Source organism: Callospermophilus lateralis, chromosome 2 (genome assembly GCF_048772815.1).
Source record: "Callospermophilus lateralis isolate mCalLat2 chromosome 2, mCalLat2.hap1, whole genome shotgun sequence".
Classification (NCBI taxonomy): Eukaryota; Metazoa; Chordata; class Mammalia; order Rodentia; family Sciuridae; genus Callospermophilus; species Callospermophilus lateralis.
The window spans coordinates 193,045,810-193,160,179 of NC_135306.1; the positions used below are offsets into that span (position 1 = coordinate 193,045,810).

A 114,370-nucleotide genomic window follows, 5' to 3' on the forward strand; every position below is an offset into this window, starting at 1 on the left:
GGCAGGTCCCCCTGCGCCACCCCCAGGTCTGCAAGTATTTTGGTATTAAAAAGAAACCCATATTTTATTGTGAAACCCTTAAATTAGCAAATCTCAGGCTGGGTGAAGTAGGCTTCTCAGGCAAACCACATCCCTCATGTGCAAACGTCTGGTGAAACAGTGCTTCATTTTTTTTTTCTTTTTTCTTTCTACCAGCACTTACCACTGTCTGACACGAGAGAGCACATTTGCTTGCTTGTTTGTGTATCGTTTGTGCACGAGGCCAGGGCTTCATTTTGTTGACTTGTCAATTCCCAGCTCCTGGAGAGGTTGCTGGCATGTAGCGGGTGCCCAGTAAATATTTGTGGGATGGATGTATGAATGAATGAATGAGCACTTGCCTGTGAAGTTTTTTGACTTTACTCAAAAAGAGAGTGGTTTGGGGGTTCCTGAGACCCCTTTGGGAGCCTGCAAGGTCAAAACTGTTTCCATAATGATAGTCAACTGTTACTTGCCTTCTCCCTCTCATTCTCTCATGTGCAGATCTCTGTGAACTGGTATTTCCCAAGTAACCAATGCTTGATGACAAAGCTATGCAGGGTAAAAGGAGCCATTCAAAGTGCAGGGGACACCCTATAAGTATGTACAATTTTATTTGTCAATTAAAGAAAGAACAACAATCAAAAACCCCCAAAGTACAATAATGGATGCAAAGACCAGTGGATTTTTATACAACAACATGAAAAGTTCACGGACAGTTTCAGATTCCACATTGCAGCCAGCCATCCACTTGTACAGTTTTGGTGTAGCATCAAGAAAAATATCCACACTTACTGAAAAGCCTGCGAAGACACCCCTTTCCCAGCTGCTGTTGGTGTGAGTCCAGGGTTTCTTTACCACCTAAAAAACTGAATTGTAACATATCGAACGCAGAGGCTTGTCTCTCAAGCCAGATCTGAAAGAGACTTGCAAGAATGTAAAATCACCACTCTTCTCACTTTTGTTTGTACTGGAAAATAGCATCACTTTTCATAAAATGATTATTTATGTTAACGAGCCATAGGTTTATCGTAAGTGAAAGCTCTTTGGAGTCCTCGAAATTCTACAAGCATAAAGGGGCCCTGAAACCAAATTGTTCAAGACGGGCTGGTTAAGACGGAGCCTCGGGGACCGAAGTGATCTTGTAGCAGATCATTCAGGAGTCTCTTCTAGGTGGTTGATCAGGTTTATTCATCATCCCTGATGTCAGGAGCTGTCTATCTGAATGATTGATCTGTTTGCCTTCCTAGCCTCGTAGGTTTGGGTGAGTTGCACTCTCCGTCCGTCCGTGTGTCTTGTTGTCTTGTGTGTTTAAACATTGGCCGGAGTGGCCTGGGGCTTGTGTGGTAAGAAAATGCGATGGTTTTCCTCCAGCTGTGACACTTTCGTATTTAATTCCTGGAACCTTCTCCATCTGTTAGCATTGTTCACCCCTCTGAAAAGAGATTGGTGAGAACGGCAGCAGTGAGAGTGGGTTTCAGGGAAGAGGCAAGTCAGGGTCGCCTGTGAGCAGGAAGGACCTCTGGATGTGGGGACCACTGCACCTTGCTGATACGTAAATGGGGGCTCTCTGAGACCTGGGGCTGTTACATTCATCCTGGGTCCCAGGCTTTCCCCAGCCTGTAGCCTGAAGTTTGGTGTCTTATCTTCACCCTGTAGTCCAAGACGACAGCAGTGACCTCACCTGGGGTTCTGTCCTGGTGTTTATTGGGTAACTGAGGTGGTTGGCTTCAGGCCACCTGCCTCTCCCAGCTGACCAGTTAGTGCAAGAAGACACTGCATGTTTATTTTTGTGGCTCCTCTCCAGCTTCCTGCTGCTCTTCCCAGAGCAAGGGTGGTTTAAAAAAAGACTGCATGCGTGTGCTTCCCCACTTTGAACGTCAAATGATGTTGAAATCTGTTTTTTTTCTAACCTGAATGTGTTTCACATTATTGTGACCCTGGGGAGCTGCACACTTTTGACAGAAAATGGTTAAAACTTGGGTTGAGCAAATTAAATGAACCAGTGTCTCTGATACACTGGAGCTTGTTGCCTGGCTCCATGATGATGGTGATGATGTTGATGATGATGTAATGCATTGTGGTGATGGTCAACGTTGTTTCTCTTGAGTAATCTTGATAGATGATTTGTACAACTCACCTTATATATTTTTTTTTCTGCAATTAAAATGTACTATAGCTGGGCACGGTGGTGCATGCCTATAATCCCAGCAAATTGGGAGGCTGAGGCAGGAGGATCTTGAGTTCCAAGTCAGCCTCAGCAATTTAGTGAGGCCCTAAGCAACTCAGCAGGACCCTGTCTCAAAATAAAAAGGGCTGGAGATGTGGCTCAGTGGTTAAGCAATCTTGGGTTCAATCCCCAGTATAAAACCTAAAACCAAAACCAAAAATACCAAAAAAACTCAAAACAACAATAACAAAAAAACGTTATATTCTTCCTGTATGCCAGGCACAGTGCTGCTTTTCATTTGCTGGGATTAATGGGGTTAGAAATGCATGTGACAGTGGTTCCCAAACACTGGTCTGCAGACTGTTCCAGTGGTCCAGTTTTTGGGGTGGGGGTACATGTTAAGAAGAGTGAAAAGGACACAGTACTGAGATTCTCATGGAGTTAACTGTTACTCATTTCAAAGAATTATCCTTCAGTTAGAATAAGTCCTTCCTGAAATTTTATTTATTTATATTTGTATATATCAGCAGAAATGCATTACAATTCTTACTACATATATAGAGCTCAATTTTTCAGGGGGAAAGTATATCCTTTTGTGAAACAAGAATGATGATAGGTGGGAAGGTAAAAAGTTGTGAGCCCTGTATTGACCCTTAACATTTTGGTATGTGTGATGTTTGAAAATGCAGTAGACTGTGAAATCCCAAACACTGGTAGATAAAAATCAAACAGCAGAGCTAGATGGGGTCTCAGGAATCAGTCAAGGCACACCACTTTCCTTTTACGGTTTAAGTACCTGAAACCCAGAGATGGCATGTGACTTGCCCAAGGTCATCCAGCAAATTGGAGGTCAGTCAGGGCTGAAATCCAGACAGGATGGTTATAGGCACCAGTTTTTTGAGTTAGCTACACCTGTGCTTAAATCCTCTCTCACTTATTTATGAGCTGAGGTCTTATCTGGTGTACCTATGCAAGTGGTTCACACGATCCTTTAATGAGATGACTTGGCTTAGGAGAAATTTTGGCTCAAGAGCAAAGGAAACCCTCTTCTCTTTGCCTGTCCCCCTCCTCCATTAACACATAGGCCCTTGTGATAAGTCAGTGAGAGACAGCAGCCAGAGGGTTTTATTTTTAGCAAAGTCTCTGCATTTACTACTTATGATTCTGAGTAATCTGAGTTGTTTCTTGGGCTGTTCCTCAGCCCTCTCTTAGGGCTCTTGTTCTTAACTGCTGAATGGTTTCAAAGATCTGAAACCCCTGCCTCCCTGTCCCCAGCCCCAGGCACAGGTCTAAGGAGGATAGAGTAAGAAAGGCTTTGCTCAGACTCAAGTGCTGTTTAGGCAGCTTGTCACTCTTCTCTTTCTTGAGATGACCTGCCTGCCTTTTGGGACCTAAGATGATTGACGGTGATAACATTCAATTATAGCATTTTCACTCTCATCTGGGGCACCCGGCAACAGCCTTTTAACAGAGATATCACAGAGTAGCAAGCATGCAGAAATTCTCATGACGTACCATCAAATTTTAAGACCAAAGAACATTCCGTGCTCCCTCTTGAAGCCTTATAATAACTGACATAAATTACCTTGTGGGAATGGAATGGTCCTGGCGGACCGTGCTTTCCTGGTGACAGTGTGGTGACTCCATCTGTTCACAGATGAAGGAAACATGGTGACTTGGCAAATGGTCCCAAATGCCCCTGGCTTGTTGCCATAGGATTGTCCTCGAGACCAGGGCACAGTGATGTGTGAAAAATGACTTGTCTTTGTTCTTCGTGTCCAGTGGCCCTTCCTAGGCGGTGGTCGACACCCCTGGGATTCTGGACCCTGGCCAGGTTCTGAGGTCTTCTACCTGTTACTTAGCGATTGTGTTCTGAAGGATGGGTGAATTAGATTCCCATCATGGGCCCATTTGTGCACCAAGATGGCCCCCTCTCCTTTGCCCCAGGGTGAAGGCCAGGAGTCGTGTGTGGATTCTATGCTGGGGCTTGTTGTGCTCGGCTCTAGGGTGGTGTTAGCAAGGCAGTGTCTACCCTGGCATGTCATATTAAGAAAATTTAAGTTGCACCAGCTGAGTCAAGTCAGCTGACACACTTTGCTTTAGAACTCTACGAGGAGTTCATCCTCTGTCGTCTGCCCAGTTAGCACACTTCTCTCTCGTAATTTCAGCGTGACACCATTTGTCATCGCTGGTCAGAGTGTCATGTGGCTGGGAGGGCCATCTGCCTGCTACAGTTGAGAACCACTTTGAACGTTTTTATTTTGGCTGTTTATCATGCCCAAATGCGTATTACACAGAATTAAACACTATCTCATTTGTTTTTGTTGTGAAAGGAAGCTGTATCCTGTGTTAAAAACACATTAAAAAAATTTCCCGCCACCTACCACCTGAAGACACCATTGCTAGTGATTTGGCCTGTGTCTTTTAAAAAAACGTGCTCAAGAATTGATGCCATACTGTCCGTAGACAAAATTTAGGTGGAGTTGATGCATACTTCATTCCAAGGGTGGTTGTAGGATCGTGTGTGTGAGATGCTTAACACGGTGCTTGGCACCTAGCGATGTTCAAAGGAGGTGACAGGAGTCTTTCTGTGGGCTCAGAGGCAGAGCACCCTGCTCCAGGCCCCAAGCCAGGCAGTGGAGTGCAGCCTAACTCCAAAGCAGTGTCACGAGGATTTAATGGAGTAGCCCACATCAGGCCCTTAGGGCAGTGCTGCCTTCTGTCAGCTCACAGTAAATGTGACTGTTATCATTCAGGAGGAATGTGGGGAAACACCTTTTTCTTCAAAGTGAGTGTTTTATCCTCTCCCTCCACCCCTCTAGTCTGAGTGGATCAGGGACACTCTCTTTAATTTCTGATGTGACCTGTGGGCCCCTGACAGCCTGGAAATGGCCTGGAGGCACACACGGAATTCGTCTCCCCTGCGCAGCCCCAGATGCTGTACGCCTTTCTCCTTCCTGGTACACCTCTTCGCTCTCACAGCCACTTGCTCCCCAAGCCTCAGGGTGGCAGTAAGAGTGGTCTCTCCTTCCCAGACCTCCAGACCACCTGCCCTTTCTTAAAGCTCCTGCACCCAACATTACCTTGTCCCGTCAACCTTACCAAGGAGGTGGCTCTGGTGTCGTGTTCCTGGCCAGAGCAGAGCCACTGGCCCTCGGTAGTCAGATCTGCACATCTGGGTGGCCCGAGTGTCTCCACTGCCCTCTTAGACCAGAAGTGGGCACGCCAGCTTCACAGGCCATTTTCCTGTGCCCTGGAATATACTGCTGCCCCAGCTCTCGGCGGGCTTGTGTGGCCAGGAATGCCTCTTGTCCTTTCCCGAGAGGGTGAGGTCTTGGGTGCTGGTCTTCCGGTTTCCTCCTGGATCCATTGGCCAGCTGGTCCTTTCTGCCCAGGCATGTGGCCAGTGCCCTCCATTTTGAGCCATTTAGGCCAAGCCCTGTTGTGCTTCCAACGGTGGAGGAGGACACGGCCTGTCCACTGGAGCGGGCGAGGCTCTGGGCTGGTGCAGGGCTTCCCATCCAAGGCTGCTTATCACTTGCATTCCAGACAGTGCAGACAAGGACTTTTACCTGTCTGCCCGGGGGTTCCTCGGTCTGCATGCAGGCCTTGCCCTCTGTGATCAAGGCCATCAAGGCCGTGGGCAAGCGGTCTCCCTGGGAGGGAGGACCTGTGTCAGGCACTTAGCTCCTGGAGCTGCCACATCTAGTTGCATGGCCTTGGGTGATTCCCTTTTTATGTTTGCACCTTACTCTCCACTTGTAGAATGCAGCTAATAGCATCCCACATTTCACAGGAATGCAACTGGGATTGCTGGAAATGTTGGGAAAAAAAATCGCTGGACATACGAGAAGAGCTTTGTAAAAGTGTGCTGCTGTCCTAACGTTATTCTCATTACTGTCATAAATTTGCATTTTTTGTTACTTCCCTGTGAGGAGTTAAGTGTGTGTATTTGTATTTAAAAGATTAGCCTCCGACATAAAACTCATTGGAAACCGCAGGGCAGGATGGGTCTTGTTTGGTTAGTGGTGGTGGGTGACGGGGGAGAAGTCACATACCCAGCTGTTCTCACCCTTGCTGTCTTCTTAAAGGCAGGTCTGGACTGGCTTCCTCCAAGTGAAAAACAGTAGTTGTTTATGTGACAACTTTTCTCTTTCTGCTCTGGATTTGACCTTTTGTTCCTTCAGGTGATTGTAAAATTTCTCAAGATCACCTGCTTCCTCAGGATTGGTGTCAAGACAGGACAAAGCAAACCTCTTCAAGGGAAGTCAACTTTTGGGAAGTAGCTTCCAAGAAGTACTGATTTTCTTTTTTTTTTTTTTTTTTTTTGTGCTAGGGATTGAACCCAGGGGCGCTTAAGTACGGAGCCACATCCCCAGTCCTTTTTATTTTGCATTTTGAGACAGGGTCTCGCTAAGTTGCTTAGGGCCTTGCTGAATTGCCGAGGCTGGCACTGAACTTGCGATCCTTGGGCTTCAGCCTCCTGAGCCTCTGGGATCACAGGCAGAACTACTGATCTGAACTTATTTCAAGTTGTCATGGCTGTCGTTTCTGTCCCTTCCCCACTGGAAGCTTGTTTTCTGGGCCCAGCAGAGGCAGCATCGGCTGGGGATGGACTGGGGCCTGGGGCACGGCTGCTCTGTGGGGTAGGGTTGAGTCTCCCTGTGAAGCCCGTACGTAGTCTGTAGTGTTTGGCAACAGAACTCCTTGTTTCTGAATTCCCCTGGGTGCTGTCCAGAAATGCAGGTGCTTCTAGCTGCGAGACAGTGAGGCTGTTGCCAGACTGATAAGGTTGGTGACTTGCTTCTGGAAAGTGTTCTTAAATATGTGCTTTCACCGAGAGAAAAGAATTTGTGACACGTTTGAAGAGTCTGCAGTAGGCGAGGGGGCAGTATGTGCCATCCTACGGGATCTTTGAATGATTCTGTGAAATTCGAAGGCAGGCCTGACAAATCTCATTTTATAGACCAAAGAACAGTGGCCCAACCAAGGCGAGGGATGGAACAGGTAGTTAGATCCAGGACCAGAATGCAGGTCTCTAGACGTGCAGGTATTCTTTCTTTGTCCTTAGATCAGTTGTAGAGTAGGAGGGTGGCCTGTGACCATGGTGGCCTCTAGTGCTGTTTCCATGTGACCCAGCCTGCTGGCTGGCCGACATAGCCCAGCTCCTCCTAGAGTCTAGGTTCTCAGTACCTCCCCACCCCGACTCTGCACCCAAGCTTCTGGTAGCCTGTTTATCCACTCATCCCTTTCCCTCCTAGCTAAGAGCGCCTGCAGTGGCTGTTTGGAGAGAGCCACAGATTTGCTCAACGTTGACAAGAAGCCAACCATTTGTGAGCTTATTAGTAACACCTCATGGTCAGTATTTCTCCTGACGGGTGGCCACTCACTTGTCTGTTGCTTCCTTGTTGGCCAAGAATCATTTCTCTGGAAACTAATGATTAGCTACAAATTGCATAAAGCAGGAAGCTTTTTCTAGGGTGCCCATGTGTGCTCATGGATCAGTTTCTCAGGATCTTCTTTAAATGACAGAACAAGTTATGGTTGAGGGTCTGGCGCCTTTCATCTAGGCATCTAGCCTACAGGTATTTATTGGGCACCTACTGTGTGCTAAGCATTCAGACGGGAGCAAAGAGAGTGATAAGGAATGCCCTTTAATAGACACTGTAATTGCAGAAATGAGGTGAACAGATACCCACAGGTGGGAACAAAGCAGAGCACTGGGCATAGTGCAGGGAGCACTGGCCAAGAGGTGGGAGGAGGTCTGGGTTTTATTTCCTGCCTCCCACCTGGCAGTGCTACCTTGGGCCGGTCACCTGGTTTCTCTAATTCCTTGCCTGTGGAATTGGAGCAGTGCCTGGTGTCTAGTAATCAAGTAATCTCCTGATAAAAGTTAGCTGGTGTCATTGTCCTTGATGATGATGACGACAGTGGATAATGTCAGTGGATTAAAAATTGGCATGTAATATCCGATGATTGGAGAGGAAGAGAGGTGAGTACTGTGATCATGCAGACACCTGTGAATCCACCACCTGATCATTCCACCTCCCTGTGCCGGGCTGCTTCTGTAGCCTGTAGCCCACCTCAGCCAGACCACACCATTCTGATGTTACCGGGTCTCAACATTAAGTAGCTTTTAGTATATCTGTGCATGGCTCCAGGTCACCTGCTGACCTGGAGTATATTGAGGTGGGGTCACATGGTTCTGGCTGACTTATTTTTTTGTCACTCAGTATCAGCTTTCTAATATCCATCCATCTTGTAGCGTTGTAGCAGTTTATTCATTTTTATTGATGTGAACCATTAATTGGTATGATATCCTGTAGTTTATTCATTTTCCTGAGTGATGGACATTTGGCTTTTCCTACCTGTTGGGCTGTTCCTGATGCACATGTCTCCTGGTGTGCGTGGAATGAGAGTTGGTGTGTGTGTGTGTGTGTGTGTGTGGTAGAGCACCCAAAATCTATTCTCTAGAACACAGTGCACCCTTATTAACTATAGGTCCCATGCTGTGCATTGCCCTCTAGATGTATTCTTCCCACATAACTGCAAGTATGTACCCTCTGATCTGTGTGGCCACACCCTCTGCTCTCCCTCACCCCTTAGGACTTGCAGCTCTGCTGTTACAGTGAAATTGACTTTAGATTCCACGACCAGCTATACATTGCATAACAATGGACTGCAGCCCCAAAGTTTATAATGAACTACAAAATTCAGGTTGCCTTGTGACATTGAAATTTTCATAGTATTTTTTTTCCCAGTGCAGTCTTCACAAATTTGTGGTAATCCTGGTATAAAACATACTGTACTGTTAGTAACATATGGTACATATAATTACATAGAGTACATACTACTTTGATAATGTTAATAAACTATTATGATATTGGTTCATGTATCTACTTATAAACTTTTATTTATTTATTTATTTAATGATATTGGGGATCGAACTCTGGGATGCTTAACCACTAGCCAACATCCCCCGTCCTTTTTATTTTGTATTTCGAGACAGGGTCTCACTAAGTTGCTTAGGGCCTTGCTAAATTGCTGAGGCTGGCTTTGCACTTGCAGTCTTCCTTTCTCAGCCTCTTGAGCAGCTGGGATTCCAGGTGTGTGTCACCATGCCCTGCTTAAAAAAAAAGTTTTTGTGCCACCATGCCTGGCTTAAGATTTTTTTTTTTTTTCTGTAAAACAGTTGCCATTCTGTAAAACAGCAGCCTCATATGAGTCTCGTGTTAACCATGTCTCCTGATTGCATGAAGAGGCCACATTGAGTGATGGACCTGTTAGGTTGGTGTAAGTTCACTCCATGATGTTTGCACAGTGATGACTTTGACTAACCCAGTTCTCAGAAAGTACCCCCACGTTAAGTGATGAGTAACTGTGTGAGTGAGATCACGAAGTTGTTTTTTTTTTTTTTCCGTCTGGCTTATTTCACTTAGCGTATTGCCTTCTAGGTTCATCTGAGTTGTTACAAAAGGCAGAATCTACTGCTTTTCTGAGGCAGAAGAATATTGTGGATATGTATGTTGAGGTGTATATCTGTCTCAGCATTTCTTATCCAGTCATCTATGGACCAGCAGTCAGGTTGTTCTCCTCTCTCAGCTGTGGTGAATAATGCCACAGTGGGACATGGTTGGTGGCCATTATTGAGCCAAGGAAGTTCTTTTCTAGTCTAAGTTTGCTAAGGGTTTTTCATGGATGACTGTTGAATATCCTCAAATGCTTTTTCGATATCCACTGAGGTGACTTGGTAGGTTTTACCTTTAATCTAATCACATAATAAATGACATATATTTTCTATTTACAAATCACACTTTTGTTCCTGTGGTAAATCAATTTGGCTGTGATACCGCTAAATTTGCCTTTTTGTCACTGTGACGTAACCTGACAAGAACAACTGGAGGAGCAAAAGTATTTTGGACTCATAGTTTCAGAGGTTCAGTCCATGCTCAGTCAAGTCTATTGCTCTGGGCCTGGGGTGGGGCAGAACATCATGGTGGAAGGGCATGGTGGAGGAACACTGCTTAGCTCTTGGCAGGTGGAAGCGGAGTCCTGGGAGCGGGGGAGAGAGAAGGAAGGTGGCCTGGGACAGATGTAGTCCAGGGCTACACCCCCAGCAACCTGTGTCTTCCAGCCATGCCCCACCTGCCTACAGGTAACACCCAGCAGTCCACCCAAATTGGTAATCCATCAAGTGGATCAATCACTGGTGAAGTTGCAACTCTCACAATCCAGTCTTTTCACCTCTGAACACTGCGTTTCCTCATGCATGAGCCCTTTGGAGGATAACCTCAGATCCAGACCTTACCAGACATTGTTTTTATATATTGCTAGATTAATTTGGTTTGGAATGCTTGCATCTGTGATCATGTATGTGGTTGGCCTGTAACTTTCCTTATTCATTTTGTACTTGCTTGTCTTGGTATCAAGGTTATATTGGCTTCCTAGGGTGAGGAAATGCTCATCGTTTAAAAAAAAAATAATCCTTTAGTACAGTTTGTCTAAGATTAGAGTGTAGATGAGTAACAAAAGCCTGTCTGAAGGAAATGCTTTGTGATGTGTTTCAGGACTTTCATTAAATGTTTGGTTAAAAATTTTTTTTATATTTCTTTTTTATATTATTTAAAAGTTTTACCCTTGGCAGCTGTCCACGTGCTCCTTTGACCTCCAGCCTTGCCAGTTTTCGTGACATCGTTATGAATAAAGCGTCTGCTCTCTGTTTGGTGGAGAGGAATTGTTAACCTTGTACCATTTGCAGGTTTACATCTATGCAAATCAGACTTTTATTGATCTCTTGCAGTCCAATGAAATGCAGAGACGGATGGAATGACTTTGGGTTTTGTGTTTTCCCGAGTTGCTTTTTAAAAATAGACTCGATACTCTGTAAAAAGCACATGTTATAAACTTGTAGTTTTAAAGTAAAGGCTTATTAATAATGTTATCTGATTTTATGTGGGTTTCTCATAACATTTAATTTATCAGGAGGATTTTGCTATTCTAGCATAAAAATGGGAAGCCACTGGTTGCTAATGGCTTCTGCGGCCCTGACAATCCATGATGAAGTGTGCTTTGATTATGTGTCAAGGTGAGTGGGGCGGACCTTTGACAGGCGTGTGCTTGTGGTTGGAGAGAGCCCAGCATTAACTGCTGACCTTGCCATCCCCAGCGAGCAGGTGTTGAATGAGCTCGGTTCCTTCTCAGCCCTTCTTTTTCCCTGGTGGGTCATTGGCTCCTGAGTAAGATAGATGCATGCAATGGAGGAGCTGTTAATAGCATTTACTCTGTCTTAATCCTTTTTAATCCCATTCATATTTCAGCATCTGAAACTTGGCAGGATGTCAGAAGCTATAGTGCACGCAGGGAAATTTTTCTTTGAACAGCAGGGACCAAGTTAAAAAAAAATAAATTCCCTCTTATCTAATTTGTTAAAACATGCAGGAGTAGAAAATTCCCTCTTTCATCACCAAGAGATCTTGCTGGAGCTTCTTATTATCTTTAACAAATGGCAATAATCAATATCAAGCTTACCGAGTACCCTAATGAGATACTTGTGGCATAAGCTTACTGAGATGGCTTTGACAGAGGCTGTTGTTTGAAATCAGTGTCGTCTGTGTTAAACCTGTTGGGAATTTGGGCCAGCATTAGTGGCTGCCCAAACGTGTCAGCCCAACCTTATGATTAACTGGACCTGGAGACTCCTAGTGTGTAGTGCTGGGCAGACCTAGACCCTGATCTCTACTGAGATATCTGTCAAACCTGAGATTGGGTGAGCTTTTTGCTGTTTACAGTGATGGGTGTATGTGAAGTCCTTTTGTGGCCTTTATGGATATTTTTGGTCTATGGAAGTTCTTTGTAATAAAGCCCAGATGCTAGAATTTGGATTAGACTTTGGGCCAGCTTCAGGGTAACGAGAGAATGCTTGCCCAAGAACATGCTGTCTTCCACTTCCTGGCCTTCCTCTTCTGAGTTCTGGCCTTCCTTGGGCAGAGATGAGTCTTGTCTGGAGGGAAGACCCTTTCTGCCACTTGAATTCTTGCCCAGCCCTGGGGTATGAGGGCGGGGCGGGTGGGGGGCGGGCAGGCCATTATGGGAGAAAGGCTGAGAGCTCCTGGAAGAGCATTTAGGGTTTGAATCAGTTGTGTCTTTAAAAAAAAATTTACCCATTTTGGACTTGTCTGTGGAAGCAATTAGGGAGATCACAGGACCGTTTCTGATTCCTGATTCTGTACAGTGTCTATTCAGAAAAAATAGAAAACAGTCAACTGGAACAGGGGATTATTTGAGCACACACAGAGTCCTGTTGTCTCAGCAGCATGCCCTCAGACAATTTGCCTTTTAGTGAAGTTTAAGCCCATGAAAGGAAATAAAAAGTGTTTTATTAGATGGCAAAGAAAGATGGACTGGACTTAGGAGACTTGGAGAATTCTAGCTTTTTCTTTGTTAATGCAAACTTTGGAAGAGAGTGACTCTTTCTATAATGCAATTTATTTGCACAATGAGGTAATTATTGTTAATAACTAATAATTATCTTCAACTGGGTAAAATACCATTGAGCTTGAGAGAGAAAGAGAATCTTTTTCCAGAGTTAGCTATTGCTACTTCTGAAGAAGAGTCTACCTCGTGGATGTAACTATCTAACATTTATTAAGCTGTCTACTTTGCCAGGGCTCTCGGGGGGCACAGCTGTGGGGGGGTCAGGCAGCAGCATTTCTCCTGTGGATATGTGCAGACCGAAGCTTCAGGATCATCAGTGACTCACCCAGTGTCCTTCAACTGCTAAATGGTGGGGCAGAGATCTTAATCCAGCAGTGACTTCCACAACCATACAATCTTTTTTTTCCTGTAAAATGCTGACTTGTTTAATTTAGCACAGTTCATTGCAGTTGACAGACTATGTGTACGTCCGTCGTGCATTTTAAGTGTTGATTTTGTTTCCTGAAAGCACACAAAGCCAAGCCAGGGGTCCATGAATGTGACCAGTAATGTGCTGGGTGGACAGATGGTGCCAGTCAATGGGCAGGGACAGGGTTTACTACGCGCTGAGAGGTGGAGGATGGGTCTTCCTGTCCTTGATAGGAAAAACGTTTCAAGTTCTTGTTCGGTAGGGAAAATCACTCTTAGCCCAAATTCTCAACTAGGCCGACCGGATTACTTTCTAAGATGTGTTGGATTACTGGATTTGTCGCAGGGAGAACTGGAAGAAGCTGTCAGAAGTTTACAGGGCGCCTGAAGGGAGCATTCTCTTTGGCCCTGGTTCTCTACCCAGATTAGTCTGGTTCTTGCCCAGTGAGAACCTGCTGGGCAGGTGGCCTGGCTTCCAGGAGACCGGGCCCTTCCTTGTTGAAAAACCATTAGAGGTTATTTCAGGCTATTGGTTGAACAACTCCCAACCCTTCTCCTAGGGCGTTTGGGACCTGTCTGGAGGCTTCTGGGTTGTGGCTCCTGCAGTCAGAGGGGACCCTGGGCTGTAGCGTCCTTTCTCCTAAAGTGCCATGTGCCAGTGGTTCTCACCCTTCAGGGTCACTTAGAGAGCACCTATGTCCAGACCAGTGGAGGTAGGACATTGCACTTCTTACCAAGTTCCCAGATAGTTCTGAACCTGCCAGAGTCTGAGAACCCCTTTTTGTGCTTTCTGGACATGCTATCCCTTCCCCACCCTCGGCTCCATGGCTCTCTGTTCTTCCCCACGGCCCAATTCCAGCTGGCTTTCACGCTGCCCGCCCTCTCCCCTGTCATCCTTTCAGCCCACATCCTGCTCAGCCCGTCCAGCCGCCTGTCAGCCAATCAGTGGACAGCGACAGTGCCTCGTGCTCCAGGTGAGCGCCAGGTGCGGAGCAGACCCACAGAGGAGCGCGCTGGCTCGGCTGGGGAGGGATTTCCGTGAGTTATCCTGGCAGGGGAAGGAGCCAGAGTCAAGTAAAGAAAGGAGGGAGTGAGAAGGTCTGGTTTTCTAGGTGGCAGGAGCAGCACTGGCCAGAGTAGGGGATGACCGCGGGTGGTTCAGGGCCCCTGAGGTGTGTGTGTGCGCGTGGAAAAGCCTGCGTGCAACGGGAATTCCGCTTTCATGACTCACCCTTTACTTTACAGAAGCCCTGAGTACCTCTGTTTAAAAAAAAAAAAAAAAAGGCGCGTATATTGAAAAATTATGAAGATGACAAAGGAGAGACATAAAGCAGTGGAATATTAAAGCAGTTCGCGCCAAATTAAAAAATTAAATTTAGTGGTTCCACCTAAAATGAGATAAAAGTCTTTCTCTTGCTGGCCTTTAAAAAGCAATTTGGGATGAGGAGACTTTCATTCTTGCCCTCCAGTGATCCGAGGGCCTGGCAGAGCCACGACAGTAAACCCGGGGGGGGGGGGGGGGGGGGGGGGGATGAATGAATGAGCTTCAGACTCAGGTGTGTGGGACGAATCACTCTTAGCTTTCTGCACCTGTTTCCTCAACCGTAAATAGAGGCAGGTGGGTTTAGATCATCCCTAAGATTTTATCCTACTGTGTGACTGGTCACATACATCATTGATTGCCCTTGAGGCCCTGAAGTTCGCACAGTCAGCTATACCCATGAAAGCCCAGGCCAGCTGTTTCAGACCCCAGAGATCCCGGTAAAAGTCCTCTGACCTGCCTGTGCCGAATGAGCACAGAACAGGGAAGGCGAAGGGCTAGGCGTGGGTGGAGAGGAAGTGCAACCCATTTTACCCTGGCAGAGCCTGTACTATAACCAGAGAGAGGAGGTGGGCATGTGGTCAAATAGATGGGTGCATGCTGAGCGCTCCCGGAGAGGGTCAGCTGCACGCACAGGATGCCACGGGGCTGCTCTGAGAAGGCATCTCCGTGGCCCCATGCTGTTATGATCACCAGGTATCCTCTGTTGACGATGGACTCACATTTCAAATTATTTTAATCTCCCAAATACCCTGCATTCATTAAGAAAGACTTTGTTCCATCCCATGTCTTATCAGCCAAAGATTTCCAGTTGGAACTTCATTCTAGCCTTGAGAGATCTGTGTGCTTTCCAAAACTGAGTTGATTGAAATCCAGCCCAAAGCAAAGAGACAATGGTGATAATAATAGAGTTGTCCTCTCGTGAACATTGCCTTGTCCCTGATACCATTCCATTTAATTCTCGCAAGTGTTTGAGGAGGGTCTGATCATAATTCTTATTTTTAGATGAGAAAATTGAGATTTAGCTCAGTGCTGAAACTGGTAATTGTCAGAACCAGGACGTGGAGCTAGGATCTGACCACAAGGCCCATACTTGTGGGTTCTGTCCAGGGTAAATATGTGATTTAGGGCAGGGTCAGCAAACTATAGCCTGTGTGCCGGTTTCAGTCACTGCTTATTCTTGGATGGGCTATGAGCTAAGAATGACTTTCACATTTTTAAGTGGTTGAAAAACAATCAAAGAATAATATTTTGTGACACGTGAAAATCACTTGAGATGCAAATTTCATGCTTGTTAATAAAATTGTATAGGGACACAACCTTGGACATTAGTATATTGTAGGTGGCTGATTTCACTACACTGGCAGAATTTTTTTTTTTCTTTTTTTAAGTAGTATGGGATTGAGTTCAGGGGCACTTACTAGTGAGCTACATCCTCAGCCATTTTTATTTATTTATTTTTATTATGAGACAGGGTCTCACTTAGTTGCCAGGCTGGTCTTGGATTTGCAGCCTACCTGCTTCAGTCTCCTGAGTTGTTGGGATCCGGGGTATGTGCCACCATGCCCAGCTACACACTGGTAGAGTTGTACAACCTGCAGGGCCTAAAGTATTTTACTGCCTGGCCTTTTACAGAAGAAGTTTGTTGACCCTTCAATTTAGGGCATTCATTAGGCTTGATGAGATGTTGAGAATCACCTGTCACCTCCTATCACCATCTTCTCTGTGGGCCAGCTTTGCTGCACCAGCTCTCCAATAATTTATTTGACGGACTCCGTCTTCTTTTCACTATTTGGATGTTAAATAAAAAAGTGTCTACTGGGTGATGTTTATGGCTTGACAGCATCTGCTGTGATAACTATGTGGCTTTCCTGTGAAACCTGTGTTTGGGGGCTGTTAGGTTGCTGACTGGAGAACTGTCGTGTGGATGTTCTGGTGATGTGCTGTGCATTGGATGGGAAGATCCGTAAGGCTGACTTTCCACCGCCCCCAGACTTTGAGCCCACTGTGAGACTGTCCTAGCACACGGGGAGCAGGGCACCAAGGTCTTGGGCGCTCAGCCAACCTTGGCAGACCCTGCTGGCAGGTGTGGGGAGTGGGGTTGGTGGTGGCTTTTTGGGAAGCAGTGTGTTCCTGGCTGATGCAGCCTGGTCTTCTTGGGGGCTCGGTGCAACTCTGGCTGTGATGGGCAATGAGACCCGAGAAGCGGCCAGCGAGGATCGTAACCCCAGGTCCCCTCGGCATGCAAGAGAGCCCGGAATGCCCACTCGCTCTCCCTGCTGTTCAGCTCCTGTGTTGGCAGATCCCCCTCCGGTCCTGCTCTTCTCAGTCTTGTGAGACGGCCCGCTCCTCTTCTGCTCCATTACTCCACCCCGCTTCCCGAGGCCCTGCTGGAGGTGATAATTATCATAATAGCTAATATTGATTGTGCACCGTCTGTATGCTGAGTTCTTCACATAGATTTTATGATTGAAGACTTGTCACAATAATCGTATGAGGTAAATACTGTTTATATCATGAGAAGTGGGGGGGCGGGGGGGACTGACTTTTTTAAAGAGCAGTTTTAGGTGCACAACAAAATTGAGAGGAAGTTACAGATATACCCCACATATCCCTGCCGTTTTCTTATAGTTATGAAAATTATCAAATGTTACAAAAATGAACTTCCAAATACCCACCTCTCAGGCTCAGTCCTTTTCAGATATTTCACCCTGCCCTTGTTCCAGCTAGATGGTATTGTTGATAATTGTCGAAAGTGGTTAAGTAGACTCCCGAGTGTGTCCTCTGTAATTCCTGTGCTCCATGGCTGGCAGTGCCAGGTCAACTCCCTCATATGGGTGTCTGTTGCCATTGATAGAGCCCCTACTCCATCCTGCTTAATTCCTACATGGATCCTGCAGAGTAGACCATAACTTACAAGCTGTCTTAGTCTGTTTTCTGGTGCTATTACAGAATGTCAGAGACTGGGTAATTTATAAAGGAAAGAGGTTTATTTTGGCTCATGGTTTTGTAAGTCTAGGACCACATCTGCTGAGGGCCTCATGCTGTTTTAATTCATGGGGGAAGCAGAAGGTAACCTGCTTTCATGGTAACCAGGCCAGTCCCCTGAGAGCAAGGGCTTGAGAAAGGCATTGATCCACTCATGAGGGTGCTGCCCCCTTGACCCAAACACCTTGCATTACGCCCCACCTTCCAGCACTGCTGCACAGAGGGCATAAGTCTCAGTGGGAACTTTGGTGGGGACACACTGTTCTTAAACATGGCACAGGTGAGTAACTCATGAAGTTAGGTCATTGGCCTTCGGACTCTTTGCTAATTAAGGTGTTGGTGCCAGGATTCAGATCTAACTCCAAGTCCTGCTGATTTTTCTACCCTACCCCACCTTGTCTCAGTCCCCTCAGTTCAGAATAGCAGGGTCAGTGGGCGGTGGCTTGGCGTACGATGGTGGCTATTGGCTGTTTTTACTCTAAGGGGGCTGGACAGGTCAGTAGGGAAGGGGACTGGTGGGATATATGGAGCAGTTTTATTAGATTTAGGGGATGGAATCAAAAGTCTTCGACTAGAAGATCCGAACTCTCTGCCTTGCATTTTGATTTTGGGGGGTTTGGACCTAGCGTTGGTGGCCGAGGCGTGGGGAGACAGTGGGAATTTGGGGGGCAGTTGAATGGTATATTTAATATTCCCTTTGTGCTCATTCTTCACAGCTGACATTGGCTAGAAGTCTCTTCCTAAGAGAGAACCCGAGAAAGTAAACAGTCTGTTAATGATTGTGACCCGGCTGTTGTGGCTACAAGGTACACTTCAATCAAAGGTCACCAACTCAGATGTCTTCAGGGCCAGTTGGGAACATAAATAAATGGATTGAGCCAAATTGTGAAAAGTCACATGCCTCTCAGGCCTTCGTGTGGTGGAGAAAACCCACAGTGTGGGTGCCACGTTGCTTGGCAACTGCCATTTGTCCTCAGCGTTGGGGTGACAGTATCTGGGAGAGACTGTGAACACCAAGCACTCCCCCCTCCCCAAAGGGGATTGACAGTCAGATCCAATTAATAGCTTGGACGTGGCCAGATAAGAAAACCAAATCCTTTTTTTAAAAAAATTTTATTTGAGAAGCTGAAAATCAGGATTTAAAAACTGCTAAGTCTCCCTGTTTTTTTTTCAATACTTAAGATTTTAAGAAACCTCACGGGTCAAACAAAAGATGCCAGGGGGCTAGACTCAGACGACGGAGCCCTGATTTAGCACCCCCAGACCTGTTATCTGAGGCGGAGAAGGGGTTCAGTCCCTCTGGCCTCTGTGCAGGAGGACTGAGCCCTGAGGAGCGCTCTGGGATCTGTCTGGTGGAGCTGCTGAACCCCACGGGGGCTTACTTTCGCCTTCAGTTGTCCAAGGGGAGGTAGGCCACTTGTGTTCTTGGGGTCCCTCGGGAAATCCGTAAATGTTGATTTGAGTTTCATTTAATATCCGCCCCTCACCCTTTGAGTGTGTTTAAAATCATAATGAAAATACTTGTCCCGATATCTCTTCCACCAAGTCTGCGTACAGCCGAGGCTCTCAGCGTTTTAACTTGGTTACATTCAAAATAAGTGCAGGGCCACTTGAACTTGGAAGAGGCTGCTTTACGTTGAAGAATACACACACACACACACACACACACACACACACAGGTTTACATTCATACATACGTAGATCAAATAGGAAATAGGGAATTCTAAATCTATATGTAGTTCATCATAAGATTCTTAAAAAATAGTTCTGTTGCTAAAAATACCCATGGAAACTTTTGGCCTGGGATTTCATCACCCTCAGCTCTAAATCTCAAAGAGTTCACATAGTCTCACCAAAATAGTGCCTCTGGTGACTCTCTTCTCCGTGCCTTTGGTAGAGTCCCTCATGCCTCCAGTTGGCCCAGGTGGGGGAGAGGGGGCCACCTGGGCTGTGCAGGGTGCTTGGTCCTCCTCCCTTTCACCGAAGCCTCGTGTGGTGTTTTGGAGCACAGAACTGTGGGTTGTGCTGTCTCTTCTCCACCCTTCCTTCTGGATGTCAGCAAAACGAGTTCAGTCACTTACTTGCCAACCAGGCAGAGTAAGCCAGCCATGATCATCTTGCTTTGCCTGCCGTCTTGTGCCCTGGGTACCATTTGCCACGCTGCCTGCTGGCCTGCCCATCCCCTGCCTCTTGGACTCTGGTGGAAGCAGATGCCGGGGGCTCAGGCCACCCCACAACGCCACACCTGCCTATGGGAAGTGTTTGCAGAGATGTTTGTTGCCTGGCTTCTGGGTTGGGTGGGAGGGCCCTCCCAATCTGCCATTTTCGCGATCAATGATTTGCTTTGGGGGCCTTTTTAATTTCAGGGAGCCGTTGGGTGATTTTCACATGGGAGATAAATGAGGACTAGGGAGAATGATGGTCTTTCAGAAATGAAATCTTTGCATGCTCCAGATCCCATAAAATGCTATTTGATTTTAAACATTGCTTGAAGCGGTTCACATTTTGGTTAATTACGTCAGTGAGTAAAAATAACTATTGTCATATGGTGTGTGGGCTTGGTTTTAGAAGGATAAAGAGTCTATTGTTACCCATTGTGCTATTCAGTCACTTATTACCCACCCTTGAAAAACCAACGTGTATAATAGAAAACCTGAAGCTTTGTCAGTTGTTAAAATCCAGGCTCTGCCAGTTCGCTCCTTTTTTTTTTTTTTTTTTTTAAAGAATAGTGCAAAAGTCGCATCAGTCATTCAAGTCCGCTGGCCTGATGGCACCTGGCTGTGAGGCCCCGATGGGCCCTGCCACCTGCAGGCCTGGGGTTTGCTTTTGATTTCCTGGTCTCCGTGGAGACTTCCCTGGGGACGAAGCTGTTTAATGCTGCCTAGGCGTGGTTCAGGTCAAGGGCTTCAGGGCCCTGCAGACCTGGGCCGGGATCTGTAAGATGCCCGAAAGGCTCTTAACTTTTCTTTTTTTCTTTTTTGGTACCAGGGATGGAACTCAGGGACTCTCAACCACTGAGCCCCATCCTGAGCCTATTTTGTATTTTATTTAGAGACAGGGTCTCACTGAGTTGCTTAGGGCCTCACTGTTGCTGAGGCTGGCTTTGAACTATTGGTCCTCCTGCCTCAGCCTCCTGAGCCCCTGGGATTACATTCGGGGGCTGCCACACCCAGCTAGGCTCTTAACTTTTCTAAGGGCCGGTGTCCACGTCTGCAAAATGGGGACAAACACAGCTGCTGCCTCCCGGGATCCTTTTAAGCCGAAGCACAGTGACTGGGCAGCAGCGAGGGACTCAGTCAGCTTAACAAGTAGCACCGACTAGGATTAAGTTTCCCCGGGACAGGGCCACTCTTGAGGCTTTTCTGCCACTCTTCCTCTGCAGGCTGCCCTCAAACCACTGGAGCCCCTCCTTTCCTGTCCCCAAGCTCACAAGGTCCTTGCACCCTCTGCCTGCTCTTCCGGTGGCTCCTGGCTGCTTGTCCACATTGCGGTATCATGCTTTGACTTTTTTTTGGGGGGGGGGGATACTCAGAGTTGAACTTGGATGCCCCACCACTGGCTACTTCTCCAGCCCTTTTAATTTTTTATTTTGGGTCTTGCTAAGTTGCTGAAGCTGGCCTGGCCTCTAAGTGGCTGTTGGGACAACAGGTGTGCCTCCCCCCCCCCCCCCCCCCCCCGCCGCACTGTCACTTTCTGTTGGTGGGTCTCTTGCTGGTGAGCTCTTGGGACCACCTGAGTTCCCCCCATCTCTTCAGCACCCAACCTAGAGCCTGGGACAGTACAGGGTGGAGGAGGAGGCATGAGCTGCAGGGTTCTGGACAGGGTCAGAGGTCACCCAGCAAAGCCCAGGGGCAGCGGCCGCAGAGGTTCTTGGAGCGGGGGAAGGTCGTCAGCTGGGAATGAAGGAAGTTTGTTTTGTTCACGTCTTGGGAGAACCTAGACGTGGCACCTACATGTCAGGCACCTTCTGTCATTTTGTAATTGGTGAAGGGGTGGCTCTGTGAGAGGACAAGGGCCAGGAGCAGCTGGACGTGACTTCAGATTCGCAGGCTCTGGGCAGTGACGTTCTGAGGTCTGTGTGCTCCTGTGGCCCTCTGCTTACCTGACCCCAACCTGCTCTGCCCACCAAGATGAGGCTGATCTTTATGTTCTACACCAGGAGTGACCTTGACCTCTGGCTTCCCATTGGGCCAGCCCAGCAGGAGGCCCCAGCCAGAGGGCCTCCTGGGAGATGCCTGTTTGCTCTTTCCTAATGTGGCTACCCCAGGATTCTTGCACATCCCTTGCTAATGTCCCTTCCCCTACCCACACATTGCAAACAGACCTTTCAAACTCTCCTTACTCTGGTTGAACATGTTTCTGGAAAGTAGTCTAGTAGTTCTGTTACGTTTCCTCTGTAGATTGAAGGGAGAGGCTGCTAGAGGAGGGGCATCCAGGTACATTAGGGCCCGGCTGTCCCCCTCTGTGTTCACAGAAGACTTTAGGCTTTGGTCTTTTATGTTCCAAACAAGAGGATCCAGAGAGAGTTACAGTGAGAATCTGACAGACTGAAACAAAAATATATGGTAGCAGATAGGATCCTGTCTGGCACTTGCTGATTGTATGTGTATGTGTTTATTGGGAGCATCAAAAAATGGAACCGGCCTGAGTCTGTCTCAGCCCTAGGGTGAGGCTGTTCCATTCAAGGCATGAGGACTTGGCTACTGCAGAGAAGAGGGAAGTCAAGGAGCGTTGGGCAGAGAAACAGAGCCCAGGGAGCAAGAAGTCCAAAGTTTGTAGACAGGGAGACAGGTCTCAAGGCATGGTCACGTCAGAGAGAGGGGAGGAGGAGAAGAGGTTGGGGTGTTTTGGTGTGTAGTGTTTTCATGGAGAGTGAGGGGGGTGGGGATTTAGAAGTTTAAGGTGGACATGATGGGTGAGGTCCTGTTGCGTAGTTGTGGAGTGAGAAGAATCCAGGGTTCAGAGTGGATCACTGATGTCCCTTCTGCAGCTTTGGCTAAACAGGGATGGCGTGAGGAGCAGCGTTCACAGTTGCTTTTTCTTTCAGGCCAGGGGGAGATCCTTGTGACTGGAGCCACAGTTCCTGGAGGCTGGCGGTTCCCAGAGAGGGTTTGCCTCTTCAGCAGAAGGGAAGGAGGTTGTGAAACAGGAACCCATCTCTGAGGGAGGGAGCCAGGAGCGGGGCTGGAGGTCTCACAGCAGGGGCCGCTCCCCAGAGAGGAGGAGACTCTCCCTACCCCAGGCGCTGCTGTCTGATGGGCTGTCCGCCACACCTGGGGGGCCTGGGTAGCCGAAGCCTTTGGCAGGACAGAGGACACCGCTCCCTTCTTCCTGTCATCGCTGGGTGTCTTCTCGCTCCTCAGGGTTTGCTCCTGTTGTCCAGCTGTGGGGGTCAGCAGAAGCACTGGGTCCCCTGTATGAGTGACTTTTCAGGGCAGTAGCAATAAAAGGGTGAGTTTTGAGTACCCAGCCAGGTGTGTCCCCAGGACAGGAGGGGCTGAGGACCCTTGGTGAGAGGGGCTGAGGCCGAGACCTGGGCTTTGGTTTTGGTTTTGGCATCTCCGTTTACAGATACAGACGCTGGGGAGCAGAGGTTGAGCTTGCGGCCTGCCTGCCCGCAGCCGGGGCTGCTGCATGATGCCCTTCGTTGGTGTCGGAGTCTAGATCCATCTCGTGGCCTGACGCACCACGCTGCTGAGACGGGGGTTGCAGAGGGCCCAGCTCAGCACCCGGCACGGGGCTGGCACTTAGTGAACTTGGGTCACTTCTTCATCATCCTCTGGCTGCCCCGGGCTCTGGAGCGCCATTGTTTTTGGTTCAGTTCAGGGTGACTGCTCTCCCTCTTCTCTGCCTCCCCAAATCCACCTCTCAAGACTTATTTTTCAACAACAGCCTCCCCCTCCCCCCCACCCCCAGCAGTGGCCGAGCTTGATTATACAGTCACCCGCTATTATCTTTTTAAAAAATCAAGGTGAAACCTATATAGCATAAGAGGAAACACTTGACTTCAGCGGCCTTTAGTACGTCTGCAATATTGTGTGACCATCGCTTCATCTAGTTCCAAACACGTTACCCACAGGAAACCCCAAACCCCAAACTCATTAGCAGCCACCCCTCCTTCCAGCCCAGGCGACCACTAGCCTGCTTTCTGTTTCTGTGAAGTCCCCTGTTCCGGATGTTACATGTCCATGAAATCATACAACATGTGGGGCCTCCGTAATGTTTTCCCGGTGGTAGTGTGGATCAGTACTTTGCTCCTCTTTGTGGTCAAATGATATTTGCTTGTGTGGATAGACTGCATTTCAGCCTCTGTTGGAACGGGTTGGGTTGACTCTGCCTTTTGACTTTTGCGAATTCGGCTGCTCTAACACGTGCTGTCTTTCATGCGAGCGTGGCCCCCTGGTTTCAGTTTAGGATTCGGGACTGACTTCTGGTGCTCCTCAGCCCCTAGCCAGAGGGCGGGCTGGTTGATAACCCTCTGACCCAAGGGTCTGCCAGGTCCCAAGGGAAGGGCTGGGAGCTCAGGTAGATGTGCCCCTGGCACGGAGCTTGCCCCTGCACTCTTTATCAGGTTTAATTTCCACCAGAGGGAAGTACAGAGTGGGGGGGATGGTCTTATCTGCAGCCTGAAGCCTCTCTTTCCCATTCTTTTCCTCTGTTCCCTGGTCCCTGGGGCAAGTTATGGTTGCTGCGTGATTTTGGATTGTGTAACCCAGGGTCCTTATCTGTAAAGTGGAGATTTATAGCTGCTGCTGTACAGTACAGGAGTCCCAGGGAGGAGCTGTGAAGTGCTCACTTCTCTGCCTTCTAGGATTGGGAGAGGCTGGGGTGGAGACCCACTGTTGGAAGGTCATTCACGAGGGATTATTTCTGTGGAGTCCTTCTCCATTAGTGGGGGAGGAGCTGAGGGTTATTCTTGTCACCATGCCTTCCTTGCTGTCACTGGTAGAAAATTGTCCCCCCAAAGTTTCTTTTCCTGCTTTGCATGTGCATCTGTGGAAGCTGGTCTCCTCTGGCACAACTGGCCTTTGACTTTATTGGAGAAAGATGAGCTCTGTTGATTGCGTTCTCTAAGAGGGTGTTAGTCAAGTACCCCCTGTGCCAGGTGTCTTGCCCATGGTGTCTTTCCCAGTGCCTTTTTACCCAGAGACTGGGGGTCTGGCTGATGACCCAGATCCTGGCTCTGCCTCTCCCCGGGTGCTCTGTGGTCCTGGACAAGGACATGGTGGGATTACTTTTTAGAGGGTGGAGGTTAAAAAGGAGCACTCAGATATCATCTTTTGAAACTAACTTGTAGGTCACCCCAAACTCTCAGTGTGTTTCTGTGCACTTGGGAGGCACGTGGCTAGTGGCTAAGCCCAGGGGTTCTGGAGTTGCGTGCCTGGGTTCAGATCCAGGCCCTTCACCTCCCTAGCTCATTAGTGGCCTGTGCCTCCTTCCAGATTGTTTGCAGGAGGAGACTGGTATTGGGAAGCACTTAAAACAGGGCCCAGCCTGGGAAACAGGTTGAGAATACAGATTCAAAGCTGTGATTTTAATCTCCCGTAAACCTGCCTTTTCCTCCAAGATGTGGTCCTTGCGCTCCTAATGGTAGAACTCACAGCTCTTGGACATGTTGTCAAGTGTAGCGGTCATCAGCCTCTGACTTAGGGGCCAGATCATCGGAACACACAGACCCTGGCACCAGCCCCGCAGCTGCGTTCAGCCACTATCCTCCCCTTGACACACAGGCTGTCTGCTGTAGCTCTGGCCCTTGAGTGGCGTGCTTGGCCCACTCAGGTGCTTGAGAATTGCTTGTTAGACAAGCCATCCGTGTTTCTCCTGAATCACTTATTTTTGGGCACGTCGTGTTTCCCTTACTTTCCTGGAAACAGCTTGCGGGCAGGACCGAGATCCGTGAAGATTTTAGGTGATACTTAGATGAATAGGTTCCAGGAGAGGCCATGGCACATGCCGAAGAGATGCCACTGGGAGGGGCTGGGACGTGCCCTCCCAGGGTGTCGAGGTTTTGAGGTCTCACATTTTCTAACTCCTGGGCAGAATATGTCTACCGCCCTGTGCTGCCTGCCTGGCCACTGACTCCTGGGCCTGTCTCAGACCATGCGGACTGGGGTGTTGCCTGGACTGAAGGGCGGGGCGGGGCCTGAGGTGAGGCCTGAGAGGACGAGGGCTTACGGACGTGAGGGGTGGGGTGGGAAGTTTGGGAATGGGGGAACATTGTGACAGGCTTCCCTGCCTGTTGGGCTCATTCTCTTTCCAGTGGCATTCACTGAGGGCCTACTGTGTGCAACAGTCCCTGCTCTCATGAGGCATGCATTGTAGTTGGGGGAGATGGGATATGCGGGGGATAAAGGGCATTAATTTCCATGGCTGACTGGGGAGAACTTGGTGAAGAGGGGACAGTTTTGGCCATGCCATGAGAAGGAAGGTCTGGGGCAGAAAGCTTCAGGAGGGATAAATACCTAAGGCTCTAAGGGGGAATCCAGCTTCAACAACGTGAGGGGCACTGAGGCCAGAGGGGCTGGGCGGGCTGTGATTGAAGGGTGGAATTTTATTCTCAGTGTGGTGGGAAGTTAGTGGACTCCCCACACCCCCCCCCCCACCACTTTTGATTATTTTCTTCTTCCTGAGCACCATCCTTTGAACAATCCAGCTCACCAAAAAGATATGTTTATGAAACATTGGGACACACAGCCTTGAATTATTTTAGGCTTTAAAAGGGTGGAGAAATAATTTATGGATCACAGTGAATGTCCTTGAGGACCCCCCTCCAACCTGCTGAGGACCTGGAGATGGCGGATTCATCAGCCAAATCCTGAAAGCCTTTCTTTTCAAATGTTCATTCCACCCGAAGCTGCTCACCCTATGATAAAAAAAAAAAAAAAAAAAAAAAAAAAAAAAAAAAAAAAAAAAAAAGAATATTACTGCCACCTACTGATAGAAGATGAATTTTTGTACAATGAAAACCCCCAACCCAGTGGATTTCTTCTGCTACATCTGGCTTTGCATGCTGCACTTGTGACCTGGAAATCATTCTGGGGAAGGGGTGCACCGGACCTGGTTTCCTTTTTATCTGGTCCTGACAGCCCCAGTTCATCAAGAAGGGGCAGGAGAGAGGTGCTGGCCTGGGAGCTGCTCCAGTGCTGTCCGTGGGAAAAATACTGTGTAGCCAACAGCTGCCCAGTTAATCTTTGTAGTTAAACCTTGGTTTCTCTGAGTCCCTGTATTTAATGTCCCAAGACACCTGAGCCCTGGCCAGCACGCCTTAGCTTAATGCACGTACCACCCCACCCCCATTATTAAATCTCCAACTGCGCTATTTCTGATTTGCATTTTCCATGTCTGAATGAATCTGCTGACTTCTGTTTTTTTTTTTTTTTTTTCCTGTTACAGATTGTGTGCGCAGGTGATGGTGAGTACCATTTTCCTCTGTTCTTGTATTGTTTGCTACTGCCCCCTAGTGAACACAGAGCAACATTAACAGCAACTGTGAAAAAAAAATCACAGAATTTTAAATACCCCTAGATTCAATCCCTGATATTAAAATAAAACAAACTTAACTATTATATCTAGTTTTTTTTTAAGGATAATTTGTTAAGACCCTATAACTTTCCAAATTTTCTTTAGAAGAAGTGGGGTGAGGATGGAAATAGCAAATAAAAGGAAAAAAATTTCAAATAGTCATGCAGTCCTGATTATTTATAAAAATTTATATTTTATAAAATATAAAAATTTATATCCTCTAAGTTGGATGCTGTGTACCTCTAGTCCCAGCTACTTGGGAGGCTGGGGCAGGAGGATTACTTGAGCTGAGGGGTTTAAGACCAGGTTGGGCAACATAGTGAGACCCTGTCTTTTAAGAAAAATGTATACTGTGTGACTTTTTTTTCCCCCAATACCGAGGGGTGATTTAACTTACTAGAAATTATAACATAGTATTTTTATGTTTTATGTGCTGTTATCCCATAGGTATTTTCTTTTGGTGCTACCTTGCTATGTTAAGAAAAAAAAAGCCATATACTGGGATAACCTTTGGAAAATCAGAGATAGCTTCCTGTGTGTTTTGCTTTCACGTGGAGGGCTGGACTGGGGATGCGGTTCAGTGGTGGCAGGGTGAGCGAGCATGTGCTCGACCCTGCATTTTATCCCAAGAACCTCAGAAAACAAAACACAAAGCCAGTATCATGTGGAAGGCTGAGCTTCAGTTGCTAGCCAGTGCTAGTTCATTCCCTGGTCTATAGTAAAATGAGAAAAATTAGGATATAATAATTAAGTTTTTTTTTTAAATAAAAATCAGGGATTGAACCTAGGGGTATTTAACCATTGACCCACATCCCCATCCCTTTATATTTTTTATTTTGAGGTAGGGTCTTGTTAAGTTGCTTAGAGCCTTGCTAAATTGCTGAGGCTGGCCTCAAATTTGTGATCCTCCTGCCTCAGCCTCCCAAGTTGCTCGGATTACAGGTGTGTACCATCATGCCTGGCACTAATACATTTTTTAAAAAATATTTTTTATTTTATTTATTTATTTTTACGTGTTTGAACCCAGGGCCTTGCATGTGTTAGGTGAGTGCTCTACCGCTGGGCCACAATCCCAGCCCCACTAATAAGTTTTTAATGAAGCTAAATTAATGAAAGCACCATCCATTCTGGGATTATGACCTTACTAATTTTTTGGTCATAAAACATTTCTATAAGAAAGATAATAGTACTTTAAAAACAGGGTGTCTGTTGGGAAAAAACAAAAATTGGTAGCTTTTGTTTGTCCCTAAAATTTTTCTTTTTCCTTAGGAAAGATCCCAAAGTCTGTGAGCCATAGAGATAAAGATAATTAGGTTGTTCTCAGAGTGCTGTATAAAGGAGGCAGATCTGGTTGAAACCTTCTAATAAAGCAAATCTCAGTTAATAACAGTGATTTTTGCAAAGTGTGTACAAACAGTGGGGAGAGTTCTGTGCTTGGCATTTTTCCCGTTAATCATTTTGGTAAATAAACTGGTAGGTACTTGTGCAGCCTTGAGCCACTGGTGCTAGAAATCCCATAGTACTTCTGCTCACATCAGATTGTCTGGAGCTTAGTTACCTGGCTCTATTTGATTGCAAAGGAGGCTGGGAAATGTAGTCTTTACTTCATATAGTCATGCACACAGCTAAAAATCTAGGGTTATATGACAAAGGAAGCAGGGGGGATATATTTTGCAGGTCAACAGCAGGCTCTACTGCAGCTCTGTAAACAGAGGTCCTGGGAGGCTTAGTAACACAGTCATCATAAGGCAGGCAGCAGCGGCCAAGAGTCTACCCCAGAGTGTTCCTGGGGGCAATTGATGGAACCTAGTGGCAATAGTTTCCTGGGAATGGCTTTGTACAATGTAAGCACACAGCATCTGCCCCCATGTGGCCAAGTGCCTGCTCCATGGTGAGAAACATGAGTGTCTGTAGATTGGTGCTGTAGCTGATGGGCCAGAGAGCAGCAGACGAGAGCTCAGGTGTCCTACGTGCTTTTCCATCTCAGGGTCGGTATTTTGTAAGAGTTTCTCACCCTTGTTTTCGAGGTGCAGATTCTTCATCTAGTCATTCTCTGTTTTCCCACAGCCCCTGGTGCAGTTTCCGAAACTGGCTTAGCCTTGAGCAACAATGACTCACAGTCCTCTAGGATTCCTACTGGGCAGGAAAATACTGGAGAACTTAAAAGTGAGGACACCACCAGCCACAGTATTACCATTGGTAACTTGTCCCCTGCAACCAGTTATCCGAATGGGACTGAAGGGACATCCTCAACAGTTGACAGTAGAACTGGTAAGCAAGTGGGTGGTTCTTTTTGTCAGTGATGCTTCTTAAAGGAAACTTGTGATATCTGTAAATATCATATTTTCTAAATATTTTCTTTTAATCATCTAAAAGACTTGAAATATCATATGAACCATCAATCAGAAACAATCACTGATGAATTATGATGTTATTTTATAATTTTAAGACATGTGTATATATATTTTCTTCTGCTAGTCAGTTTATTATGAATATTATTCTTCAATATAAATATTTTTACAGCATACTTTTTTTGGGGGGGTGGTACTGGGGATTCAATTTAGGGGCATGCAACCACTGAGCCACCACCCCAGCCCTATTTGTATTTTATTTAGAGACATGGTCTCAATGGTTGTTTAGTGACTTGATTTTGCTGAGCCTGGCTTTGAACTTGCGATTCTCCTGCCTCAGCCTCCCAAGCTGCTGGGATTACAGGAGTGGGCCTTGGTGCCTGGCTATAGCGTACTTTTAACACCTTCCTGCCGGTCTGTTGTCGGAATCACAGTTGGTAGGTGATAATGACCCATGGTCCAAAGCAGGTCCACTGTGCGTTTTTGTATGTATGTTTTACTGGGACACATTCCTGCTAATTTGTTTCTGTACTCTCTGTGTCTGCTTTCCTGTTAGAATTGAGGAGGCATAGCAGGGAATTTATGGGATGGAAAGCCTGAGTATTTGTTCTCTGGTGCGGGGAGCCACCTTGGATGAACATGCCTTTAAGTCCTGATGCCCTGGGGTCCTGAACAATTATTGCTTTCCTTCTTCAGTAACTTGGGCTTACCCTGGCTTGGATAACAAGGCGTGGCCCCAGACCTAGGTGTCACCTGCTGGGGTTGAGTTACACTCACCTGTTCCTTTGTAATCCTACCCCTTCTGCCTTTTTTGGATAGAATGTTCTAAGAAACAGCATCCCCCCAAATAAAAGCCCACTTCCAAACGTGATCTCACTTCTGTCAGCCTCTCGTGACCTTCTCTTACACCACTTTAGAGAGCCTGAGGCCAGAGACGGGGAAGCCGTCCTGAAGCTCATATAAAGGTATTTTGTGTCTGTGTGGTATTGTGCATCACCACACGTAATGGATGGGGGTGGCACTCTGGCACTCATAGAAGAAGTTTTCTGATTTCTAGGGTAGATTATTGGCTCTTAACATAATGGTTCAAAGGAATCTAGGGTTCCCCCCTTTTTTTCAGGGCTTCATGAAGTATTATAATACTAACATGTTATTTGGCTTTCTTGCCCTTCATTCTTTATTGGGTATACAGTGGAGTTTCCCAGATGTTGTAAGGAATGGGAAGACATTGTCATTCCGATGGCGAATAGGATGTATGCTTGTATATATTTTTTAAAATATTTTTTTAGTTGTAGATGGACACGATACCTTTATTTTATTTATTTTTATGTGGTGCTGGTGATTGAACCCAGTGCTTCACATGTGCAAGGCAAGAGCTCTACAGCTGAGCCACGACCCCAGCTCCTGCTTCTGTATTTTTATGTTTAAAAAATTTCCTATTTATTTGTACTATAGTATGAGTAAATATAACCCATGTAAGAAGAAATTCTCTGAGATCCTTAATTTAAAAAAAGGTACATAGGTCCTTAATCCAAAAAAGTGTAAGAACTGCTGGTCTGCAGGTTTTGCAAGTTTATAACTAGTTACCTAATAATGTTGAATAGGTAGATTATTTTCATACTTTTTTTTAATAAATAGCATTGTGATGCAATAATTTTGTTAGTTCTATAAGGCTATATGGAATTGATAAAATTATTCTACGAAAGCAGTTTAAACAAACTACTGAATTGTTCCTAGGGCAACATAGGGGAATTTTAGGAGTTCCTAGGGAGATTATGTTCATCAGTGATGTTTTAAAAATTGGTCTCAGTCTTAGGAGACCCCCAAGTGCTTCAGTGGCCCCAGTGGTGCTGGTTTTTGGGAACAAAGCAGATGGTCCTTGCAGACAAAACCAGTCTACAAAGACTGGAATGATCCCTATCTTTCAAATGCATAGACATGTCTAGTGACAAGGATTAAGAATAAGGAAAAAGGCCATGATATCACCAGAGATACAATAATAAGTGCTAGCAACTGGACAAAAAGAGATAGAGATGCATGTTTGAACTCTGAGGAATTCAAAATAAGTCCTAGGGAAGCCCAGTGAACTTCAAAAGAGGACAGAGAAAGAATTCAAAGAATTGAGTATAGTAATAAGTGAGCAGAAATGGGAACTGTAACAGAGAGGTTGAAATAGTACAGACAAAATCAAACAGAAACCCTGGAGCTGAAAAATACAGTGACTGAAAGGACCAGTGCCATAGAGAGCACCATCTGGAGAGCTGATAAAGCTGAAGAAAGAATCTAGGAACTTGAAGAGACTTATGTGAAAATATACATGGGAGGAGAGAGAAAGAGAAAAGTTATGAAGAATGCTTTTGGGATTCATGGGATAGCACCCAAAGAGCAAGTGTTGAAGTCATTGGCATTCAAGAGGGAGAAGAAGAATACAAAAAAGTATGGGCTGGGTTGTGGCTCAGTGGTGGAGTGCTTGCCTAGCAAGTGCGAAGCCCTGGGTTCGATCCTCAGCACCACATAAAAATAAATAAATAAAATTAAGTTATTGTGGTCAACTTAAAACGAAAGGATAAACATGTGTGTGTGCGTGTGTGTGTGTGTTTGTGTGTGTGTAAAAAGAAGTACAAAAGTATCCAATCATATTGAATCCTAATAAAGCTACCTTGTGCAATATAATTAATCCATCAAAAATCAAATAGGATCTTGAAATCTGTAAAAGAAAAGAAGCAAATAATGAATCATGTAGTTACAATATGACCAGGAGCAGATTTCTCAGCAGAAACTTTACAGTCCACAAGAGAGTGGAATGACAGATTAAGAGTGCCAAAGCTTAAAACAAGAACTGAAACATACTTGAGTCCAAGTGGACCTAACAGAGGTATATAGAGTATTCCCTCTAATAGCTGCAGAATGCACATTCTTCTCAGTTGCATATGGGACATTATCTGGGATAGATTATATGGGAGGTCACAAAACAAGTCTTAACAATATAAGAATACTGAAGTATCTTTTCTAACCACCATAATATAGAAGAATATAAAAGTAGAAATTAGCAACAAGAACTTTGGAAACTTGGGGGTGGGACTATAGCTCGGTGGCAGAGCACATGCCTAGGATGCATGAGGAAATGGATTTGATCCTCAGGAACACCTAATAACTAAACAAATAAAATAAAGGCATTCTGTCTATCTAGAAGTACAAGAAAAAAATTAATCAAGAAAGAACTTTGAAAACTTTAGAAGTATACGGAAACTAAATATTATTCTCTTGTACAATCAAAGGTTCAATAAAAACATTAAAAGGAAAATTAAAAAATTACTGAGGAAAATGACAGTGGAAACATCACATGCCCAAACCTATGGGATATGGCAAGAAGAGTTCTACGAGGGAGGTTTATGCATCAAATAACTATATCAAAATGAAAAAAGACCTTAACAAGTGTTGCACCTAGGGAACTAGAAAAATAGAAAATAGTGAGCCCAGAAGTAGTAGAAGAAATGAAATAATAAAGATCAGAGAAAGGAAAAAAAGAGAGCGAAACTAGAAAAATAATGTAAAAGATCAACAAAAGGAGGAGTTTGCTTTCTGAAAAGACAACAAAATTGACAAACTTTCAGCTAGATGAAGAAAAAAAGACTGAGGACTCACTAAATATCAGAAATGAAGGAGACATTACAACTGACACTACAGACATGCAAAGCATAACAAGAGACATCATGAGCCATTATGTGTCAATAGGTTGGATAACCCAGAAGATATGAATAAATTCCTTGTCACATAAATCAACCAAGATTGAAGTGTGAAGAGAGAAAATCTAAACAGATCACCAGTGAATAAGGAAACTGAATCAGTGATAAAACATTTCCCATTAAAAGAAAGGCCCAGGACCTGATGGCCTCACTGTGGAATTCTATGAACTATGTAAAAAAGAACTAATATCAATTTATCTAATTTTTTCCCCAAAACAATCAAAGAGGAGAGAATATTTTCAAAAATGTTTTTACGAGGGCAGCATTCAACCTGATACAGAAATCATATAGGGAGAGCAACAGCAAAAAGAAGCCTTCAAGTCAGGATCCCCAGGGAACCCAGGTGCAGAAATCCTTAAGCAAATGCTGGAAGCTGGATTCAAGATTACAGTTAAAAGACCATTCAACTGTGATTAAATGTGGTTCATTCCAGGGAGGCCAGGATGGTGCAGTAGTGTTACCCTGATATCTCACATCAATATGATGAAGGATGATAGCAAATGTGGGAAATAGAGTTTGAAACAAACAAACAAACAGACAAACAAGAAACCCATTTCTTTCTTTTGTGAAGAATTGAAACTTATGAATCTGTTTCCCAGACCTTCCCAGATTCCCCTGAGTGAGTGAAGGAAATTTCTTTCTCCTTGAAAATGGTGCCTAGCACAGTGTGGGGGAGACGACTGGTCCCCAAAGAGGGTGCTGCTGTTCTTGCTCCCTCCGCCCCTGCAGCCGTTCTTGTTTTCTCATGATCCTCCTCACCATCATCATCTGAATGTAAAGGGCAGCACCCAGTGATCATCTGCCAAAACTGCTTCTCGGACACTGGCATTTGTTGCTGTAGAAAGAGGAAACTTCATGTCATGAAACTTTTTGAATCTTGGTCCCTGAGATGATTCCTGCTCATTCCATTTTACCTTCTCTTTATCACCTCTCCTGCCCTTTTTCACTGATTGGATAAATATTCTCACCTCCTATGAGCCAGGTGAGGTGCCTTCTCCATGCCCATGCCAAGATGGTGTCACTTGGAAAGTCCCTGGTCATTTGGGGTCAGTTAGAAGCTCCTTGAGAATAAAGGCCACATCATCTGTGTTTTATTGGTTTCTGGTCATTACTCCTTAATGTTGAGTTTCATTCAGATGCTACACATGTAATTATGTTAATAACCATGACAGCTTCCGTTAGTTTATGATTCTGTAGGTCTGCAATATTTTAGAAGGTGAAAGTGATGTTGGGTAGATGAGATGACTTTGAGCAAATTAGAAGGCTAGTGACTAGCAGGATGGAGTCTTAGCCCAGAGTTCTAAATGTCCAAGTCTGGTGTCTTGTTCCTCATGCTATGGTGGCCAGTAGTAATCATTTGCATTTGTTGGTGTGTTAGGCCTGTCAACAGGGGAACCAGAGAGTGTTTCAAGGGACAGATTGCAGGTGACGCTGCTAACAGGTGGTGCAGGTCTTTAAGTTCAGATTGGGATTCGAAGGGCTGCTCTTACGTCTGAGTTTCCTTGTGATGTCAAGGTTTGGCAAAATGGTTACCACATGCTTCTGCATCCTATGCCATCTCTCTACATGCTGAGTGTCCTGAGAATTGGGAGAGAGACTCATTTGCCTTTTACATTTGTTTTTGTATCTGCTCCTAGACAGAGTTAACCCTGAGTTCAAGTCACAGACAACAAGGCCAACCTCTATGAGTTTTGCCTCATTTTAAAGCCTCTGTTTGAGGGACACATGCTCAGACAGGTGCCTATGTGTGTTTAAATGCCTTGTGTTGCAGTAAAGTGTAAGGGACATATGAAGAGAAATGAAACTGACATTGTCAGATTTTCTTTTGTATAGTAGACACAGCAGAGCTGACACTTACATGTATTTTTCGAATATATTTTCTTTCCTTTTCCTTGAAAACAACCTATAAACAGCACCCAGTCCTGTGTTTGGCATTCATGCTGTTTCCATCAGTCCAACCAGCGTGGTCCTGACCTGGAAAAACGATGACAGAGCTGCTTCTGAGTACACGTATGCAGTAAAGAATGAGAGGGACAACAAGTGGAGGATGATTGTAACAAATAAAACAGTGTGTAACATCACAGGCTTAAGTCCAGGAACTTCATATGAATTCTCCATCACTCCAGGAATAGCGAGTGAGACATGGGGAAGTCCCATGTCCAAAACTGTCACAACAGGTGAGCTCTCTGGCTCCCAGGGGTGATGATGGACTGTTTCTTCTCATTCTTTCTCCTAGACCCCTGTCCATTCAGGTTGCCAGTTGTGATAAGATGGGTGTGCATTTGCTAGAGGAGGAGAACAGGGTGTGTGTTGTGTCAAGCCCAGTTGTTCAGCTGTCCAGACCTTCAGTATTAAGGTTCTGTGTGTTTTGGGGAGTTTTAACTATGTCTACCTGTTTTGTTTTTAAAATTTCTTTTGCTATTATTGGTTCATGCCTACTGTTTTGCCAAAACTTAAGGAGTGAGACTGCTTTAGAAGTATGCTTTGATGATATCAGTAATTATTAGCCTGTAAAGATTTTATTTATTTATTTATTATGTTCTGATTTATTATATGAGACGGTAGAATGCACTTTTGACCCATCATACATAAAGGGAGTATAATTTCCCATTCTTCAGGTTGGACATGATGTAGAATCACACTGGTTGTGTAGTCATATATGTAGATAGGGTAATAATGCCCTATCTTTTCTACTATCCTTTCTTCTGTCTTTCCTCCCTTTACTCTCCTCTACCTAATGTAAAGTAAGTCTATTCTTCCCCAATGCCCCACCCTTATTGTGCATTAGCATCAGCATATGAGAGAAAACATTTGGCCTTTGAGTTTTTGAATTCAAAATAACTCCTCTAGGGAAGCCCAATAAACTCAGAAGATGACAGAGATAGAATTCAAAGAAGTGAGTATCGTAATAAGTGACCAGAAATGGAAAGTATAACAGAGAGGTTGAAATAGTACAGACTAAATCAAACAGAAATCCTGGAGCTGAAAAATACAGTGACTGAACGGACCAGTGCCATAGAGAGCACTATCAGGAGAGCTGATAAAGCTGAAGAAAGAATCTAGGAACTTGAAGAGACTTATGTGAAAATATACATGGGAGGAGAGAGAAAGAGAAAAGTTATGAAGAATACTTTCGGGATTCATGGGATAGCATCCAAAGAGCAAGTGTTGAAGTCATTGGCATTCAAGAGGGAGAAGAACAATACACAAGAGTATGGGCTGGAATTGTGGCTCAGTGATAGAGTGCTTGCATGGGTTGTGTGAGGTACTGGGTTCAATTCTGAGCACCACATATAAATAAATAAATTAAATTAAAAAATAAAGTTCCGTTGAAACTAAAAAATATTAAAAAGATAAAAAATTTAGAAAGCTAATTTAAATAAATGATAGCATAAAACTTTTCAAATCTGGAAAAAGATATAAATATGAAGGTATAAGAAGAAAAATCTCCATTCATATTGAATCCTACTAAAGCTACCCCTACACATTATAATTAATCCATCAAATATCAAAGGCAAAGACAGGATCTTGAAATCTTAAAAGAAGCAAATAATATATCATGTAGTTATAATATGACCAGGAGGAGATTTCTCAGCAGAAACTTTACAGTCTGTGAGTGAGTGGAATGATCGATCAAAAGTGTCAAAGTTTAAAAAAAGACCTGAATTGTAATTGAGACCAAGTTGGCCGAACAGATGTGTATAGAACGTTTCCTTTAGTAGCTGCAGAACATACATTTTTCTCAGTTGCATATGGGACATTTTCTTGCATAGATCATATGGGAGGTTACAAAAGAAGCCTTAAGAATATAAGAATAGTGAAATTATCTCAGGAATCGTTTCTAACCATCACAATATTAAAGTAGACATTAGTAACAAGAATTTTGGAAACTATGGGGTGGGATTGTAGCTCAGTGGCAGAGCGCTTGCCTAGCATGTATGAGGCACTGAGTTTGATCCTCAGCATCACATAAAAAAAATAAATAAAATAAAGGCATTCTGTCTATGTAGAAATACATAGACATCATGAGCCATTATGTGACAACAGGTGGATAATGTAGAAGATATGAATAAACCCCTTGACACAAAAGAACGTTGGAAATCAGAAGTGTATGGAAACTAAACATTATTCTCTTGTGCAATCAGAGGTTCAATAAAAATATTAAAAGGGAAGTTAAAAAATTACTGAGAAAAATGAAAATGGAAACACTGCATGCCCAAACCTAATGGATATGGCAAGAAGAGTTCTAAAAGGGAGTTTCATGCGTCATATAACTATATCAAAAAAGAAGAAAGATCATAACCTGGTGTTTCACCTAAGGAACCAGAAAAATTAGAAAATACTGAGCCCAGAGTTAGTAGAGGAAAGAAAATAATAAAGATGAGAGAAAGGAAAAAAAAATGAAAAAAACAGAAACTAGAAATATAACTCAAAAATCAACAAAAGGAAAAACTTGTTTTTGAAAAGAGAAACAAAATTGGCAAAATAACTCCTATAGGGGAGCCCAGTGAACTTCAGAAGATGACAAAGAAAGAATTCAAAGAAATGAGTATAGTAATAAGTGACCTGAAAAGTGACTAGAGAAAAAAAGACTGTGAACTCAGTAAATATCAGAAATGAAGGAGACATTACAACTGACACTACAGACATGCAAAGCATAATAAGAGACATCATGAGCCATTATGTGACAACAGGTGGATAACGTAGAAGATATGAATAAACCCCTTGACACAAAAATATACAGGTGCATATTTGTATGTAAATGCCTTTTGTTGCAGGAAAGTTTAAGAGGCCAATGAAGAGAAATGAAACTGACATTGTAAGATTTGCTTTTGTATAGAAGACACAGCAGACCTGACACTTACATGTATTTTTGAATGTATTTTGTTTTCTTTTTCCTTGAAAACAACCTACGAACAGCACCCAGTCCTGTGTTTGGCATTGATGCTGTTTCCATCAGTCCAACCAGCGTGGTCCTGACCTGGGAAAACGATGACACAGCAGCTTCTGAGTACACGTATGCAGTAAAGAATGAGAGGGACAACAAGTGGAGGATGATTGTAACAAATAAAACAGAGTGTACCATCACAGGCTTAAGTCCAGGAACTTCATATGAATTCTCCATCACTCCAGGAATAGCGAGTGAGACATGGGGAAGTCCCATGTCCAAAACTGTCACAACAGGTGAGCTCTCTGGCTCCCAGGGGTGATGACGGACTGTGTCTTCTCATTCTGTCTCTAGACCCCTGTCCATTCAGGTTGCCAGTTGTGATAAGATGGGTGTGCATTTGCTAGAGGAGGAGACCAGGGTGTGTGTTGTGTCAAGCCCAGTCGTTCAGCTGTGCAGACCTTCAGTATTAAGGTTCTGTGTGTTTTGGGGAGTTTTAACTATGTCTATCTGTTTTGTTTTCAAAAAAAATTTTTTTTGGGGTATTATTGGTTCATGCCTACTTTTTGCCAAGACTTAAGGAGTGGAGATTGCTTTAGAAGTATGTTTTGATGATGTCAATCTTTGTTAGCCTTTAAATGATTTATTTATTATTTAGTTCTAATTCGTTATATGAGACAGTAGAATGCACTTTTGACCCATCATACATAAATGGAGTATAATTTCCCATTCTTCAGGTTGGACATGCTGTAGAATCACACTGGTTGTGTAGTCATATATGTACATGGGGTAATAATGCCCGATCCTTTCTACTATCCTTCCTTCCCTCTCCCCTCCCTTCACTCTCCTCTGCCTAATGTAAAGTAAGTCTATTCTTTCCCAATGCCCCACCCTTATTGTGCATTAGCATGTGCATATGGGAGAAAACATTTGGCCTTTGAGTTTTTGGGGCAGGTTTATGTTGCTTAGCATGATATTCTCCAGTTCCATTCATTTACCCGCAAAGTATGGAATTTTGTATCCTCAGCAAATCAGTGCTGTATTTCTATTCCCAGGAGTTTCTTTTGTGTGGGAGACTTTGGTACGGATTGTAGAAAACATGTGTGTTTCAAATGTCAGAAGAGCTTGATGACATTTAGACTTTAGATAATATTAGGCAGTGTAGATTATGGTGTAGCTTGGATATCAGTACCCTAAGTCTCTTGTTATTGCTGGAAGTTTAGAATAAGGAAACTGAATCAGTGATAAAACATTTCCCATTAAAAGAAAGGCCCAGGACCTGATGGCTTCACTGTGGAATTCTATTAATTATTCAAAAATGAACAAATATCAATTTATCTATTTTTTTCCCAAAACAATCAAAGAGGAGAGAATATTTTCAAAAGTGGTTTTACAAGGACAGCATTCAACCTGATAGAGAAACCAGACAAGGACAGCAATAGTAACAAGAAGCCTTTGAGCCAGGATCCCCAGGGAACCCAGGTGCCGAAATACTTAACCAAATGCTGGAAACTGGATTCAAGAGTACAGTTAAAAGACCATTCAACTGTGATGAAGTGGGATTCATTCCAGGGAGGCCAGGATGTTGCAGGGTGTTTCCAAGTCAGTTACCCTGATATCTGACATGAACAGGCTGAAGGATGATAGCAAATGTGGGAAACAGAGTTTGAAACAAACAAACAAACAAACAAACAAACAAACATGAAACCCATTTCTTTCTTTTTTGAACTTTTGAAACTCATGAATCTGTTTCCCAGACCTTCCCAGATTCCCCTGAGTGAGTGAAGGAAATTTCTTTCTCCTTGAAATTGGTGCCCTAGCACAGTGTGGGGGAGACGACTGGCTCCCAAAGAGGGTGCTGCTGTTCTTGCTCCCTTCGCCCCTGCAGCCGTTCTTGGTTTCTCATGATCCTCCTCACCATCATCATCTGAATGTAAAGAGCAGCACCCAGTGATCATCTGCCAAAACTGCTTCTCTGACACTGGTAATTGTTGCTTTAGAAAAAGGAAAGTTCATATCATTAAACTTTTTAAATCGTGGTCCCTGAGATGATTCCTCCTCATTCCATTTTACCTTCTCTTTATCACCTCTCCTGCCCTTTTTCACTGATTGCATAAATATTCTCACCTCCTATGAGCCAGAAGAGGTGACTTCTACATGCTCATGCAAAGATGGTGTCACTTGGAAAGTCTCTACTCATTTGGGGTCAGTTACAAGTTCCTTGAGAATAAACGCTAGATCATTTGTATTTTATGTGGTCTCTTGTCATTACTCCTTAATATGGAATTTCATTTAGATGCTACATATGTAATGATGTTAATAACCATGATGGCTTACGTTAGTTTATGATTCTGTACATCTGCACTTTCATAGATGGTGAATGTGATGTTTGGTAGATGAGATGACTTTAGCAAATTACAAGGCTAGTAGGGTGGCATCTTAGCCCAGAGTTCTAAATGTCCAAATCTGGTGTCTTGTTCCTCATGTTATGGTGGCCAGTAGTAATCATTTGCATTTGATGGTGTGTTAGGCCTGTCAACAGGGGAACCAGAGAGTGAGTGTTTCAAGGGACAGATTGCAGGTGAGGCTGCTAACAGGTGGAGCAGGCCTTTAAGTTCAGATGGGGATTCCAAGAGCTGCTCTTACGTTTGAGCTTTTTTGTGATGTCAAGTTTTGAGAAAATGGTTACCACATGCTTCAGCATCCTATGCCATCTCTCTACATGTAGAGTGTCCTGAGAATTGGGAGAGAGACATATTATGCCTCTTACATCTGTTTTTGTATCTGCTCCTAGACAGAGTTAACCCTGAGTTCAAGTCACAGACAACAACGCCAACCTCTATAAGTTTTGCCTCATTTTAAAGCCTCAGTTTGATCCTCACATGCTCATACAGGTGCATATGTGTGTTTAAATGCCTTTTGTTGCAGGAAAGTGTAAGGGGCAAATGAAGAGAAATGAAACTGACATTGTAAGATTTGCTTTTTATAGTAGACATAGCAGAGGTGAACTTACATGTATATTTCGATTGTATTTTGTTTTCTTTTTCCTTGAAAACAACCTACGAACAGCACCCAGTCCTGTGTTTGGCATTGATGCTGTTTCCATCAGTCCAACCAGCGTGGTCCTGACCTGGGAAAACAATGACACAGCTGCTTCTGAGTACACGTATGCAGTAAAGAATGAGAGGGACAACGAGTGGAGGATGACTGTAACAAATAAAACAGAGTGTACCATCACAGGCTTAAGTCCAGGAACTTCATATGAATTCTCCATCACTCCAGGAATAGCCAATGAGACGTGGGGAAGTCCCATGTCCAAAACTGTCACAACAGGTGAGCTCTCTGGCTCCCAGGGGTGATGATGGACTGTGTCTTCTCATTCTGTCTCCTAGAACCCTGTCCATTCAGGTTGCCAGTTGTGATAAGATGGGTGTGCATTTGCTAGAGGAGGAGAACAGGGTGTGTGTTGTGTCAATCCCAGGAGTTCAGCTGGCCAGACCTTCAGTATTAAGGTTCTGTGTGTTTTGGGGAGTTTTAACTATTTCCACTTGTTTTGTTTTCAAAATTTCTTTTGCTATTATTGGTTTATGCCTACTGTTTTGCCAAGACTTAAGGAGCAGAGACTGCTTTAGAAGTATGCTTTGATGATATCAGTCTTTATTAGCCTTTAAATAATTTATTTACTTAGTTCTAATTAGTTGTATGTGACAGTAGAATGCACTTTTGACCCATCATACATAAATGGAGTATAATTTCCCATTCTGCAGGTTGGACATGATGTAGAATCACACTGGTTGTGTAGTCATATATGTACATAAGGTAATAATGCCCGATTTTTTCTACTATTCTTCCTTTTTTCTCCCCTTCCTTCACTCTCCTCTACCTAATGTAAAGTAAGTGTGTTCTTCCCCAATGCCCCACCCTTATTGTGCGTTAGCATCTGCATATGAGAGAAAACATGTGGCCTTTGAGTTTTTGGGGTTGGCTTATTTTTCTTAGCATGATATTCTCCAGTTTCATTCATTTACCCGCAAGTTTTGGAATTTTGTGTCCTCAGGAAATCAATGCTGTGTTTCTATTCCCAGGAGTTTCTTTTGTGTGGGAGAGTTTGGTATGCATTGTAGAAAACATGTGTGTTTCAAGTGACAGAAGAGCCTGATGATATTGAGACTTTAGATAATATTAGGCAGTTTAGAGTATGGCGTAGCTTGGATATCAGTACCCTAAGTCTCTTGTTATAGCTACAAGTTTAGCTCTTTTCCTTTTTTTTTTTTTTAAGCTGAAAGTCACCAAAAAAATTAAAACGTATTTGATAAATGAGCAGGTTTTATTTTTTTTTTTTTTCCAGTTAATATGGGAGAACAGGATCTTTGTTGGTTTCCTGGATGTTGAGGCTTGTGTGTGACTCATTGGCTGGTGAAGTCTTTGGAAACCTGGCCTTTGGGTTAGACAACTTGATATTATCCTATCTGGACATGTAAGAAGCAAATATGAAACCAGTGGCCTTCAGTATTTGTTTTTAATATTTCTTTTTTAGTTGAAGTTGGACACAATATGTTTGTTTATTTTTATGTGGTGCTGGGGATTTAACCCAGGGCCTTTCCTATGCTAGGCACTGCTCTACCACTGAGCCACAACCCTAGCCACACATTTTTTTTGTTTTTACAGGTTGGAAATTATTTCATTAAAAAAAATCTTTTCCAGAAACCCAATGCGTTAAAACAAAAGAGAACTAGAGAAAGGAGCCTCAGGGATGAGTGTCTCAGGTATCTTCACAAAAATATTTTGGAGCTCCCTAGATCCCTGATTTTAAAGAAGGTAAATAGGTCCTTAATCCAAAAAAGTGTAAGAACTGCTGGTCTGCAGGTGTTGTAAGTTATATAACTAGTTACCTAATAACGTTGAATAGATCGATTATTTTCATTGTGATGCAATAATTTTGCTACTTCTGTCAGGCTATTTCGTATTGATAAAATTCTTCTTTGAAAGCAGTTTAAACAAATGCTGAATTGTTCCTAGGGCAAGATAGGGAAATTTTAGGAGTTCCTAGGAAGATTATGTTTATCAGTGGTGTTTTGGTCTCAGTCTTAGGAGACCTCCAAGTGCTTCAGTGGCCACAGTGTGCTGGTTTTGGGGAACATAGCAGATGGTCCTTGCAGACAAAACCAGTGTACAAAGACTGGAATAATCCCTATCCTTCAAATGCATAGACATTAATGTCTAGTTGTGAGGCCTAAGAATAATGAGAAAGGCCATGATATCACCAGAGATACAAAAACAAGAGCTATTAACTGGATAAAACGAGATAGAGATGTATGTTTGAATTCTGAGGAATTCAAAAGAACTCCTCTAGGCAAGCCCAGTGAACTTCAGAAGAGGACAGAGATAGAATTCAGAGAAGTGAGTATAGTAATAAGTGACCAGAAATGGGAACTGTAACAGAGAGGTTGAAATAGTACAGACAAAATCAAACAGAAATCCTGGAGCTGAAAAATACAGTGACTGAAAGGACCAGTGCCATAGAGAGCACCATCAGCAGAGCTGACAAAGCTGAAGAAAGAATCTAGGAACTTGTATATTGTGAAAATATACAGTGGGAGGTGAGAGAAAGAAAAGTTATGAAGAATGCTTTCGGGATTCATGGGATAGCACCCAAAGAGCAAGTGTTGGATGTCATTGGCATTCAAGAGGGAGAAGAAGAATACATAAGAGTATGGGCTTAGATTGTGGCTGATAGAGTGCTTGCATGTCTTTTGTGAGGCACTGGGTTCAATTCTGAGCACCACATATAAATAAATAAATTAAAAAATGAAGGTGCATTGACAACTAAAAAATGTTAAAAAGATAAAAAATTTAGAAAGCTTATTTAAAGAAATAATAGCATAAAACTTTCCAAACCTGGAAAAAGATATAAATATCAAGATATATGAAGAAAAATCTCCATTTATATTGAATCCTAATAAAAGTACCCCTACACATAATTAATCCATCAAATATCAAAGGCAAAGACAGGATCTTGAAATCTTAAAAGAAGCAAATAATATATCATGTAGTTATAATATGACCAGGAGCAGATTTTTCAGCAGGAATTTTACAGTCCATGAGCGAGTGGAATGATAGATTAAAAGTGCCAAAGTGTAAAAAAGACCTGAATTGTACTTGAGACCAAGTTGAGCTAACAGATGTGTATAGAACGTTCCCTCTGGTAGCTGCAGAATATACGTTTTTCTCAATTGCATATGGGACATTATCTGGCATAGATCATATGGGAGGTTACTGAAGATGTCTTAAGAATATAAGAATACTGAAATTATCTCAGGCATCTTTTCTAACCATCCCAATATAAAAGTAGGCATTAGTAACAAGAATTTTGGAAACTATGGGTGGGGCTGTAGCTCAGTGGCAGAGCGCTTGCCTAGCACACATGAGGCACTGAGTTTGATCCTCAGCATCCCATAAAAAATAAGTAAAATAAAGGCATTTTGTCTATGTAGAACTACAAAAAAAAAAGAACTTTGGAAATTAGAAGTGTATGGAAACTAAACATTATTCTCTTATACAATCAGTGGTTCAATAAAAATATTAAAAGGGAAGTTAAAAAATTACTCAAGAAAATGACAATGGAAACATCACATGCCCAAACCTATGGGATATGGCAAAAAGAGTTCTACGAGGGCGGTTTATGCATCAAATAAGTATATCAAAATGAAGAAAGATCTTAACAAGTGTTGCACCTAAGGAACAAAAAAAAAAAAAAAAAAAAAAAGAAATACTGAGCCCAGAATTAGTAGAGGAAAGGAAATAATAAAGACCGGGGGTGGTGGGGGGAGAAACAAACTAGAAATATAATTAAAAAATCAACAAATGGAAGAGTTTGTTTTTTGAAAAGACAAAATTGACAAATTTTTAGCTAGAGTAAAAAAAAAGACTGTGAACTCATTAAATATCAGAAATGAAGGAGACATTACAACTGACACTACAGACATGAAAGCATAATAAGAGACATCATGAGCCATTATGTGTCAATAGGTTGGGTAAAGCAGAAGATATGAATAAATTCTTTGACACAAAAATCAACCAGGATTGAAGTGTGAAGAGAGAAAATCTAAACAGATCACCAGTGAATAAGGAAACTGAATCAGTGATAAAACATTTTCCATTAAAAGAAAGGCCCAGGACCTGATGGCTTCACTGTGAAATTCTATTAATTATTCAAAAAAGAACTAATATCAATTTATCTAAATTTTTTTCCCAAAACAATCAAAGAGGAGAAAATATTTTCAAAAGTGTTTTTACGAGGACAGCATTCAACCTGATACAGAAACCAGACAAGGACAGCAACAGTAACAAGAAGCCTTCGAGCCAGGATCCCCAGGGAACCCAGGTGCAGAAATACTTAACCAAATGCTGGAAGCTGGATTCAAGAGTACAGTTAAAAGACCATTCAACTGTGATGAAGTGGGATTCATTCCAGGGAGGCCAGGATGGTGCAGTGGTGTCTGCCAGTCAGTTACCCTGATATCTCACATGAACAGGCTGAAGGATGATAGCAAATGTTTGAAATAGAGTTTGAAATAAAGAAACAAGAAACCCATTTTTTTCTTTTCTCAAGTATTAAAACTTATGAATCTGTTTCCCAGACCTTCCCAGATTCCCCTGAGTGAGTGAAGGAAATTTCTTTCTCCTTGAAAATGGTGCCCTAGCACAGTGTGGGGGAGACGACTGGCTCCCAAAGAGGGTGCTGCTGTTCTTGCTCCCTCCGCCCCTGCAGCCGTTCTTGTTTTCTCATGATCCTCCTCACCATCATCATCTGAATGTAAAGGGCAGCAGCCCAGTGACCATCTGCCAAAACTGCTTCTCGGACACTGGCATTTGTTGCTTTAGAAAGAGGAAACTTCATGTCATGAAACTTTTTGAATCTTGGTCCCTGAGATGATTCCTGCTCATTCCATTTTACCTTCTCTTTATCACCTCTCCGGTCCTTTTTCACTGATTGGATAAATATTCTCACCTCCTATGAGCCAGGTGAGGTGCCTTCTCCATGCTCATGCCAAGATGGTGTCACTTGGAAAGTCTCTGCTCATTTGGGGTCAGTTAGAAGCTCCTTGAGAATAAAGGCCACATCATCTGTGTTTTATGTGGTTTCTGGTCATTACTCCTTAATGTTGAATTTCATTTAAGATGCACATATGTAATGATGTTAATAACCATGACGGCTTCGAGTAGTTATGATTCTGTACATCTGCAATTTTATAGAAGGTGAAAGAGATGTTGGGTAGATGAGATGACTTTGAGCAAATTAGAAGGCTAGTGACTAGCAGGATGGCGTCTTAGCCCAGAGTTCTAAATGTCCAAGTCTGGTGTCTTGTTCCTCATGTTATGGTGGCCAGTAGTAATCATTATCATTTGATGGTGTGTTAGGCCTGTCAACAGGGGAACCAGAGCCTGAGTGTTTCAAGGGACAGATTGCAGGTGATTCTGCTAACAGGTGGAGCAGGTGTTTAAGTTCAGATTGGGATTCCAAGAGCTGCTCTTACCTCTGAGCTTCCTTGTGATGTCAAGGTTTGGCAAAATGGTTACCACATGCTTCTGCATCCTATGCCATCTCTCTACATGCTGAGTGTCCTGAGAATTGGGAGAGATTCATTTTGCCTCTTACATCTGTTTTTGTATCTGCTGCTAGACAGAATTAACCCGGAGTTCAAGTCACATACAACAAGGCCAAGCTCTATGAGTTGTGCCACATTCTAAAGCCTCTGTTTGATGGCCACATGCTCAGACAGGTGCATATGTGTGTTTAAATGCCTTTTGTTGCAGGAAAGTCTAAGAGGCAAATGAAGAAAAATGAAACTGACATTGTAAGATTTGCTTTTGTACAGTAGACACAGCAGACCTGAACTTACATGCATTTTACTAATGTATTTTTTTTCTTTTTTTTTGAAAACAACCTATAAACAGCACCCAGTCCTGTGTTTGGCATTCATGCTGTTTCCAACAGTCCAACCAGTGTGTTCCTAACCTGGAAAAACAATGACACAGCTGCTTCTGAGTACACGTATGCAGTAAAGAATGAGAGGGACAATGAGTGGAGGATGATTGTAACAAATGCAACAGTGTGTAACATCACAGGCTTAAGTCCAGGAACTTCATATGAATTCTCCATCACTCCACGAATAGCCAATGAGACGTGGGGACGTCCCGTGTCCAAAACTGTTACAACAGGTGAGCTCTCTGGCTCTCAGGGGTGATGATGGACTGTGTCTTCTCATTCTTTCTCCTAGAACCCTGTCCATTCACGTTGCCAGTTGTGATAAGATGGGTGTGCATTTGGTAGACGAGGAGACCAGGGTATGTGTTGTGTCAATCCCAGTAGTTCAGCTGGCCAGACCCTTCAGTATTATGCTTGTGAGTGTCTTGGGGAGTTTTAACTATTTCTACCTTTTTGTTTTAAAAAAAAAATATATTTTTTTTGGTATTATTGGTTCATGTCTACTTTTTGCCAAGACTTAAGTTGCAGAGAGTGCTTTAGAAGTGTTTTGATGATGTCAGTCTTTATTAGATTTTACATAATTTATTTATTTAGTTCTAATTAGTTATATGTGACAGTAGAATGCACTTTTGACCCATCATACATAAATGGAGTATAATTTCCCATTCTGCAGGTTGGACATGATGTAGAACTTGGTTGTGTAGTCATATATGTACATAAGGTAATAATGCCCGATCCTTTCTACTATCCTTCCTTCCCTCTCCCCTCCCTTCACTCTCCTCTACCTAATGTAAAGTAAGTCTATTCTTCCCCAATGCTGCACCCTTATTGTGCACTAGCATCTGCACATGAGAGAAAACATTTGGCCTTTGAATTTTTGGGGTTGGCTTATTTGCTTAGCATGATATTCTCCAGTTCTATTCATTTACCTGCAAATTTTTCGTCATTTTTTTATCCTCAGGAAATCAATGCTGTGTTTCTATTCACAGGAGTTTGTTTTGTGTGGGAGAGTTTGGTACGGATTGTAGAAAACGTGTGTTTCAAATGACAGAAGAGCCTGATGACATTTAGACTTTAGATAATATTAGGCAGTTTAGAGTATGGCATAGCTTGGATATCAGTACCCTAAGTCTCTTGTTATAGCTGGAAGTTTAGCTCTTTTTCTTTTTTCTTTTTTTTTTTAAGCTGAAAGTAACCAAAAAAATTAAAAAGTATTGAACAATGAGCAGGTTTGTTTTTTTGTTTTTTTTTTTCCAGGTAAGAAGGGAGAACAGGGTCTTTGTTGGTTTTCTGGATGTTGAGGCTGGTGTTTGACTCACTGGCTGGTGAAGTCTTTGGAAACCCGACCTTTTCATTACACAACTTGATATTATCCTATCTGGACATGTAATAGGCAAATATCAAACCAGTGACTTTCAGCATTTTTTTTAATATTTCTTTTTTAGTTGTAGTTGGACACAATACGTTTGTTTATTTTTATGTGATGCTGGGGATTTAACCCAGGGCCTTTCCTATGCAAGGCGTGAGCTCTACCACTAAGCCACAGTCCTAGCCACACATTTTTTTTTTTTTTTTAAAGCTCGGAAATTATTTCATTAAACAAAATCTTTTCCAGAAACCTAATGCGTTAAAACAAAAGAAAAGTAGAGAAAGGAGCCTCAGGGATGAGTGTCTCAGGTATCTTCACAAAAATATTCTGGAGCTCCCTAGATCCCTGATTTTAAAGAAGGTAAATAGGTCCTTAATCCAAAAAAGTGTAAGAACTGCTGGTCTGCAGGTGTTGTAAGTTATATAACTAGTTACCTAATAACGTTGAATAGGTTGATTATTTTCTTTGTGATGTAATAATTTTGTTAGTTCTATAAGGCTCTTTGTAGTGATAGAATTCTTGTTTGAAAGAAGTTTAAACAAACTACTGAATTGTTCCTAGTGCAATTAGGGAAATTTTTGGAGTTCCTAGGGAGATTATGTTCATCAGTGATGTTTTAAAAATTGGTCTTAGTCTTAGGAGACCCCCATGTGCTTCAGTGGCCACAGTGTTGCTGGTTTTTGGGGAATATAGCAGATGGTCCTTGCAGACAAAACCAGTCTACAAAGACTGGAATGATCCCTATCTTTCAAATGCATAGACATTAATGTCTATTCATGAGGACTAAGAATAATGAGAAAGGCCATGATATCACCAGAGATACAATAACAAGTGCTATTAACTGGATAAAAAGAGATAGAGATGTATGTTTGAATTCTGAGGAATTCAAAATAACTCCTCTAGGGAAGCCCAGTGAACTTCAGAAGAGGACAAACATAGAAGTCAAAGAGGTGAGTATAGTAATAAGTGACCAGAAATGGGAACTGTAACAGAGAGGTTGAAATAGTATAGAGAAAATCAAACAGAAATTCAGGAGTTGAAAAATACAGTGACTGAAAGGACCAGTGACATAGAGAGCACCATCAGCAGAGATGGTAAAGCTGAAGAAAGAATCTAGGAACTTGAAGAGACTTATGTGAAAATATACATGGGAGGAGAGAGAAGGAGAAAAGAATGCTTTCGGGATTTATGTGATAGCACCGAAAGAGCAAGTGTTCAAGTCATTGGCATTCAAAAGGGAGATGAAGAATACAAAAGAGTATGGGCTGGAGTTGTGGCTCAGTGATAGAGTGCTTGCATGGCTTGTGTGAAGCACTGGTTTCAATTCTGAGCACCACATATAAATAAATACATTAAAAAATAAAGTCCATTGACAACTAAAAAATATTAAAAAGATAAAAAATTTAGAAAGCTTACTTAAATAAATGATGGCACAAAACTTTCCAAACCTGGAAAAAGATATAAATATCAAGATGTAGAAAATACAAAAATCTCCATTCATATTGAATTCTAATAATGCTACCCCTACACATTATAATTATTCCATCAAATGTCAAAGGCAAAGACAGGATCTTGAAATTTTTAAATAAAAGAAGCAAATAATATATCATGTAGTTACAATATGTCCAGAAGCAGATTTCTCAGCAGAAACTTTATAGTCCATGAGCGAGTGGAATGATTGATTAAAAGTGCCAAAATTTAAAAAAAGATCTGAATTGTACTCGAGACCAAGTTGTCCTATCACATATGTATAGAACATTCCCTCTAGTAGCTTCAGAATATATATTTTTCTCAGTTGCATATGGGACATTATGTGGCATAGATCATATGGCAGGTTACTAAACAAGTCTTAACAATATAAGAATGCTGAAATTATCTCAGGCGTCTTTTCTAACCATCACAATAAAAGTAGACATTAGTAACAAGAATTTTGAAAACTATGAGTTGGGCTTGTAGCTCAGTGGCAGAGCGCTTGCCTAGCATGCATGAGGCACTGATTTTGATCCTTAGCATTACATAAAAAGTAAATAAAATAAATGCATTTTGTCTATGTAGAACTGCAAAAAAAAAGAACTTTGGAAATTAGAAGTGTAAACTAAACATTATTGTCTTATACAATCAGAGGTTCAATAAAAATATTAAAAGGGAAATTAAAAAATTACTGAGGAAAATGACAGTGGAAACATCACATGCCCAAACTTATGGGATATGACAAGAAGAGTTCTACGAGGGAGGTTTATGCATCAAATAACTATATCAAAATGAAGAAAGATCTTAACAAGTGTTGCAACTAAGGAACAAGAAAAATAAGAAATACTGAGCCCAGAATTAGTAGAGGAAAGGAAATAATAAAGATCAGAGAAAGAAAAGAAAAAAAAAAAGAAACAATCTAGAAATGTAATTAAAGAATCAAGAAAAGGAAGAGTTTGTTTTTTTAAAAGACAAAATTGACAAACTTTTATCTAGAGAAAAAAAGACTGAGGACTCACTAAATATCAGAAATGAAGGAGAATTACACCTGACACTCAGACATGAAAGCATAATAAGAGACATCATGAGCCATTATGTGCCAAAGGCGGATAACCCAGAAGATATGAATAAATTCCTTGACACATAAACCAACCGAGATTGAAGTATAAAGAGAGAAAATCTAAACAGATCACCAGTGAATAAGGAAACTGAATCCGTGATAAAACATTTCCCATTAAAAGAGAGGCCCAGGACCTGATGGCTTCACTGTGGAATTCTATGAACTATTTAAAAAAGAATTAATATCAACTTATCTAAAATTTTTTCCCCAAAACAATCAAAGAGGAGAAAATATTTTTAAAAGTGTTTTTATGAGGACAGCATTCAACCTGATACAGAAACCAGACAAGGACAGCAACAGCAACAAGAAGCCTTTGAGCCAGGATCCCCAGTGAATCCGGTTGCAGAAATCCTTAACTGCAATACTGGAAGCTGGATTCAAGAGTACAGTTAAAAGACCATTCAACTGTGATGAAGTGGGATTCATTCTAGGGAGGCCAGGATGGTGCAGTGATGTCTGCCAGTCAGTTACTCTGATATCTGACATGAACAGGCTGAAGGATGATAGCAAATGTGGGAAATAGAGTTTGAAACAAACAAACAAGAAACCCATTTCTTTCTTTTCTGAAGTATTGAAACTTATGAATCTGTTTCCCAGACCTTCCCAGATTCCCCTGAGTGAGTGAAGGAAATTTCTTTCTCCTTGAAAATGGTGCCCTAGCACAGTGTGGGGGAGACGACTGGTCCCCAAAGAGGGTGCTGCTGTTCTTGCTCCCTCTGCCCCTGCAGCCGTTCTTGTTTTCTCATGATCCTCCTCACCATCATCATCTGAATGTAAAGGGCAGCAGCCCAGTGACCATCTGCCAAAACTGCTTCTCGGACACTGGCATTTGTTGCTTTAGAAAGAGGAAACTTCATGTCATGAAACTTTTTGAATCTTGGTCCCTGAGATGATTCCTGCTCATTCCATTTTCCCTTCTCTTTATCACCTCTCCTGCCCTTTTTCACTGATTGGATAAATATTCTCACCTCCTATGAGCCAGGTGAGGTGCCTTCTCCATGCCCATGCCAAGATGGTGTCTCTTGGAAAGTCTCTGCTCATTTGGGGTCAGTTAGAAGCTCCTCGAGAATAAAGGCCACATCATCTGTGTTTTATGTGGTTTCTGGTCATTACTCCTTAATGTTGAATTTCATTTAAGATGCACATATGTAATGATGTTAATAACCATGACGGCTTCGAGTAGTTATGATTCTGTACATCTGCAATTTTATAGAAGGTGAAAGAGATGTTGGGTAGATGAGATGACTTTGAGCAAATTAGAAGGCTAGTGACTAGCAGGATGGCGTCTTAGCCCAGAGTTCTAAATGTCCAAGTCTGGTGTCTTGTTCCTCATGTTATGGTGGCCAGTAGTAATCATTTGCATTCGGTGGTGTGTTAGGCCTGTCAACAGGGGAACCAGAGAATGAGGGTTTCAAGGGACAGATTGCAGGTGATGCTGCTAACAGGTGGAGCAGGTCTTTAAGTTCAGATTGGGATTCCAACAGCTGCTCTTACGTCTGGGCCTCCTTGTGATTGTCAAGGTTTGGCAAAATGGTTACCACATGCTTCTGCATCCTATGCCTTCTCTCTACATGCAGAGATTCCTGAGATTTGGGAGAGAGACTCATTTTGCCTCTTACATCTCTTTCTGTATCTGCTGCTAGAAAGAGTTAACTCTGAGTTCAAGTCACAGACGACAAGTTCTACCTCTATGAGTTGTGCCTCATTCTAAAGCCTCTGTTTGACAGACACATGCTCATACAGGTGCATATGTGTATTTAAATGCCTTTTGTTGCAGGAAAGTCTAAGGGGCAAATGAAGAGAAATGAAACTGACATTGTAAATTTGCTTTTGAATAGTAGACACAGCAGAGCTGACATTTACATGTATTTTTCTAATGTATTTTTTGTTTTCTTTTTCCTTGAAAACAACCTATGAACAGCACCCAGTCCTGTGTTTGGCATTGATGCTGTTTCTATCAGTCCAACCAGCGTGGTCCTGACCTGGAAAAACAATGACACATCTGCTTCTGAGTACATGTATGCAGTAAAGAATGAGAGGGACAACGAGTGGAGGATGACTGTAACAAATAAAACAGAGTGTAACATCACAGGCTTAAGTCCAGGAACTTCATATGAATTCTCCATCACTCCAGGAATAGCCAATGAGACGTGGGGAAGTCCCATGTCCAAAACTGTCACAACAGGTGAGCTCTCTGGCTCCCAGGGGTGATGATGGACTGTTTCTTCTCATTCTGTCTCTAGACCCCTGTCCATTCAGGTTGCCAGTTGTGATAAGATGGGTGTGCATTTGCTAGAGGAGGAGAACAGGGTGTGTGTTGTGTCAAGCCCAGTCGTTCAGCTGTGCAGACCTTCAGTATTAAGGTTCTGCGAGTTTTGGGGACTTTTACCTATTTCTACTTGTTTTGTTTCAAAATTTCTTTTGCTATTATTGGTTCATGTCTCCTGTTTTGCCAAGACTTAAGGAGTGCAGACTGCTTTAGAAGTATGCTTTGATGATGTCAATAATTATTAGCCTTTAAAGATTTTATTCATTTATTTATTATGTTCTTATTAATTACATGTAACAGTAGAATGCACTTTGACCCATCAGGCATAAATGGAGTATAATTTCCCATGCTTCAGGTTGGACATGATGTAGAATCACACTGGTTGTGTAGTCATATATGTACATAAGGGTAATAATGCCTGATCTATTTTACTGTCCTTCCTTCCTTCTCCCCTCCCTTCACTCTCCTCTACCTAATGTAAAGTAAGTCTATTCTTCCCCAATGCCCCACCTTTTATTGTGCATTAGCATCTGCATATGAGAGAAAACACTTGGTCTTTGAATTTTTGGGGTTGGCTTATTTTGCTTAGCATGATATTCTCTAGTTCCATACATTTTCCTGCCATTTTTTTGTCATTTTTTATCCTCAGGAAATCAATGCTGTGTTTCTATTCCCAGGAGTTTCTTTTGTGTGTGAGAGTTTGGTATGCATTGTAGAAAACATGTGTGTTTCAAATGACAGAAGAGCCTGGTGACATTTAGACTTTAAATAATATTAGGCAGGTTAGATTATGGTGTCGTTTGAATACCAGTACTCTAAGGCTTCTATTATAGCTGGAAATTTAATTTTTTTTTTGTCTTTTAAGGTAAGAAGGGCAAAAAGGTCCTTTGTTGGTTTTCTGGATGTTGAGGCTGGTGTGTGACTCATTGGCTGGTGAAGGTCGTGGAAACCCGGCCTTTGGATCCCACAACTTGAAGTCAGCTAGATCTAGTATAATGTCCTACATGGAATAGGCAAATATCAAACCAGTGGCTTTCAGCATTTTTGTTTTTAAAGCTGGGAAACAATTTTATTAAACAAAATCTTGCCCAGGAAGCACGTATATTAAAATAAAACAAAACTGGAGAAAGGAGCCACAGGGATGGGTGTCTCAGGTACCTTCACAAAAATATCCTGGAGCTTCTCAGAGCACAATTGTAGGGGGAAAACAAGCCCACATTACAGATTTTCTTTGTTGCCTTGTAAAAGACAGAGGGAAAGGAGAGCAGAGGATCAATAGAGGAGATGAATAAGAGAAAAGCACGTAGAAGGATGGAGAAGGAGAGATGGAAGGTGGCAGGAAGCACCTGGCAGGGGTGCTGAGTATTCTGCTGTTAGTGCAGAGCTCATCAGCTGCTGTGGATCTAGCATCTACCGTGTGTAGAGCTGTCCTTAATTGATTAGCTTGTCCTCATAGTAGCCCAAAGAGCTACACCTGAAAAAACTAAAATGTGGAGAAGTTAAGTTTCTTCCAAGATACCAGAGTTTCGAATATCAGGTGATGGATTGGAGCCCAGGGAACCTGTCTGCAGTCCACTGTGGTACCACGACGCACATTAATAGGCAGCCAGAGTCCTTAAGCTGAGTGGTTTACTAGTGTTACATTTCTTAATACTAGTAGTGCAAAAGAGTGCTGGGGGTGTAGCTCAGTGGTAGAGCTCTTGCCTAGCATGAGTGGGGCCCAGGTTACATCCCTAGCACACACCACACACACACAAACACACACACGTACACACCTGAGTGACCTGGTTTAGAAATCTTAGAAATCTTTGCATGAGAGATATTTAAGGTGAGGAAGGAAATTAGAGAGCAGACCACCTTGCTGTAGGGCTGGAGACAGCCAGTGTCTCTATGTTGAGCCGCCTGCAGACCTCTGGCCAAGTGTTTTCCTCTATGTGCAATATTGCCTGTGAGTTTATGGGTTCTACTTCCCCCACTGCTACCAATAATGTGTGTTCTTGAGCAAGCCACCCTGCCTCTCTGGGTCTTGTTTTCATCTCAAAAGTGGAGTGGATGTCATGTTAGAGGCAATGGTTTGATTTATGTCACTGTCAGCCAAATAAGGTAGTGGAAGGAAGGACGAGAGTATAGTGTACATAGATAGACTTTTGGACAATCCCCTCAGGGGTTAGAATACAGGATGTGCTCCTTAACCTAAGTGCCTTGGTACTATAAAATGATGCTATGTGTCTTATCTTGAATTGAGACCATTAGACTTAGGAAAGAATCATTTTATTTGAACCTTTATTGTTAGTGTCTAAAACAAACATAATTAAATGCTGCTGTTTAAAGGGACATTTAAAAAAAGAATTTCCAATCCTCATTGGGGTTAGTGTCGAGGGGTTGTACAGATCCTAGACAATTTTGGTCTTAAGGTTTATTCCTTTTTCTTTCTATATGATGTCCTTTTACCTCTCCTGTGAAATGATGAATATGTGCTGGATCCTGGTATAAATAAAGTGTTTTAGTGGGTCACATCGAAACGTTGGTGACTTAATGAAAGATGATTGCAGATATCTTGGTCCAGTAATGTCCACTGTGTGTTTTTAAAATAGAGCCTCGTCCAGTGTCTGGGCTTCGAGTTACCTTCATGGGTGTGACGCTACTTGCTCTTACCTGGATCAAGGACAACGGTACTGAGTCTTACCAGATTCTCCTTGAAACCAATGGAAGTCAGACAGAGATGACCAGAGACTTGGCAGTCAATATTTCAGTCCTGAAGCCTGGGTTTCCGCTTCGTCCAGAATCAAACGAGACACAAGGAGACAACCTGGGTACGGAAAGTGACTGGGGGAAGTTGTGAAAGTGTGCCTCCTAGTTTTGTCTTTCAGCAATGTTTTATTTAAAAAACATTATTCTTATATTGGTAGAGGGTTTCAGGGTTTGTAGAGGGCTTTCCAACCACACTTTAGTTTGATCCAATTCCTTTATGAAGGAGGAAAGAGTGTTCTTATTTTACAGGTGAATTGGGGTTCAGAAAGCAGTGGGTCTTCAAACTTCTGGACTCTGCCATCCATGAAAGGAGGCAGACCTCTTAGCTTTTCATTTTTCACTGGAACAAGTAACAGGTGGATTAACCCAAGTAGAGCCAGAACTATAAAGTTGATGTTAGGATTCTCTACTGCAAGTGATAGACAGAAATCAGACTTTGGAGAGTGATTTATGGTGCGTGTGTGTTTCCCCACCTGCGGTCATGTTTTTTTTCAGGCAGCAAGGCCTTAAAGAAAGAGGGGGCGCATCTCTCCTCTCTTCTTCCTTCTGTTTGGCAGCTTCTTGTCAGAGGGGCCCCTTCCACACGCTCAGGGAGTAGTGGCCACCAGGCCTCCCTGTTTCGTACCCTGCATCTCCCCTACCCACTGCGGTCCAGGGAGGCATTCCCTGAGTGGGCTTTGGTTAGCAAAATCTGAATCATGGACCGTCTCTGGAAGATCATGTTGGGATGGGAGAAGAAAAATTTCCCAAAGAAGGGAGAATGGTCCAAAATAGCGAACTTGAGAGAGAAGCCCAAAATATCTGGGGTGTTACTGGAATAACAGCACAAAATAAAATATCAAGGCCTTTTTAAGGGACCATATCTCTCTTTAGGGGAGGAAGGGAGCAGATATTTATGGAGTACCAAATGTGGGCATGGTCAGATGTGTCATCTTTTGGGGGGTGGGGACACTGAAAGAAGTTGGGGATGTGTTTCTCTTGTGGTCAGTGTCTTTGCTTTCTGCGCTAAAAAAACAGATGCCAGCAACACAGGAAAGGAGATGAGCACACACCAGCCGTGCAGCAGCCCCCCGGGCCCCGTGACTGCATCCTGCCGTGTATCTGCAGACCCATCCTCTGGCCAGGAGTCCCAAGACATTGAAGTCCTGCTTGTTGGGTTGAAGTCCAACACTCAATACAAGGCCACTGTTTACTCTCAAGCGGCAGATGGCACAAAAGGACAGCCCCAGCCCATCGAGTTCAGGACAAGTATGTCGGATTTTGCGTGATGATTTCAACCAGGGTTTCCCAGCACAGAGTTTTATCTCCTGTGATTATGGATCTGAGTTATCTGTGGCTTATCAGTGAGTTCTGTGGTCAGGGGGAGTTTTCTGGGAGAGATTTTGGGCAGCACAGATCTGTGGGGTGTCTCCTTTCGTCTGTGGCTGTAGTACGCCTTTCATGAGGCTCAGCAGAGCACCCCGAGCAGCTGCTGTGTGCAGGCTGTGGCCCCGTCTCACGTGTCTTTCCTGTCTCTGCTTGTTAGTTCAAGAGACAAACTGCGGTCATGTTTTTTTTCTCTTATAAATAGCTAATCGTTGCCTAATTTTTCCCACTGTTAGATGAGGAAATGAGTTTCCTTTTTTGGCTTGTCCTTGGAATTCATGCTGATCTTTCTGTGGAAACGCTTGTTGATGAGCACATTGCTGCTCCCTGGCTGTGATCCATCAGCACTTCTGCTCTATCAATTGACCAGTGTTCGGTGGCTTTTGGGGTCAGTGCTGATGAAGGGGTAAAGAAATACACAGTTCCTACCCTCAGGGAGCTTCCAGTGCAGATGGGGAGTTGAGACAAACCTTCATAGAGAAGAAGGTGGTGGGGCTCAGGGACAAAGGCTGCAACATCACAGTTCCTGGGGCCTTGGTGGCAGGACCTGTGAACAGGCCCACAGAACTGAGGGACTGAGGGTGGAGGTTGGCGGAGCAAGGACAGGAAGCACACCGGCACCCAGAAAGCTCTGGGAGGGTTGGGCCACACCAGGTCCAGTGACCCCCTCAGGATTTAAAGTCTCTGGAAGGAGAGAATGTCATATCTGCTTGCTGGGTGGCTGTGTGGGGAGAAGGAGCCACTGTCCCCCAGCTTCCATGTGAGTGACAAGCGGTCCCTCCCACCAAGGATGTTGGGGTGTTGATGGAAGGAATGCTTACTGCACAGGTAACACGTGGGCACCGACCCCTGGATCTGCCTGGGGAGTGCTGTGGCTATTGGTGGGAGCTGATTTTAACTTCCGGTCCCAAGGGAAGACCTCTTCTGTAGGGAGGATCTGAAGTCCCTTTGGAGGGAGAATAGGACTAGGATAGAGAGAAGGGAGAGCAGGACACTTCAGCGAGGAAACGTCCTGAGTGAAAGAGCAAGTGACAGATCCCAGGTATGAAGGTAGAGGGCTCAGGGCGGTGGAGGGGAGATTAATGGGGGACTGTAACTCTCCTTTCCAGACCCATCTGGGGAGCTTTGAATTTGAGTGTGTGTGTGTGTGTGTGTGTGTGTGTGTGTGTGTATGATGCAGTTGGACACAATACCTTTATTTTATTTATTTTTATGGGGTGCCGAGGATCGAACCTAGTGCCTTGCATGTGCTGGGCGAGCACTCTACTGCTGAGCCACAACCCCAGCCCCTGAAATTTTTTTCAAACAAATACTTACAAAGTCTCCTCTGGGCTCACAGAGGCCCCTCTCCCTAAGGAGTGACCAGATAGATGGGTGTTTCGAAGAATGGTAACTAGTGGAGCTCAGAGCATTGAGAGTCCTGGGCGGGAAGAAAGGTCAGGAGCCATGCCCTGGTTGATGAAGGCTGGAGGTGGGATGAAGGGAGTGGGAAAAGGAGGGGACTCAGTGACACTCAAGGACCCTGGTTCACTCCACGGTGCCTGATTTAATTCCTAGGGAAATGCTGCAGGTGTTCTTTGAGATTTTGAGAATTGTCTCTGTCTCTTTTAGAGACTGAAAAGGGGAGGAGGCTGGAAATGCCTAGCGGGTCTGTATTACATGGAGGGCTTGGCAGTTCGGGGAAGAAGTGAGTGCTAGTCATGTGTCAGGGATGGCAGGCTCTCCTGGTGCCCTGTTGAAGCGGTCACATGGGTATGTCTTCTTTCCTTCTCTCCAGGGGACGCTACTGTGTGGGTGGGGAGGGAAGGATGTGGCCATAGGAGTAGCCATTTGGCCTCAGAGGGCCCTTGGTGGCCCAGCAGGGTGGCAGGTGGAGGCTTCTGGGTAGGGAGGGTGGGGAGGACTCTAGGAGGACGGGGCTGCTCCACGGGTGCCATTCACTTGAGAAGCTTGTGTGAGAAGGTGAGTGGTGCCGAAATCTGGCCTGGGGGCCTCTCTCCAAGCCAGGCACCTCCTGCTGGGTCTGCTCAGAGGAAGGTTCCTTTGCCTGATTTACTGAAAGGGGCTGTTATGGTTTGGATGTGAGGTGTCCCCCAAAAGCTCACGTGTGAGATAATGTGAGAGGGTTCAGAGGGGACATGATTGGGTTGTGAGAGCCTTAACCCAATCAGTGAATTAATCGCCTGATGGGATTAATGGACTGGTAAAGTCTGTTGCTGGAGGAGGGTGGGCACTGGGGCTGTGGCTTTGGGGTCTGTATTTGTATCTGGAAGTGGAGATCTCACTCTCCGCGTCCTGATCATCATGTGAGCTACTTCCCTCCACCACACTCTTCTGCCATGTTCTGCCTCACCTCGAGCCCCAAGGAATGGAGCCTGCTGTCTGTGAACTGAGACCTCTGAAACCGTGAGCCCTCAAATAAACTCTCCTCCTCTACAGTTGTTCTGGTGGGGTCCTGTTAGTCACAGCAGCAAAAAAGCTGATTGAAACCGGTCCATGTTGATTAAGGCGGGCTTTGGGTTCCTACTTTTTAAAGAGGTTTGAGCAAAAGTGACTGTGTCTTAGTTGGTGTTCCACATATGTATATATCATGGTTTGTGTCAAAGTTCCTTAGGGCTTGATCAATCGTAATCACAGCAGCTATACCCCACTCTGTGGTATGTATAAGTGTGTGTGTGTGTGTGTGTGCGTGTGTGTGTTTGCATTTTACATTTTAGTCAGTTTGGGCTGCTGTAACCAGTTACCACAGACTTGGACAGCTGTTGATTTCCCACAGTTCCGTAAGCTGGAAGTTGGAGACTGGGGCACAAGCCTAGTTGGTTTCTGGTTGCGGGCCCTGTGCTGGGTTGTAGACCCTGGGTCCTCACACGCAGAAGGGGTAAGACAGGGCCTCTTTTGTGACAGCATCAAGTGGGGGTTGGCATCAGAAGAATCCATGTTATTGTTTGATCAGGAGCCTGTCATTTCTCTGAAGGCTGATTCACAAAAAATAACAAAGGGCATCTGTGCAGGGCCAGGTGGATTCTTCTCCCACCGGTGATGCCTGACTTTTCCAGGACCCCCGTGTGTTTCCAGTCCTGCAGGGGTAGCATGGAGGAGGAGCCATTCCTGCCGGTGTTTAGGCCCGTGACCTGCTTCGTGGTGGCCCTCTCCCTTTCCCCACTCTGGCTTGGCAATCCGATTAATTTTCACTTCTCTGTGTCTTAACAGATTCTAATCAGGTTTCCGACCTCAAAGCGGTGAACGTCAGTGCCACAAGCATGACCCTGACCTGGAAAGCCATCTATAACGGGTCATCCTCTGCTTACTCCTACAAGATGCAAGTGGCCGGGGAGGCCAGTTTCCTCAACTTCACTGTCAGGGAGACTCATGCCACGGTCTCGGGACTCAACTCGAGCACCTTGTACAACGTCACGGTGTGGCCTTTCCTGGGGAACGCCCAGGGCACGCCAGGCTTTCTCCAAGTGTATACCCGTGAGTTCACCCATTGCTCTTTTTTTCTTTTTTAAAATATATTGTTTTTAGTTTAAAAGACCTTCATTTTATTTATTTATTTTTATGTGGTGCTGAGGATCAAACCCAGGACCTCACAGATGCAAGGTGCGCACTCTACCGCTGAGCCACAACCATAGCTCTTAACTGACCTTTCTTGCATCCTGCTATGTGCCAGGACCAGCTCTAAGACAAAGAAGCTCTGTTCTTGCTCTGGAGGAGTCCCCAGAGCAGCCTGTGGACCCGCAGGGACTCTTCCCTTCTTTGGCCTGTGTGGTGATAATGTGATCACCGGGTGCCCCTAGCACACACTGAGCTTCTTGTGACAGTCCTTCCTTGTGCTATCTCATTGAATGCTCACAACAACCCTGTGATGTGGTTGTCATTAGCCTTATCTTATAGATGAAGAGGGCAAGACTGAGAGGTGACGTAGGCAGGTGTCACACCTGCTAAGTGACAGAGGGGAGATTAGACCTCTGGTCTGTCTCCATTCCAACCTGTGCAGGTAGTGACTATTTGAGCATGGTAGAGACCTAGCTGCTTCTAGAGCCAGGCAGCCTGAGTGCCAGCCATCACCTCCACATTCCAGCTATAACAAGGATGCCCAGCAGAGCCTAGAGCTTCACCCTTGAGGACTTTACTTGCGGCCAGAAATCCCACAGTACTTCTGCTCACATCAGATTGGCTGGAGCTTAGTCACATGGCTCCATTTGGCTGCAAAGGAGGCTGGGAAATGTAGTCTTTACTCCCTATACTCATGTACCTAGCTGAAAATCTGGGGGTATGTGACAAAGGAAGTGGAGGTAGGATGGAGATGTATTTTGCAGGTCAACCGCAGACTCTGCTCTGTAAACAGAGGTCCTTCCTAAGAGGCTTAGTAACACATTCAACAGAAAGCAGGCAGCAGTGACCAGGAATCTACCCAGAGCTGGAGCCCGTGTTCCTGGGGCTCTAGCCTCCTCTTGTTTCTTGGGAATGGCTTTGTACAACGTAAGCACACAGCATGTGCCCCCGTGTGGCCAGGTGCCTGCTCCATTGTGAGAAACACAGGTGTCCGTGGGCCGGTGCTGCAGTTGATGGGCCAGAGAACAGCAGACGAGAGCTCAGGTGTCCTATGTGCTTTCCATCTCAGGGTCGATACTTTGTGAGAGTTGCTCACCCCTGTTTTCGGGGTGCAGATTCTTCATCTAATCATTCTCTGTCTTCCCACAGCCCCTGGTCCAGTGTCCGACTTTCGAGTGACGAATGTAGGCGTCAGGGAAATTGGCTTAGCCTGGAGCAGCGATGACTCACTGTCCTTTAGGATTCTTACTGTGCAGGAAAAAATTGGAGAACTTAAAAATGACACAGCCACCAACCAAAGTATTACCATTGGTAACTTGTCCCCCGGAACCAGTTATCGTTTTGAAATATTTCCACAAGGACGGAATGGGACTGAAGGGACATCCCAAACAGTTGACAGTAGAACCGGTAAGCAAGTGGGCTGTGCTTTCTGTCAGGGAGGGTTCTTCAAGGAAATTTGTATGATTTATAGATGTCACGTTTTCCACGTGTTGCTTTTCTTTTTATTAAGGAAAAACCTTTAAAAACTTTTCATGATGCTTTTGCATATCATGATTTAAAAAACAGGCAAATGAAAAAAAAATGCATGTAACCTGTCAGGAGATTCAGTTGAGGTCATTTTATGCATGTGGTTTTGTCACCTGTCTTAGCCCACTTAACAGTTTGTTATCAGTATTTTCCCCTGTCAATGTGAGTGTTTCTACAAGATATTTTTGACACCTACATTGACTAAATGTTGGGACTGGTAGGTAGTAATGGTTGATGGGTGTGTGTTTTTGTAACTACAGTTTTACTGGAACACAACCATGCTCATTTGTGTACTGTCTATGCCTTCTTTCATGCTACAAAGTGAGTAGCATTGACAGAGAATTTATGGCTTATAAAGCCTAAATACTTATGTTCTGATCCTGGCTGAGAAAGTTTTCTGACCCCTGATCTAGAACAGTGTTCTCCAAGTGTGGTCCAGGAAGCTCTAACAGTGTTTTAGTCAGATTTTTTTTTTTGCTGCTGTGACCAAAAGACCTGACAAGAACAAGCAGAAAAGTTTATCTGGGGCTTATGGTTTCAGAGGTCTCAGTCCATAGATGACCAACTCCATTCTTTGGGGCCCGAGGTGAGGCAGAACATCATGGCGGAAGGGTGAGGGTGAGGGTGAGGAAGGCGGCCCGGGACGTCACAACATGGAAGTAGAGAGAGACTACACTCAGCTCTCAAAATATAAACCTCAGAGACACACCCCTGGGACCCACCTCCTCCAGCCACTCCCTGCCTTCGCACTCTCACCACCCAGTTAATCCATATCAGGGAGTGACACACTGATTGGGTTAAGACAACTTCATCATGTCACCTCTAAACTTTCTTGTCTCACGCATGAGCTTTTGAGAGACACCACATATCTAACCGTAACAAATGGCCCCCTGTTTTCTTTCAGGGGCTCTGTGAGGTATCATCACCACCACATCATCATCATCATCATTGTACTAAAATATTTTTTGACTTTCTCGCGCATTCTCTCAAGAGTATATAGTGGAATTCTAGATACTATGTGAAATGGGATGTCATTTTCATTCTGATGGCCAGTGGGATGTATGCTCTGCATTCTTATGTTTTAAAAAATTCCTTATTTTAATTTCTAATACAGTCAATATTGGTAAATATAACCTATATAAAAAAAGTTCTCTGAGATTCTTAATAACTCTTAAGACGGGAAAGGGGTCTGGAGACCAACATGTTTTAAGAGCTGTGGTCTTGCTCATTATTATTATCACTATTATTATTTATTTATTCTTTTTAGATATACATGACAGTAGAGAATCTTTTGATATATTATACATATATGGAGTTTCATATGTGAACATAGAAAACTTATGTCCAATTCATTCTATTATCTTTCCTATTCCCATCTCCCCTCCCTTCCTTTCATTCCCCTTTGTCTAATCCAATGAACTTCTGTTCTCCCCATCCCCCACCTTATTGTGTGTTGGCATCCGCGTACCAGAGAGAACATGTGGCCTTTGGTTTTTGGGGATTGGCTTATTTCACTTAGCATCGTAGTCTCCAGTTCCGTCCATTTACCAGCAAATGCCATATTTCATTCTTCTTTATGGCTGAGTAATATTCCATCTCATAGGTATACCACATTTTCTTGATCCATTCATCTATTGAATGGCATCTAGTTTGGTTCCATAGTTTAACTATAGTGAATTGAGCTGCTATAAACATTGATGTGGCTGTGTCCCTGTAGTATGCTGATTTAAAATTCTTTGAGTATAAACTGAGGAGTGGGTAACGAGGTCAAATGGTGGTTCCATTCCAGGTTTTCTGAGGAATTTCCATCCTACTTTCCATAGTGGTTCACCAATTTGCAATCCCACCAGCAGTGTATGAGTGAACCTTTTTACCCACATTCTTGCCATAAAGTTAATTTTTGTTGTTTTTAAAGTTTGGCATAAATTTTTTCAGAAAGCATGGAAAACATACAGTACTCTTCTATCTTTGACTGCAAGATATTAAGACCCTTTACATCAAGGGCAAGAAAAATAATGAGTCGGAGTCTTTGAGACACACAAGTCCTTCTGGCTGGGGAGGTGTCTTCCACCCTCTTGGGTTGGTTAAGTGGCGCTAATTATGGCAAAGTGTTACTAGTCTGCTTCCAAAATACTGGAACAGCTAAAATCTGTCCGTCAGGCAAAATTCAGTAGCTCACCTTTTAGGTGAGACTGTTGAGAGGGTGGTTCAGTCTTATTCTGAACATTGGTAAGAAGATCCCTCTGAGAACCCTTGATATACTGTGTGACTCGCTAATACCGAGTTGTTGTAATAATCATGTGCTGTAGTGGGAGTCTGCCGAGTGCCGGGTTCTCCATGCTGTATTTAAAATCTTCAACTTGGTGGGGTAGGTTCTATTATCTCTGTTTGATAGAAGAGGAAATGGGGGGCTCTGTGAGTTTTAGTAAATGGCCCAGAGTGACAAAACGGCACATGGAGACCAGGGGTTTGACCACCGTGTGGACTGACAGGGACGTGGTGAGGCTGCGCAGCAGTATAGTATCCACCAGGAGAAGATGTCTTCCAGGGCAGCTTGAAGCTGGGTCCTGTGGAAGGGAAATCAAGAAGGCTCGCAGGAAGGCCCTAGAAGCCTCGGGTTACCTGTCCGTTGCTGAGTAGCCGTTACTGTTATTGAGAAAAACCAGTTCAACAGCAGGAGAGGCAATTTTGAAGAAGGAAAATAAATTCCATGTGATCCAGCAATTCCACTTGTGGGTACACATCCACGGGAATTGAAAGCAGGGTGTGGAGCAGTTCCTTGCACACCAGTGTTCACAGTGGTGAATGCACAATTGCCAACCGGTGGCTGCAACCCAGGGTCCATCAGCAGGTGAGCGGATGGACAAAACGTGGCTTCTCCATGCAGCAGAATATTCTTGAGCCATAAAAAGGAGTGGCGTTCTGATAACTACAGCATGGGTAGAGGTTGGAAATGTTGTGCTTGGTAGGATGAATGCTGTGGGATTCCTCCACATGAGGTGCCTAGGTAGGCAGGCTCGTGGAGACGGAGGGTAGAACAGGGGTTACGGGGCTCGGGAGTTATTGTTCCATAGACACAGAGCTTGTGTTGGGATGATGAAAATGTCTGGGGGTGTGATGGCGATTACACCAGGAAGGGAATGTGTTTAAAGCCACTGAGTGGTACACTAACAGACGGTTTCGACGACTCCTGACCTGATCAAATTCTGTTTCTCTCTGGGTCTAGAGTTTATTTGCATCATCATAGTTATTTATGCAGATGATTTTATTTTGTATTTGAATTTGTGTTTTACTCAGTGGACACCATTATGCCCTCATAGTTATCATGGCCCATAGTTCCCCTACCATCCTTATTGGAATATTTAGGTTATTTCTGTTTTTTTGTGTATGTTTATAGAAAAAAGCTGCTTTGCATAGTCTTTTGTCTGTGGGTCCCTTTGACATCAGAAAATTGGAGGTAGGGAAACAAGGCTTTGCACACTGCTCCCTTTAGGAGGACCCATTTAAAATATTAATTATTTTTGGAGCAAATAGTACATGCGTGTATTACTGTTATAGTGGAAATGTTCCCCTTTCTTGTCCCCCAAACACCCAATTCTTGTCCCCGGAGGTGACCTTGATGACTGGGTAGAGAGGAGGCTTTTGAAAGCGAGGGCAGAGAAGACGCCCTGCTTACATTGTTATTTCCGGGCTGCAAGTTTGCATTCATGTTGTACGTGGTCAGGTTTGGAGCGGTCCAAGTCCAGGCTCGCACTGACTTCTCTCTGGACTCCCAGCTCTGTGGTGGGAGCACTCCTGGGCTTTCTTCCCTTCCTCCCCCAACCTCAGGTGCTCCAACTTAGTAATAAGTCAACTCCCCTTTTCAGTTTTAAGTGTTCCAAGCTCTGTCACAATAAAAGCATTTTTTATTTTGAGCAAATGATTTAAAACAAACAAGCTCTCTATTGTGGTGTGATGTACAAACCAAAAAGTGCACACACATCCTCGGTACATAGTTTGATACATTTTCACGAACCAAACGCATGGGAGTACCAGCTCAGATGAAAGAACCAAACACGATTTCCACTTCAGAAAACGCTGAAGGGGTCGTTTTTCAACAAAATCAAAAGACCTGAGAACTGGTAAGTTCATCCAAGTCACGGAGGAGCCTGGATTCTTGAAAGAACTTGGTGTATTTCTTTCCCCAGTTTTGGAGTTTGCCCTCTGCGAGCTCGTTGCGGAGTTTGATGACAGAAGAGCAGGTTTTTTGGTTGGACGTGTCGAAAGGAAGCAGGTTGTCACGATGGTCCTGTTTTCCTTTTTCCTTTCATTAGAACCTAGTGCGGTGTTTGACATCCGTGTGGTCCGTGTCACCACCACCGAGATGCAGCTGGAGTGGCAGAACACAGATGGTGCAGCTGAGTACACCTACCGTTTGGTTGTCTGGTCTGAGAACTACACCAGGGAACAGAACATCTCGGGGAAAGCCGTCACACTGCGGGACCTCAACCCGGGCACCTTATACAACATCTCAGTCTCTCTAGACGCTGTCCAGGGGCACCCCAGCTCCATCGTCCAGTACACACGTAAGTCTCTTAGGATGCCCTTCTAGGTGAGAGTCTCCCTGCCTTTCACTTGGGGGCAGCACTGGTTGGCTGATGGGATAAGGGTCCATTGTGTTTCTGGGATCCAGGGTGACCTTGAAGTGGCTTCAGTGGAAAACCTCAGCTTTGGCAAAGGTTCTGCTGTTCTCGTCGGGCAGAACCTGGTGTGGAACCTGTGAGAACTTGGAATTGTCTTTGTTTATTTTTTGTGATCCTGAGGATGGAACCCACGTTCTAGGCAAGCACTGAGCTACGTCCCTTGCTCCCTTTAAATTGCCCAGACTGACTTGGAACTTGAAATCCTCCTGCATTGGTCACTGGGATTACAGGTGTACACCACCGTACCTGGCTTTCGAAACAAAGCCATCTACTCCATGGGAGTGGAGGACATAACTGTTCTACTCATTCCTTGGGAACACAAACTGGAGGAGAGTTACCTGGTCACACTGGTATTGGAAAATCCTGCTTGGATGAGGAGCTTTGCTTGTAGGGAGGGAGATGTTTTGCTAATATTCAAAACCAAATAGACAGTAGCAACGTTAGTTTATAATAGACCTTCAGTGTATTTCCTCCTTTTTCATCAGTCAGATTTGAAAAACAGACTGGAAATCAGACCTTAAAAATACATTTCAGATACACCTTGAGGTATTAGAAGAAGTCTGAAAAAAAACTTTAACTCTTTTCAGATTTGACCTGTATAATTATTTCCTGAGTGTCTTTTTGGGAAAGTCTTCTGTCCTTTGAGCCAGTAAATATTAGCTTTTATACATTCTTCTGAAGGAAACAGGGCTGTTTTTGCATATGGTAAGTAAAATAGTCCTGGAATTCAAATTAGTCTGTGCTTTTCTTTAAATCTTTTTTTTTTTTTTTTTTTTTTTTTTAAATCAAGGGCCAAGCAAGGTGTCCAACATGACAATAAAGACCACCAGCACAGCTGCGACCCTGCGCTGGAGGAACCGGGACGCGGCCTCTTCCACGTACTCCTACCGCCTTCTGATTGAGAAGGCTGATAATTCCAGCAACGCGACTCAAGTGGTCAGGACGGACGTTGGGGTCACTAGCGCCACAGTCGGGGACCTGATGCCTGGCTCACATTATAGAGTGGAGATCTTTGCACAGGTGGGGAATGCCACCGAGTCTCTGCCATTCCTGGAGTCATTCTGTACAGGTGAGCAGCCCCAGGTGCCTCTCGGTCCTCTGCCTGTGTGGTGCTGACCATGTCCTCACGTCGTCCTCCCTGGCCGGTGGTTTCTTAGGTCCCAGGTGGTGTGCAGTAGTAGGTGGCTGGCTGAGACGTCCTGTTGTCCCGGTGCCCTTCAGTCAGCAGATGTTTACTGCGCACTTGTTGGGTGCCAGATTTTATTTATTTTATTCTGGCTGGGAAGACAAATAATAAAGATAAATGAGTAAATTGTTAGGTGATCACTACTGCTAAGGAGAGGAGGAAGACACAGAGAAGGGCAACATGGGATGTTTATCCAGGGTGTCCAGGCAAGGCTCAATGAAAAGGCAATTTTGAGCAGAGATCCCAAAGAAGTGAAGGAGCCAGCGTGTGGCTGTCAGAGTGTCTAAGCATTACACATGAAGGAACAGCCGTGCAAAGGCCCTAGTGCCGGGTTTCTGTTCGCGATTAAAAGGCTCAGGGGTCACTCCAGTTGAACTGGGCTGACTGGGCTGTGTAAAATAACCACACAAAAGACACAAATACCTTTGTCTTTGGGGTCACTGTGACGGCTCCTCTGACCTTAAGGGTCCACAGGAAGAGAGAGAGAGAGAGAGAGAGAGAGAGAGAGAGCGCGCGAGCATGTGCTGACCCCTTTTATTGAGGAGAAGCTATTCAAATGAGGCAAGGGGTCAGGTTTCAGGGGGCTGAGTCTATCTTCATGATGTCCACTGTCAGCAGGTTGACTGACACCTGGGTAGGCCACACCCAAGGGCACAGTAAGAGAAGGGGACCCACACAGGCACTTCCATGGAAGATTCTATCCTAAACAGGGCAAGGGGTTAGATTACAAAGGAACAGGTGAGCATAGCTTCACCCATGGGGCTGTAGCAAGACACACCCATGCACGAGACACCGACCCTCGGACCCAAGAAGGGTGGGGAAAGCTCTGCCACATTTCTGCGACTGAGCGCCTCAGCACCCAGCTGGGGAGTGTGACTCAGTCACGTGTCAGGTTGGTCTCCCACACCCGAGGCTAGAGGGAGCCTCTGTGCTGGAGGAAGAGCAGGAGGCCAGTGGCGGGAGTGGACCACAGGAGCTAGAGGTGACTGGCCGGGACATGGACCACATCCTTGTAGTTCCTGGCCTGGTTTTTCCATTGAAAAAGATGAAGAGGATATTGCTCAACATTTTCTCCCTTCTTGATTTTTACCCATCTCACAGCTCAGAAGGTGGGATGGAGAAGAGCCGGTGCTGAGCCGGGTGTGTTGAGAGAGCACCCAGGGAAGGCGCTGAGGTGGTTTTGATGAGTGCTCCTGCTCTCTGTTGATGGTGGCGCGTTGTCACCTCCCTACCCTGGACCCCCTCATTCTCAGCTCCCTTAGCTCCTGCAGCCTCTCTTCCTTAGACCACATCATTCAAGTGGGTTCAGGTTCCGAGGTGGGAATCTCATGGGACCACGGCTCCCCTGTGTGTTGGAGCAGGACCTTTGGCCTCTGACCTTTCCCATGGGGTGGCTACCAAACCTGCAGCTTTGAGTCACCCCTGCCAACTTGGGCTGCATCCCAACTGGTCTAGTCTCTGATCTTCGGCATCTGGGTGGCTTCCACTGCTGACGCCTGTCGTAGCTATAATCATTGCAGCCTGCAGCAAGAGAAAAAATTCATACGCCTATTTATGGCGGATGGAACAAGAGCTGTTGAAGTGGGCACACTGGGTGGGTGACTTTTCAGGCCTCGGGGTGAGGGGGGGGGATGTGGGAGCCACACAAGTGACTGGTGAGAGGTTTCCCTGCTCTAGAATTCTGTGGCCTGAGTGACACCAGCCTCCTCCAGTATGTGGGCACAGTTTCCCATTGACATCAACTTGATGTTGCCATTGGTGAAACTGCTGGTCTTCAGACAGAGACACATAATGCTGTATTTTCAAGGCAAAGACACTGATGCCATTGGGCCTGGATCCCTCAGCATGCTGTGTGGATAGGAAGTGCCCTGAGCATGCAGAACCTGGGATCCAGTTTTGGCTGTGCTGATCCCCAGCTGTGTCTTGTTCTGCAGATGACTCACCTGGCTAAGCTGTAGCTGATTTATCTGCAAAACGGGACAGTAGGGACCTTACTTTGCCCCTAAAGAGTTGTCAAGAGGGCTCCAGGTGGGGTGTTGCAGGTGAAGGGCTTGCTACCACTCACAGTATGGGACTTGCCAGGGAGCCCACTTGCCTTCCCACTTGCTCAGAGACTGACACCGAGTGTTTCCTCTGATCCTAGAAAGTTCTGCAGTGGAGGCTCAGAGCAGGTGGGGGCTGATCCAAGGCTGCACTATCTTGTATTGCCCATTTCGGGTCAGGCCTGTCTGCTCATCATGGCTGGGCCAGTATCCTTCTGCTCCCCATGTCTGCATGTTTGCAAAAGCAAAAGTTCCAGAATCTCACAAAGCACTGTGCTTGCTTTGCAGAGCCTGCCCCATTGGCCTCCTTCCACTGTGAAGTGGTCCCCAAAGAGCCAGCCTTGGTTCTGAAATGGGCCTGCCCCCCTGGCACCAATGAAGGCTTCATGCTAGAGGTCAGCAGTGGAGCCTGGGACAACGTGACATACCTGGAGAGCTGCACCTCAGAGAACGGCACTGAGTACAGGAAAGAAGTCACGTATTTGAATTTCTCTACCTCGTACAACTTCAGCATCACCACCCTGTCTTGTGGAAAGAAGGCACTCGCCACCCAGAACACCTGTGTCACTGGCATCACAGGTGGGCTGCGTGGCAGGAGGGAGGTCATGCCAGGACAGGTGGACCCAGTGGCTTTGCAAATGTAGCCTAGAAATCTATTTTTTAAGTTTCCCCCCCAAATGTTTATTTTAATTTTTTTTGTTATAAATGGACACGATACCTTCATTAATTTATTTATATTTACATGGTGCTGGGGATTGAACCCAGTGCCACACGTGTGCTAGGCAAGCACTCTACCACTGAGCTACAACCCCAGCCCCCATATGTTTATTTTTATTGGCATCGACTGGTATCCCATTCTGTAGAAATTCGTCTAGAAGAGCAGAATAAGAGGGTCTCACTTTTTACATCCTAGGAGGTTCTCTTGCTTTGTAGAATAGCATATTGCCACATTTTCTTTTAAGTAGGGAGTTCTCTTCCTGCATTGAAAAGGCATTTCTATAGCTGGGTATGGTGGCGCACACCTGTAATCCCAGTGGTTTGGGAGACTGAGGCAGGCAGATCTTAAGTTCAGAGCCAGCCTCAGCAAAAGTGAGGTGCTAAGCAACTCAGTGAGACCCTGTCTCTCAAATACAAAATAGGGCTGGGGATGGGGCTCAGTGGTCGCATGCCCCTGAGTTCAATCCCTGGTACCAAAAAAGGAAAAAAAAAAAAGGCATTTCTATAGAAATCCTCACAAAGTAGACACGTATGATAAAACTCATGCACCCAGCTGAACACGCGTGAAGAGCACTCGGCCAATCTCATTTTATTTACTCCCCGCCCCCGACCTTTCCCATGTAGGATGACTTTTAAACCAGTTCTGATGGTTGTGTACTTTTAATTGTAAATATTTCAGTAGGTATTACTTCAAGTCAGGGACACCCATCTTCTTTATTTCAGTCATAGCTACAATAATATTACTTAAAAATGGAACAAGACCTTTAAAAAATCATTGTTAGATATTCAGTCAAGATTCATATTTCCCTGGAGTCTGTGTTAACAAGCTCTGGAGCTGCCGGGGGAATCAGACACTTCCTATGCAGGGGATCCTCCTCAGTAATCTTTTCAGGCCTGGTCTTTGCTGCATATGTGTGTGTTTGTGCATGGGAAAAACCAAGTTCTGTGAATTTGTACTCCATTGCTTCTGATCTTCGTTTCCCTGTGTCTTTGCCAGAGTTATGTCTTTGAATGACCTGGTAGGGATCCATCTTATTTTGTGCTTTTTGACTTTTGGATATATGTTCTTTAGGACATAAGAATGTTCCTAACAATCTAAAGAATTAGTGCTTGCAATAGTAAGGGGGGAAAAAGCCTCTTACTTCAGAGAGCTGCCTTGGAAAGTGGTTGAGGAATTGAATGGACAGAGCCTTGATTTAGGCAGACCTGGGTTGGATTCCAAGTTCTGCCGTTTATCAGTTGTGTGAGCTCAGAAAAACAATTTAACCTCTCTGGGCCTTGTTTTTCTTAGTTGTAAAAGGGGAAATAATACTTTCTAGGACTGTTGTACAAATTAGATGAAGTAATGTGTGCCAGAGATCACTTTAGAATTGCCATGTGTGGCTGCTTAAGTTGTGCACTACACAATTCCTGGGGACACCATTTAGGAAGACTGAGTGCACTGGCGGGGGGGTGCTCTTTGAAGTTATGTAGTACACAACTGCATGGGACCCTGGGTCACATCCCTTTGGGTTTCTGCAGCACTCCAGAACATAATAGAAGCAATGAACATTTTGTTTGCTTTTTCATAGTTCTGTTTTTTGATATTTCAGTGTGTACAAACTACTAAAGATCAGAAACCATGATGGATTCCGTGTTTCCAGGATAAAGCACAGGAGAGCAGCAGAATTAGTTGTTGAGGCTGAACAACGTGGGTCAGGGTTGGATAATGACCTTACATCATTTAGTCCAGTGATTCTCTCACCCTAATTCACAGCTTTCTTTTTGCAGATGAATTTTTATATATAAATGTAGCATGTGTCACATGAAAGTGCAGCTGCATTTTCGCTGAGTTTGGAGGTGTTGGAGGGTGGGGTGGATCCAGGAGAGCCAGGGTGAGAGTCTTTGCAGGATTCGCTGTTTGTTACTGTGGACCAGGGTTGGGGGGATGGTGGTGGTACACTTAAGGGGCACTGCGGTAGATAAGGTCGGCAGGGACTCTGCTGAGTTCAGGATTCAGATAGAGAATGAGAGGGAAGGATTTCCAGGTTTAGTAGTAGGGGAGCTGGCATGCTGTGCCAGTCCGAGGGCAGAGAGCTGGGGGCCCTCTCTGGCCAGCTGAAAGGCAGAGCTAATGGAAGGTGTGGGTGTCTGTTTGGAAACCGCTGTTGGAACAGTTGACATACGTGGGAGTAGCACCTCCAAGTGGTCACTGCTGTCCATTACATGAGAGGTTTCCCAAGCATGTAGCACAGAGCCACCCCCCTTCACTAGAATGGGCGCCTCATTATCATTCATGGGAGCCTCACTATCATTCAGAATTTTCTAGGAGCCACGTCAAAAATGTAAAAAGGAAGAGGTAAAATCAATAACACTTAATTTAACTTTTATATTAAAAATATCTTACTGGGTATGGTTGCACATGCCTGTAATCCCAGTGGCTCGGGCGTCTGAGGCAAAAGGATTGCAAGCCGGCCTCAGCAATTTAGCGAGGCTGTAAGTGACTTGGCGTGACCTGTCTCAAAATGAAAAAATAAAAAGGGTTGGGGATGTGGCACAGTGGTTAAGTGACCTTGAGTTCTGTCCCTGGTACCAAAAAATAAAAAATCAACATATAATCTGTTTAAAATATTAATGAGATATTTCGCCCTTTTTTGGCTACTAAGTTTGAGAGCCACTCTCTGTTTTGTGTTTGTAGTACATCTGGATTGGCCCTTGTCACGTTTCATGTACTCAACCGTTGCCCGTGGCTGGGGCATAGGCTACCATCTTGGACAGCGCGAGTTCAGAGAATCGAATTGTGGGTTTTTTTGGACTTTGGTGTTTTCATTCTCTCTAAATCTTTATATAGTAATGAAAACAGCCCAATCTGTCTATGGGAGACATGTTAGGTAGAGAGGGATTCACTTTAATTCAGCATTTCTTTTTTTCCTGTGCCAATTCAGAGCCTGGCTTGGAAAGGGAAGGTGTATAATCACGAAGGTCACCCATGGAACATCCCAGCGTGGGCTTTTCTGCTTTCTGGAAAAAGGGTTGGTTCAGTTTTTCTAGGTGGCATTTCAGATCTACTCCACCAAAAATGGGGATTGTAGCTTGAAGGACGTGAAGCAGAAGCGTGGCCAGGTCTCAGGAGAGATTGAGTCCTCTCCCGTTCTCGTCTTTGATTCTTCTCCGGGCATCTGGTTCATCCTTGTTGTGAGCTGGTGATGATCCCGGCACCCATCCATGTGCGAGCAGATGTCTGTGTACAGCTCCCTAGTCTACACCTCGGGTTCTACCCACATGGTCTCTCTCACTGTCCTTCCACCTGTTTCTCTGGAAAAGGGACCTGGCCCAACTTAAGCTATGAGGTCTGTGGGGAGATGGAAAAGGCAGGTTATCTTCCACAGGGATGCTGGCTTTTCACTGTGTCGCTTGTTTCCGTTGCTGTGCACAAGAGGCTCTCTTTTCTCCCCCATTGTGTATCTTGGCACTCTTGTTGAAGATCAATCAGCTGTGTAGGCATGGGTTTAATTGTACACTCTCAATCTGTTTCATGGCTCTATGTGAGTCTTTATGCCTCTCCTATACTTTTAATTATTGTGACTTTGTAGATATTTTGAAACTTAGGAAGTGTGAGGCCTCCAGTTTTGCTCTCCTTTCTCAAGATCAGTTTGGTCATTCTCTCTCTTTCATAGGCTCATATGAGTTTTGAGATTGTTTTTTTCTATTCCTGTATAAAAAGATGCCATTGGGATTCTGCTAGGGATTGCATTGAATCTGTAGACTTCTTTGAGTAGGGTGGACGTTTTGATAATATGAATTCTCCCAATCCATGAAGATGGGATGTCTTCCTATTTATCTGTGTCGTTAGTGCTTTGAGCAGTGTTGTGTAGTTTTCAGTGGACAAGTCTTTCCCCTCCTTGGTTGTATTCTAATTACACCTCCACAAATCTGTTTAAAAAATAGAAGAAAATAAAAGTATATGTTGTTAGAAGTCAAACGAGGTTTCTGGGAGCCTACCCTGGAAATGTGGCTGGACACACTGAAGGAGTCATTGTGATCAGGGCTTCTCCAGGGTGCACAGTCTCTCCATGACACTGGTTTTCTTCCCTGCCTCTCCCATCTGGATTTTCTTTGCATTGACCTGTCATTCAGCTCCCAGAGCATGGACAGAGCATGGACAGGAGGACATTCAAGTACATTCTTCACCTATTTTTTTTGTATTGGAGATTGGACCCAGGGGTGCTTTACCATGGGCTACCTCCCCTGTTCTCTCTTTTTTTCTCTTAATACTTTTTAATTGTCAATGGACATTTATTTATTTATTTATTTATTTATTTATTTATTTATTTATTTGCAGTGCTGAGAATTGAACCCAGGGCCTCACACATGCAAGGAAGTGCTCCACCACTGAGCCACAACCCAGCCTTCCCCTGTTCTTTTTTAAAGTTTTTTTTTTTCTTTTTTCTTCAAAGTTTTGAGACAGAGTCTTGCTGAGTTGCTCAGAGTGGCCTTTGAGCTTGTGATCCTCCTGTCTCGGGCTGCCCTGTTGCTGCGATTTTAGGCATGTGCTATTGCTTCTGGCTAAGGAATGTTTTTGTTCCTGTTTTGGTTTTACGTGTTGGGTGTTCATGTGGGTTTGGATTTGTTTTCTTTCAGACCCCCCTCCTCCAGATGGATCCCCTAATATTACATCTGTCAGTCATAATTCAGTCAAGGTCAAGTTCAGTGGGTTTGAAGCCAGCCACGGACCCATCAAAGCCTACGCTGTCATTCTCACCACTGGGGAAGGTAAGGAGGGGCTGCCACGGGTAAATCAGTGTGCGAGAGGTGCTGACCACTGAGGCATACTAGTGACACCAGCACATGCCTCTCTTCACCCTTCAGTCCCTGTTTTGGCACCCAGAGCGGGAGTTGGCTGTTGGCCTGATGGTCTTGATCTGGGGTCAGCAAACTTTCTATGAAGGGCCAGAGAGCAAATGTCTCAGGCTTTGCCTGCCCTACAGCCTCTGCCTGTTGAGCTCGGCCATTTGGTAGGAGAGACATCTAGATGGTGGTGGCTGTTCTCATCAAACATTATTTACCAAACAGGTGGTGGCTAGATTTGAGTCATAGACCATAATGTGCCAAACCTCTGATGTAGATTTTGTTTTTTTTCTTTTGCAACACAGGGTCTTTTAGTGGCAGAATGTTATTTAGTCTTAACCAATATTATCTTCCCTCCCATCCAGATCATCCTTAAAGGATGACTTTCTTTTGAAAGAAAACAGAAATCGATTTCCTTTGCATAGTGCATCCCTGCAGAAGTGGATTCAAGTTGCTTTTCCTTAAGGGGCTCTGTTACATTCCTTGGTGGTCAGAAGGGAATGACAGAGTGTCCTCAATTGCTGCCTGTGAGGGCACCGCATGGGCCTGAATTTAAAATGCCAAGCTTTGTTGTTTTGGGCAATTCTTTCATGTGAAAAATGCAGGGCCACCCCTGCCCTCCCTGTATCTCCACCTGTGGTGCTGTCCTCATCTCCTTGAAGAAGACAGGGACCAAACACACTCTGTAGGGATCCTAGAAGATAAAAGTTTGCTGGCTCCAAAATTTCAAAGAGCAGTGTTGAGACACATTTCTCTCTCTCTCTCTCTTTCTCTTTCTCTTTCTCTCTTTGAGTCTGTTTCATGTTTTTTTTTTTTTTTTTTTTTTATTTTGCTGGGATGGTTTTCAACAAATCCCACGGCTCAGACCTTTGCTGAATGAGGGTGCTGATGTTGCCTGGTGGCACTGCCGACCAGTACTGGCCTGTGATGAACGGGACCCCAGGCCTTGGGCCAGATGGTCTGGCTTAGGAATCCAGGACCATGTGGGCCCTGTGACCTTGGGCCAGGCCCTGTCCGTTTACCTGTGCTTTTATTTTCTTGTCTATAGAGTGGGGATAATAAGCTTTTGTGGTGGGATCCATGGGGGTGAAGTGAGTTAATGTAAGCAAAGCCCGACAGTGAGAGGCCACTGGCACGCAGCGTCAGTGTCATAATGTAGGTAAACGGGAGACTTAAGTCCCTGCTGTCACTTAACGATTTGCCTTCTCTGTGCCTTTCTTAGCTGATAACCCTTCTGCAGATGTTTTGAAGTATACATATAAGGATTTCAAAAACGGGGCCTCGAACACTTACGTGACATACTTCATAAGCACAGAAGAAAAGGGACGTTCTCAGGGCTTGTCTGAAGTCTTGAAATACGAGATCAATGTTGGGAATGAGTCAACCACCCACGGCTATTACAACGGGAAGCTGGAACCTCTGGGCTCCTACCGGTGAGGTCCTTTGTTCTTGTGTTTGGGGCCGAGCCTCCTGAATACAGAGCTCTGTGTGCCTGTAGTGGCAGGCATGTCCCAGCAGCCTGATTGTGGTCCTTGTCATCCACAGGGCTTGTGTTGCTGGCTTCACCAATATCACCTTTAACCTTCAAAGTGATGGACTCATCAACGGAGCTGAGAGCTACGTGACCTTTGGTCCCTATTCAGAGGCGGTTTTCTTGCCCCAGGATCCAGGTAGAGGAAAGACAGGAGTCCCGTCATCAGTTCCGGTGTCCACCTCCTTTGGACCCCGGGGCGTTGGAGTGCCTGCCTCTCCCCTCTTAGAAGTGGAGATGTCACTTGTTCATTGGGCTCAGCTCAGCTTTCCCCACTCTGAGGTCCCCAGCAGCCCTTGTCCCTCACTCTCCCTTTTCGAAAAGCCAGCTGCATTTCCAATCTGCATAGATTATTTAGTCCTTTAATCTCAGAGTAGCTGGGCACACTGTGTGACTTTTGGTGCATAAAATTCTTGAATATTTGCATCAGAAGGAATCATAGAAATTGCCTCATTCAATCTGTTTTAGAAACAAGGCTGTTAAGACCCCCAGATGGACAGTCACTTCCCCAGGGTTACACAGCAGCTTAGAGGCCTGAAACTCTGGCCTTGGACTCCTTGTCAAGTATTGCTATCCATCCTGGTAGAACTGAGTGCTGATGGGAGCTTCAGGAACCTAAGGGAGGTACCTCCCCCACCTCCATGCCAGAGACAAATTGACTTGTCTGTTTTTTCTACTTGGGAGTTGTTGGGTATAAAAAAGAATTCCCTAGGAGCAAAATCTGGGGAGTCCCCACTCCTCCCCAGTAAATGAGAGATCCACATCACCTCAGCATGTTGCCGTAAAGTGTTTTTTGTTCATACAGGGTGTTGGGCTCAAAAACCCTGAAGTGATGGGATAATCAGTGATCTAGCCCAGTTCCCTAAATTTGTAGTTGAGGAACCAAGACCTGGAGATGGATTAGGTCTTTCTCACAACTGTCCAGGTAGTGGTGGAATAATGGGGATAAAGAGCCCAGCTCCCAAATGCCTGGACTAGTTTAAGGTCCAAAGATAGTTGACCATGCTCCATGTGCGTGTGCACACACATGCACATGCGTGTACTCTGGCACTCTGTCCATACCCCCCGCCCTGTGCTATGAGGCCCCTGGCCAGTTGTCTGCTTGTCGGGGGTCCTGCAGGAACACCTTTCCAAGTGCCTCCCGTTTGGACTTTGCCCAGGTGTCATCTGCGGAGCTGTGTTTGGATGTATCTTTGGTGCCCTGGTCATCGTGGCTGTGGGAGGCTTCATCTTCTGGAGGAAGAAAAGGTGACATTGTTTATGTTGATTGTAACACTCTACTCCATAAGGGAGCTTTTTATCGTGGGAAATTTCAAACATTCCAGGATTGGAATCAGTCACTGAGAGAGCGCCCTGTCCCTTCCCGTCGTCCTCAGGGGTCCCCACCTGGCAGTCTTGCTTTGGGGCACTTTCAGCCTGTCCTGGCTGCTGCATTGGGCTGTTGGTGAACCCCGCAGCATAGGATGCTGCGCTCCCACGGAGTGTTCTAGTCCACAAGGCAGTGCCACGGGGTAGTGGTCAGAGGTTTCCTTTTAGAGTCAGCCAGGTCCCAACACAGGATCCCCCTCTCACTTGCTGTTGGGAACCTGAGCCTCAGCGGCCTCCTCTGTAGTGTGGGGATAACAAGCGTGCCCAGCTCGGGAGCATTTGGAGCCTGGGAAGGTGAAGTGCTTTGCACACTGTCTTATCCCTTGAGAGCTGGTATTTGACCTGTGTAAGCACCCTGTGGGTAGTTAAGTAGTGATGGAAAATAGCAGCCCTGTTTTAGGTGCCCGTAGTGTGCTTGGGTTTGTGCTTTCCATGAATTATTTCCTTCCCAAGGATCTGGAGAGGCAGATCTTGTGAGCCCCATTCCATGGATGCAGAGGCGTGGAGCAGAACTTGAACGTGGTCTTTGCACTTTGTCGCCTACCCTTCTGCCTGACCGTGGGAAGCCTCTGTCAGTTGGGGTTGATTTGCATCCAGGTGCCTTCAACCAGGGGATTTCCTCCTGACCCAGGGTTTTTAACGTGACCTGTGTCTGGTTTCTGGTGCTGCCACCTTGCACTGTTGAGATGGTGGCAGTGCTCACAGTTCTTAAATTTTGGCAAGGAAAGATCAGTGGCTGGGTGAAACAGCTTTATAGTGTTTTTGTTATAAAAATAGAGGAGGCCTGATCTGTGGTGGCTCATGCCTATAATCTCAGCGACTCAGGAGGCTGAGAGAGGAGGACCACAAGTTTGAGACCAGCCCCAGCAACTTGGTGTGACTCAGTTTCAAAAAATGGCTTGGGGCTGTAGCCTGGTAGTAGAGTTTAATCCCCAGTTCTGAAAAATAAAATTAATGCAAGGAAAAAAAAACAGAAAAAAAAGAGCAAAAAAAAAAAAAAAAGGAATCCATAATTGTAGAAACACACAAGACTGCTCTTAACTTTTTTTTTCTTACCATTTTGATGTGCTTACAAAGCTCACACATGGATGGAGTCATATCATACATGTTAGTGTCTAGCCTGCCACATCCACTTAAGACAGAGTGGACAGCTTCACTTCATCTGACCACGGAATATTTAACTGTGTGGATGTGCCATCTATTTAACTGATTTATTGGATGTTTCTAATTTTTGGCCATAGTTACATATCCTTGGGCACACTCATGATTATTTCTTTAGGTTAAATTCCAAACTGGGCAATTACTGGGTTAGTGGGTGTGCATGTTTTCAGTTTTGGTACATGTCTGCCAAATTGCCTTCCAGTAGTGTATTTTAATCACCAGAATGGAGTTGAGCTGGCAATGGGGAAGAATGCAGGTGCCCACCAGTGTGGCAGCTCTGGGTCTGATGTGATTTTCTGGTTTATCGAGATAACTTACCAGACAGGTCTTAACACAAATGGAGTATGAACAAGTCTTGATTTTCAGTCCACTGATATGTATTTGCAGGGAATTTCCTGACAGTTTCTCGAGTAAGATTTCCTCCTACTTTCCCAGAATATAAAAGAGAATAACTTTCCAGATTTGTAACCAGCGTTTGCTGCTTGGGCTGTTGAGTTTGGTATTAGTGAGCAGGATTTAGTATCTGATATGAACCCAGGCCCAGGGACAAGGCTTTGGTGCAGGTGTGAAAGGGGGAAAATGCAGAATGAGCCTATTTTGTCTAATGGATCTCTTTTTCTTTCTAAACAGGAAAGATGCAAAGAACAATGAAGTGTCCTTTTCTCAAATTAAGTAAGTTTCTATAGTCATCAGCTTTACTTTAGGACACCCAATCCCCCAATCTGTTCAGTGACAAAAGAATTCTTGATGGAACTTGCTGTCATTTTTCCTGATTGACAGAGTTGGCTATGATCATCTGCAAGTTCTTGGTAGCTGTTTTCTACAAGAAATCTGAAGCTAGCCTCTTGCTTTGTTCTACTGTTTTACCAGTAAACACATACTTTGTGATTTGCTTTTTTAAAAAAAAAACTAAGTGAATTATTAAATTTAAGGGGCGAGAAGAACTCATGTGAAGTCACAGATATGATCAGTTGTAGAAGAGCGTTGGATTCCCTGATTCACACAGTTCAGTGTCTGATGAATTATATTATTCTAATCTCCAGCCCTCATCCTACCCTCCCCCCAACAAATTATGTTCTGTGTTTTGTTCTTTTGAGATGATTTTTACTTTCCAAATGAGCAAGTCTTTCTAATTGTTTACTTTTTTCTTTCCCCTTCTGTGATGAAGACCTAAAAAGTGAGTAACACCTTTTTTTAATGACTCACATTTTTCTACTTTTAGCATGAACTTCTGCAAATGTAAACACAACGCTAATAAGTTGTTTTTTGGTTTTCTTAGGTCCAAGTTAATCAGAGTGGAGAATTTTGAGGCTTACTTTAAGAAACAGCAAGCCGACTCCAACTGTGGCTTTGCAGAGGAATACGAGGTCCGTGGTTGCAAATGGGTTTTCCATTGCTTTGTGTTTTCTCCTGAGTGTCTGGACCTATCTTTGTGTTAAGGTGATGCTTTGTGTGAGAGGTGGCTGTGTCAGAGGGCTGAAACTTGTGCCTGTTCCCTGGAGATCCCATTGTTGACCCTGAGAGCTCAGAGGGACTGACTGTCACTTCCAGTAGATTATGTGTGTAATCTTGATATTTGGGGATTACGCAGAGAGGTAGAGAAGCTAGGAATTCAAGTTAGAGGACTAACTAGCACACTGTAGGAGCTGGAAAGAAAACCAGATGGGGCTTTGAGAGGTCTCCAAGTTTGACTTGGAGTTTTATGTGCAGTTTCACTGCCCTCGTCTGACTTCCATCCCTGCCTTTGCCCCCCAGAGCAGCCCTGGAACTGCCTTGCCCAGAGCATCCCTGCACACTGGTCCTCCACATTTACACCCCCGAGACCCTGCTCACAACCTGGCACAGCTCACACACTCCCTTCTCCATGTCCTTTCCTCAGATCCCATTGGGTGGAACATGAAGTCTCTGTCTGTCCTTGCAATTCTCTGTCCTTTGTAGCGTCTGTCCTCAGAGTGCCTTGTTCTGCTTGTGGCATGTTGCTGTTTTCCACCTTCGGTGTTTGTTCAATTCTGTCGTGTCATGTTGGCGATTTCTGTCTACACCTCTCCTCTAGGTTGCAAGCCCTGAAAGGCAGGAATTGGCCCTTTTTTTTTTTCTTCTTTTAGCTGTGTGTTGGTTTTCTGGGCCTAAAGCCCACAGAAATATATTTATGTAAACAAACGTATGCTCTACCACTGAGTCAAGCCCCCAGCCCTTTTTATTTTTTGAGCCAGAGTCTTGCTAAGTTGTTGAGGCTAGCCTCAAACTTGCAGTCCTCCTGCTTCAGCATCCTGTGTCACTGGGATTAGGCACAACTTAGCCTCTAGGGGAAGGTCCTTGCTTCCCACCTGCAGCTTCTGGTGGCCCCGGTTGTTCCTTGGTTTTGTGGTGGCGTCACTCTGATCTCTACCTTCATCTTCTCGTGGCATCTCCTTTCTATGTGTGAGTCTCTCTTTGCCTCTTTTCCACTTATATCAACACACCCATATGAGATTAAGGGACCACCCTGCTCTAGTGTGACCTCATTTTAATTCGATGACATCAACAATTATGGAGTTTTCCAGTTAGATCATTGGTACTGGAAGTTGAATGTTCAGCATACCTTTGGGGGGGGGCACAAATAAATTATCAACTCTGCATTCCCCCTTGGTCCTGCCACACTCTGTGCTCAGTGTAATCATATGACTAAAGACTAAATAAATAAACATCTCATTCATTTTGTTTTCAGGATCTGAAGCTTGTTGGAATTAGTCTACCTAAATATGCGGCTGAGCTGGCAGAGAACAGAGGAAAGAATCGCTATAATAACGTTCTGCCCTGTAAGAGACTTTGCCCACACCCCCTTCCCTTCTTTCTTGCTGGCCGGCACCTCTCTAACGGGGTCGGAGCATAGTGCTCTAACTAATAGCCACATTCCAGAACTATTCAGTGGTCACCTATTGTATGTTAAATGCTACTCTCAGGGACATCTCATTTAATTGAGTCCTCACGATCACACTGTGAATTGGGTAGCAGAATAAACTGAATGGGCTGGGGATGTGGCTCAAGCCAGAGTGCTTTCCTGGCATGCGTGCGGCCCGGGTTCAATCCTCAGCACCACATACAAACAAAGATGTTGTGTCTGCCAAATACTAAAAAATAAATATTAAAATTTTCTCTTTCTCTCCCTCTCTCTCACTCTCTCTTTAAAAAAAAAAAAAACAAAAAAAACTTCTATGAGCAGATGCGGAAAATGCGGCACTTAGTGTGGATGATTTGTTCAAGGTCACACAGGCAGGAAGGGCAAAACCAGGCTCTGGACCAGCCTGCAAGCCTCCTTCAAGGAAAACCAGAGTTTGTGCTCTCAACCCTGCTGTCTGTCTTTCAGCCCCTTTAATTCAGTTTATAGAGTTCAGGATGAAGGTGGGCAGATGCATAACAGGCCGGTTGCACTTGCTGCTCGTCCAGACACTCCTTTGATTGGCTAAGCACATTCCACAGCTAAATATGAGTTATGTGTGGGTTCCTTCCTATTTTTAAGAATTACCCATGTTTGCCACACAACCAATAGGGAAAACAGCAAGTTGAATTTAAAATGAGAATCATTTATTACATCAACTGTTAGATGAAAGTGGGTTGTGGTCTCTCTTTGGGGATGGGAGTTAGTTAGGGCCCAGAGAGAAGTGCAGATGGATTGCAGCCATGTTCTGATTTAGCAGAAACTGACAGACTTGTGGGTAATTTATACATCAGGCTATTTAGAGACATTGTCTTTTCAATTTGAAGCCATATTTTCTCTTTCCTGGACTAAAACATTAATTTCTCAGTTTAGTCTCAGCATTTTTCTCTAGCTCTTGGGTTCTTTTTTCTTCATTTCCTCCCCTTACACTTGACAAGGAATATTGACTCCATTTCTGAGAAAAGTCTTTTTAGTCTAGGTTGGGGGAGCTGCCCTAGCACTGCTTCTGAGGCCACCTCAGATTATCAGCCTGCTCTTGTGAACATCTGTGCAGAGTTTCAGATCTGGAGCGAGGGCTGGGAATTTTGTGTCTGGGTATGGTTTCTATTGGAAGACTTTTGGCTGAGACTCATACTGGTCACTGGGTTTAGCATTGCTGTGTTATTTTGTCCCAGAGAAGCTGAGGTGGGTGTGGGCAGAGATAGGGCAGCCCCAGTGGTGCCACTCCAGGCCTGTCCTGACTCTTGGAGTTCTAAGGTTATTTCACTGCTGGGGAATCAGGCAAATTTGTGCGTCATGCTTTTGAAAATGATAGTCATATTTAGAAAACGTGAGTACTTTGACACTTCTACGCATAGTAGTCTTATACATTCAGTTTATCCTTGAACTTAGTATTTTTTATAACAACCTTTTTATATAAGGATAGAGGCAGGGTGGAAGAGGTTTACCTGGGCGTGTACCCTGTCGTGGTAGAACAGGCATTAACTTTGCATTGTTTGCTGCTCACCAGATACAAAGATTCCCATGAGTCACTTCAACTCATAAGCCCCAGTTTCCTCATCTGTAAAACAGGGTCAAAGCTTGTGGGGTGCTTTTGAGGAATGAATAAAATTGCTCAGTACAATTCCTACTCTGCTCATGGCAGACACCTGCGGCCTCTTACTTTGTCTGAGCAGGGAGACTGGTGTGGTTAGGAGCTGGGGCCTTGGTGTCCGGCTGCCCGGGTTCTAACCCTGTCTCTGCCATTTATGAGCCCTACCTGGGCGACTGTGTAACTCCTCCGTGCCGCAGTCACATAGGGTGACCGTGAGATAAATGAGCTGGTGTAGAGGATCCCAAGCTGCTCCTCTTCCAAGAGACACAGCCCGGATCTTGCACTTCCGTTCTCTTTCATGTCTGCAACTTCTCTAAAACGCTGGCTTCTAATGTGGACCTTGATTTCTCCTTTTATGGTTACAGATGATATTTCTCGAGTCAAACTTTCAGTTCAGTCCCATTCCACTGATGACTACGTTAACGCCAACTACATGCCAGTAAGTCGGCAGATGGCTCATAGTTCTGGGTTGTTACGACAGAAACATCAGGGTGCTCCTTTCTGTTTTCTTGGACACTGAGTATGTGTTTCCTGTCTTTAGGGCTACCATTCCAAAAGAGAGTTTATTGCCACACAAGGACCTTTACCCAACACTTTGAAGGATTTTTGGCGCATGGTTTGGGAGAAAAATGTCTATGCCATTGTGATGTTGACCAAATGTGTTGAACAGGGAAGGGTAAGTCTTTAAAAATTTAAAAATCAAATGAAATTAATTAATGTGTTTTTTTTTTTATCATGGTGCAACTATGTCTTTAAAAAAAACTTCCTCCTAAATATTACTATCTTTATTCTTAGAACTTTATTTTTCCTTTTATTCCTTAAAAAGTTTTTTCTCTTTTAAGCTTTTATTCATTTTTATTAGTGTTTTAATTATGCAGAATAATGGATTTGATTGTGGCATATTTGTACATGAAATAACAGTTTGATTATGTTCACTTTCCCATTAGCCTCTCTTCCTCCTCCTCCAGATTCCCTTCCTCTCCTCTAAAAGTCTCTCTGTTGCTTTTCATGTCATATTTTTTTTAATCTTGAAAAACATCTGATTTTTCATTATGTTCATTTGTGTATAAATAGCAACGTCTTCAATTCATTAAGTCACTGCTGCTGGAGTTAGTAAATAGCAAGAGTTGGGTTAGTGCTGTGGAAAATCTCCAGTGAGACTGTTTCAGTTAATTTTTTTTATCACTGTGACCCAAAGACCTGACAAGAACAACTTAGAGGAGAAAACATGTATCTTGGCTCATAGTTCCTTAGGTTCAGTCCATGGGCAGCTGACTCCACAGCTGTGGGCCTGAAGTGAGGCAGATCATCATGGCGCACGGGCACAGCAGAGGGAAGCTGCTCAGCCATGACGACCAGAAAGCTGAGAGAGAGCTCTGCTTATCAGGGACTAAAACATAAACCCCTATAAAAGCACATCCTGGTGACTGACTTCCTCCAGCCACACCTGACCTGCCCAAAGTACTGCCCACTTAATCCATATCAGTGGATTAATCCACTGATTAGCTCACATCTCATAATCTAATCATTTCACCTCTGAGAATTCTGGCACTGTCTCACACACGAGGTCTTGGTGGATACTGCATATCTAAACTCTAACAGAGATGCGCAGCTCTGTCCGTAATCAGCTGTGTGCACATGAGCAAGCTCACCCTGTCAGTAAATAGCAGGCTTCTTTATCTCTCAGCTTGGAGGTTTCACCAATTCGGTGATTTTCACACTTAGATTTTTAGCAGTGAGGCCCCTTCTTGAAGTAAAAATCTCAGCGTTATTCCCAGATAAGTCTCAGCAGCAGCTCTTCCTGGTGTCCTGGAGTCCTCCTATTGTTTCCATCAATGATAAGATTTCTTCTGGTAATAAGACTCTGTGTTTCCCTAAGTGGATATAAAGAAGATAGAAAAACGTGCTAAATTCAAAACTTTGGTGCCTGATGTTACTCCGTGAATTTTTGCTGTTGTTGCTGGGAATTGAACCCAGGATTTTGTACATGCTAAGCATGAGCCATACCACTGAGCTGCATTCTCCATTTTTAAAAAAAATGTAGATTTTACTTCTTGAGGAATAGGAATGGATTCCTTAAGCTGGTGGTTCTCACACTGGATGTCCTTCAGAATCACCTGGAAGGTGGTTCTACCCCCAATTTCTCATTGAGAACAGCATTTCTGGCAGTGGCCAGGTGATACAGATGCTGAAGTCCACGGTACATACTAAGTTGGTACCATCCTAGGTGATAGTGGGAACTCATCAGCTGTCATTTAAAAAAATGTTCTTTTAAAAAAAGTTTTGGATGGTTGCTCACTTTTCTTTTTTTCTGGTTATTTTTGAAAGTAGAATTTCTGTCAATGTGTATAAGTGCACACACACTATTATTTCATAATAGAAATTATACTGAGGCTTTTTAAACCTCTTCTTTTTATCTTATGAGTGTATCTTAGGAATGTGGCTAAATTATTAAGTAGTTCTATAAACCATAAAGTTACCAGATGTTTATCCAGCTCCAAGTGTGGGTAAGCTCCTGTGCTAGTGGAGGGTAATGGAGGAGGGGGGATCACAAGGGTCAGCAGGTGATGGTGCTCGGCTTCCGGTTACCTGTGATACACAGGGCTGGGTTCTGCAGTCCTTCTTGCATCAGGACAATAGGCTCTTAAGGGCATGAAAGAGCAGTCATTTTATGAATGCAGATAAACTTTATAGTACTGCTGAGCCCAGGACCTTGTACGTGGAATATTATCATAACTGTTAGACAAGTGAAAATGAATAGTTAAATGTGTGGAGAACATGAAGATGAATTTAGATGGGCCATTCATCTTAGGTCAGGGTAGAAGTGGGTGTTACTGACTGGGTCAAAGGGAAAGGAGGCCAATGTATTTTCTGCATTAGAATTGCATGTTTTTTTTTTTTTTTTGACATCAGAGATTAAACCTAGGGGTGCCACATGGGCCACATCCCACTTTTTCAACAGTTTTTTATTTTTTAAAATTTTGAGACAGGGTCTCACTAAGTTGTTTACAGCCTAAGTTGCTGCCATATTTATTATGCTTTTCCTAGATCAACCCTGGGAGATAGTATCATTACTTTATAGAGGGAGAAACTGAGGCTTAGAGAACCTTATAACTTGCTCACAAAGTAGCAACAGAATCCAGCTGATAAGAGGCTGAGCTGGGAATCAAATCTGTGTTAGAATGTGTCCCAGTCTTGAGTTCTTTCTTGAAGCAGTGGTACAGACACCATGATCTTTAAAAAAAACAAGCAGAGATTCCCCAGCCAGAGGCATATCTCTGGAGGGGAAACCCAGGCATTTGTTTTTAAAACAAAACAAACCTCTCTGATCAGTCAGATAATCAGTCAAGGTTGAAGCTACTAGCAAGTGAGCAAACCTTGGGAAGTTGTGTATTTGTGCGCTTGTGTGTAAGGTATTTGCCAAATGGGGATTCAGCTATTCTTGAAGAGCAGTTATTTTTTGGTTTTGATTTCTGCTTAATTTGCTCACTAACTTTATCAGAATTGAAGGTCTCAATGTGATTCAACTTGATCCCCTTTACTGCTGTGTGTATTTGGAATGCAAATGGGGTGTATCTATAAGTGCTGCTGGGAATAGTTCTCATTTCTTTGGGCTGCTTGGGGTTATGGGCCAACCTGAGTTTAGTGCAGTGATCTGTCGTGGAGTGGCTCCTCAAAAGGCCAAAAGGAACTGGGTGGGGACTGTGTCCCAATGTCAAGAGATAGCAGGTGTTTGGCTCTAAATCAGAAATGCAGAAATGTTGGGACCCAGTGGTGCACACCTGTCATCTCAGCTGTCTGGGAGGCTGAGGCAGGGGGAGCACAAGTTCTAGGCCAGTCTGGGAAACTTAGCAAGATACTATCTCAAAATAAAAATTAAAAAGGGCCAGGAATGTAGCTCAGTGGTAAAACTGGGGGTGGCAGGGGAGAGAAAATGATGACCCAGTGTTGGCAGATCTGATTTTTTACAAAGTCTGAATTTTTATGTGAAAGCTCCCATTTTAAAGGAGTTGACAAGAATTGTAAATTAAAAGCCAGAAAGGGTCAACCCAGAGCCCTGCTAAGGGACCAGTTCTGTCCCTCATGCCAGTTTCTGTTACCTGGTTTTCCTTGTGAGGCTTTAGTGATAGTAGTTGATGTGATCTGAGTCTTTTCATAAAAAGTGCAATTTTGCAATTTTATTTCAGACAAAATGTGAGGAGTACTGGCCCTCCAAGCAGGCTCAGGACTATGGGGACATAACTGTGGCAATGACATCAGAAATTGTTCTTCCGGAATGGACCATCAGAGATTTCACAGTGAAAAATGTAAGTAAGAGGTGAAAATAGATAGATCTTAAAAAGCTAGCAGTTTCTGATTTTGGGGTGTACTTTTAGATTGATGTTGACTGTTAGATTATTTTTTTTTTTTTTTTGAATCAGGAAAACGATTTTTGCTTTTTTTCTTTTTTTTTTGCAGAATAAAGCTATTCTTATATAAATACACTCAAAGGCAACTCCTTGTATTTATTTTCTTGAGAGAAATTTCGTAAATTTTTCCTGAATAAAATGAGTCTTAAGAGCATGGCCCTGCATCAGTAGTTCTTTCCCCCCTCCTCCAGGTGATTTGTTCAGGGAGTTTTTGTCACACACTGAAGCCTTTTGGATCATCTGGTTGGGAATATGTCATCAGGGGTGCCAATTGCTGTTGGGAGTGGTTTATACCTTTATTTTATTTATTTGTTTTTATGTGGTGCTGAGGATCGAATCTAGTGCCTCACATGTGCTAGGCAAGTGCTCTACCACTGAGCCACAAGCCCAGCCCAGGAGTGGTTTATACGGGTTATATTAATAGGATTCCAGGGCCTCTCTATGCACATTGCATCTTTTCCCCAAAAAGTTACAAACACAAATCCAATTAAATTGTGCAGGTGTTCTAGGACATCAAGTCTATATGTTCTTCTTCTTCTTCTTTTTTTTTTAAAACAGTGTTTGAAATACAGGCCATGCCATGAAATGACACTGATACCTCCTGATGGCTGTGTAGATGGATTTAATTATTTGCAATTTATTCTCTTTTATCTTCTGGTTCCAAGTTTAAGTCTCTCCCCTAAAGAAATAGTAGGAAATACAGGAATAGGCTTTGTTAGTCATAAAGATGAGTCTGAGCATTATTTATAATGGATGAAAGTTGGAAACTGTGCACATGCCCAGACTTTGGAGAAAGGCTGAACTCTGACTTATCTTACTATATTGTTACTCACTTATTTGAAATGATGCATATACATAGTATGTATACAGCTGGCCCTCTGATACCCAGGCTCTAGATGCGTGGATTTGACCAATTTAGCATCAAAAAATGTTTAGGAAAAAAAGTTGTATCTGCACTGAGTGCATAGACTTCTTTTTCCAGTCATTATTCCTTGAACAACACAGTGTAACAACCATTTACGTAGTATTTATATTGTAGGTTAGGTTTTATAAGTAATTTAGAGATGATTTAAAGTACAGTTGTGTTGTTTAATGACAGGGGTAGGTGCTGAGAATTGTGCTATCATGTGAACGACATGGAGTGTGCTTACACAAACCTGATGGTACAAACTACTGTGCACCTAGGTCATGCACACACTGTCTTCTACGTGGTCTGTTGTTGAAACTTTGTGCATGACCGTGTTCAGGAGGATGTGTGTAGGTCATGTGCAAATACTATGTCATTTCATACTGTGTCATTTTATTTAAGGGACTTTAGCATCCATGGATTTTCATATCCAGGAGGTCCTGGAACCCCCAAGGTTGCTGAGAGATGACTGTCATCATGAGATGTTAGAACATAATGTGACTGAGACACTTGAGGAGATGAAATTTTATGCGTGTTATGAAAAGTGTATGGAAGAAAAGCCGGGCAGCAGATCCAGTGGTGCCTTCTCTTATGGGAATTGGGCTGTTAAGTTCTAGTTGACAAGGATTATCCTTGAAGGTTCTGTAAGTCAGAGTTTACGTAAAGCACAGGATAATAAATATTAATTCTTTACTTATTGCTATGTCTCAAAGATTCTAGGCTCAATTAATATTTTACTTCCTCCTTTGTTGTCAAAGCTGTTACCAGGCACTGGCTGAGCCACCTAAACAATTAGGTTTATAGTTGAGAAACCTTGCTTACTTCTGTATGCTTTGCCCAGATGGCTTATCTCTGGTTGCTTCTCCTGCTTGGAGTTTGCCTTTGTGGAGGGAAATTGTGGGTCAAATTGCCCACGTCATATAAAAAGATTGTTATTGCTGTCATTATTGTTTCATTAATTAAACTCCAGATTAATTCAGATTTCACTTTTTTCCCACTAAAGCCTTCTTTTATATTAGAATCCAATCCAGGTTACCAAATGGCATTTAGTAAAATATTATTTTTTTACTTTTTACAAAATGCACTAATACATTTTCCTTTAAAAAATGAGAGCATTAATACAGCTAAGAGTTTTCCTTTTACCACCACCCCTAACCTGAGCCTCTCTGCAGAAATAACAGTGAGAACTATTTCCTTCCTTGATTTCTTTTTCTCTCCCTCTCCCTCCTCCTACTTTGCCTAGCTAGCCTGTTTCCTTGGATGAGGACTTTTGGTGAAATTTGGGGATGTTAAGTTTGTTTGTGATGAGGCTTCACCTCACTTTGCCCTTTCTTCCAACTGTTTTTAAAATTTTGGTTAATGTTAAATCATTGATTTTTATAATAAATACATAATAAAAAGTTAGCCTCAAAGGATAGAATTCATAAAAGAGACGGAGATGCCTTCGGGTCCAGCTGTGAGTCCACTTGGTGAGGCCAAGGCTCAGTCGTGGGCTGTAGCTGGGGCCGTTCTGATTACTTTTAAGTATCAGAGGTTTGTGTGGCCAGAGGTAGGAAATCAGTAGGCATAATAACTAGTTTGTTGGAACAGGACCCAGTTTCTGTCTGTTAGATGTTGAAATAGATCTTGGCAGGGGGAGGGTGGGCAGGAACCTTTCTCAAAACCCTGCAGTTGTAAATATTTGCTTGGTGCTTGCTAATTGCCTGCCATTCTCTTAGAGTCTCTGGAGGACCTTGATGAACTATGAGGAGTGGATCCTCATGGTTTTATTTGGGTAAACTACTTTTGGTTTTGTGGTCAGCGACGTCCCCAGGTGGGCTTAGGAATAGGGTTTTTGAAGCTCTTAGGAGGTGTAGGTTCAAAGATGTGAGTCCGTTGTTGGCCAGCACCTGGAAAGGGAAGAAGAGATCGGAACAGGAGGAGGAGTAGATGCCTCGGCTGGCTCTGGGGTGAATGTCAGGGAAGCCACTCACTGACCTCTGACTCTCCCTTTCCTCTTGCGCACGTTATGAGGATTTGATGAGGATAAAGGATGTGGAAGATCCACAGCAGGCGTTGGTACTATGTGAAGTTCTTCTCTGGTTGTGCCCACTCCTGCTGCAGGGCCTGTTGTCTGTCCCAGGCATGCAGTGAGCAAGCTCTGCTCTTCTTTGTGACATTGTCAAGCAATTCTTGTCTCTGAACCTGACCTCTTTGTTGTCTTGTAGATCCAGACCAGTGAGAGTCACCCGCTTCGACAGTTCCATTTCACCTCCTGGCCAGACCATGGCGTACCCGACACCACGGACCTGCTCATCAACTTCCGATACCTTGTTCGTGACTACATGAAGCAGAGTCCTCCTGAGTCACCCATTCTGGTGCATTGCAGGTATGCAGATGGCACTAAATGTGTGACAGTTCCACATGTGATTTATGAGCAGTTCACAAAAATAGCATAAAGGATTGCAGTAGCCATTTACAAATTGAAGAAAGATCTGGATTGATTCCCTAAGCTCCAAGGTGCTTGAATAGTGGTTGGCAAACTGTAACCCATGGACCAATTATGATCAGCCACCTGTTTTTATAAATAAAGTGTCATTGGAACACAGCCAGCCTATTGTTCACATATCTTTTATGGTTGCCTTCATGCTACAGTGCTATTACGGCCTGCAAAGCCGAAGGTATTTGCTATTTGGCCCTTGAAGAAAGAGTGTGCCCACTCCTACTCTAGAACAATAGGAAGGGAACTTTAAAGCTAAAGGAATTAATTTGGGGCTGAAGAAAGGAGGAGGGGCTTTGTTGCTCTGTGGGGAAATAAATAGATGAAAGGTCCTCTCCTAGGTTAGGGCGGCCACTAGAGTGGGATGAGTGGAGACATTTAACTCAAAAGTGAGTTTGGGACTTAGGCCCCAGGCTCGAGCTAGTGCAGCCTGACTTGCTGCCATTTCAGTTGAGCCAAGGTTGGCTGATCCTGGCCATCGCTCTCCGACAGTCCTAGTGGAGAAGAGCAAGAAATGAGAACGAATGGGGGCATTTTGAGAAGTCCACAGTTGAGGCAAACCACGGTGATGGGCTTCTGTCTCTTTCTTTCAGTGCTGGGGTTGGAAGGACGGGCACTTTCATTGCTATCGACCGTCTCATCTATCAGATAGAGAACGAGAACACTGTGGACGTGTATGGCATCGTGTATGACCTTCGGATGCACAGGCCTCTAATGGTGCAGACAGAGGTGAGGCCAGGATCCGTGACGGGCACTCTGCCCTGCCCATCTGTTTCTCCAGGTGGCATTGGGTCACATGCTTGCATTAGAATATGTCACTTTTCCAGATCTTCTAGCTCTTGGCTCCGGAGTAACACTGAATTTCGTTGCAAATCCTAAACGGAGTTGGAATTAAATGACCTGATACAAGTGACGTAGTGGCACTGATCCCATTGTGGAACTACCTGGATAGTGTCAGGATTCTTCACTGTGCTGCCCCTGACTTATCAAATAATCTTTTCATGTCTCCAAACTTTGGTGTTCAGGTTTTAGTAAAACTGATCCTTCCACTCTTTTTTTTTCCTAAGAAGATCAGACATCTTTAAAGTAAGCTGACCAAACAGATTTCTTAAACAGGAAAGCTAGGAAATAGCATGATTCTGCTTAAGCATTAATGCAGCACTTAGTCCCCACCCATCCTTGTAGCCGTTAAAGAACATTGGTTGTCAAGAGATACAGAGGTGATGGCCAGTGGGAAAAATGAACGTTGACTGTGTACTGTGGAACGTGTGCAGGACTGTTATATTTGTTTTCCCCGAAATGTTCCTGACCAACAGTGTTTTCAAGGCATGTTCTCATCACAGTACAGTGGGGACTAGCCTTCCCACTGTACTCTAAGGGATGGATGTGCCTTGACCAAGGTGAGAGCAGAATATTAATTTTGTATCAGGCTGTTGCCCTGTACCAATTTAGAACCCTTTGAATATGCACTATGTTTTTGAGTCTAGCAGGGAATGTTCTGGAGGCCCAGGTACATTGTGTGCTTCAAGGTGAACTGTGCGGTTGAGTGAAAAGAGGAACATTTATCTCCTGTATTTGAGTTTCATTTTTCTGCTATAATTGTATTGAGTCATCTCTCAGTCTTCTGTGTTCTTTTAAGAAATACAGAAGTCTTGTGCCTGTGGCTTTTTTTCTTTTCTTTTTTTTTTGAATGTTCTGAAAATAGTACTTAGTCATATTAAAAAATTTAGCAATATAGGACTTTGTAGAACATATTTTTCCTTTTTCCCTTTTCTTCCCCAAGCCTGCTTCCTGGAGGCTGTCAATGGGTCTGATTTGGAATATGTCTTTTATAGGCCACTTTATGTTCATCAGTATACATACAGCCTCACTCACTCACTAACTCACATGGAGTAGAGTATTTTGGAAAAATGGATCCTGTTTTCTACATATGGCTTCCTCATTTCTTTTTCCTTACAAGATTATGGTTACCTTTCTGTGTTGGCATATACCTCTTTTTATTTATTTTTTTGGTACTGGGGATTGAATCCAGGGGTGCTTAGCCATTGAGCTACACCTCTAGCCCCCCCCCCCCCCGCCCTTTTTTTTGAGACAGGGTCTTTAAGTTGCTTAGGGCCTCTCCAGGTTACCAAGGCTGGCCTCGAATTTTTGATCCTCCTGCCTTAGCCTCACAAGCCACTGGGATTATAAGCATGTGCTACTGTGCCTGGCTTCCTCTTCTTCCTCCTCTTCCTCCTCCTCCTCCTCTTCTGGTATATTTTTAATTGTAGATAAACACAATACCTTTATTTTATTTATTTATTTTTGTGTGTGAAAGAACCAGTGCTTCACACATGCTAGGCAAGCGCTCTACCACTGAGCCACAACCCAGTCCTTTCTCTCTCTCTTTCTCTCTCTTTCCCCCATGGCTACCTGCAGATCCTGATGTGGTTCTCATTGCTTTTCACCTGATCACTCCTTTATCCCATCTTGTATCTTGAGAATTATGATTTACTTCTGCTGTGCAGCTTCCCGAGCCCAGGAAATCTTGCTGGGCTTGTTATTTTTTGGACGTCTGTGCATTATCTCCTCCACATCCTCCCCTTCCCCAGGATTCTGATATGTGTCCATGGGGAGGGCAGGGGAGAATGTGCCTCTCTGATTGAGAATCATTGATGCAGAAATCTTGCTGTCTGTGGTTTCAGATTTTACCAGAATGTTGTGAATCTCTTAAAACCCTGCTCGCTGTTTGCCATTGAGTGGGGTGGAGTTGGGTGGTTGGTGACAGGGGTGATGTGTTGGAAAGTAGTTTGGGTGCTAATCTTGGGACTTGTGCTCATTGGCTCTCTCCTTTTCTCTCTCAGGACCAGTATGTTTTCCTCAATCAGTGTGTTTTGGATATTATCAGATCCCAGAAAGACTCCAAAGTCAATCTCATCTACCAGAATATGACTGCAATGACAATCTATGAAAACCTCGAGCCAGTGAGCATGTTTGGAAAAACAAATGGTTACATCGCCTAATTCCAAAGCAGATCCTTTTTGAAGTTAACCAGACCGACGCACCCACAGCAGAGGAAAACGCCCCGATGTTGACATGTCTTCATACGTCTCTTATCTCAATTCTGTGTTCTGTTCTGTTAGAACTACTCTGGAGGGTGTGAAGCTGCGCATGTCAGACGTGGCAGATGAGAAGCTGGGGCTTTCAGGGGCTGTGGATGGGGGTGAGCAAATCAACTGCATTCCTGTTACCAATGGGATGAGTTCACTTTTTTATTTTCTTTGAGAATTGTGGAAAATCAGGAAAAGTGAGCTATGATTTTTTTTTCTTTTTCAAAACAGGTTTCTTTTTCTTTCTTTTCTTTCTTCTTCTTCTTCTTCTTCTTCTTTTTCTTTTTTTTTAAAGAGACTATTTTATATGATTCACATGCTAAAGCCAGGATTGTGTTGGGTTGAATATATTTTAAGTATCAGAGGTCTATTTTTACCTACTGTATCTTGGAATCTAGCTGATGGAAAATACATAATTGTGGGTGATAATTGTGTAGGGAGGGGGATGCGGTGCCTCTTCCGCATAAGTTTTCTATTTGAACATGTGCCTTTTCTGAATTATGCTTCCACAGGCAAAACTCAGTAGATATCTCTATTTTTGTATCGAATCTCATAATTGGAGTTTGTGGAATATTTAAACAATAGTTTAGCATCCGAGGTTCGCCTTCTCGATCACATTCCTGTTCTCACCCAACTCGAGGAGGCCTCTCTTTGCTCCCTCCCTCCCCCCACGTACATCTGTGCTCCATTTCTTTCTTGCTTTTATTTTTTTTCCCTCCCGGTTTTCTCCAAAGATTTCTGTTGGCAACATTTTCAGCCCATTGGTTGGGTGAGAATGGAAACTAAAATATCACAGTGAGAATTTCTGCCGGTGGGGATGGGAGAAGCAGAGGAATCCTACAGTGACATAAATCCTTTCCTTGTCCCTGTCTCAACCCTTTTCTCATTTCTGTCTTTGGTAAGAAGGATTATTTAAAGGTGCAATATGTGACTTAGTGATTCATGATGCTCTGGGTTTTTAGTAATGTTTTACTCAGGTTGGCATTTTATGTGTGTCTGTATGTCTGTGTATGTGTGTGTGTGTGTTTAAAAGTGTGGCAATCTGTGAACACTTCGGTGTGAATTCAGTGTCAGATGAATCCCCCTCCCCCAAAGTCCACTGGCTTTAGTCCCTATCTGCAGTGACACATATCGGTATCTACTGTACATATAAATACTAAACTCTTAAAACAGTCATTCCTATGAATTGAGGTGTACAAAGTCTGATTTGTATCAAAGATGTAATTATTATTTTTAAAGCCTCTTTTCACTATACTGCTGCTGTAATTACTTTGATTTTTAATGTAGATTAATTTTTTTTTGGCTTCAGGTGTGTATTCACCAAGAATTTCAGAATTTATGTGGATTTATTTTATGGGTACATCATCTGTAAACTTCTCAAGGCATTAACATGAAAGGGTTTGTTTCTTTTATATTGTGGCTCAGGTTATATTTTGAAGAAGTTTCGAGTTTGTTTTCCAATAGGCAATGAAGTATACAGGGTCTTATGAAGGAATCATCGAGTCCTTGGAGTCCTGTGGCCGTGTCCCACAGTAACCCATCCTGCTGCACATTCAGGACCATGTGTCCTGTTGAGAACGGGAGTGGGGACTTCTCTGGCTCCCTGGTCACTGTGGGCCCGAGGGATCCTGCCTCCCGATGCTGCCATGTTCCTCACCTCACTGGCACTTTGAGAAGCGACTGGACAAGTTAGTGGGTATTTTAGGGTGATATAGGATGAACCTCAATGGACGGAAAGCCCTCGATGTGGTTCAGAGGTTTCATGCTGTATGTCTTTTGTCCCCCTTTCCCTGTGAGGTACTGAAAGGATTAAAAGGGGAGGTCATGGTGGTGTCATGGTTTGGGGAGAGTTTGCTTCTCAAATGGAAATTGCACTTTTTGCTGAATCCTTTGCATTCTTAGGTAGTAAGCAGTCCATTCAGTATCAGGCTTTCAAGCATGAGGTGGACAGGCCAGGTTGGGCCCTTCCATGTCACAGAGGGCTGTGGCTCTGTAGGTGGGGACCAGGGAAGCCACACCGTCCCTGGGTTTGGGGCGGAGCTGGTTTTGGGTCTGTTGCTCCGGCACCTTCACACTGATCTGCCCCCAACTCATGCAGGCTGCGGGGAGTCCCAGGCACCATTCGGAGCTCTCTGTTCCAACAGCCACTCTCTGGGCCACACCCTTCCCAAGCATGGTGGGGGCCTGAAGTATCAAATCCCATGTAATTTCTAAGCCCTGCTCTGTCTGCACTGCTGCCACGGAAAATCCAGAGGAAAGGACTTGCCCCTAAAAATGTCCTTTAAAATATCAGAGTCCCTCAAAAGATTAAGGCAACATAATTGTGAACATCTTGTGTAAAAGTTGCAAAGCACAGAAACCTTCCTCCTGCTGCCTGACGTGAGCTTGGGAAATAGTTGGGCAACAGCCCCAGCAAGCCACTCCCCAGCGTCACCCCCATCCTAGGAGGAAGGCTTGAGGTGGAGAGGTCTGGAATTCCAAATGGGTAGGTCACACGAAGGTCATGATGCTGCTCTGCAGCCCTGGGGAGGACTGGGGACCAGGCCACTGGGGGTGGCCAGCGTATTTATAGCACTATCATTGGAAAGGGAAGATGAATGTGTAAATAGTAAGGACAGGCTGGGGGCGGGTCTGATGTAAGACCACGGTGCCCTGAGCTTCTGTCCCAAGCCCTCCCAGGAACAATGAACTAGAATTTGGAGAGTCCATTGGGACCGTGGGGATGGTTTGTGCTCTCTGCTCAGTATTTTACAGTTGCACATAGAAAAGCAGCCAGTGTGGGATTCGCTGTCCTTGCTACAGATTGGTGACCAGCTGGTTTGGGGGGTTTGGGCCATTAATATCTTCTCCCAAGAGCAAAAACATTTTGCCTCCAAAGTTGAATCTAGTAACGACTGGCACCAGTGGGAAGTGACATTTGGTGTCTGTTCCCCATGGCCGCATTGTGACCTCCAACCAGACTTGGACATAATTGACTTCACTGGATTTGTACTTGGCAAAGTCAGAGGCTCTCGGGCGTGGGGGCGGGGTGGGGTCAACTATGCAGCTGATTCATATTTGTATTTCATGTGGGATGAAAAAGCTTGATTTTTATTTTATTTTATTTTTTTTTGAAATGCTTGATTGCGCTTGATGAGCTAAACAAAGTCTTGGTGACTGATGTTGATTTGCCTCAAAAGTCCAAGTTTTTGAGTTTTCAGACTACTGTGTAGCAGTTGTGTGTTTAACATACTGTAGCTTTTTCTCCCTTGGGGGCACATATGAATAGGACATGTTGATGTGGACTCTAAACTGTAATTTTCTTGTAACTATTTTGGAATGATGCATATTTCTAATGTTTGTTATACTTGTACAGAGTATTGCTGTTGGTTGCTTTTTTTTTTTTTAAGGAAAAAAATGGCCTGAAAAAAAAATTTTTTAAAGACTTACAAATACCAAATATACAAAATGTCAACATATTATGCCTTTGTTTCTTTCTTTTATTTCCCCCGCTCTCTTTACTTCACGTTCACACCATTTACCAAGCAGTTTATTGGCTTATATTTGGCTGGGGTAGGCGTAAAAAAAAAAACACAAAAAAACAACATAAAACAAATAAACAACTCCCTCCCGCCAAAAACATGATTCCCTTTGGGATTTTCCACACAGAGTTAGTTTTCTAAGGCTGCCATTACAAATACCACAGACTGCGTAGTTTAAGTAACAAGAATTTATTTTCTCACAATTCTGGAGGCTAAAGGTTGGAGGCCGAGATGTCAGCAGGCCTCTTTCCTTGGCTGGCTTCTCCCTGTGTCCTGACATGGTTGTCTCTCTGTGCACGTCTGTGTTTAATCTCTTTTAAGGACTCCGGTCACACTGGATTAGGGCCCATATTACCTCATTTTACTTTATTCCCTCTTTAAAGATCCCAACTCCAGATGCAGTCACCCTCTGAGGTACTGGAGGTTAGGTCTCCAATATATGAATTTTAAGGGGACACAGTTCAGCCCATAACACGTGTGCCAGGTGATTTAGTGAAGACGAGGCTCAGATGACATGGCTGTGGGTTCTCAGAGGTTCAGATGAATGGATCGCAGATTGGCAGGTACCTGCTTGGTGGAGGCATGCAGGCCTTGGGCAAGTAAGTCCCTGGGATTTTTATTTATTGACTTTTATTTTGAGACAGAGTCTTGCTAAGTCACCAAGGCTGTCCTTGAACTCATGATCTTCCCAACTCAGCCTCCCAAGTTGCAGGGTTTATAGGCGGGTGCCACCACACCTGGCTCCCAGGATTCTTACTTTTATTTTTTTTGCTCTCAGGATTTTTACTCATTTGTTGACAGGTTGGGGGATCTCCAAATTGCCGGCATGTTAAGATGCCTCTGTTGTGAGACAGATTCATGCCGCAGTGACTGACAGAGTGCTTGCTGTGGGGCAGGCGCCACAGCTCAGAGACTGAGGGTTCAGCAGAAATGAAACAGACTAGGATCTCTCCCTCTGTGGGGTTTACGTTTTGATAAGAAGGATGAACAAGAAGCACACATAAACCACATCTTTAGTAGGTTAGAATGTGAAAATATGGAGAAACGTGGCATTTCACGTCTCCACGTACCAACTCTCCATTTTCACTCAGCAGCTGTAGGGGGAGAGCTCTCTGACCCACCCTCCACACCCATCCTGCTCTGGGGGAAGAGAGGAGAGGAGAGATAGTTTGTGCATGTGGGGAGGCGAGGTTGAATGAGCAGGAGCCCTGCCCTTAAGGGGGAGATAGCCTAGGAGGAGGGGCCTGGGCCTGTGTGTCGCAGAAGCCAGTGAACCCCTGGCTCAACCTCCCAGAGGTGTTGAGGAGGTGTAAAGGAAGGGGTACCAGGGATGTGGGGGAGTTACGAGTACAGTGGTATCGAAGTGGAGTCTAAAGATACAGAGTTTTACCAGTGGGTTAAAAAGGAGAGGTGGAGGGCATGAAAGTGCAGGCTTTGTTTGGGGAACAGGAAGGTTTTGGGGGTGGCTGGGAGAGCAGGATCGTGCAGGCAGAGGCCTGGTGCCATGAGGCGGTGGCATGTAATGGAAATAGGTAAGTGATTAAAACGGTCTTGCCTTTAAACCATTGCACAGGTGTGTGTGTGTGTGTGTGTATAGGTGGGCGTATACACACACACACACAGAATTTTACCTTCAGTATTTTTTCTTTCTTTTTTTTTTTGATACTGGTAACTGAACCCAGGGTTGCTTAACCACCAAGCTACATTCCCAATCATTTTTGTTTTTTATTTTGAGACAGAATTTTGCTAAGTCGCTGAGGCTGGTCTTGAACTTGTGATCCTCCTGCCTCAGCCTCTCTGGTTCACTGTTTTCTTGTGAGGGGAAGTGCATGGTGGTCACACGAGTGACCATAGCATGAAAGAAAGATAACACCAGACACCGGCAGAAGGTACAGTCCTGTTAATGTGAACACAGGATAACAGTTCACAACACTGAGCAGGGCATGCTGTGGCACTTTCAGTGGGAGACACATTTCCCTGGTCTTAGGTCCCCCCAGACTCTCAGCAGGCGTTGATGGGGGCAGGTCAGGAGTTTGCCCCCCCCCCCCCCCACTCCCTCCTGCCTCTGTCCCTCTCCTGGTTCTCTCCTCCAGCCTTTCTGGAGGCCATGCCTAAATGTTGGCCTGCTTGCTACGTGCAAAATAACTAGACTCCCAAGTCATGGATGCGAAACAGTGGGTGAAATAAGGTCAGTTTCATGCACATTGTCCCTTAGTATGCCCAGGTCAGTCTAAGGGCTATTGAACCATTTTTTTTCTGATTAGGCATAAGTCATTCCAAACATAAGTGTGCTGGTTGAGGGTAGAAAGTATTTTGCTTTTAAGAAGATCCTTCTGGGGGCTGGGGTTGTGGCTCAGCGGTAGAGCGCTCACCTAGCAGGTGTGGGGCGCTGAGTTCAATCCTCAGCACCACATAACAAAATGAGATAAAGGTTTGTGTACAATTTTAACTAAAACAAAATATTTTTTAAAAAAAGATCCTTTTGGATATGTGGCGGTACACAGAATGGTGCAAAGTAGGAAGTCCCAAACTTTCTCTTCACCTGGATTCTCCCTCCACTTCAAGGGGGAGTGGAAACCACAGACCATTTCTCCTTGTGGTGGCAGAGAACTGAAGCGATCCTTGAGTGTTGGGAGTGCAGAGTGTTAAAGTCTTGATGCTGTTGCAGGCGGAGACATTTGGGATGTTGCCTGGACCACAGTAAACAGTGGCAGCTATTCACTCTTCAACTTAAGTTTCTACTGAAGATCTATTTGGGGCTGGCAGTGAGTTCTGGATATGTACACGTGTAGACAAAGCAGCCACCATCGTTACCCTGTGTGTTTCAGAATCTATGGGAGAGACTGGAATTAAAAAGGGACCAAGCGGGTATCCACGCTCACAGTGTGGCTAGGATGAAATGTCAGCCCTGGAGGGAGGGAGCAGAAGGGCCAGGCAGGACAGAAGTTAGGACTAGAGAGGCCAAGACCCCAAGGCAAGAGTAAATTTGGCACTAATGGAGACTAGTCCAAAGACTGAGGTCTCTGGGGTGAAGCTGGGGAGGGAGCTAAGAGTGTGATAGGGAGCTGGAGGGGTATCAGAGATGTGGTCCTGCTGGGCTTCATAGACCATTATAAGGAGGTGGGGTGTGAGTCTGTGAGCAGTGGGAAGTCACCAGAGTTTTAGACCAGGGAGTGTCATGATTGTGCCACTCACTGTATGGACAGTGGATTATGGAGGGAAGATGAAAGGGTGTCATGGTTCTGGTTTAGCAGTGGTCTAGGAAAGAGATGATGGGAACTCAGTAATGCTCTGGGCTGAACATCTGTGTCCTCCAGGCCCTCCACTCACATATGGAAATCCTAATTCTCAAAGTGATGGTATTACCTAAAACACTTAGGTAATTCACGGTAGGAAATTGGTGGTCCTGGGATTTGAATAAATTCTAGAGCTTTAAATAGAGTTTTAAACAGTCTTTTTCTTGATATAGACAACGACGAATAGAACCTGAAAATATCAGGAGATAAAAACAGTAAGAAATTTTCCCTTTATCCCAAAGGCCTTCACTAAACATCCTGTTGTAGGTAGATCCTGAGCTTCCTGCAGGGATCACACTTGGGCTGGTGGGGGGGGCAGTGTGTGTACTCTTCCTGTTGTGCCAGGCCAAAGTTGTCCCACTGCTTTGGTGCGTACACTATTGGTAGGAGGATGCAAGAAACCTTCAGACTCTCACTGACATGTTATCTGTGTATTTTGCATAAAACTAGGCTAACCTGACCAAAATAACACAGCATTCAAGTGTCTTCTGAACACTTGCACTTAGTTTAATTAAGATGGCCTGGGTATAACCTAGAGACGGAGCTCTCATGGGAAGGAGCAATCAAAGGATCACCTGTCAGGCTTAAGTGAGAAAAGCAACGTACAGAACTCTAAATAGAAAATAATCTCATTAAAAATTGAATTCATAGGAGGAAAAAGAGACAATTCTAAAGAAAATGTAACAATAGGATTGTGAGTGGCTTTTATTTTTACTTGCCTATATTTTCTAATTTCTCCAATTAAGCACAGAGTACATCATCATCATAATCATAACCAGTTAAAAACTTGGCTGGGTGTAGTGTCACTCATTTGTTATCGCAGCAACGTGGGAGACTGATCACAAGTTCAAGGCCAGCCTCAGAAACTTAGACTGTCAGCAATTTAGTGAGATCAGACCCTATCTTAAAAAAAAAAAAAAAAAGAAAGAAAAGGAAAGAAAGTAAAAGAAAAATGGACTGGAGATGGTAAACTGTTCCTGGTTTCAGTCTTTAGTACCAAAGTCAAACCAAAGCAAAACAACAACAACAAAAAAACATATAGTATATTTTCCCCCTTGCCTCAAAAACCAAAGTTACAACATATCTTAAAATAGTGAAGTTTTGTCAAATTCTTTAGATGCGTGTGAACCATCTCTGTTTTTTGAGCACCCCCTGTTGCTAGCAGCTTGCTAAAAATGAAAAATTTTGGATACTAGATTCTGAGCTGAAATGCGATAAGAAACAAAGCACCACTTTTCTGCTTCTGGCTGAGCGTGGTCTGCAAGGGCTCAGGGCCTGGCTGGCATCTGGGGAGCCAGAGGAGTGAGCAGGCAGCACAGAGGCCTTTAGGTTCCCATTCCCCAAACTTGTGACAGCCTTCCTATCCATTCTGGGATTTCACAAGTCCTTGTGAATGGGGGATGAATGTGGAGGAGCTCTGTGGCCCGTGTGGGAAAAGAGATCGTGGGCTTTACCTGTTGCATCCTATCAAAGTCACCCTCTTGCATGCAGGTGAGGTCTGACCCAAAAGTTGGGCAAATGTCAGCTAAAGGTGGCGGTTTTGGATGCTGCCACTAGATGGTGCCAGAGGTTCAGGCTAAAGAAGAAACGCTTGGCCAGGCTTCAAGAATGGAGTTAATTAGGATTGGGAAAGGAACCAGGAGGTAGGTGAGAGAAGCTCCGATAGCAACAAAGGGGCTAAGCAAGTGCCCCTGTCAGCAGTTAGTCTAGTAGCTTTTTCTTTTATAATTTTATACATAAAATATATTCATAGTGAAAAATTTGGGAAATTCAGAATGGAAAAAAATCACCAGCCAGTGAGAGGACCCCCAGTGACCCTTCCACTTGGCATGCACACCCTTGGGTAGTAGCCTCCCGCTTTGTAGCTGGGTTGGTCCGTGTGAGTACAGGAGACAGAGGCAGTGGGGATAGCTCACTTCTAGGATTAGGCTATAAAATTCTGCATGTCTCTCTTGGTTTCTCTCTCTCTCTTCCCTGTGCCCCCTCGCTCAGATCTCTTGTTCTTGGGGAAGTCAGATGACATGTTCTCAGCAGTCCTATAGGAGGCCCGGGTTGGATGGGGGTCTAGCCTCCTGCCAGCAGCTACAGGAGAGGGTTTGGAAGCAGCTCTCCAGCCCCAGTCGAACCTTTGGATGACTGCAGCCTCATGGGAGACCTTGAACCAGAAATACCCAGAAAAGCCCCTCCTAGATCCCTGATCCATGGACACTGAGATGGGATTTGCTATCAAAGCTGCTGCATTTTGGATTTATTCGTTTCATGATGAGATATAACTAATGTATAGGTGAGAACATTCCACCAGACACGTAACCACTGTTAACATTTTGATTTCAATAATTCTAAGAGCTTTCAATGCTTATATTATCCTCCCAATCTCTCTCTCTACAGAGCACTCACACACATCACAACACACACACACACACACACACACACACACACGCACACACACACTCCTATGTTTTTCTTTTTCCTTTTCTTGCAAAACTGGAGTCAAATATGTTGATATCTCCTTTTAAGATTAACATGTCTTTGAGTATCTTCTTTGGAAACATGGTATACAGACAGAAAAGTGGACCAATTATGGGTCAGTAGTTTGAGGAATTAAAAAAACAACTGAGCACATCCTTGCAACTGGCCCTCAAATCAAGAAACAGACATGACCAGTGCTCCAGAGCACCGCAGGACCTCCTCCAGGCGCACCCTGGCAACGTTTCCCACCGTCCTGACTGTTGACATAATGAGTTGATTTTGCACTTTTTGAATTAATACGCTGAGGTGTCAAGCACTTTTCTTCTATGCCATTAGTTATTCATCTTATTCACCATTTAATGACTGCATAACATTCCACAGGACAGCTACATGTCACTCTAGCTAAACTACTCTTGTTGATTGACATTAGATCATTTCCGATTTGACTCTCTGTAAGGCTGCGGCATCTGTTGCAGTAACCTAATCTTGAAGACGTTCCAATTAATGTTTTTATTAATGCATTATAATTACTTATAAGAGTGGAGTTCATTTTGACCTAATCATACATGCATGGACTATAATTTGCTCTAAACCTGAGTCCCCAGTACTTCTTTCAATCCCCTCTTCCTTCCCTCCCCCATTCTCCTTCCTCTACTGGTCTTCATTCTGGTTTATTTACTGTTATTTAAATTAGCGCTTTATAGATGTACATAAAGGTGAAATTCATTCTGATGTATTCACATATGTACATGGCACAATTTAGTCAATTTTATTCCGCAATTCTTCCCTTTTCCTTTCCCTCCTCCCTCCCCTTTCTCTATTCCATTGATCTCTTTTCTATTTTCTTGGGATTACACCCCTTTATTTTCCCTTACTTTCATCCAGCTTCTGCATACGAGAAGCATTTGACCCTTGATTCTCTAGTTCCATCCATTCCCCAGCAAAAGCCGTAATTCCATTCTTCTTCATAGCTGAGTAATAATTTACTGTGTATATATACCACATTTTCTGTATCCATTCATCTGTTGCTGGGGAACCTGGCTTGTTCCATAATGGCTATTGTGAATTGAGCTGCTATAAACATTAATGTTGCTGTATTAGTATACTGACGGAGCAGGGTTTAGTTCATTTGAATAAACACCCAGGAATGGGATAGCTGGGTCATATAGTGGTTCCATTCCTAGTTTTTTTGAGGAATCTCCACTCTGTTTTCCATAGTGGTTGTACTATTTTCAGTAGTACAGTCAAGGTTTTCAGACTCGCTGTCAAGGTAGAAGTGTACCTTTCCCCCACATCCTCACCAGCATTTATTTTTATTATTTGTATTCTTGATGATTGCCATTCTAACTGGGGTGAGATGAAATCTCAGTGTAGTTTTGATTGGCAGTCCTTTAATTTCTAGGATATTGAAGATTTTTTCCATATATTTATTGGTTATTTGTATTTTTTCTTTTGAGAAATTCCTATTTAGTTTTTTGCCCATCTATTGATTGGATTATTTTTTTTTTTGGTGTTAAGTTTTTTGTGTTCTTTATATACTTGGAATATTAATGCCCTATCTGAGGAGCAGCTGGTGAAAGTCTCCCATTCTGTAGGCCTCTAGTCATGCTCTGAATTGTTTCTCTTGCTGTGTGTGCAGAAGTTTTCAGTTTCATGCCATCTTGCTTATTAATTTTTGGTTTTATTTCTTGCACTTCAGGAAGTTAAGGAAGTCGGTGCCTGTGCCGATATGTTGGAGTGTTGAGTCTATGTTCTCTTCTATCAGTTGCAAAGTTTCTGGTCTAATTCTTAGTGTTTTCTGTTTTAGCAAATTTTCATGCATATAAAATGAGTGAATCAAAAATGCATATAAAAAGTTAAGAGTTGAGATATAAACCTGTGGAATTTCCTTCTAGACAGCCATTTCCTTCTAATCAGTGTTTGAGAAGGGTTCTCTGCACCTTTGACAACATAAATATTATAATAAACAAATCCCCCTTGTATTTATATGTGACTTTTCTTCTTTTTTTAGTGTTGGTTATTGGGCCTAGGGCCTAGCACTTCATAAGCACATCCTTTGTGGAGCTGGGTGCGGTGGTGCACACCTGTAATTTCAGCGACTTGGGAGGCTGAGGCAGGAGGATCACAAGTTCAAAGCCAGACTCAGAAACTAAGCAAGGCTCTAAGCATCTCAGTGAGACCCTGTCTCAAAATAAAATATAAAAAAAGGGCTGGGGAGGGGCTGGGGTTGTGGCTTAGCGGTAGAGGGGTTGCCTCGCATGGGTGAGGCACTGGGTTTGATCCTCAGCATCACATAATAAATCAATCCCCAGCACCAAAACAACAACAACAACAACAACAAAACCCAGAAGCTTTGTGACTTTAATAGACAAATTAAAAAGAAAGAAAATCCTCTGGGGACCTTTATGTGGAGTTGGGAAGCCCAATTCTCCCACTTAGCCAGCACCATGCATTGAAGTCTGCGGAATTTTGTGGGGTTCCCATGGCTACAGCCCTGGGTGTGAAGCCAGGTGTCATGACTGTGTCTCGGACAACCTGATCCACACCTGTAGGTCCTGACCTCAGCAGCCTTGGCAGTGAGGTCTATCCAAGGCACTTCTCGTTTCCTGACACGGGTCATCAGCTCCCAAGATGGGAAGGATCTTTAAAGACCTTTTTAATCAATCTTTGGTCTATGCCTAGGTCGTATCTACCGGACCTGGCCTGGAAGCTTACGTAAGTGCCAGGATCTTTGGAGGTAGGGAGAAGGCGGGCGGTTTCTTGGAATGTGTGAAAGGTTACCATGAGTCAGAAGGAGCAGATGTGTCTCGTGAGGCCCCGCAGGCTGATGGAGGACCTATGAGCAGCAGGAAGGCAGGTTTGCTAAACAGGAGACAAAGCCTCCTGAGGAGTGAAGTCCCCTAGAGGTCAGCTGCCCCTCAGGGCAGCTCAGGTGGAGAAGGCCAGGCCCAGGAACCTGGAGCATGACCTGAGTCTGTGCCTCCGTGAGATCTACATCCTGGTGCTGTGTCTTCAGCTCTGGGAGCAGCGAAGGTGGAATGAAATCATCAGAGAACAAGACGGATCAGCCCTTTGAATCAACCTCTGATGGCAGGGCCTCATCTCAGTCCCTTCATTGGTACCCAGCTGAGGCAGGAGGGTGGACAGGGACAGACCTGTGTGCTACTTCAGTTTAATACTGGAAGGTTCCATGGTAAGATCCAATTACCAACCTCCTCTGCATTCTGCTCAGAATCCACCCTCCAGCCATAGCGAACCCCCTCCCCCGGTTCTCCACAGAAGCTTCTTTTTGCTCAGATGCTTCTGTCTTCTCTGTGCTCAGCCAAAATGACATAGAACTCAGTTTCGGGCATTCCTTATCCCAGAAAGTCTCCTCTATTCCTCATTCCTATTTAGATTTGCACTACCATAGAGTCTCTTAGGTAACCTGGGGGCCCAGTGTCCTCGTCTGACCTTAGGGTCGCAGGGTTGTTGTCAGTGTTAGGTGACATTTCACACAGTGGCTGCAACACACTAAGTCATCCAAAAACAGTTTGCTGCCGTGTCTATCACATTTGCAATTCTGAATTGTAACTGTGGCCTTACCCTCACTCTGTGGGACAGGAACCCTTTCCTATTCATCACGATTTCCCAGAGGCCAGCACAGGGCCTGGCTTCTGGTGTTTGCTAAATGAATGAATGAGTGCCTGCAGAAATACATATTCAGAGCGGGCCATTCTTGCCATAATACAGTTAAAGGACACCAGGAAACACTTTCACCCAAATCCTTCCACTGCTTGAAGTTCCATTCTTGAAGGAGAGAATGACCTGATATTCATGGAATGACTGGTTGCAGGTTGGACCTGAGGCTGTCTCGCACTGTATGAATGTTGGATCAATCCTAGGAGATAGGCATTGCTGTGGGGTTCAAAATGTACACCGCAGTTCAGCCGAACAAAGGTCTTGGTAGTCAAGAGCTGACCTCATCTTGCTCTGAAGCCTGTCTTGCTGATGGCGAAGGGACAGGGAAAGCACAACTTGTCACAGGTGATCCAGCATCTTCTGGTTAAAAACCATTTTTTTAGATGAACTCAGATTCTTTTGCATCCGTTCTCAACCATCACGTTTTCTCCACCGTCCTCTGTGTTTTCCTATGATGGAGGCTGGTTGTGGGGGAGGCCGGTGGTTCTTCCAGGCTGATGGGTGAAGGCCCTTCTCTTGATGCATCTGCTTGCTTCTGATCACTGCTGACTCTTAAGGAGATGACCTTGGCTCCTGGCCATCATGTCTGCTGCTGCTGACCATGGATTCTGTTATTACTACTGTCTCGAGGTCTCCGCTTTAGGCTACTTTCTTGTCCCCACCTCAGGTCTAGTGGTCTTCTCAGCAGCCCTGAACCTTCTTGGATGGGGCTACATGGAAAGTTCTGGGTCTCCCGTACACAGTACCGCTGTCACTCTTCCTTCACTGGTGAAGCTCCACCATTCATTCTATTGGAGGTCGGGGTGCAACTCCTGTCTCCATGTTCTCACCATCTCTGCTTTATCTGGAATTTTCACCTGACTTTGTCTTAAATTTTTGGGATGTGGTCTCACCCAGTTGCCCAGGCTGGCCTCAAAGGTGAGATCCTATAATCCCAGCCTCCCGAGTAGCTGGGTTACAGACATGCACCACTGTGCTCAACTCCACCTGATATTTTTATTGCCTTGAGTCCCAGCTCTCCTGCCTTTAGGTCAAGTGGCGAAAGGGCGAGATGCTAGGATCCCTGTCAGGAGCCAGGCAATTCCTCAGGGGCTCCAGTCTCGTCACCTCTGAATGTCTCTTTCTATTCAGCTTTCAGCCGCAGCCTCTTTACCTCCTCCCCGTCACATATTCTGTTTTCTTTTCCTGTAGTTACAGTAAAATTGTGTCCTTAGAGTCTGAACTTTATTCTTGATAAATAGATGGTTTCTGTAATTTGGAAGACCCTGTTGGAAAAGCTGTTCTCTAACTTTGAACTCTCAGAGTTGCAATTAGGGATGGATTCAGGGTGACATTGACTATGCTCTGTTGAACTTGGCTTTGCATATTCTTTTCACATGAGTGTTTCAACTTTCTATTTTTAAATTTCAGTTTTTATTGTTTTCTAAGTTATGTATAACATTAGGATTCATCTTGACAGGATTATAAAAGCATGGAATATAATTTGTTCTAGTTTGGTCCCCAGTACTTCCCCTCCTCTTCCCTCCTCCCTTCCCCTGTTCCTTTCCCCCAATCTACTGATCTTTCTGCTATTAGAAATTTTTTGAAAAATTACTATCTTATGGATGTACATGATGGTGAGATTTACTATGGTATATTCATATATGTACACAGGAAAGTTAGGCCACGTTCATTCCACTGTCTTTCCTATTCCATCCCTCCTCCCTTTCTTCTTTCCCCTTCATTGACTCCACCAATCTTTCTTTTATTTAAAAAAAATTTTGTTTTATCCTCCCCTTTATTTTGGATTAACTTCTGCATATCAGGGAAAACACTTGACATTTGACTTATTGGGACTGGCTTATTTCAGCCGTCTATTTTAATAGCCAAAGCCAAATCAGAACTTTTTGTAGCCCACATCTATCCTTCTCATGAAATATTAAAATCTGTTGAGAGAAACAAACGGAAAAACAGATTTGTTTGGCATCAAATTAGAATAGCAGTCCATCTCTCTCAGGCCCTGCAAAATCCTTATCAGAAAACCGGAAGTGACCAGCATTGCCAAAGCCACACAGTCAGCAAATGGCAAGCCTAGGAACTGGGCTCCAGTCTATTTGGCTTAAAAGTCAGGCCTGTGTCCACGGCTCCTCCATGGCTTTGCACCAGGGAGCTGCTTCTTAGGTCAGCTTTCTGATGTGGACCTTCCTTCCAACTTAGTGTAAGTGAGCAGGGGACAGGAGGTGTGGGGACACATGGGGTCAGGGGAGTGGAGAAGCATAAAAGGTCACTGAAAGAGGCAAAGGAGGAGACTTAGAAAGGAGTAAGGTGGGGAAGAGATGTGCAAAAGATACTTGGTAGATTCACAGGGCTGGCGGGGAGGTGGTACAGGGATGGGAAAACTTGAGACTTAGGAGCCAGATGCATCTGGTTTGTGTCCTGGCTAACCACCCACTAGCTGTGATACTAGGCAAGCCACTCCACCTCCCTGCAGAGTAAAAATCATGATAGTATCCTATTTACAATCTTAAATGAGATAATGTGTGCAAAATTCAAGATTAACTGTTCTTTTATATAAACAGAAGCCGAAAATTGGAATAGATGTCCTTGTTCTGATAAATTAACTGTGTGCCTTGCATGAGAGTGCAGATGTTGCAAGTGTAGATACCTATTTGTCCTGAGGTAGAGCAAAAAAATGACTCTCCTCTTATAAGTAAATTTTTTCACAAAGAACGAGGGGTTTTCATGAAGGAAGAGGATAAGATTCCTCAACTTTGAACTCTGAGATTTGTAATTAGGTCAGCCTTTTCTGGTGTTTCAGGATAACATTGACTATGCTTGCTCTCTCCGCATAAAAGAATATTAGAATTCCCAAGAGGGATCCTACCTTGAGGGAAAGGGACACCAGTGTTGGTGATGTAGGTTCAGAACTGGGGTTTTGGTGGGGGGCTTGATACAGTGCAGCATTTAGATCCAGCCATCCTGGACCACTGTGTTTTGGGGATCAATAGCTGAGCATGTGAGAATTGATGAAGAGAACTCTGACCTTGGAGTATGGAGACTAACCATGGCACGGCCAAGTCCACACCTGCAGCAGCATCACTGCAACTGTGGGCAGTAGACCCGTTTCCCACCCCAGATTGTGCAGGGCCAACTAATAGCAATGATGGAAAACAATCATTGGTCAGATTTTTTTTTTTTTTTGTACCAGGGATTGAACTACTCAGGGGCACTTGACCACTGAGCCATATCCCCGGCCCTATTTTGTATTTTATTTAAAGACAGGGTCTCACTGAGTTGCTTAGCACCTCGCTGTTGCTGCGGCTGGCTTTGAACTTGTGATCTTCCTGCCTCAGCCTCCCGAGTGACTGGGATTGAAGATTGGTCAGATTTTTAATTTTCTCCCCCCCCCCAGGGCTTTTGGCAGCAGAAATCCTTTTGGTTGAGTGTTCTTTGAATTTTCTTGGACAGTTTGGGATGGAGGTGGATCAGGCAGTCTATGAGAGACAGTGGATATTTTGCTAAAAAGGCAGGTGAGGATTTGATCCATTGGCTGGGGAAACAGAAGATATGATTTGATTAGTATTTTCCAGATGGTGAAATAGATTGTGAGTTGGGTAAATTTACTATTATTACAAACAACCACCAGATCACCCTGACTTTATACCCATGTGACAGTTCACGTGGCTGATAAACACTCAAGGACTTAGGCTGGATGAGATTTTATGATCTTTATCCCACACCTCTTAAGATCACCCACAGTGTCTCCATCTGGAAGATAGGAACAGTTTGCAGAGTGGGTCATTGGTCAAGTTTGGAAGTGACATGTATCATTTTCATCTACATTCCTCTGGTAGGTAAATAGCATTTAGCTGTGTGCCCAACTGTGGAGTTGCTGGCTGCTGGCATCTCTACCACATTGGTCAGGTATTGGATAAAGGGCTCAGCACAGTACTCAGTACACAGTAGGGATTCCATAAATGGCACTATCCTTCCTTTCAGAGCAACCTGTGGGGAGAAAGAATAGGGGGCAAAGAAGTGGGACGTGGCCTCTGTTTTCCTGGGTTGGCATGGCAACCCACCCCTTCTCAATGTGTGTTGTGGACCTAACAGGGTTCCTGGCAAGGCCACAGCATGGTCTACACTACGCTTCAGGAGGAGTTGGAGCTGCAAGTCCTGGCTCATCAGCGAGGATGTGCTCACCTGGCCGCTAATTGTGCCATTAATTATGTGATCTGCGGCTCCTGGGAATCTCAAGGAAGCAAAAGAAGTTCTCAGTCATCTCTGAAGAACCTCCAAGGGATAGCGTTAATTTGTTTCTTTGCAAACTTTCCTAACTCTTTGCCTCCGCTCCTTAGGGTATAATTAGTTGCCAACGGCTGTCACCACGCCAAGAAGCCTGGGCACAGACCCAGAAGGCAGAGGACTGAAGGATCATTGAACTCACAGAACAGGGAACTAATTGGCCCCTTTTCTCCCCTTGGTGATCCCGGTATCAGCAGAGAGCATTTCTACTAAACTCAAAGAGGACAACGTCTGAGTTGTGGAGAGTGTGGGAAATAATGAAATACATGGATTTAACCAACAAGCATTATTTTTTTTTTTTACACCTACGGCATTATACTCTGAACACTATCTTGCAACTTGCTTTTTTTTTTTTTTTAACCCAACAATATATTTTGGATTTCTTTCAATGACAGTATACGTACATTCATTCTTTTGACTGTTTCTTAGTATTTTATATGTACATGTCCTCAAGTGTGTGTGTGTGTGCAGCCGCATACGTGTGTCAACCTCAAGATTGAGCTCCTTTCACTGTTTTGTCACTGATCCATGTAAGGTCCCTCTTATTTTATCTTCTTTCTTCTTTTTTTCTCTCATTCCTTTCAAGCAGGCAATGTTCCATTGTATTTAGGTATAATTTTTCGGTATGTTAAAACTATGCTTTATGTCATAAGTAATGATATAGTGCCTTTCTTTGTGTACATCTCTCTTTGATCATCTGCAATAATGATCTAGGAGAAGTAAATAGCAAGAGAATTTCTGGGTCACTGGGATGCTTATATTGCATTTTAAAGGGGGAGGCTGAATTGCTCTGCTAAAAACTCAACAACTCAGTTTCTTAAGTTAGGACTGGCCATGCTAGTGGAAGGTCCAGAAAACTCCAAGGGCTTAACCAGTGTCAGGTAGCTGCTCTGGGCATTATCAGGCTTTTGGGTGGCTCTCCCCTACACTGTCATTCAGGGATGTCTACTAAAGACTCAGCATCATCTGTATCCAGGTAGTGGAAGAGGAAAATCATAGAGTGTGTACATGGGGGAACTTCCAGAGTCGGTGGCTTACATCATTTCTCATGCTTAGCAGGTGAAAAACTATTTAATTGCCTTTCTGATTGCATTTGTGGTCAAAATACACAAAGAAGGGCACTATATCATTGCTTATGACATAAAGCATAGTTTTAACATACCAAAAAAATTATACCTAAATACAATAGAACATTTGATTGCCAGCAATGTGGTCAAACTGTGTGCCTAAGGAGGGAGATATCAGGTGTTGGTGGATAGTTAGTGATCTCTGCCCAGTTATTATGCTTTCTCTAGCAATATCTGAGGGTACTATTGTCCTGCACAATACCAAACAATGGACATTATCAACCTTGTACTTTTTTTTTAAACCTACAAACGTATTTCCCAATTCAATCTGGACGTTCACAAAGACAGATACATCCTAGTGCAAACCAAAAGTCAATCTCTTCTTTTTCTTTTTGCCAAACTGATGGTGAAAATTATGTTTTCTAAAGCAATATATATTTCCCTACTAGTGAGTTGAGAATTTTTTTCATGTTTTATCGACTACTTGTATTTTTCTTCTATTGTCTTTTCATTAGCTTTGGTTGTTGAACTTTTCCTTGTTGTTTTATAGAATGTTATGGGTTGTGCTTCCTCTCTCCTTTATTGGTTTCTCCCTGAGTTCCAGTCTGTTCTCTATATGACCTTTGGCTGAGTCTGTTGGTCTTGCTGCCCCTGTGATAGGGTTATCTCATTGTTGTGGTCCCTGTAGAAAATCCTATGATTCTCTGTGGGAGGCCACCACACCATGTGACCAGTGTTTTTCCTTCCTGATTGGGAAGGCTCTGTTGGTCACTTCCCGTGATCTGGCCACATCAAGTGGCCCTAGACTGCAGCCCTGATCTTGGAAGTTGTAAAAATGTCACAAAATGCTTCTTCATGCGTAGGCATGCCTTCCTACAGCCCCAG

General features: G+C 44.1%; 1 protein-coding gene across 1 annotated transcript; it reads left to right on the top strand.

Moving 5' to 3' along the window:
* Nucleotides 1-40,940: 40,940 nt before the first annotated feature.
* Ptprj (protein tyrosine phosphatase receptor type J) lies at nucleotides 40,941-98,536 on the top strand. Its single transcript, XM_077108890.1, has 24 exons — nucleotides 40,941-41,179; nucleotides 46,805-47,068; nucleotides 52,716-52,979; nucleotides 55,658-55,876; nucleotides 56,832-57,062; nucleotides 60,390-60,653; nucleotides 61,884-62,141; nucleotides 66,575-66,826; nucleotides 67,734-68,012; nucleotides 70,460-70,750; nucleotides 75,509-75,640; nucleotides 76,938-77,148; nucleotides 77,261-77,385; nucleotides 78,407-78,494; nucleotides 80,406-80,447; nucleotides 80,944-80,952; nucleotides 81,055-81,142; nucleotides 82,483-82,573; nucleotides 84,652-84,725; nucleotides 84,828-84,962; nucleotides 88,474-88,593; nucleotides 91,810-91,970; nucleotides 92,675-92,810; nucleotides 94,925-98,536. Exons 1-24 carry the CDS (start codon nucleotides 41,050-41,052, stop codon nucleotides 95,081-95,083), a joined length of 4,023 nt encoding a protein of 1,340 aa, XP_076965005.1. The 5' UTR covers nucleotides 40,941-41,049; the 3' UTR covers nucleotides 95,084-98,536.
* The last annotated feature ends 15,834 nt before the right edge of the window (nucleotides 98,537-114,370 follow it).

Excerpts from the sequence above, each read along its gene's own strand:
- Ptprj (XM_077108890.1), top strand. The coding sequence starts at position 41,050 with ATGACTGTAACAAATAAAACAGAGTGTACCATCACAGGCTTAAGTCCA. Across the intron at positions 68,013-70,459 it reads CCTGGAGTCATTCTGTACAG|AGCCTGCCCCATTGGCCTCC; the intron begins GTGAGCAGCCCC and ends CTTGCTTTGCAG. Across the intron at positions 77,386-78,406 it reads TTTCTTGCCCCAGGATCCAG|GTGTCATCTGCGGAGCTGTG; the intron begins GTAGAGGAAAGA and ends GACTTTGCCCAG.